This window comes from Dromiciops gliroides, chromosome 1, assembly GCF_019393635.1.
Source record: "Dromiciops gliroides isolate mDroGli1 chromosome 1, mDroGli1.pri, whole genome shotgun sequence".
Lineage (NCBI taxonomy): Eukaryota > Metazoa > Chordata > Mammalia > Microbiotheria > Microbiotheriidae > Dromiciops > Dromiciops gliroides.
Window position 1 is genome coordinate 32,742,769 of NC_057861.1, and position 120,749 is coordinate 32,863,517.

Here is a 120,749-nt window from a genome sequence, read left to right on the forward strand (position 1 = left end):
TGGGGTGACCCTGCTCTCTTCAGAGAGAGGAGGTACCAGAGCAGAATTATATTCATCTGCTCCTTTGCATATTGTTAGTCTAGGGAATGTGATCTTTCAGGTTCAAGCTAAACTTCTGTTCGCTAATCATTAACGAGGAGAGGAAGACCCAAAACTTTACATGCAAAGCTTGGCTTCCTTCCCACCAAATACCAGTTATACAACCATGGGAAGTAGCAAAGAAACAGGTTACACGTATGATTAAGTCTCCAAGGTGAAGGGAGGAGATGGGGAGGGAGAAGGTAGGAAGAGTCATAGATCACAGAATTTCAGAGTCGGAACCATTTCTGTCGGTGTCTCGTCTGATCTGGCACTAAACAATAGTCTCCTCTATTACAGGCGTGACTAGTGGCCATCCTGTCTCTTCTTGTTTTTCTTTTTTGGTTTGTTTGTTTTTGCTGGGCAATTGGGGTTAAGTGACTTGCCCAGGGTCACATAGCTAGTAAGTGTTAAGTGTCTGAGGTCAGATATGAACTCAGGTACTCCTGAATCCAGGGCCGGTGCTCTATCCACTGTGCCACTTAGCTGCCCCCATCCTGTCTCTTCTTGAAGAACTTCAGTGAGGGAGAAGGAGGCCCACCTCCTCCTGAGGCAGCCCAGGCCATGGGGGACAGCCTCTCTTACTGTGGGGAGGGCTAAATCTGCCTCTGTCTCAATTCTACCCAGTGCTCATGGCTCTGACCTAATGGGACCAAGTAGAACAAGACTAATCTTTTTCTCCAAAACCTTTGAGTTATCCAAATGTTTCAGTCTGTGACCCCATTGGGGGTTTTCTTGGCAGAGATACTGGAGTGGTTCATTTTACAGATGGGGAAACTGAGGCAAATGGGGTAAAGTGATGTGCCCAGGGTCACACAGCTAGTAAGTGTCTGAGGCTGGATTTGAACTTGGGTCTTCCTGACTCCAGGCCCTGGCACTCTATCTATCTTACGACCTAGCTGTCCTCCCTACATCTTCTCTTCTCCTGGCCAAAAATTCTTGGGTTTTCAGCATGGGTAGGAGGGCTTTTGCCATTCTGGTTGTTACCTGGACAGTATCCTTGCGGGGTAGAGGAACAGAAATGGGCATTTACATAGTGCATGTGTTAGGCACTGTACGGAGTGCTTTTTACAAACATCTCATTTTTTTTAATGTTCATCATCTTTATTTTCTTTTTTATTTATTCAAGGGACATATTTAAGAGTTGGGATGGGGGCGGCTAGGTGGCGCAGTGGATAAAGCACCAGCCCTAGATTCAGGAGTACCTGAGTTCAAATCTGGCCTCAGACACTTGGCACTTAACTAGCTGTGTGACCCTGGGCAAGTCACTTAACCCCCATTGCCCCGCAAAAAAAAAAAAAAAGAGTTGGGTTAATGCTTCTTCACCACCCACCACATATTATTAGATCCTGGAATTTCAGGGACCACTCCCTTACTCTTGTTTTTGTTGTTGTTTAGGCAGTTGGAGTTAAGTGACTTTCCCAGGGTCACACAGCTAGTTAAGTGTTAAGTGTCAGAGGCCAGATTGGAACTCCGGTTCTCCTGAATTCAGGGCAGGTGCATTATCCACTATGCCACCTAGCTGCCCCTATTCTTGGATTCTCTTAAAGAAGCCCAAGGCTGCATTAATTTTCTTAATCCCCATATGACCAAACTGTAGCTCACTAAAGTCTTTTTTAGCCTAGACTCAAGTTTCACCATGTCTTCCTCATATTGTCCTTGTGATTGTTTAATTCACATATAAGAACTCACGTGTACGTCTATTAATTTCTGTCTTATTAGATTTTTTTTGGTGAGGCGATTGGGGTTAAGTGACTTGCCCAGGGTCTCACAGCTAGTAAGTGTCAAGTGTCTGAGGCTGGATTTTAACTCCCACTGCACCACCTAGCTGCCCCTGTCTTAATCATTAGATTTGGCCCAAAGTTCTAGCTCACTTAGAGCATTTCAGATCCTGCCTCCATCACCCAATGTGTTAGCTAATCCAATCTAAATCCAATCAATGATTATTGATGCCAGGCACTGGGATAAGCACTATCCCTTTCCCACCAGTCTGGTGTATTCTGACAATTGGATAAGGATGCTGTCCATGCCTTTATTCAAGTTATACCTAAAAATGTGACACAAACAGCACAGGGCCAAGTATAGATCCTTTAGAGAATTCCACCCAAATGGCCACAGAACCATCTTTGGGTCAATTTTGTCAAAAGAGAAAATAAAATGAGTAAAAAAGTAACAGAATGGGGCAGCTAGGCGGTGCAGTGGATAGAGCACCGGCCCTGGAGTCAGGAGGACCTGAGTTCAAATCCGACCTCAGACACTTGACACTTACTAGCTGTGTGACCTTGGGCAAGTCACTTAAGCCCCATTGCCCTGCCCAAAAAAAAAAAAAAAAAAAGAAAGAAAGAAAATCATGGAAACACTTGCATGAAATAATGGAGTGAAATGAAGCAGAACCAAGAGAATGTTGTATACAGTAATGGCAACATTGTTTGAATAGCTGTGAATGACGAAGCTATTCTGAGTATTATAAATACAAATCAACTACAAAGGACCTGTGAAGGAAGATGCAATATGCCTCCAGAGAAAGAACTGATAAAATAAGTATGCAGAGCATGGCTCTGTGTGTGTGTGTGTGTGTGTGTGTGTGTGTGTGTGTGTGTGTGTGTGTGTGTGTGTGTGTGTGTGAGAGAGAGAGAGAGAGAAATGGTGGCCTTCTCTAGCGCACAGTGAGGAGGGAAGGAGGGAGGGAGACAGCTTGGAACTTAAAATGTAACCAAAAAATTAAATTTAAACAAATATATATGCACAAGGAACTCTTTGTATGTGTCAGATCCCATTACAGAAATGTTCTAGAATTCTTCCAGGAATTGAAGTCAAGCTCCTTCCTCTACAGTTTCCAGATTGTATTCTCTTCCTTCTTTTAAAAATCAAGTGATGGGGGTGGGGGCAGCTAGGTGGCACAGTGGATAAAGCACTGGCCATGGATTCAGGAGAACCTGAGTTCAAATTCAGCCTCAGACACTTCACACTAGCTGTGTGACCCTGGGCAAGTCACTTAACCCTCATTGCCCTACCAAAAAATTAAAAAAAAAAAAATCAAATTATCTGCCCTTCTGTCCAGTGATGATACCTTCTCAATAGTTCTCCTTTCAATTATCAAGGACAGTCACTCAACAATAATATCTCCCAGTTTTTTCAGTACCCACAGACTTAATCTGGACCCGGTTACTTGAACTCACTCTGTCTTTTCCAGTCTAGAGGAGCAATCTTCTGTTCTTAATTACCATTGTCCCAGTTACTATTAATATTGGTCCTATCCTATCCCTTACCTGAACTTCTTCTTTTCTTCCACATAGGGGACTCCTGCCCCTTTTTTTGACTTTTTTTTCCTCACTAGCTTTAGTTCATTAGGAGCTTAGCACTCCCAGCATTATCCTCATTAAACCAAGCAATGCTTTTGTTTCTTTCCATCCTGTTTGTTTGCTAACACCACCATCCGTGGGTGTATGTAAAATGTCCTTGTTCCCTGACCCCCTTAAACCAAGCAAGCAATACTGACATAGAATAAGCACTTAATACTTATTGAACATATGAGGCTACTTTATTTTAATTATTCTTTTATTTACTTTTTTTTTTGCGGGGCAATGGGGGTTAAGTGACTTGCCCAGGGTCACACAGCTAGTAAGTGTCAAGTGTCTGAGGCCGGATTTGAACTCAGGTACTCCTGAATCCAGGGCCGGTGCTTTACCACTGTGCCACCTAGCCGCCCCTTTTATTTACTTTTAAACACGTTTTATTGATGTTTTATTTTTATATCAGTCATTTCAATATATATATCCTTTCCCTTCCCTCAAAATAACTCCAACAAAAAGTAATTTGAACAAAACCAACAAACATAATGACCTTGTCTGATATGCAACATTGCACATGCTTAGTTTCCCACCTCTCTACCAATAAGGAAGGAGGGAAGTACTTCCTCATCTTTTTTTTTTAAAGGAGCATATATGGGGAAGGTCAACTGACCATCACAAATATTCAGTCTCCAGCTTCATTTTAATATCCTTTTCATTTGACTTACTGTAGCCATTGTAGTTTTCCTGATTCTGCTTGCTTCATTCTATCAGTTCACATAAGTCCTCCCAAATTTCTTAATTTTTCATGTCTTTTTCACATATTGGAATAATATTCCATTTATTCATATACTTCATATATACATATTCACCAATCACCAATCTGTGGGTACCCATTTTAGTCTCCATTTTTTTGCTATTCAAGAACTACTGCTATGAATAACTTGTTGAATGCGAATTCTATCTTTGACCTGATTGGGGTATACGCCCTGTAGAAGAATCATTGGCAAAGAGAATTTAATCCCTTTTCTCACATGATCTGAAATTATTTTCCAGAATTGGACTACTTCATACTACTTCACTACTTCTTCTATAAGTTTATGTGAGCCTAACTTTTCACAGTCCGGGTATTTCATGTTTTGTCATCTTTGCCAATTTGCTAAGTGACAGATGAAAGATTAATTTTAATTTAAAACTTTCTTATTAGTGATTTGGAGCAATTATCCAAGTGACTGCTCATAGTTTGTGATTCTTTTTTTTTTTTCCAGGGCAATGGGGGTTAAGTGACTTGCCCAGGGTCACACAGCTAGTAAGTGTCAAGTGTCTGAGGCCGGATTTGAACTCAGGTACTCCTGAATCCAGGGCCGGTGCTTTATCCACTGCGCCACCTAGCCGCCCCTGTTTGTGATTCTTTTAAGAACTGTTTTTTCTTTTTTGGAGGGGCAATGAGAGTTAAGTGACTTGCCCAGGGTCGCACAGCTAGTGTAAAGTATCTGAGGTGGGATTTGAACTCAGGTCTTCCTGAATCCAGGGCCGGTGCTTTATCCACTGTGCCACCTAGCTGCCTCCAATTCTTTAATTCCTTAAGGAACAATATAATATAATATTATGTTCTTAGGCCATGATTTGTTCAGCCATCCCCCAACTGTCTGAGGCATCACTTCAGGCTCCAGTACAGTTCTTTCCCCCCTTTTAATTCTTCTTCAGGGTCAAGTTTGTTTTGCTTGCCTCTATCCCTTCTCAGGCATCCTCCCTGCTCTTAACTACCCCCCCCACCATTAAGTTTGATGACCTCAACACCAAACACCCTCATTTGTTTGTTTCAGATAAGAACGAGGTTCATTTGATGCTCACTCCTCTGTTTGTATTCACTTTTCATGTACCCCAATTATAGGACATAGCAAGTTCCACTCCCTTCTTCTGCCTTTCTACACTCAAGTATTCTTTTTATTCTGAACAAGTATTAATTTCTTCTAGTTTGAGGGGGAGTCCATTTTTCAGGTAAAGTTTACCAATTTCTTTCCCAATCTATTTATTCTAATTCTTTCCTCCAAAGCTTTTCAAATATAATTTTTTTTACAGGGCAATGAAGGTTAAGTGACTTGCCCAGGGTCACACAGCTAGTGTGTCAAGTGTCTGAGGCTGGATTTGAACTCGGGTACTCTGAATCCAAGGCCAGTGCCTTATCCACTGCACCACCTAGATGCCCCCCAAAGCTTTTAGTTAACTTAATATCTAATTTCTTCTAGGTATTCACGTAGCCCCATTTCTCATATAAGCAAACTGAGGCTCAGAGAGACCTTCCCCATGGTTACATAGCTAGTGAATCCTGAAGTGAGGGGAAAGAGCTCTTTCCATACTGATGCTAAGCCCTGTCTTCCAAACATGCCTTCATTTTTACAATCCTCTGCACCAACCAGTGCCTGGCATATTCAGCACAATCAAAGCTTGTGGTCCTGGCTATACACCATTGTATATGATACATTCTTCACCCCCTGGCCTGAAACTTCCTCTGTCCTCTCTACTGGATCTTTTCCCATTCCTTTAAGGCCCAGATTAGCTTCTAAAAAGTCTCTACTGAACACCCCCACCCCGCTGTGGGGCAGTGGGTAGAGCACTAGCCCTGAAGTTGGGAGGACCTGAGTTCAAATCTCACCTCAGACATTTACTAGCTGTGTGACCCTGGGCAAGTCACTTAACCCTAACTGTCTCAAACATTTGGGGCCACCTCCAGTCATCCTGATAAATATCTTGCCACTGGACTCAGATGGCTCTGGATGAAAGAGTGAAGTTGGGGACTTTGTACAGTCCTCCCTCAAATCCAATTCACTGCAAGTCATGACATCACCTACCAATATCATGGTCCTCTTTGAGAATGAAGGACAAACAAACTTTATCTCCGTCAATGACCTCCTATCTCTGTGTCCCAAAGACTCAGCTTTTTTATCTCCCCATGAAAAGGTAACACATGGTGGCCTTAGATAGATCTGTTTAACCCAACTGGACTCAAAGCTCTTTGAGGGTACGGAGGCCAGAGACTGTCTTTAAGTTTCTTTTGACTTTGCTCGGTAGATGAACAAGTGTGGTTATCATGTTGGCACTTTCTGGTTCCTACTCTCCAGGGAAAGTAAGCTGTCTCAGGCCTGCCTCTTCTTACCATGTATGATACTGTCCTAAGTACAATTCAGCTGAACCAACAGGCCAAGTCATAACCTCTCACTTAAACCTCCGCAAAATGAGGCACATGTAAGTTGCCTTCCCACTCCAAGTCGACTTTGCCATCTATGATCATGGATTTTTTGTTTTTGGTGAGGCAATTGGGGTTAAGTGACTTGCCCAGGGTCACACAGCTTGCATCAAGTGTCTGAGGTCATATTTGAACTCAGGTCCTCCTGAATCCAGGGCCAGTACTTTATCCACTGCACCACCTAGCTGCCCCGATCATGTTTCTTTTAACTCCACAACTCTATGGATGGAGGTGGCAGTGTACTGGAATGGGAGTTACATTTCAAGTCAAAGGACCTCAGTACAAATGCTGGCTGCCTTTAGGGGAATCAGTGTCCTTTGTAAAATAAGGGAATTGGACAGATCTCTGAAGCCCATTCCACAATTATGTCTGTTTTAGCTCTATGCGGCTACAAAAGGTACCCAATGTGTTTCTGGTGTTTTAAAAATTACTTCCATTCTGTTTCTAGGTGGTACAGTGGATAGGATGCTAGACTTGGAGTCAAGAAGATAGGAGGAGTTTGAATGCCACTTCAGGCACTTACTAGCTGGGTGAGCCTGAGCAAATCACCAAAGCTACTCTTAGCCTCAGCTTCCCCATCTGCAAAATGGGAATGATAATAGCACCTACTTCCCACAGTTGCCCTGAGGATCAAAGGAGATCTTTGTAAAGCACTTTGCAAACCTAAAGTGCGGTATCATCGTCATGTGATCTTCTATCAACCTGGTGGGATAAACATCACAGGTATCATTCTCATTGGATGGAAGAGGGAAGTGACTTACCTGCTGTAACATAGAGCAAGGGTCGGAGGCTTGAATTCAGCACAGGTCCTTCTGGAATCCAAGATCTGCACTCTTTCCCCTGTATTACTCTACCCTCAACCAGGGGAGAGAAACCAAAATCAAAGTCTGAGACTGCCTTCCCTTCTGTGAGCAGGCACCTATGGGGGACTTTTTTTTTTTTTTGCAGGCAACGGGGGTTAAGTGACTTGCCCAGGGTCACACAGCTAGTAAGTGTCAAGTGTCTGAGGCCGGATTTGAACTCAGGTCCTCCTGAATCCAGGGCTGGTGCTTAACCACTGCGCCATCTAACTGCACCTATGGGGGACTTTCTAAGAGCACCAGGCCTCGTCACACAGGTTCATTTGGATCACAAGGCCCAGAAAACCAGCATTTTTTTTTCCCTTTACCAGAGTATAATAGGCTACCACATAGGAGATGTATGTTAGGGAAGGGTGTCTGGATTATGTGGCAAAGCCAGCAGACAGCCAGAGGGCAACCTAAATCTCATTGCAAATGCTCAAAGAAGCATTTACCAAGACATGGGCTTTGGAACAGAACTCACTCACTCAAAGTATTTGTGAATATCTGTTTTAGGAAAGTATCCAGAATGGTGTGTGCATTGTTAGGGAGCCAGAAGAGTGGGAGGGGAATAAATGGTCTTCCTGTGGTGAAGGTCCAGGACTTGGGGGCCTTGGGTTCGGATTACAGGTTTAGAGCTTGGGAGGGTTCTTTGATGCCCAGTTTATCCTTCTCTTCCAACCCCATAACCCCATCCTTTTGTGGAGGCAGTGGAAAGCACAACGGAAAAGAATATTGTCTTTTATGAAGAGGGCTTGGTTTGACTTCCAGCTGTTACACTTATTTCCTGTGACCGTGGGGAGGTCGTCTGACCCCTTGAACTCAGTTTCCTCCTCATCTGTAAAATGTGGTTGGATCAGACAGCCACGAATATCCTTTCCAGTTCCAAATTTGTGATCGTGGGAAACCCAGGGAGGACAAATGATCTGCCTCAAGTCACATAGTGGCAGAGCCAAGATTGGGACCCACTGCTTTGTTCTAGTACTGTGCAAGGCATAATCTCATTAGGCCTTCCTTCTGTATCTGCAAGATGAAAGGGTCCCTTTTAACGCGGATACCCTAAGAATCACAAATTCAAGAGAACTTTCATTTCCTTCAAGGTCTCTTTGTTCATGAGTGGCCCCGTTCTATTATGTAAGGTAGGCAGCTGGACCCACGGTGGGTTTCCATTAAATTCTGGACACTGCTAATGTCCTAAGTGATTTTCCTAAAGCACAGATCTGACCAACTCAAACTAATCAATCAACTACCTATTAACTCTATGATCAGATATAAATGCCTATTTGACCTTTACAGTTCTTCCCAACTGACCTTTCTCACACATCACTCCTAATGCTTCAACTCTACAGTCCGGCCATGCTGGCCCATTTGTTCCTCACATACAATTCTCCACCTCTCATCTCTTTGTATTGGCTATACCCTATGGGAATTCTCTCTAAAACTCCTACTCTTAGAATGAATACTTGGCTTCCTTTAAGACTGAGCTCAAACACCATATCCTCCCAGCTACCAGAGCCAACCTCTCTGAGAAGTCATTTCCATCTACTTAGTATGTTCTGGCATGTACCAACTGATGGACGATTGCTTTCCCCATTAGAGTCTAGTGAGGTCAACGAACATGGACCTGCTTTTGATTTTTGCCTTTATGCCCAGAACTTAGTACAATATCTGGCACATGCTAAGTAAGCTCTTAATAATGCTTGTTGCTGGGCAGCTAGGTGGCGCATTGGATAGAGCGCCGGCCCTGGATTCAGGAGTACCTGGGTTCGGATCTGGCCTCAGACACTTGACACTTACTAGCTGTGTGACCCTGGGCAAGTCACTTGACCCCCATTGCCCTGCCAAAAAAAAAAATAATAATGCTTGTTGCTTGTCTATCAGAAGACAAAAGCAATTCCCCTGATTCAAGTCCAGCCTCATTTGGAAAAATCTGGGATACATTTTAGTCAACTGAATCAATAGTGTGACACGGCCATCAAAACAAGGGTTAAACTAAACAGCAATAAGACTGTCACACCTAGAAGTAGGGAGAGAGGTGATATTCCCACCATACTCTATCCTGGTCAGACTCACTCTGGAGTATTCTGTCGAGTTGGGAGAACATTTGTAGGAATGCCTATTTTTATATATCAACAAGCCCTAAAATGGCCCCTGAAATAGATCAATATAGATATCGGTTCTGGTATTTGGTCCCTTAGTGAAGATATATTGAACTTCAGGCCATAGAAATAGCTTAATAATGGAGATGGAATTCTGTTCTTTTACCTAGGCTACACCATTAGTTAATCGCCATCTGTGGGTTTTCCTGTTCTAAGTTCACCTCTCAGGTTAGGTTTCCTGAATTTAAATAAAGCTCATTCTTGTCTGGAGCCAATCCTAGAATTCTCCAGGGTGACATCCGTGTAATCTTCTGTTCCAACTTTCCCAAATTTGAAACAGACTCTCGCCCTTACAAAGAACCCACAGAATGCCTTACATCTGTGTTTGACAATAATTTTTGATAATTTAAAAAAAAAAAAAAATCAAGTCATTTAATGCTCCCAAGTCCCAAGAATGCATGTGTCAAGAGTGGGCAGCTTTCAGCATGAGTTGTCACCGTCTTTGAGATTTGGAATAATTAGATCACCTCTATGATCTTTTCCAAAACCAAAGGACCCATGATTCCACGAAATCTCCTTACAATTCATCAAGCTTGGACAGGTACAAATTATAGCTGAGACAGCTGACACCACCCTAAGAAGTGCTACTGATGCTCTCATTTACCAGTTAAAAATAAAAAGGCAAATGTGGCAACCAAAAATCTAACAGGTGCTCCGGAAAGTATTATTCTCTCATAAAGGACACCAAAGACTCCAGAGTATTAGCCAGTTTAATTTAATAATTTTACAAAAAAACCCCCCAAAACAAAAAAGCCCCCAACAAAAAACTAAATACAGATTTCTGTAATGTCCCACTGTTGATCTTTTTCATGTTACAAGTATAAACTCTGCTAAATGCATCCAGTACATTTTTTTTATTGCATGAGATTCCAATTTTGTCAAGTTAAAAATCAAAATGGTACGAACAAGCAGATTCTGGACACTCAGAGAACTGCTTCACCATGAGAAAGTTGCATGGAGCAGTGCAGCATTACCAAGACAGTGAAAATTCTTTACATGACAGATCCTGAAAACAGATTAGAAATATAAAAAGGGTGATTAAAAAAAATAACAACAAACCACCAAATCAACAAGTCAGCAAAATTCACAATCTGCCTTGGTTGGAAAGTCATCTTTGGAATCCATCCCACCATCTCAAGATGCACCATTTTGGAATCATGAGGAGGCTCTGTGCCTTTGTAGAGAAGGATCCTTTGCTCAGAGGTAGAGCCATGGCAAGGCTTATTGCAGGGATATATGATGTACCTCTTTCCCACCTCTCGTAGCTGATGGTAGATACAAGTGGTCATTGAGAAGTTGCAGTGGTTTAGCAATTTCATTATAAACCAATAAGATGGATGTTTTTTCTCACAACAGTTAGACTCTGACGTACCTCATGAAAAGTTCTCTGCCTAGAAAAGCCAAGTTTGGAAAGATAAAATATTGATAGTTTAAGCTTCTTCTTCAGTGCCAGAATACTATCAAAAAAAAGTGCTGCCCCCTCCATTGCCCCCCAGGGTGCATTTGGCTAGAAAGGTTTCCCCGGGGGCAAGCAGGGGCCTCAGAGGCCTCAGGGCACTTCACATCTGCACCAGAAGTTTAGGAGTTAAGGGCTCCCTGGGCTGCAGGCTCTCCTGAATTTGGGCCCATCCGATAAATGTGAGGACCCCTGCCCTGCCCACTCTTCTCTATAACTCAAATGGTGATCTCTTTTCTCACTGTAAAAATCTCCTCTTTGTTTGATTCTGCAGTTAAGGTAGAGAGTGTGCCATAGGTGGTGGTGTCAGACAATGCCACCAATGTCATTTATGATGCTACAGATACAAGTTTTCAACTTTACTGTAGGTGGAAGAAAGAAAGACAGGGAGCAGGAAGATGTGTTTAAACAAGGTCAGGCACCAGAGGTATTTGTAAAATGATTTTATCAAATAAACAGAGTAGCCCAAACTTGTTAAAACAGGTAGCTTTCCTAAATATCACAAGAGACTTCCCGACTCTGACGGAATTTAGGAAAGCTACCTGTAACTCGATGCTGTACTTAAAATCCAGCCATGAACAAAAGCCTTCACTAGTTACACATGATCAAAGAACAGCTAAACTTATTTACTTTCCAGGAAAAGAGTTGTGTAGGTAACCAGGCTTGTTTTACTTCCAAGGTAGTGATTTTTTCCATCTCCTCCCAATTCCCCCAGTACAAGATCTAGGTTAGCAGTTACACTGAGGGGGTTTGCTACATCTCACATTGCCTGAACTCACCCTTGCTCAGTGGCAACCTTTGCTATGGAAGACCAAACAATGATACATTGCTTCTCTCTCAAGGATTCTAAAATGTCAAAAACCAAAGACCCAATTTTAGCTTTTTGGGGGTTGGTGATGCTGTCTCCATTTCTGCTCCCAATAGTTATAAATTTGTTCCTAGGTCCATTAGGTGAAATGCCTAACCCAGTCTCAAACGGCTTACTATTCTATTCTTCATTACACCAATCCCTGTAAGATCATGAATTTAAGGCTCCTCTCTGGTATGTATAGCACAAGAATATACTACATACAACAGGCCATGGGTCCTTGGCCTCTTAAAAACCCAAAACTTTACTGTCAGCTCAACTCTAAAAATGAACATATGTCTACATACACAAACAGACAAAAGGTGACCACAAATTTCTGCCTACTGCTCACAGGGTTTAAAGTGTTAACTGGAGGCTTCCTAAAGAAACAGAAGAGGATGGTAATGACAAAAGGACCACGCGTGGTTTGAAACTCAGCAACTTTTCTCTACAATTGCTGCACATGAGGGATGTATAAAAACGGAATCCAGGCTCTTAAGTGCAAGGGTTGGAGGAATAAGCCTAACTTGCAGTCTGAACACCCCAAAATGCACTGAAGATGGGAGGAGTTTAAATGAAGTCTTGTAAGAGTGAACCAAAGCTTATAATGGTGTCAAAAGATCAACATAAAGGAGCATAAATAGTCACACCATGACAGTATCAGAAATTGCACGAGTCCACCCCCCCCCAGCCCCCAATGCATTGCACAGTATAAATTTTGGAACAAAAATGCAAAACAGGCATGTTTAAAAATATTAAGACACAAAAACAGCTGAAGTTCTATAGTAAGGATGCAGAACAGAAACCAGAAAAGTAAACGGGGAAATTCGGCTAAGACTATCTCACATTTTTCTAGATTAAAAAAATTCCCATGCCCTGTAGTACAGTAAGTGAATAAATAGGACGAAGGGGGAAAGGAAAGAGGGAAATCAAAACCAGGAGGGGAAAATGTCTCCATTTACAAAACATATTTACATTCCTCAACTCAGTCACTTTCAACATGTCTATATACAGAGTTCTGTACACGTCTAGTAGAGGGTAGGATGGAAGGGTCAGTACTCAAGAAAGGCATCACTAACTTGAGCTGCATGTTTATAGATAAAAGTTTCCTTCATTTATGTGCCCGTAAAAAACACTGTATTCTGACCAGAGGTCTGGTAGCTTTTTCAAGTTTTAGCTGTTTGAGCAGTTGGCCTGCAGGGCTTCAGGTGACCAGAGGGTAGAGGAAGATCAAAGTCGATACTTGACACCCCGGTGGCATAACAATAATTGCTTTTCTAGTGTGAGAATCTACAATAACGTAATTCACAGAATCTCCAACTTACATCCATTTTTGCTCCTATTTTCTAGCCTCCATCTTTCTAGCAAGGAAGACAGAAGGAAAGCTTTATCTGGAAGGCCCTCAGGATTCTGGCCTCTCTCCCTGCCAAGCTTAACACCTCTGTACGGATGGGTTCTGTGCCTTACTAGGGTGGCAGCTCTCCAGCCTGCCTGCCAAAAGACCAAAGTAAGAATCAAGGATAGAGAAGACTTGTCCTTTCACTATCCTGAGCCTATCAATTGGAATCTTCTAACTCGGCCTGCCCTGATACATGTTCTTGATCTAAGAGGAGGATGGTTGGGCTGGGAAGCCTATTAGTCTCCTGGCAATTGCTTCCCATCATCACCACCTACTGTATAATTTAAAGGCAGGGGCCTTCTTTAGTCCCAAAGTTACTGGTCTTCAAACAGCGGTTGTGAAGTAATGTTGAGTCTAGAGAGCTTATCCCTGGAGCTGGATAAAGTTACTTGGAAAATTAAACAATCTACGATTGGCTAAAGTTGTAAAGGGGAAAACAAAGGAGTGTTTTTGTTAGAGGTACTTTGCTAATATCCTTATAAATATCAATCACTGGCTGACATATTTGGCTATTCTGACTACGAAATTACAGAGACCTCCCTGGCAATGAGGAAATTTAGGGAAAGACTCTAAAAATTATTTTTGCACAGGGCTATGGTCTGGAATTCCAAAACATGGAAGCAGTGACTCTTCAACACACCCTAAACCATAAATGCTTTTTAAAAACATGAACATTTCAAAGTTCAATATGCTGGTGAAAAGGCCAATCAGGTTAAAAATTAAGTCTAGTTTAAAAATGTGAGACTAAAACAAATGATCCTAGGCTAGGCTGCTTTGGCTAGGGCCTCAAACAGATTAACTTAAGGAGTTTGGAAATCAAATCTTAGCAAGGGGGCTTTTTAAACTCTAGGATCCTACCTCCCCACCTCTTGGAAGTTGATCTCCCTGAATAGGTTACCATCACAGTAGATTTTCTGTTTTGCACACTTCCACAATGAGAAGGGTTCAAATATGGAACCTCCAGCATCACTCACTAAGAAGTCAGGCCATCTTACACATACTACTCTGACATTTTCAGGGGACTATTTTGGTCATTTAAAATAGGTGTGTGCATATGTGTACACACACAAAGACACCATAAATACACATACACATACATGTATATGTTTATGTACATACACACGTCCCATTCTACAGAGAAATGAAAACACTGTCACAAATCACGTCCCTTTGCAGCAAGATTAACTACTCCAAGAGTAAACTGAAATACATCAACTATAGTGTTATTTACTGCATACTGAAAAACTCTTCTAGTGCTGCTTTAAGGAAAACGCGATCTACTTAAAAACCACCATCAAAAAGCAAGTAAGTCTGCAAATGTGGCCAGTAGCCAACCGAGGCCTATTCTCTCTCACAACCTCTTTCCATTGGAAAGACTTGTGTGATTTCAGAATCTATGTCCAATCACCCTGGGGCCCATCATATGTCCTGTACTCACACCCTATGGGGCCATCTTGTTCTCTGCTGTCTAATTTGAGGCACAGCAACAGGTCCTTGAGCTCCAAGAGATACATAAATGCAGAGACTCCTTCAACCAGAGAAATGAGCGAACAAGAGAGGACAGATTATTCTTCTTGATTTAATACCATTTAGGAGGCATGTTAAGGAAACTCAGATGAAAGGTCCAAGTAACCAAGTATGTGCTTAAAGAAAATACACCAGGCACCATAAGAGATGGCTGCACTCAGTTTCCACCAGGAAGCACTTAACTATTTATACTGAGACAGAAATTCTCCACTTCCTGGTCAATGCCTGAAGACTATAAAAGACACAATGTGGAAACTGACTCTGTTCAAGCACGGGTCAGTGCTACCATCTATCACCACGTTAAGGTGGGAAGAGCTTACTCACACTGGAACAGAAAGCTAAACAGAGTGCTGAGGCAACACACATTTCTGTAGGATGCCCAAAGTGAAAAAACTGATGCTAAAGGGGATGACTGCCTAAGCAAGAGTCCACTTCTTGTTAGTACAATAACTTTTATTTGACATCTACAAGATTTTGGTGTCTTGCAGCTTTCTGGACAGGTTTATACAATCTCAAAGTTTAATAGTGCAACCTGTGCAAGCAAAAAAAAAGAAAAAAAGAAAAAAAAGAAAAAAAAAGGAAAAAAAAGACAAACATTGTCCCTCACTTGTTATAAACATTTACTATTATAGGCAAAACAAAACTTACCCATATTATAGATAAGTGACTATTCACATTTGTACATTACCATTTTAAACAGCTCCAGATAAACTCTACAAATGTCTTACAACATATTAAACAGTATTCAAGTTACTGGGTAACAAAGAGTACATACAGCAGAAGCCTCAAGTGTTTTCCCCATTGTCTAGTTTACATCTCAAGTAAGGTTTCATCTTACAAGTGACAAATTAAATTACATTAATGAAGTAAAAAATAAGAGGATTGTTTTGCAAGATAGAGGTCAATTTGCACTTAGTTTCCATAACCATCTCCAATTAAGGAAAAAAATGCCATCTTGAGAAAAACAGGCTTTGAGCCGTTTTTTGCAGCACATTAGGAATATTATTAATACATTAAAATGAACTAATTTTTAATTTAAGAATTTTATCACAAAAAAAGGGCATACGTGTGGTGGACTTACTGCCTCAGAGAAGGAGGGGAGAAAAGCAACATTTGGGTAGAAACCCTATAAAGACGCACTGAGCATAGCTGTCCATAGTTGCCTCCCTCTCCACTCCCCAATTCTGGTGGGATCTTACTCATGGTTTACTTTCAAAGACATGCACTGTCAGAACAAAAACTGGGAAAGAACCCGAATGCATGATGTGCAACCATTTCTATTTCATGCTTGGTTCTAAACCTGTTTTTACATGTTGAAAAGAAAAATCAATATAGATTTTCTCTATTTATAGACTCAAAGACATGCATCCTGGGAGGTCTTGCCCAGCCACTGCATGGATGTCTTGCATAAACCCTGAGCGCTGAAGGACAAAATCAAGGTAAAGCCAGTTTGGGAAATTCCACACATTTTTGTACAAATTGTGGTCTTAGTTTAAGAAATAAAAACAAACAAAAAAAGCTCATGAATTAAAAAAAAAAGATACCCCTGCTTGCCCAAAGTCAAAGCAAATGGGAAGTTAAGTACTAGAGGAAAAGCCTACGTAGGGAAGGACATTTGCACCACCGTCAGCATCGCTGAGTCTCAGTTTGGCCATCTTTTCCAGGTACCTCCTCGTTCCCAAAATATTACCAGAGAGAGCGCAACTGAAAAAATTCTTTGGAATCTGTCCCTGATTTTTATGCAAATGATATGCTTGGATAGCTTTTCCAGAAACACCCATGTCAAAACCTGCAGTCTATCCTTTTACAAGTTGTTCAAATTGGTGATGCTCTGTGGGTGATGCTGCTGCCATATCTGCTTCTGCTGGACTGCGAGCTGCTGGGACTGGTCTGACGTTGACAGAAGATTTACAAGGGGAGAGACACAATTTGCAGGAATGATCAAACCTGTAATTAGAAATAAAGCAGAGGTTGGCTCTGAAAAATTCTTAGGATTTGTGCAGTCATGGAAAAGCCAAAGCCACACTTTGGAACCGAAACAAGTCTCAAAAGAAGAAAAAACCAATCTGGATTTCAATTTAAAGAAGCCTGTTGGTGGCGATGCTTTCCTCTTTCTTCAGCAAACAGCTTAAGAGAAAGACCTCTCCTCTCCAAGTCTGGGCAGGATAACAATTCAACAAGAGCTGAGAACAAACACTGACACAGGGTGGCACAGTCACCTTTCCAGGCCATGGCCTGGATTCTGGTCAGCACATTAAAGTGCATTTGACCAGCTAACTGCCCCCAAATGACAGTAACATCAGGGCAACAATGCAATCACTCTCTTCCTGCCTTGCTGAGAACCCACAATAACAGAAGCTCATTTCTATAGGGCTTTCAAGTTCAGGCCTCACCACCCGATGGGACAGATGCTGTCATCCTCATTTTATAGAGGAATAAGCCAAAGCCCAGAGAGGTCAGTTACTTGTCCAGGATCAGACAGCAAAGTGTGTGACATCTTCCCAAACTTCTACATTCAACCCTTTATCTTCTTTGTCACAATGCCTTTCACATGGGAACAATGTGTGGGAAACTAAAGGTGATTGTGTCTCTGTCCCCCTCTATTCCTATAGAGCGTTAAGGCTGCCTCAGGAAAATATGCTCCAAAGTCTTAGGGGAAGCAGGGTTGAGTGCTGTGGGGAAGGGCAGGGGGACTCCAACTCTCATGGAAGAGCGGTCTCTATCATACATTTGGCAAGAACAGCTGATGGTGCCAAATGGCAACTTTAGCTAGAAAAATAGTGATGCTAATAGCTAGCACTATATACAGCATCGAATGGTCTGCCAAATGTACTTTACATAGGTTATTTTATTTGATCACCTCAGCAACCCAGCCACTGTAGAGATGAGGGAAAAGAGATAAAGAGCAGATTAGTGACTTGCCCAGAGTCACACAGCCAGTAAACAAATGAGATCAGATTGGAATTCCGATTTCTGTGATGTCAAGTCCATTTTGAGGGCCTTTTTTTATGTGTCAGAGGTGAGAAATGAAAGGAGATCTTTCTGACTCAGAGGTAAATACTCTCTCCATTACCCTATTCTGCCTCTAGAGCAGCATACGCCTTATATTTTAAAACTAAAACAAAAGACAGAAAAAGTAACCTTACAGATTAGCAGTGACCAGTAAGCAATTAAATAAAACTTACCCACAATCCGCTGTCCATCTTCTGTTCGTAGCCGAACTATCTGCATCTTCACATTTGTGCCACTGACAGATGCTAGAACTCCCTCAACTTTTGTCCAAACACTCAATACTGAACCACATAAAACATAATAGGTGCGGCATCGAAGACCTATTTCACAAATTAATCCCAAGCTTGCCTTTTTGCAATTGCCTCTCCTGGGGGGAGGGGAGGAAAAAAGGAAGCAGATTAAGAGACAGAACTTTCTGATTCTTCAATGTCAAAGATGCATTCACAATCTCTACCTACCCCACACTCAGTTGGCTCCATTCTCCCTTCCTTATAACTTCACATGTATAACTTTATCTCAGGATCAGCACATCTTTTCCCCATTAATCTTTGTCATTTTAGGTTCTCTATGTGAACTTAGTAAATAACCACTACTTTGTCTTGGTTCCTTGAAAAGGGGCTGACAAATTTTTAGTTAACTATTTTAGTTATCTAGTCATTTTAATTTTACATTCGTTATTCCAAATGTTAACATTGCCACTTCCCAATTTCAACTACTACTATAATAAATAAGCCAATGATATTGGGAAGACTAAAACAGAAAGGTATAAGACAATTTCAAGTCTCCAGTGGAATATGAGGTATATTCTATCAAATTATCAAAGATGAAAAGTTATCTACTAGTGCAGAAACAAGTTTAGAATTCAGTGTTTATCTGGCAAAACACTAATAAGTCTTTAGACTTATTAGAGGATCATATCAAAATGCTAGGACTGAAAGATTAATAATGAATAATAAACTACTGGTCCAAAGGGTATTTTTCTTTTTTTTTTTTTGGTGAGGCAATGAGGAATTGTTAAGTGACTTGCCCAGGGTCACACAGCCAGTACGTGTCAACTGTCTGAGGTCAGATTTGAACTCAGGTCCTCCTGAATCCAGAGCCGGTGCTTTATCCACTGCACGACCTAGCTGCCCCCTCAAAAGGGTGTTCTTATAAAGTTCGAAACTAGTATTCCAAATATCAATTTAATGGGATATAGTAGAATAAAAGATTAGGCTTATTCAAAGACCAGAATCTAGCCCAGTGCGCAAGAGATTTGATAAAATTTCAGTTCCCTAAAGCAAATCAAACTACACATAGCATTCAGTTTATTCACAAAAGCAGAAGTTATAACCAGAAGGCCTATTTTTAGGTTAGCTTCTTTAAATATAAAATCTGGAGGATTTTCCTAACACTCAACATAGTACTATTTTTCCAAAGAAATGTGTTGCTCACTGCAAGTCAATGCTATCCATCTCCCCAATAATGAGTAGATAAAAAAATTAGGAATATTTTCTATTACCTTTTCACAAAATGGGTCACATTTCTATCAAGTGAGCAAGTTATTTAGGGCATACAAGATGCCTAGATAGAAAAGGGATATTAGAAACCACTGAATATTCATTTCAAATCATACATGGTAGCCTGGGAGAATTGTTCCTCACTGCCAACAGAAAATACAATTCATCTAGCAGAATGTAACTAAATGTAACAGTTTAGAATTATTCCTATTGCCATTCAATTTGCTTCGCCAAGCACTAAATACTAAAATCCAGTTCTGTGAGTATTGTATCTCAGAAGTTTTGGTTTAAAGCATAAAAGTGATCTAAACAAAAAGGAAATTTGGAAAATAGGATGATATATTAACTCTCCATGACCAGAATAAGCTGAAATTTGAGCAAAGGGTATAAAAATCTATGAGGAACACAGGTAATATGTAAACAGGAAAAAAGTAAAAGTCTTCCTTTCTAAAAATCAATATTTAGTAATACTTAAAAAAACAACAACAAATGCAGCCATGTTACTAAATCTTCATTATCCCGAAAATCATTCAAATGCTCACCAATATGCATGAGTACATGTATCTGCAGATGAATTATACTGATCTAGCCAGTGGGCCAGGGCATCATCTGAAGCTACCTGTAAAAATAAGGCAAAAGCCAAGTTATCAGATAATCGTAGTGGCAACACTCTATTTTCCATCAAAACAACTCAATCAACATCTTCTATGTGAAGCCTTTACTGATTCTCCCATGTATTAATCCTATTAGTACCTTCTCTCCCATCCAAAAAAGAACATTACTGGGGGGCTGTGTGTGTTTAAATATGCCCAATGTCTAGCCCAGTAATGAGGACAGAATAGATGCTTAATAAAGTTTACAGATTAACCACCATGTAACAGATGTGTGAATTAGTTTTCTGTTTTAGCCATATAAAGGGTTTTAGTAGATGCTGATAGCTAAATTAGTCGATGTTTCCAAAGTTTTATCAAAGATTCAGTTGTCAGTATTAGGAAGCAATGATGTTCTTTTCCAGAAACCTTTCCAAAGCATTCGAACTAGTAATTAGTGGAATTTCAACCCCACTGTAAAAACACAGGGTTAGGTCTGGTAGATACAATGTGCTGGCACCTCAGCATCCATCGAGGGGGAGAGGGAAGAATTGAGAAAGGAAGGAAAGAAGGGAGGGAGACGAAGGGAGGAAGGAAAGTTCTAACAGTAATCTGAATTTGTGGCCTGAAAATACTGAATGACCTTTGAAGTAAACTGCCTCACCTCAGTTTCCTCATCTGTAATAAAAGGTAGGACAAGAGGACCGCTGGGGTCCCTTTATAACTCTAAAACCTCCACCATCTTATGATAATTACCTTAGACATTTTTAATAAAATCAGAATTGCCATTTAAAAAATAAATTACATAGGAAATTCACAAAGTCTATAAACACACAGACACACATATAAGAAAAGTACCTTCTTATACTTCTTTTTCAAATCAGCCAAAGTCTCTAATTTAAGCTGCTTCCCGGTATTTGGTCTATAAACTAAGAAAAGCTTCTTTTTGGGGTTCACTTCTTTCACCAAGATGGCCGTTTTCTTATTATTTCTTATCTACAAAAAAGTTAAAAGATCTCATTGTAATAAAATATTGAAAGGAGATAACACAAGTACTTGCTCTCCTGTCATTGGTTCCTGAAGGTGACTTAAGTGTGTATAGCCAATTTTGGAGAGCCATTGTATGTAAAACGTCACTGATATAAAACACAGGCATCTACATATTAACTTGAAAAAATGCTACTTCTTCCTTTAGTTTCTTACACTGGAATCAACCTGAGATACCTGGAAGCCCCAACACCCTGATCAGAAAAGTTAGTCAAAGCCCAGCTGGTTTTTTATGCATTTGCCCTGGACCTCCTCGCTACTAAGAGGCAGTGTTTCATCTGCTTTTCTTTCTAGGACCAGGACTGTTACTGCAATTAATCTAGGACAGGAAGCATTTTGGTTTGCTTGTGTTCATGAACATTCCAGGCAACAAGAGCAGACTAGAGTTGCAAAATGTCTTCACGTTCTGGTCTCCATGAAGAGTCACTGGGGCATAATGCAACAATTATCTTCCCTGGTAATCTTTTTCCAAATAGTCACCAGGGGGCAGCTAGGTGGTGCAGTGGATAGAGCACCGGCCGTGCAGTCAGGAGGACCTGAGTTCAAATCCGGTCTCAGACACTTAACACTTACTAGCTATGTGACCCTGGGCAAGTCACTTAACCCCAATTGCCTCACAAAACAAACAAACAAAAAACCAAACCAAAACAAAAAAAACCCCAAAACCAAATAGTCACCATTAGTATAGCACTATGGGGTAACCCAATAGCCCATTCAATATTTCTTGAAGCTTCTGTACACAAAATAACTTCTTTCTTTGCTTCTTCTTTTTTTTTTTTTTGGTGGGGCAATGGGGGTTAAGTGACTTGCCCTGGGTCACACAGCTAGTAAGTGTCAAGTGTCTGAGGCCGGATTTGAACTCAGGTCCTCCTGAATCCACGGCCAGTGCTTATCCACTGCGCCACCTAGCCGCCCCTCTTTCTTGGCTTCTTCAAGGAGAACCTGGGAGTCACCTTCCATTTAACTACAACTTTCCTTATTCTTCTGATTTCACTCATATCAAGAATTACAAGGGAGCAGCTAGGTGGCACAGTGGATAGAGCACCAGCCCTGGAGCCAGGAGGACCTGAGTTCAAATCCGGCTTCAGACACTTGACACTTACTAGCTGTGTGACCCAGGGCAAGTCACTTAACCCCAATTGCCTCACCAAAAAAAAAAAAAAGAATCACAAGGTTAATATGATTTAGCTCCTCTGGCATCATATTCACGTGCTGGTCACTGGACAAAAGATCTTACATTACAGAATCAATGGCCAAATGAAATGTTGGCAGACTAAAAACTGACCATTCCCCTTTTCCTGCCACTGAGACTACAAAATAAGTGGGTACAGACTAAGGACCATTTCTTACATGTGTTTCATAGGTTGCCACAGCCCCCAAAGTTTCATCACCAGGTAGCCAGACTCCTGGCGACAAACCCATGACATCTAGCCTCAGTATGTTCAGACCTTGGCCTTCGAGCTAATGCCAGGGCCTCTGAGAACAGAATGATTTTATATATGTATATATATATATATATGTATATGTATATATATATATATATATAAAAACGTTTACACATAAATTAGTCTACTCTTTCCATGCTTGCTGAGAACCTAAGATTTTTGAAAGCAGGGACTGTTTTTGCCCTTTTTTGTATTTCAGGTGCTTGTCACTGACTAGATAAGAGTCATAGGCAAAATTAAAAGAAAGTATCAGCTTGATCCCTAGTTTTCATCATCATCATCATTCCCTAGTCTATAATTCTGGTTCTTTCCAGGAGCCATATGATACTTTCATCATCTTGTATCTAATGACCTGAGCCTACTTCTAATACCAGTGAATGTCACTGCAGAGGATACAGTTGGTTAGTATGCAATCATTTCTGGAAAGGGGAAGGGTTGGGGGAAGAGCAGGAAGAGGTCTCATGGTTTTGTCTCCCTGTACTTGCAATCGCCCAGCCAGTTAGAATAATGAGTTCCTTTCTTGATCTAGGGTCATCCTCCCACCCCAGTTTGAGAGAAGCAGCTCCAAACAATTAGCTCCCAGCCCTTTAGCTGCACCTTCATGACGCTTCAGCTTCTACAGAATAAGATCTTTTTGGTAAGTCACTTTGAAGATAAAGAGAAAACAGAGGCACCTACAAAATGATGGGCTCTTGCTTTCCATTTTAACATTTTGATTCTGGGCCTCAATGCTACCTGTGCCTCACCTGTCCTCTATGTCACAACCCTCCTCTCCCATTAATGAAACAAACATTCTAGAGGACTATTTGGGGAAGCCCGGGGCTGCCAAAATCTCTGGCTCCTCCGAGCAGAGCTTCTGACTTCCCAGACTTTGGGTCCTACCCCACCCCCATGCTCTTCTAGCTCCCTTTCATGTATTATCTCCCCAACAATTAGATTGTAAGCTCCTCCAGGGTAGACTCTAATATTTGTATCCCTATTACTCACTCAGCAAAGTGCCTGGTACATAGTCAAAGCTTAATAAATGTTTTGCCTTGCCAAAGAATGTTCACTAAAGAAAGGCAGTAAAAGGTTCATAAAAGTATCCTACAATGTGTTTTTTAAAGCATTAAAGAAACCAATAAAAACTATGCTGCTGGAAAAGAAATTGGTCCCGTCTCCAAGTTCACATTTATCAGAGGTTCCTACTTGCAACGATAAATAAAAGCCATCATCTGGTCCTGTTTGTTCGGCCCAAATCTTGGTTGCTTCTTCCCAAGACATTCCTCTCTCTACACTAATCTGTAAGAGAAACAAGGGTAAAAATTAATGAAAGAATTTCCACTGGGAAATGCCCAAATTTAAAATACATACAATCTTCAATAGGTATTCATCTAAGTATCATATTTGATATTAACACGAATGTATAGATTAAACTTACTGTGTATAGTTCAACGTGTCCTGAGGTTGAATATCCTGGGGTTAGAAATTTCTTAGCATCTGTTTTCCTCACCTTCTCATCTCCAGAACCAAGATCTTTAAAGAATGATAAAATTAATGTGAGAAAAAAAATTACTAATAAATGAATAGATTTAATTATTTGATTCTGAATTTACTACTTACCTAAAATACCCATATCGTATCTACCATTCTTTTTGGCATTTTGTATGACTGCATTAAGTGTGTCTGAAAAATACTGAAACAAGGCATTCTGCTGGTGGACCTCCATACCCAAAATACGATTTAGGAATTTTCCTATGTTATTGTAATCTGAAAAGGAAGTCACAATAAATCCCCAATTAATTTAAGTGATAAGGAACAAAAATATACATTTAATTATCACCCTTCAAGGATCACCTCAAGCTCCGATCCTTTCTCATATAGATTTCGACAAGCCTCATATTGATGTCAACAATCCTCTTCTAATAGGAGGCTGCCCTCATGTAAAGAACCACACAATTTTAACGTTAGCATTTTCCTTGCTACTCCTTCATATACATACACATACATGCATGCATGTGTGTATTGTCTTCTCATGTTCCATTATGTACTACCAACTGCTACAGATCCAGCTTTGTTCTAGGCCCCAGCAGATCCAAAGATAACAGATCCAAAGATAATGAATGCAATAATCCCTACTCACAAGAAAATTTACATTTTAGCTAGGGATATAAGGAATGCCCTTAAGAGTACAGAGAATTCAGAGAAAAGAGTTTGTTTTTAGATTCTCCCATGCGACTTGCCAAAAATGCACATTTTTCATTTCCAGAAACATTAACTTCAAATATTGAATTCTGTGGGGACCAATTTTTAATTGGGGAGTGTTAGCTAAGCAGCTCGCCGCAATATTGGGGCAAAGAAGGAGACCGGCAGCCTCCCTCAAAACTGAACAGGATTTATTTTAACAAGAATGAACTTAAAAAAACAAAACACAACAAAACACAAACAGGATCAGTAGGATCAAGGGAAAGGAAAAAAAAATGGGGAAAGGGAAATTATACAACCTGAAAAAAATACCACCAACCAGGAATCAGCTGAGAATACACAGCCCCGCTCCTGTTGCCTTCCAGCTTCCAGCTAGAATGGCGACTTCTCCCTGTTCCCCGAAACCCCACACAGCCCCCAACCAATTGTCTGGCCACTCTGACAGTCACATGACTGCCCTCACTAGGCTTCCAATCATAATTGTGCCAGGCCCGTGTAGGCGTCGGGTGGCGATGACATAAGGTGCCAGCGCCATGGCAATGGCTACAACCAGTGGGTGGAGCACCATTTCCTTTGCAGAGCCCCGGGCCAGTGCAGGCTGAGGCATAAAAACCTTAAATAACAATTAATTCTTTATAATTCTAATTTACGTATTACCCTACATAAAGGAAGTCAAGAGGAATACCTTTATCAAGAGTCAAAATTCCAGATCGGTCTTCCACATTTATAAGGCCCACACCAATTAATCCTTGTCGGACATCTACAAGAAAAAATATAAACATCTCTTGAGCTGCCTCTTTGATAGGCCTTTCCCTAAGCACAGCCATCCTATCTAACACACCTCTATAAATCCCAGAGCCTTGTAGTTTCTACCAGAAAAGGGAGCTTTGTTGTGTGTTTCAAGTTTCACACAAGAGACAAGGTGGTGGTGGTGGAAAGAGGGATGAGGGGTAGGGGGCTGGCTTAATACACCTTGATATTAGAGGCTAGATGCCTAATGGAATTGGAAACAAAGCAGAAGCCCACTAAACTGTGGTAGGAGAATGTTAATTACTGTGTTGTAAGAAATAATGAATACAGGGGCAGCTAGGTGGCACAGTGGATAGAGCACTGGCCCTGGATTCAGGAGAACCTGAGTTCAAATCCAGCCTCAGACACTTAACAATTACTAGCTGTGTGACCTTGGGTAAGTCACTTAACCCCAACTGCCTCACCAAAAAAAGAAAGAATACAGAGAAGCATGGAAAGGCCCATATGAAATGATACAGAGTAATGGAAATTCATGCAAAAAGTGAATATTGAAAAATTCTGCACATGTATTCACATCTTTTCAGGTTTGCTGATTTTTTTTTTAGGAGGTGGGGAGTCTTTTTTGTATTAAAAAATATTATTTGTTACATGAGAATAAGAGAAGCTCTATGGGGGGGGGGGATTAAAATTTTGATAATTAACCAGTCTTCACCAAAAAATGTATCTGAAGAAAGATGTACTTAGCAATTGTGTTTTAGTGAATTGTATTTTTTTTTTTTTGCAGGGCAATGAGGGTTAAGTGACTTGCCCAGGGTCACACGGCTAGTAAGTGTCAAGTGTCTGAGGCTGGCTTTGAACTCAGGTCCTCCTGAATCCAGGGCCAGTGCTTTATCCACTGTGCCACCTAGCTGCCCCCTTAGCAATTGTGTTTTAAACTTGTCATTGGCATTTTCCCAAAATGATCTTCTATTCTCCACGTCCTTATTTGGTCAAAGGTTCACACTTCTGAAGGTATAATCTGCTAGGTTTGAACTAAAATACTAAGATTCTTAATTAAGAAATATATCATCTGCTTCATGTTTGGCCTCCTTATACTTGGATTTTAATGCTGGTTCTCCAGCCTGGTATATACCCTAAGACTCAGAGTCTTTCCACTGGCTTCTTCATTTGGTAAAAAAAAAAAAAAGGGATAAGACTAGATCTGCATTTACCTTTGGGATTAATAACTGCCTTTTAGTTAAGGAGAAGCAGTCAAGTGGGTACCAAGAGATTAGGAAAATGGCTAAAAGAATGGCATAAAGTTAACCAATTACTTCACTTGAGTATCAGTGTTGTTTGTCCTTTGTTCTCAAAGAGGACCACGATATCAGGGTGATGTTATAACTTGCAGTGAATTGGATTTAAGTTGAGGGAGGGTTGTGCAAGGTCACCAACCTCACTCTCTCCTCCAGAGCCATCTGAGTCCAGTGGCAAGATATATCAGGATGACTGGAGATGGCTCTGGATGTTTAAGGCAATTGGGGCTAAGTGACTTGCCCAAGGTCACACAGCTAGTGTCTCTGGGGAGATCTGAACTCAGGTCCTCTTGATTTCAGGGCCACTGCTCTATCCACTGTACTACCTAGCTGTCCATAATAACTTCAGTAAGATATAAAATAACCTCTCCAAAATCTAAGTTTCTGTATGTTACTGATGAAAACTTAGCTGGAAGGTACAAAAATAAATCCCTTTCATAGTAACAAGAAAAAAATACAAAATATCTGAAACCTACCACAAAATATACAGGAATTATATTAATACGAGAATAAAACCAGCTTTACATAGAGGAAAAGATAATTGTTACTTGAGACTGGATAGTGCTAATTTTAAAAATAGTATCTAAATTAATTCATAAATTTAGTGAAAGTCAAACCAATATGCCAAAAAGTTATTTTACCAGACAAAATGCAAGAATCTCAAGGGAAATAAAATTAGAAAAAAAAAAGCAATTTTTATGACCCATGCCAAGGACAGTTCTTGACCAAATATAATGACTATAAAAGATCAAGTGTACAATTCTCATTACAGAAAATCAAAAGGTTTTTGTAGAAACAAAATCGTTTCAGGAAGAGTCCAAAAAGAACAGATTAACAGGGAAAAAATTTGTTTTAATTTATTGTTTTCATTTAAATAGCAGTTTTTAAATTTGGAGGCAATTAAGTGACTTGCCCAGGGTGACAAAGCTAGTAAGTATCTGAAGCCTGATTTGAACTAGTTTTCACTTTAAGGGAGGGTAATGATTTTTATTCAGGTATGGTTTGAACAAACAATATAGCATCAGAGAGCCTTCAAACCTGGAATTTCTGTGCTGGTACTTTTTTTTTTTGGGGGGGGGTGGTGGTGGTGAGGCAATTGGGGTTAAGTGACTTGCCCACGGTCACACAGCTAATAAGGGTCAAAGGTCTGAGGCTGGATTTGAACTCAGGTCCTCCTGAATCCAGGGTCAGTGCTCTATCCACTGCACCACTTAGCTGCCCCTTGTGCTGGTACTTTTTAAGGAAGCTTGCTTTATCTGAACTTGAATAAAGTTATATTTTTATAGCTATATTTTGCTATATATAAAATTCTACCTTTGAAGAATTCTCCTGGATAATCGGGAGGTGGTGATACCATCGGTGAATCTAGGTTCACAATGGATTTCATAACAATTTCCAAGGCATTTCTACCATACTGGGGGGAAGAGATAAAAAGGAAAAACCTGTTAGTATTAACATCCTGTATAAAGTCAGCATTTTGCTATCTGACATATTATTATTATTATAGTCTCAGACACAGCATGTATAACTGATTAGTTAACTTCCAAATGATTTTGAAAACATTGTTATTAGTTCTCAAAACACAAAAATCTTACCACTTATACTAGTTTAAATGTATATCAACATGTTCTCTTGGCATACTTATTTTAATAATTAAATAATCTTTTTACATTAAATTGGCTTCACTAATTTCTGTTAAGGAAACCTTTAGGGATTTTTTCCCCCATGACAATGCTATTTCAAATCAGGCACAAAAATAAGTACTGAGACTACAGGCAAAACATACCTTGTTATCAAAGTTGAACCTGCTCAAATCTCTAGATTCCGTTGCTCTGCGGTCACCATGTGTGAGCGCCCCCTACCAAAAACACACAATTTCAAAATCTAGCACAGTAGCTCCTTTTACTGGAAGAGAGCCATATAGAATCCACCATATTCTTTAAATTACACCAAAAAAAGAACTTACCAAACTCTCCAGTCTTTTAGCAACTATGGATGCAAATCTTTGCTCTCCAGCCAATTCAGAAATTAAAAATACATATTCTGGTGCAGTAACTTGGTTTGATCTATGAGTTCTTCCTGCATTAAAAAACAAAAAAGTAAATGATCTTGCTCATTAGTAAGAAGATTAGGTCTACTCTTAGTTTCTAGTGAAGTTGGTATTTAGTAAGAATGAATAAGCAAAAAGCCTAACCTAAAATCAACTTGTTTCTGACAAAATCATCACAGTGACTGGGGGGGGGGGGGTGCGTTTGGGGAGGTCAGAAGAACACCACTGTCATCAGGAACAAGCCATTTAAATAAATAAAATGCAGCCTCTAGTTGCATTCTTTTTTTCACTGGGAATCCTTAATGAGTTGAAGAAGTAGGATATGGTGTTAGCAATAAAATGGGAGATTGAGGATCCAAGTGAGGCTTTGGTCTACTGATTTATCAACCTATTAGGAAACCATAAACTAAAATATGGCTAAAATTTACATACTTTCAAAATTAAAGGCAACAATTGTGCAATTATTACCTTATAAATAATTATGCCACATGAAAGTAAAATGCAGTATAACTCACCAAACTGCTGAATTGCTCTATCAGCACTCCAAGGCAATTCCAAAGTCATATGTACTCTTCGCCTCTGATTTTTAGCTCGACGATCTGCTTGTAATGAAATACCTGAGCTGGCAGCTTCTGAGATAATGGCAATATTCTAGATCAAATAAATACAAAATATAAATGCTCTCTGCAAAAAAAGGACAGTAGCACTCTGAAAACCTAATGAGGAAATACCAAATTCAAAAATCACCAAAAGAATTTTGGCTGCACTTATGAAACTTTTACTTGAAATTATATTTAGCAACATACATAAGCCTCATGTTAGTTCAGATCCGACCTCAGACACTTAACACTTACTAGCTGTGTGACCCTAGGCAAGTCACTTAACCCTAATTGCCTCACCAAAAAAAAAAAATATATTAAAATAATTGATTACAGCCATATCTACTTTAAACTAGAAGTTAAAATGTTTAAAAAATAATAGCAAAGGGGTATTTTTTCCAATCCAGATTATGGAAGAATCAACAAATGCACTCCACCCCAAAAAGTCACCAAATTACTGTCATCTTTGTCCATATCATATTTGTTATATAAACTCCTCTAATTTGGTGTGAAAAAGAGGAATTCTGGTTTCATGTTTTCTTGTTAGCAACTATGTCTAAGAGTTACAGTGACAACCAATTGGAGAAATCATGAATTCTTAAAAAGTTGGTATGATTTAAGATCTCTTCAAGAAGAAAAGAGTAGTAGCCACCCAAATTTATAAGTTGGCCTTATCAGTCAGTTACAATACTATGAAAATATCTTCACAGCAAATGGCATTTGGGAATGATTACATAAGGAAATTGATAGAGTTTATGTGAGTTACTTAAGATCATGGAACTAGCGAGTATCTGAAGCAGGATTCAAACCCCCTTTTCTTGACTCCACATGGTCTCTAACAGCCAGTTAAATAAGATCTCTCACTTTAAGTGACAAAGGCAAACAGGGTTATGTAACCTGCTTTTTTGGTGGCTCAGGAGAAGTCAGTCCTGGTTTGGTTTACAAAGGAATTAACAGTTCTAATTTTTTATATAATATCCAATGAAAATATGCCAAAGGAAAAAAGAAAACATGCCAAAGTGCATAAAAAGCACTAAAAAATGATTTTAAGGAGTTACATGAAAAACGTTCCATTACTAAAGTATCTGAATATCTAACTACCAATGCTACTCAAGCCATATTTACAATGGTAAAATCTATCCAGTTAAAATTATGCTGAGATTTAAGTAGCATGTCTTGTGAGCAGCAAGTGCTTTAAAGGTTCCTTCAACTTGCCTTATTCCCATCCATGAACCTTTGCTTTTCTGTGATGTTTAGAATTTCCACAGGCACATCAGCTTCAGACCTCGACTCGTAAGATATGCTTCCATCATCGTTGCTCACTACTCTCCCCTTTCGGCCAGTCATCTGGAGAAGTATGAAGTGGTTCTTTTTCAATTGAGTCATCAGAGCATGTTGTAAAAGGTTCTTAATCATAAGGGACAATATTTTAAACTATCAACTTAGAGGGAGATCATGGGGTTTTTATTATATGACCAAGAGATGAAATGGAATTAGAGGTCACCCAGCTTGTTAAAAGAAAAAGGGGAGGTAGAAATCACCACTTGCCCAAAGTCACAGAGGAAGGATCCAAACCCACTTCACTCTAAACCCAGCGCTCTTCCTACTATTAAATCCCTACCAAAGGAATGACAACAATTTCCTAGATTTTAAAAGCAAAAATCACAACACAAAGAATGACAGAACCTCCATTTGAGAGTTGTTTAATTACCTCCGCCACATTCTCCGGGCCCCCCAGTTCATCAATAAGCTCATCCAGTGTATTAGGAGGAAGATCTTCAGCTAGTTTTTCCAATTTGTCCAACAAATCTTTCTTCATCTGCTGGGCTCTTTCAACAGCATCCTGACTTGTTACAAGGCTGTTGCTATTACTATTACTATTAGCTATATTAGAAAGTCAATAAACATCAGAATGAATCTTTTAAAAAAATTAGACTTAGAATACTATATAGACATTCTCTGTAGAGAAATCATACCTTGTGTATTATTAGGAGTAGTGACAAGAGATGTAGAAGAAAAACTTGGCCGTTTTGATCCCAGACCTGACGCTAATAAGGCACTTTGAATAGAATCTGGATCAATACTTTTTTTCTTTTTTTTCTCTTTGCTTTTCTTGTGGTCTTTTCTGATTAACCAAGGATCTGAATATAAGAGAAGAAATCAATTCAGCATTAATTGAAATTAAATTTGTCCCTGTTGCATGAGCAAATGGTTACTTACAACAGCCATAGGTAGAAGCTGTATTTAAAAAAAAACAACACTCCAGTCAAATGGTGCTCTAGGATCTACTTTTTTTATTCCTATTTTGTTACTGCCTTGCATCAAGGAAATTAAGATTTTTTTGGGGAAAAGTTCACACAACATGACTTTATTGGGTTAATGAGGGTTAAGTGACTTGCCCAGGGTCACACAGCTAGTGAGTGTCAAGTGTCTGAGGCCGAATTTGAACTCAGGTCATCCTGACTCCAGAGTCGATGCTCTCTCTATCCACTGCACCATCTAGCCGTCCCCCATGACAATATTTTTAAATGTATTAGGGATTTAAGAAAATGTAAACTTGCCATCTTCATCATCTTCACTAGATTCGTCCCGAAATGGATTAAAATCATCATCATCTCCAGAACTCATATTTTTCGAGCTCTCGTAATCAGTTTCCTCATTATCAGAGGCATCGGATTCACTTCCACTATCGTCAGAACTGCTCCCAGTAAGGCCACCAACTTTCCGGGCTTTTTTGGCCTCTCTGCTAATTTCTTCCCCTACATCGCATCATAAAACAAAATCAATTAGCACAAAATATTTAAATTCCCAAACACCAGATTCAGTATTTAATTCTAAAAAACTATTTCTAAAAATAATTTTTGTCCACAGCAAATAAAACTCTTCTCAGGTTTTCCCCCAATCAAATCAGAACACAATAACCCACACGTACTTATTAAATACCTAGAGTGTGAGCTTAGCTCTGTGTTGGAGATACAAAGACGGAAATGGAACTGCCTCTACCCTTACACAACTCCGAGGTGTTTGTATACAGAAATGGGATCTTGATCATTTGCCTTACTGAAGTATTATTTAAAGTAGCCTCTAATGTCAGCTACATTAAAATCTATGTGCCAACCAAACCATGTAGGTATATCCATGAAAGTATATGGAAATTTCTCTTTGAAAAATGAACTTAAGAGGACAAGCACTTTATTCTTACTCATCTTAAGGTAAAGAACAGAAAATTCTCAATAATAACCAATAAGTAATTTTGAGCAAGACTAAACAATATCATTATCCAACAAGCCAGACTAGTTTCAATGACAGCACCCTCTCATTTCTGAATTCCCACTAGCTTCTCTACCAAACAAGTTAGAAGGCAAGATTGGTCTTCTAGAATCCTTCGAAAATGTCCTGAACTGTCACCGGCAGGAGGGTGACACTGGTTCAGGTTTACTTTAGCCAAGTTTTAGAAAACCGTATTTAGTACATTATAAACAGAGGGTTAGGATTGACATCTGTGAAGAATGCTTTAGGAATATCTCCAATTTAAGGACTATCTGGTTCTAAAGTTTATTTATTACTTCCCAATGCCCAACCTCCTATAAGGATTAGGACACCACAAACCTACCTTTCCGCTTCTTTATTTTATTCTCTTTACAAGGACTATCTCTGGGTGAGCTGTTGTTACTCTGAGCAGTTAAATCAATTCCGAGCAAACTAAAGAGTTTTTTTCTGTCTGGAGCTGGAAAGTGTTTTTCAATGAGCGACTGTAATACCCCTCTGTTTAAGGAAAAGAAAAAATATAATAAAAAAACTGGCACCCTATTTAGTATATATAGCCTAATGAACTGTCACTTATCAAATAGGAAAGCACGTTTAGGATCTTCTTATAAATTAAACCAATTATTCTGATTCTCTATATTCAAATCATTTAAAGAAAGCTAAAGTGAAACATATGATAATCACTGAAAATCTGTAAAAATATACTAGGAGAGACCATTCTTTCCCCAAGTGATAATTCACACACTGATCAATGTTCTCCATTAATAGCACACTAGTTTTTTTGTTTGTTTGTGGGGCAATGAGGGTTAAGTGACTTGCCCATGGTCACACAGCTAGTGTCAAGTGTCTGAGGCCAGATTTGAACGCAGGTCCTCCTGAATTCAGGGCCAGTGCTTTATCTACTGCGCCACCTAGCTGCCCTGAACACTAGTTTTAATACGTAAAATCAGCCTCTCAAAAAAGTTCTTTTTATACTACTTATCCAAGGCAAGAGAGGCTATGTAGGGAAAACAGAAAAGACAATTCCATTAATTTTGCTACTTTAACTGCCACCAGAAGAAATGAGAGTTGTGCTCAGCATGTTTTTTTGTATTGATTTACAATGTTGAAAAAAACTACTCTCAAGAGAAACAACAAGCACAGACTCAGTGTTAATATAGCATTCCAGTGAAATGAAACAGCATTCAGATGGATATTTGCACATCACACTATGGCGCCTTGCAGGCTGTGCCTTAGACACTGCCCAATGAGACCAGGAGCACCTCTGTCCCTACAATCTCTCTTCATCCGTACAGACTCTAGTCAGTACGTAGACCACTTGCTTTTGCTAAGGATGGCTGTCCCAGCAGCTCCAGAATCATTAGCCTGTGAGACTGCTGATACACAAAATAATCTCAGGTTGCAGGAAAATGAAGCATCTGTTGAGAGTCTCATGGAATACAAGTCTTACACACTAGGTCACGAAATGACACAGTGAAGGATTTGAACATTAGTTTTCCAAAAAATGTTCAATTAGAGAAAACCACCTTAATTACTGAAAAATGACTACTTTTTAGAGTGAAGTGTACTAGTACAGAGAAAAAGTTCAAAAATAAAGACATTACTTGGCTGTTGACACAAAGTCATTTAATTCTCCTCCACCCTCTTCCAAGGCTTCTAAAGTTCGAGCTTCCCCTGTCGATTGCAGACCAATGACAACACACTGGAGAGGAGGAAACAGATTAAGTAAAAGATAAAAATGAAAAAGACTAAAAACAAAGTCGGAAATGTATGATTAAACTTTGAATATAAAGGCATGGTTTCTTATAAAAACTATTATACAATAACGAGAAACTTGCTTGTATTTTTTGTTTTTTAGTGAGGCAATTGGGGTTAAGTGACTTGCCCAGGGTCACACAGCTAGTGAGTGTTAAGTGTCTGAGGCCGTATTTGAACTCAGGTACTCCTGACTTCAGGGCCGGTGCTCTATCCACTGCACCATCTAGCTGCCCCTACTTGTTTGTATTTTAAAAGAAAATTCCCACAGCAAAAATGATCAAGCCCTAAAATATGAAAAATCTCAACACAAAAGAAAGACACCCAGAATTTTTTTTTTAAACTGATCCTTCAGACAATTTATTGATTGACACCCAGAATCTTAAGAAATGTAAGGTATCCTTCCAGTTTGGTCCTGCCCATTCATTTTATAGATGACAAAAAAGAAGCCTCACCACAAATTCTACTCTACAAATCAAGGTCCTTTAGTCAAAGTCTTTCAGTAACTTACTTTTCCATTCTTGATTTCTTCTCGAGCCAGCTGCACAACTCTCTTAACTTTGGATGCTATACACAGGTACTTGAAAAACCTCTGATGAGCAGACCAGAACTGGCCCCACATAGATTTCTTCATTCGTTGCTCTGCATCTATAAGATCAGCAGCTTGCTGAAATCTCTCTCTAGCATTTACCCACTAAATAAGAGGAAACATCAACAATTTACATGCTGCACAATTAAACAGAAATTGTTTTTCAAATAAAGATCCTTGAAGGTTTTCCAGGTTACATTTCAATGCATGACCAAAGACTCAAAGACAAAAGCAAGAGTCAATTTTTCCTACATGGTTTCGTTGTTTACACAGACTATTAAAGTATGTTTAATTTTGTATAACACTATATCAGATGTGTCTATTTTTAGCTGGGAAAAATACTCTAAACTCTGGATAATTATAAGGCTAAAGCATATGAATATGTTTTCAAAATGTTAACTAAGTAGAAACCTAAAAGCGTCTTATGTTTTTTAAAAAAGATTTTTTTAAAAAACAATTTTAATGATCACATGGGTGGACAAACTTTAACACTAAGCAATATGACTGAAACAGCAAACAATTTTTAAAAATACTAGGAAAAGCTAAGCTTACCAATTTTACTGCTTTATTATACATTCTAACATAGCTCTGAGAAAGGAGAACTTCTTCAATTTTGAAGGTCACACCAGTAAAACTCAACTGCCTGGCGATGTACATGCCTCTCAGCTTCATATCCATAGCAACTATTTCCATGGCACCAACACCTCTGAAAAACACCAATATAGAATAACTCAGTTAACATCATTAAAAGAGTAAAAACTCAATAGAAAATGTTTTTTTCTTTCTAAACGTGACAAACTGGAATCTCTATATTATTTACCTTCGTTCTACAGCTTGAATGAAATCACTGAATTCTCTAAATGGGGTTCCTTCCCCCCATATTCCAAGACGGTTCATGTAAGCCATGTTCCTTGGTTCAGAAGCACCTTTAAAAAGGAGAAAAAAAGAAATCCCCAACCCCAACCATTAGTGTGGGGGTGAGTGTGCTATAGGGAAGAAGAGAACAGGAAAACTGGTAGTAAATAAATGTCCCCATACCTGTGGCACTGGCATAAACCACTCTTGCTCGTGGCAGTTTGTTCTGTAGTTCTAGTACAGCTAAGCCTGTCTTGGTAGGCTTTGAAGAACCAACAGGACATAAGTTCTTAGCTTTGTGGCATTCATCAAATACTATCTATGAGGAATGAGTCAAGAAATTAACCTCATGAACATCAAGATCCCAAGGCCTTGGGGGAAAAAAGAGCTATACTTTGCAAACCTCTGAAGCCTCTACATTCTTGTCTAGGGAAGGAATACAAAGGTTGGGGAAGCACTTAATGGAAGGTTCCACTACTGCTACTTGCCTTGAGGAATGGTCAAGAGTGAGAGTAGGGGATGGATCTTGCAGATGTCTTGGAGCTATACCAATTAAGTGTTCAAAATCTCAATAGGTCTAGTAGTACGGGTTGAAAACCTCTGAAATACAGCTCAACAAAACCCATTTTACTTGGAGAATATATATGGGAATCAACTTAACTACTCTTCTTCACGTGATCAGGGTGCCCTAAAGACACTCATCTTCATATTTATAGAACGCACATTTTTATTTTCAGAGAACAATACACCATTCTTTCACTTCTACAACCAATGAAAACCCTCCTTACATTCACTATCATTTTACTTGGGAATACCATTTTAAGGTTTCTTCTTATATAACCCCTCCATTTAGCACCCCCTTTTCTCTTTTAAAAAAAATTTTTCTTAGTCCCTTTTCTTTTTTTTTTTTAGTGAGGCAATTGGGGTTAAGTGACTTGCCCAGGGTCACACAGCTAGTAAGTGTCAAGTGTCTGAGGCTGGATTTGAACTCAGGTACTCCTGACTCCAGGGCTGGCACTCTATCCACTGCACTACCTAGCTGCCCCATGTCCCCTCTTTTCTAACACATGTAAAGGATACCACTCCATCGAAGTCATCACTGCACCAATGCAGAAGCTGCTTTAATCTAGTTTTGTATTTACCACCGGATTGACTTTCACCAATGAGAGAAGAATAGGTAGCAAAAATAACGCCCTTTTTTACACTCCCATTATGTTTGGAAGAAATTTTTCCATATTTAAACTAGAAGAGAAATGACAATAATTATTCACAATTAGTTTTACAGATCAAAAAATACTTTTACATTCAGCATCTCACTGGATACTCATAGTAAATTCAGAGATAAAGGTAGCATAGATATTAAGCCCATTTAATACATCTTGTCTAAAAAAGTCATATAGAATGTAAGGGTAGAACTAGAATGAGGTCTTCTGACTTTCAGGCTAGGCCACGTTCCACTTTACCACATTCTGAACAAGCACTTCACTGCTTTGTCTAGGATTGTCTAGGATGATTTCATTTGACCTCTTTATAAGTTCTGCAGGGAATAAGAGATCAATCAGGAGAACTACAAATAGGCTTTTTCTTGTGGAGACAGGGCTGTCAGAATAAGGAGAAGCGCTCAGGTGCAAAGAGCACCCCTCACCTGACAGTTTTCATCTGCCACCTACTAACCGCAGCCCCAGCACAGACAAACTTTCAAGTACTTTTATCAGAGTAACTGTTACATTACAGGGCAACAAGAAGCTTTTGTGGCCAAGATGATTTGTTAGAAAGAATTCATAGTTACTTTGGGCAAATATGAAAATCCTTCTACTATATGCTAGTCACCACGAGATTAAATCGCTTAAGTAAAAGCTTCACATATGCCATATCATTCATACTGAAACTACACAGAACTTCTATCAAGGCACATCTGCTGAGCTTTGAGGAAAATCACATTTGACATTACTCAAGTACTCTAAAGTTTAATCTGCTTGAAATTTAAAATACCAAAATATTTCACAATAAATAAATGACAATTTGTCAATAACAACACAAATACATATAGCATGCATTTTAGTCTCCTCACACAAGCATACCTAAAGTTTTGCCTCAATCGTACATAGTAAAAAGTTTCCACACCTTGTTTAATGAATGAACCGAAATGTTTTTTGCTCCAATGTCCCTCAAATCTCTTTCAGCATCATATTTTAAATCATTTGATACGCTAAACCTGTCAAAAAGGGGGAGGAAAACATGAAGTTAAACAGAGATTACGTTGAGTGAAATACACCACACTGTCTTAGACACCCCAACTCAAACAAAGGCCACAGTCTAAACAATTCCTAATTACATATTTGGACGATCATTAAACTTACCATAATGCTCTTTTTCTACTCAACAGGTAATTCTCATAAATTATTCCAGCTATAGTTCTCCCTTTTCCTACACCTGCACCATCACCTATCAAGAATCCAGCTCGATCTCCATTAGGTAGAAATGTTTCATGTTGCTGAAAGAGAATAGCCATTTCATGAATCATTTCATTTAAAAAAATGATACAAAAGTGAATATATCTTAAGACAACATGAGATCCCCAAAGATAATTTTCCCCAAGGAAGCAGCAATTATTTTTAGTTCAAAAAAACATGTTTATATAAAGAGTCTTACAAAAATAAGACTTTATATAGTACTAGTACTACATCATACCTGGGCTGCATATGTGATAGCTTCAAGTTGTAATGCTGATAACCAACCATTATCAATGCTTTCTTCAGATATAGACGTTTTATACCAAACATCAGGGGGTGTGACACTGGATAAAGAGCTGGTTTCTACTACAGCATCAGGATGCCTGAGGCCAATTTTTACTAAGTTAAAAAAAAATAGTATTAGTAATTTAAAACATAACTGACCAATTCTATCAAAGGGCATTTCAGCTTGTTAGCTCAAATATCATAATTTATAAATGTTTGCTTTTTCTGCTACAAAATTACATTTAAATCTTAACCCCCCCCCAAGATAAATGCAAGAAAGGAAACTTGTTGAAAAAGGGAGATAAACTGGCAACAATCTGCTAAACTGCTACAATGACATCAGTCATGTCATAGAACAAGGACAAACAAGCTATTTTCCCTTTTTATGTTATAAACTAGCTTAAGAACAACTCTGGAAAATAAAGACCAGAATACTGTTTGGGGTACAGTGTTCCATTAGCCATATAACTGTCAGTTCCATGGCAAAACAAGACAATGTTATTATCCAAACCGTCTTAGCCTTAGTTTTTTTTGGTTTTTGTTTTTTTGTGAGGCAATTGGGGTTAAGTGACTTGCCCAAGGTCACACAGCTAGTAAGTGTTAAGTGTCTGGGGTCGAATTTGAACCCAGGTCCTCCTGACTCCAGGGCTGGTGCTCTATCCACTGAGCCACCTAGCTGCCCCCTTAGCCTTAGTTTTAAAAACCTAAGAGCCAAGCCTTAAAAACCACACTTATTTACACAATATACATATTTTCCATTTAAAACCTGACATAGTAAGTGTATCTGTATCTACATAGGAATGATCTAAGGATCCAGGCTTTAATCAATCTAGATCTAACTTTTACTGATGCAAACCAAAAAGCTTAAAAAACAATACCCCCCAACCCCAAAATATCAAGTGGCCAAATTGAAATCTGATTTAGTTGATCATCAATGGAAAATTCAAACTAATTCTAATTCATTTGACAAAAACCCCAATTCTATGGCAAATCAGTTAAGACATACATTTTATTGGCATGTACTCTGCATAGGTTTCTGCATGGCCCATTTCTTCTTCATCTTCCTCCTCTGGTTCTTCTTCATCTTTAACCACTGGTACTTTCTACAATATAAAATATGTTAATCAAAGAGTGGCTTTCATTTTCTGAACTGCCGATTATGGAGAATATAGGTTCTCATTCTTGGCAACATCAAGTCCCAACTGCACACCACCAGAAATTTTGCCAGCATGATGAAACCTTTCCCAAGTCCTGTGCATTCTCCTTCTCCTTGAAAATCTAATTCAAACTCCCAAATGTCATACTCCTTTACAGAATAGATTCCTTGCCAGATGATTCTAGATGTTCCTTACCTCCTCCTACCCCACCCTCCCCTTTATTCCTAGGAGTTAGAGGCAGAAGAGACCTTAGCAATCATCTAACCCATCAAGTCCAAGGTGTTAGGTGACCTGCCCAAAGATTTCTCCACAATACCCAGCTGCCTCTCATCTGCAATGGAGGGCTTTTGCCTGGGATGCACTCCTACATTCCATGTCTCTAGTACCAGAGCAGCCCCAGGGGTTGGCAAGGTAGGAAGGGCAACAGAAAGGCAGCAGGGCCAAGCCTGTTCTTCTTCCACTGCAACCAGTTCACAGGCAACTCCTTCCCTTCTACAGAAATTAATCCTACCAGATTTTCCCCTTGAAAGTTCCTCCTCATAAAACCATTGTTAAATGATATTATGCTTTAGACACATCTTTTTTTTTTTTTTTTTTAGTGAGGCAATTGGGGTTAAGTGTCTGAGGCCGGATTTGAACTCAGGTACTCCTGACTCCAGGGCCGGTGCTCTATCCACTGCGCCACCTAGCTAGCTGCCCCTGCTTTAGACACATCTTGATTTGAAATCGACAATAGGCTTTTTTCCTGGGATCCTAATCAGTACATATATCTGATTCTAAAGGAAACGGTTTTACAACCATCACTTTACAGTTTCAAATAGCTCCCCTTAAAAGATGGGATTGCTTTGGATTAAGTAAAGAAGGGCGGACAGGTGGCACAGTAAAGAGAATACTGGGCCTGGAGTCAGAAAGAACTAAGTTCAAATCCAATTTCAGACAACACTTTTTCAAGCTGTGTGATCCTGGGCAAGTCACTTAGCCTTGTCTCAGTTTCCTCATTTGCAAAATGAGCTAGAGAAAGAAATGGCATTCCAGTATCATGTCCCAAACGGAGTAACAAAGAGCGGGGCATAACTGAAATGATTCAACAAAACCAAAGAAGTCCTTCCAATTCTATCCTTTCCTAATGTTTCCTTCCATTTCATTGTCCAAACCCTAGTTCTGTTCATTTCACATTATGCCTACATCACTGCAATAGCCAAACCTCATCCCAACCTTTGTCTACTAGTCTTTTTCTCCTCCAATTCCTCATGCATAACACCAGTCTTATTTTACTAAAACATCCAGTGGGTTTTTTTGGTTTGTTTTGGGGAAGAGATGCTGTATCATAGTGTACAAAGTTTGGGCTTTAAGTCAGCAACATGTGGACAAGTCACTGCTCCTTTCAGGCCCTCTCAGAGGGCTTTTTTGTGACTAATAGTTACAGAAGTGCTGGTCTACAACAGAAAGAGATTCTTCTTGGGAGCAATGAAATCACAGGCCTGGTCAAAAACAGAAACTCCTATGCTGTTCTCTCGCTCAAAATATGCCCAAGGTTCTATCTCACAGCATCAAGCCCATGCTCCCCATCAGCCTGATAATCAAGCTATTGAAACAAACTTCTCACTTCCCTTTCTCACTATTTGTCTATTCTAGTGAACCTTACCTCCTCCCTCTATTCAATGCCTAAACACCTCAAAATAATTTCCTCTGTTTTTGAAGTTTGCTAGGAACAAATAATTATTCAATATACTTTCTTATCCCCAAGCAAATCTATCCAGAAAACTCACCATAGTGGGTGAAAAGCTTCTCATTTTGATGTCATTTATCCATATTCGTGCGACTTCTTTATTAGAAGCTTCTTTTTTGACTGTTCCATTGCTGACATCAGCTTAAAAAAAAGAAAAAAGCCACTGTAACAATTTTCAATTCTGGTGTCCTCCATGGTTTTGCTCAGAAGTTTACCCACCTCTACAAAGGCTTAAGATCTCATTACAGCCCAACACAATTATCTTTATTTCTTACAGAAATTACACCCTAGAATTTTAATACCATGACTTATTGGACCAAGGAACACTTTCCTGACAATTTTAGCCTCAAATAATCAACGTCTCACTAGGAAAATGTGGACACAAGAGTTTTTGAACGAAGGGAAAAAAACCCTACACAAAAACCTACACGTATGAAAAGGAGAGTTTTATTTTAAGACACCTAAGTGGTCGAATAGAAACCCACAAACCCAGTGTTATCACCAAAGTGGAATCATTCTTACCTGAGCTGATGGCACTTACTACCTTTGGAGGCAAAACAATTATTTCTGGAAGAAAAAAAATCAATTTGGGAACTTTTTTCTCCCTCCTCTCCTTTCCATAAGTAAGACTCAAACAACTCTGTGCCTGATGCTTAAGGATGCTCTTGTTGCCCTTTTACTCTACAGTAAGGATACCCTTACATAAATTGATGGAATGAAGAAATCACAATCATTAGCCTAAGTTGGCATGGCATCATGGATAGAGAGAGAGGTGGCCTTGAAGCCAGAAAGATCAGACTCCACAGCCACCCCCCCCCCCCCCGACCCTGAGCAAGTCATTCAACTTGGCCGTGTTCTACCTGAGTAGTATCAAACTCAAACTGAAATGGAGACAATTCAGAGTACAGAAAGATCCCTATGGGCTATATATTGACTTTGTTTTAAAATGTAATGTTATCTATGTTTTATTGCATTTTTATTTATTTTGTTAAATATTTTCCAATTCCATTTTAATGTGGTTTGAGTTAGTACTCCAGAGTGTTGCAGACACATCATATAGACTGTGGGCAGCATGTTAAGACACCTCTACAGTCCCCTAAAGTTCTCAGTTGCAGAGAAGGTGAACTTAATTGGTAAAGGTAGTTAAGTCAACCTACAAAAGGGGCTTTGGCACTCTGAAAGCACAATATAAATGCTAACAGTTGCTGTTATTCTTGTAACAAAGAAATCACAGGTCTAATTCCTATCACTAGGACAAATGACATGTTAAGTTAGAAGTAATGAAGATCAGGAGGAGTGATATTTTTCCCCATCTTCCACAATCCCCCATGGGAAAACCGGGGATGCCTGTGAGGCCAAACACCACCCAGCAACATATGAATGGGTAAGCTCAGAATATCAAGTCTCTAAGACACTGTTCATAGCGGTTCTTTCACCACCCCAGATCTTGAAAGCAGTAGACCCATAAAAGGACAGTGTTACTGTTTAGTCATTGTTCAGTTGTTTCTGACTCTTCATGATCCCATTTGGGGTTTTCTTGGCAGAGATACTGGAGTGGTTTGCCATTTCCTTCTCGGGTTCATTTGACAGATGAGGAAACAAGGCAAACAGGGAAGTGACTTGCCCAGAGTCACACAGCTAGTAAGATTCTGATGCTGGATTTGAACTCAGGAAGATTCATCTTCCTGACTTAAGACCAGGCATACTATCCACCAAACCACCTAGCTGCCCCACCAAAGGACAGAGAGAGAGAGAGAGAGAGAGAGAGAGAGAGAGAGAGAGAGAGAGAAGAAGGGAAATGCTTAAATATCCCAAAGTTACACAAATTAATGCTGCTTAGTTAGGGTGGTCGATAGGGGTGCTACTTAACATTCTAGTTATCTGCAAAGTGGGCAGAAAATGAAGGGATGCATTGTTTAGTTAGCTTTCATTTGGTGTTAGAATTTATATTGGTTCTACTGGAAAAGTTGGAGCTGGTAACAACTCCCTATTAAAAGGCTTACCTTCTTTATATCTAATCTGACGTCAAAGTACATTATTTACCGATTAATCTAAACCAATAATCATGGTGACATTCTACTCCTACTCTGGATTCTTATTGTGCTAAGCACCTTCTGTTGGGCAGTGGGAAATGGGTATACAAAACATGGTCTCCTGCCAAATAGGGGCTTGCTATTTTGAAGACAAGAAACAAATAGGAAATGGTTATAGCAAAACTACGATGCAGTTTCAAAAATGAGTCTTACACGATGTGATGGTAAATGTTAAAGTTGAGTTTAGAGCATCAAGAGACATCCATGAAGGTTGATACATTTATGGATGAAAATGATAACTAAACTATGTCCTGAAGAACAGGTAGAATTTAAACAGATGGAAAGGAGAGAAGGGTATAGCGCTTTCCTGTCAGAAAGAACACAGGCAGAAATAAAAATGGCCTGTTCAAAAGACAAATAGTGGGCAAAACAACCTGAATGAAACTGAGGATTTATGTCAGAAAATACTGACAGAAGCTAACACCTGAATCCTAGGTCAGCTACTTCCAACTTGAGTAACCTGGGACAAGTGCAAGAGATAGCCTGGAGCCTATTTGTGTAAAACGAGGCTGGACTACAAAGACTCTAAATTCTCTACGATCCCATGAACAAGCCTTGCTGAATGATGGACTATATAAGGAATTGAGTAAGTGGCGGAGTCAAACATAACACCAAAGTTTTGAGCCTAATTGACTGAATGGTGATATCTTAACAGAAAATAAGAAGTTGGAAGCTTTAATCTAGTTCTGTACATACAGACTCTGAGATGGTTTACATTAAAGTGGAGATGTCCTATCAGAACTGACAGCATTAGTAGCATAGAAACGAGAGCTTAAGCCATGAAATAGAAAAATAATTTCACTGAAAGAATATAGTGAGAAAAAAGAGGGGACAAGAAACGAATTTCAGAGGATGCCCAGTTAGAAGGCAAGAAGAGTCAGCAAAATTGCCACTCCTGTTTTTAATTTCTGATTTAGTGTTTTCCTACTTTTAGGCAAGATAGGAAGAGCTCCTAGGACATATGTGATTACACCACTTTCAATTTCCACCTGACATTCCTTTTCTAGTCTTATTCCATTCCAATAGCTTTCTAGGACCTTTTCTTACCAATCTCTTTTCTTCCAAAATTGCTTCACTGAACCTGGGGTTAGTGATTCTTAGTTTTCTACACTAGCATTCCAAAACCCAATGTTTTCAAATCTGTGCTCTCCTATTCTCATCATAGTCCAACAAGAAGCCTCTACTCTCATTTTAAAATGAAAAAAATCCACAGACACCTCCCTCCCCCATCAAAAATAGTTATAATCAATGTCTGATGTGGATAAACAAATGGGTTATACATATACCTGAGGAATCATTCCCCTGCCATGCTTCTTGGATCAGTCAGGCCCAAGACCTTATCTCCACGGAAGAGAAGTTTACTATATAATCAGTGGGAAGCACACCTAAAGACTGCCCAACTGGACTCAGCAGCCATTACAATAGCCCCCAATTAAGGGTTATAACTCTAAAAAAGCAAATGTCCCTTAAGCACAGAAGAAAAAGGTCCCCAAAAGCAGTGGTGAAGATGACAATTCTAATTACCAGCGCTCCCCCAAACAGTGTTAACAACCACTATGTTTGCACATTCTAAGGCAAACTCTTTGCCTATTCACTCCTCCCTTCCCCCCATGCCTTTACTGTGCCCTTCCCTGTTAAGCCATGCCTACCACTCCTTCAAGTGTCAACTAGATTACAAGTTCATTGAAGGAAGAAGTATACCTTTTATCTCAGTGACCTCAGCTCCCAAGTTACCTCAGAGTCTGACAATGCATTTATTTATTTTAATAGCAAATCAGTAATTTAATCCATTTCTCACCTCTTCCTATACTATCCCCCTGTCCCATAACCATCAGCACAAACAAAAGCACAAGCCTTTGAATGATTACCATAGCTATAGCTATCATTCCTTAAGCTTCTAATTCCTCTTTGTCAATATCATGAGTACTGTAAGTCATTTGAGAAATGTAATGAATAAATATTTCAAAGACAAAATAATAAAATAATTGAAAAAAGTGAAAAAAATAACAATTAGGTTGTTCTTTGTAAAAACAGAACTGACTGTCTGTCTTCTGGAGCTGCAGTCATGTTTTTGCTTTGATTGCTCTAGCTGCCTCAAATGACCCTTTCCCTCTTCTCATTCGCCCATGTTCCATGACCCCCACCCCAATGATAAGGAACAACTGTTTCATGACTGATGGCATCCAAATAGAGAATGGGTTGCTTTGGAAGATAACAAGTTCCTTGGCATGATAGGTCTTCAAGAAAAGGTGATAGCACTTTTTCTCAATGGATCAGATTTAAGCTTGAGCACAAAGTTGGAATAAATGATCTCATGGTCCCTTTACACCCAGGTTCTAGAAAATGCTATTTTCTTCATGAATAGCAACTACTTATACTGACATAGGAAATCATACTGGGTGGGTATTTCAAGTATTATTAAATTCCACTTGACAGATAGGGAAATGGAGGTCCAAAAAGGTCAAAGGAGTTGTTACAAAACTGGTTAAGTTGCAGAGCTGTTATTAGAACATGGTTTTCTTGACTCCAAATTAATGCTTTCCTTCCTGTCCCCATACAACTGTTCAAATTAAATGCTCCCCAATTTTCCCAGGCAATAGTAATCTCTCTCTCTCCTGTGAATGATACTTTGTTGTACCTTTCTTACAACATTTTCTTTCATATTTTACCTTTTGTCAGTTAAATGGATACTTCTCTCTCCATTAAAGAGTAAGCTCTATGAGAAGAGAAACCACGTTGTTGGGTTGTAGTGAGCCCAGAGCCTTACACCCAAGCAGGGGCTCAATAAAAGGTTGCTGAATGAATTTCCTGGTGATAAGTCAGGTATTTTAGATCAAAGCTTTAAATCTTTACATTACATATCCTGTATACAACATACCAATTCATGTAGATACTTTCCCCATGCCCAATTCTCTTAATATTTGACCATATTACTAAAAAAATTATATTCTTAATTTCTCTTTCTCCTGAAAACATCAAAAAGGTATTAGTGAATATGAGAAAACTTACTGGCTGCTGTTGCCACTGGTTGAGCAATGTTAGCAGGTGGCTTCAGTTTCATGAGTTCATTAAGACTATTATTTTTCAGCAGATCTTTCAGCTGGATCTGGTCCTTCGAAGGTGTGGTGGTCAAGGCATTACGGACTGCTGGTGCTGAAACCGAAGGCCGTGTATTTGTGCTAGTCTGGATAATTTTTGTTAAAGTTATGGTTTGTCTCGTAGTTGTTACGGGTGTGGTTTTTGTCATCACAATCGTGGTTCCCAAAGTTGGAAGCTGATTTATTTGATTCAGCACAAAAGTTGTAGTAGATGGTGGTTGTGGCTATGAAAAAACAATTATCAATGACAACATCAAGAACTGTAGAGAGCAGAACGTAGTTTAATATATCTCTAAGATAAATGTTATCATGAGATTTGAAATTCTACAGACTGTTTTAACTGCCAGGTCCCTGACAACATCTGGTTTGTTCTCCTTAATTTTTCTAGCCCATAATTTGCCTCATATATAAAGTAAATTGGGACTGGACAACTCCCTCCCCCTCTCCCCCAATCAGGGTCCTTAGTCCCTTAAAGCTCTAAAATTCTACTCCAACACCGAATTCACTTGTATATAGAACCACTTGGTGTGCAGAACCTGGGAAACTGGGGAAAAAACAACATACTACACATCCCAAGAATGTGAGTTAGTCTGGCAAATAAATGTATCTCATTAGCAATTAAATTCTTATTACATGAGTTTATTATGAAAGCACATGGTCATGGGATTTGGAGAAGAGAGGAAACAATGAGAAAGGGTTAAGATTTTACAACCCAACTAGCTCTCATGTTTAGTACGTTTCAGTGGGCACTTTCATACAAATAACGACAGCAACTACTTTTTCTCTATTTTCTCTACCAATTCTTTGTCATATCTCAATTACCATCTCTTTTACACCAAAATGCCAGGAAGGTTCCTGAATGATTTATCATGAAAAATGAAAATTCTGTATTTTCACTTATCAGAATATTCATAACTTTTACTGCCCCCACCCCCAACATATGCCTCTCACCTTTAACACATGCTCCAAGGGGTTTTAAGGTATCAGAGGAAGTTTAAAGAAAACTCAAGAGTCCTTCAAGTTTCAACAACATAGGTAGTTTCTGTTTGTGCATTGTCAATGCAGGCACTGCCCCCAAGAAATTAGATTTCTGAATGGAACCACAGATATAACATAGTGATAAGAATAGCCTTGGGGACCTCCCTGAGGTTTAGACAAAAGTTCTATTTCTGTGAGGGGACATGACACTTGAAAGATGAGAGGGAATCCAATCCAATTTAATTTACCACTGGGCCCCCATTCTTTCTGGAACCCTATACCCTCATACTACCATACACAATTCTAAATCATTCTTACCCTAACATTTAATAGTGCTGGAGTAGATACAGTCTCTGGTTCTTGCTTAACAGGAACTGTTGCCTCAGTGTCCAAGCCTAGTTCTAATGCACTAAATGGCACTGACTGGAGAGAGAGACAGAGAGAAGAGGAGAAAGTGTGTGTGCAGTAGACAAAAGATAGAGAAAGAATGAGTGCAAGACAGTTTTGGTATTTTTTGAGGTTGCTTATAATTTTCCAAGATGAAAATACCTTCTATTTAAACTGAAAACAACAGAGTCCTTCAAAATAAAGACATCACAAAAGAAATATAAATTCACTACCTTACAATAAAACCCTTTATTTCAATGCAGCTGGGGATCTCCAATGAGATCCTAGATTAGCATGTAAAACACAATGAACTAAAGGTACAAAATCTTTCCAACTAGCTGCTTTGAATATCAATATTGTAGTCTTGTTTTGCTTACAGAGAAGATGCACACATGAATCAAATCTAATTTCCTAAAAGAGAGTACATATAAAAGATGTTATAGGGATCAACTACCCACTAAGTGAGTATTATTAAAGTCTAAACAATTTCTCTTAAATATGTAGTACCATATATAGTAAAATAACAAATAGTAGGAGAGTTTTAGCAAGAATGACGACATGTAGATGTAAATTCATATGGAGCTTAAGACTTTGAAGTTCTAAATCTATGAATTCCTTCTACATGTAAATCTCCAAAACTAGGTCTTAAGTTAAGGAAGCATTAACAACAAAATACATGAGGTTTTGGAGAATTTTCTTACCTGAACAGGTGGAGTAGGCGTTGGAGCTGCAAGGCCTGGGTCTCCACTATCAATATCAAAAAGATCATTTGGACTAATTCCACTTTCACTCAAAGCAGCAAGCAACAAGTCTTGTCCTGGCTCCACCATCTTTAGAATAAAACATTGAAAACCATTAACATTCACATGTCACTTTGATGTTATACTTTACAGTTCTCTTGAGCATAAGATTTTTTCAAAGATGTATCTCTAGGGCAGCTAGTTGGTGCAGTGGATAAAGCACCAGCCCTGGATTCAGGAGGACCTGAGCTCAAATCTGGCTTCAGATGCTTGACACTAACTAGCTGTGTGACCCTGGGCAAGTCACTTAACCCTTATTGACCCCCCACACACACACCAAAAAAAAAAAAAAAGAAAGAAAGAAGTATCTCTACAGGAATCATCAAAGTTGATGACCTTTACAATGTACTACAGATTACTGCACATGCTAGGGAGACCAGTTTATGGTATTTGGTCAGATAAAGATGTCTGTGGGCCCAGGAAGGAGAAAGGACAAATATGTCTAGGGGTTCTCTATCAACCAACAGTGATAAAAGGGTCCCTAGAAAAACAAAACGACAAAAAACAAGCCACACAAAATTTGGGGGAGAGGATGAGAGAAACCAAGTGTTAGTTCTCAATAAGATTTGTGCAGTGGAGTGAGGTCCTATTAGAACTCAATATCTCCCCCCCCACCCCCACCCTTCTTTCTGCCTGCTCAGATCCACGAGTGGCCACTGGGCTCCTTGATCCATGTGCCCCACTGAGGGTGGATCCAGAAACACCTAGTCACACTGACATAGGTAATCATACTGAAATACAGTCAGGGAGAAAAATTAAACTTGATCTGCTCAGCCCCAGAGGGTAGAACCAGAAACAAGACAATGTGTGGAACAAATAGGTGGTGCAGTGGATAAAGCACTGGCCCTGGATTCAGGAGGACCTACCTGAGTTCAAATCTGACCTCAGACACTTGACCAGTACCAGCTGTGTGACCTTGGGCTAATCACTGCCCCACAAAAATTTAAAAAAGGGGAAAATTTCCCCAAAATGAGAGCTGTTTAAAAGTAGAATAGGGTTTCCTTTTCACTAAAGTTTATCAGGCCAACACTAGATGACGACCTTGTCAGTTACATCTATCAAACCAAACCAGCCTTCTTGCTATTCTTCATAAATGACACTGGATATCCCATCCCATCTTCTCTACCTTCATACAGGCTGTCCTCCATGCCTGTGATAGGTTGCAATTTATAATTCTGAAGTATGCAACTTAATGGCAGTAACAGGAAAATCATAAATGGCTTACTGTGTGTGGGCCAATGATTATGTAGTTTAATTTTAGGTTATGCAGTCATATTCCTTAGGACACAAAGAAAGATCAAGAGAGGTGGGAGCTGAAGCCATTAAAGAAGAGAGGTAAATGTAACGTGTACCTGGGTCTCAAAGGCTGAACCATGCACTGGCTACTAAAGAATGCACCTCTGAGAATCCTTGGACTCCTTTCAAAGTTTAATACAATCACCTAGAGGAGGCCTTTCCAGATTCAATCCAGCTGCTGCGGTCTTCCTTGCTTCCCCAATCTTATATTTATTTTACATAGAAATACATTGCCTCCCCAGATAGACTGTAAGCAAGGCCTGGTGCCCTTAGAGCCCAACACAGTGCCTGATAAAAATCTCCTAAGAAACCCTTGTCATGGCATGGAGGGGATTCTTGTTCAGATGCAGGTTGGCTGAATCAAGAATCTTAACCTGGTGCATAATGAACCAAGGTGACATGGATAGATTCTGCAGGTCCATGAACTTCAGTTGGAAGAAATCTACATCTTTCACTAAGTTAGCATTTCCTTCAATTCTAGGCTTTTAGCGTTTGGGAAAGCTTGCCTGTCCCTTCTTTAAAGCTTACCCAGGGAGATCTCCAACTGTGCAAGGAAGGTAGGAACAAGGACACCACAACTTTCTCCAAAACTTGCTTTTAAGATGTAACTAGCTAGGGGCAGCTAGATGGCGCAGTGGATAGAGCACCGGCCCTGGAGTCAGGAGTACCTGAGTTCAAATCCAGCCTCAGACACTTAAAACTTACTAGCTGTGTGACCCTGGGCAAGTCACTTAACCCCAATTGCCTCACTAAAAAAAAAAAAAAAACAAAAAAACAAATGTTGAAAACTATCTCTAAATGTAACTGGAAAATAATAAAATATTTATTAAAAAAAAAAAAAAAAGATGTAACTAGCCTACTTCTCCTTCCAGTCACAGGTTTCTTGGAAGTCATTGTTGCTAATAAGCTTCATCCTGTTTGTACCTTCTTTTCCACTACTTAATAATTACCTAAATTTAGAGGGGCAGTTAGGTGGCACAGGGGACAGAGTGCTAAGGCCTCGAGTCAGGAAGACTCATCTTCCCGAGTTCAAATTGGGCCTTGGTATATGACCCTGGGCAAGTCACTTAACCCTGTTTGCCTCAGTTTCTTCATCTGTGAAAATGTGATGGAGAAGGAAACCACTTCAGTATCTTTGGCAAAAAACAAACAAAAAAACCCCTAAATGGAGTCACAGACAACCGGAACAACAAAACCCAAATTTATCACTTAACTTTAACAATAACAACACAACCACAATTGTCTTGGAGACAATAATATTTAGATTTGTAGCCTATAGAGTGCGACCAGAAGAATACAGGTCTTAAAACCCCATTATCCCTTTTGTCTCTCAGATGTAAACTCATCAATCAAGGAAAAAGCCCTTTGCCTTGATCCTCTTTTAACCTTTGTAGACTTGTTTTCATCCCACAAAGCTATTTCATAGCAACATCTCTCTTCTCCTTGTCAATGTTCAAATGGAACACAAGCTTTGACTTAGGTCATCCTCACCTTGAATTTCTTCTTCATCCTCCACAAACCTATGCTCATTATTTAAGAAATGGTTTAATTTACCATTCCTCCAAGAAATATTTCTATGACTTAAACCTCTCCCACTGATTATTTTTCTGTTCTACATCCTCTTAATAATTTTGTTTCCAATTTATTAAGTTGTGAGTATGTCAAGTAGGTCAAAGGCTCATAACTTATCTAAAAGAACTTCATAAAGACTTAGTCCAGTCTTTCCATTTACATAAAAGGAAACAGTCCCAGAGAGGCTAAGTGATTTGCCCAAGGCTAGAGAGATGACAAGTCTTCTGAATCAAGTGCTCTTTCCACTACATCAGACACACAGCAAATATTGAGTGAAAGGAGATGGGAATGCATAGGGAGGCAGCTCGCTTTGTCCCCTGAATTTGTAGGCTGAGGAGCTGTGGCTCTGAATCTTGCTTTTGACACTACCTGTATGACCATGAGCTAGTCTCTTAAGCTTCAGTTTACTCATCTGTAAAACAGAAATGATGCCTAGAGTACTTACTTCAGAGGGTTGTTTTGGGAGGCTCAAATGAGAAATGGGTATAAAGCTAAATAGGCACTAAGCAGTATTTAGTAGTCTTTCTTATAAGAATGTTTTCTGTCTTAACCAGTTTGGTTTTTCCAACAAAAAAATGTTACCTATCTTTTTTTATCAGATCACATGTTGGTTACAGCTAGCTTGATGGAGGTGCTTTGTAAAATGTTCAAACCTGGGAAATAGTTCATTGTCAAAGTGAGGAAGGAGAGACAGGAGTGTTAATCTGACCAAGTGGAGGGTAGAACCATAGTCTCTGCATTCAACGAGAATTGTAATAGTTTCAAAGAACATTTCTCATACATCATTCTCTTGGTCCTGGGAAGAGCACACAAGTTGTCCATTTGTCTTTTCAGTTACAACAACATATTTTAATTCAAAGGCAGGATCTATGGTTTGAATCTACATGTTTTTATACGTTCAATTGGCACACAGCATCTTACAGTTCCACAAGCATGCAGAAATAATCTACAAAGTATCCATTTATAATTCCCTTTTTAGACAGAAGTGGCAGCTTTGTTGCCAAATACAGGTCGGGGATGGGGGTGGGGAGAAAAATATGAATAAAGAGTGGTCATTCCTTATCAGAAGTGTAGAGGACTGACAAGAAAAAGAGATTGGAGAAAGATGGGACTGGGTGGGGAATGCCAGTAGCTTGCTAAACTATTCACTCTGGAATAGTTGAGTAAATCTGCTTAAGAAGAACTCATGTCTTAAATTAAAATTGCCACGCAAAGATATTAACTGCTCCTATAGAACTGAGCTATGTGACAGGCACATTATGCGTGGCATAAAGAAATTTGTGTATATAATCCAAAGAAAGGAATAAATTTGTTTATGCTACACTGTACCTCACAGAGTCAGAGAACTGACACCAAAGAGATCATCTAGTTCAGAGGTTCTCATCCTTTTTTGTCATGAATCCGCCCCCCCCCCCCCTGTGAAACCTATGGATCTCCTCCTCAGAATGTTTGTTTTAAAATTCAAAATTGAGGGCAGCTAGGTGGAGCACTGGCCCTGGATTAAGGAGGACCTGAGTTCAAATCTGGCCTCAGACACTTAACACTTACTAGCTGTGTGACCCTGGGCAAGTCACTTAACCCCAATTGCCTCGCCCCCCCCCCCAAATCAAATAAAAAAAATCAAAATTGATGGTTTGAAGAATTTGTCCATGAGATGTTAGAAACCTTTTAGATGGTTTCAATGGAGTGATGAGAAAACACAGAACTGAAGGGAGTGAATGGTAAAGAAAACTGGCAACAGGAAGAGACCACCTACTTTGAACTGTTTAAAAAGTGAGAGAAAAACATGATGGTTGTTGTAAGGCACAGCAGGATCCACTCAAGTAAAAAGAAAATTTGATCACAATTGACAGATCCCCACATTCAAGTTTCCTGAAGAATTAAATCAGAGGTGGTTCAAAGAACTTGCCCAATACACAAACTACTTCATCAAGGCCAAGGACCCCAGGCATCACCAACCTACTCATTATGGCACTCCCATCCTCAAAACTCTCACCAACATTAACAGAAACACATTGATGGCATCATAGGTGGTTTTTATTAGGTATTAGAAATTAGAGCTTTGGCAGAAACAAAAGTACAGACATTTATTAATATCGTATGAAGGAGGCATGGATGGGGTTACAATGATCACTAGGAGTACCTACATAAATTAGATCCTAGATCTATCCGATTTAAATGAGCTCAAAAACTACAGATGGTTCTCAGACCCTACCCTACTCTCAGTCACTGAACTCACTCAGATCCTCAAATGTCAAGAAATATGTGAAACTTTTCATTATATAGAGAATTAAATCTAGGCATTTTTTAACGTCTAGAAACTTCTTTCACCTTTGCTTTCTACTTATGCTTTCTGTCCATACATTTGGTAATAAATAATCAAGGTGAAAAAAGAAATACAAACAACCTGTATACTCAGTATATAATACAAATTATATTAAGTGTATAATACAATGGTGAAGCAAGAACCCTCAAATGCAGTTCTTTGGTGGGAAGCTTCTAGTACCAAGTCATCAAATTAAATCCTTAACACTAAACTGATATAAATATACTCCTGCCTATTAAGAAACCATCTTAAAATCTATGGTCCAAAGGGGACCTTAAAGATACAACCCTAATATTTTAAAGGTGCAGTAAATTAGGTATTCCTAAGATGACATTAGTATTTAACAAAGCAACAAAATTTGTTTCTTATTTATTTGAAGGTCCAGTTTTTTGTTATTACTTCTTATTCTCTTACAAATAATTTTATCAGAATAAGATATAGTTAAGAGAAGGCTGGGGGAAAAATAGAGGCTAGCAGTCTGCAGTTCAAATACTAGCCATTCATTTCTCCCTACTTGTCCTTATGTGCAAAACAGAAACAATTTAGAATCTATTTCTTCCAAATTGCAAATAAATTTTTCCTAACAGAAGCCACACAACACATTATTCAACATATATAATATATATATGCTAAATAATGGCAAGTGGAAGAGAACTGTCACAGTGTGTATGCAAAGGGATGTGACTTCTTATATTTCATGATTTTGAGAGCTCTACAAAAAGGTTCAACTTTTAGTGTAACTCCAGACCCCAAAATCCAACCCCCGAAAAATTAAATTTTTTTAAACCACAAATATCTTTAGAACTATATAATCTTATTGTTGTTTGTCCTTCCTTCTCAAAGAGGACCCTGACATTGCGGTGATGTCATGACTTGCAGTGCACTGGATTGATTTAAGTGAGGGAGGGCTGTGCAATGTTACCTGCCTCACTCTCTCCTCCAGAGCCCTCTGGGTCTAGTGGAAAGATAAATGTCAGGCCCTGGATGTTTGAGTCAATTGGGGTTAAGTGACTTGCCCAAGATCACACAATAATTAAGTATCTGGGATCAGATTTAAACCCACATCCTCCCAACTTCAAGGCCACTGCTCTAGCCACTTCATTGCCTCACTGTTCCATATAGTCTTATACACAGCAAACCAATACAACATCATAAACTCAAGTTCTTTAAGGTCTTAACTACTGATATTCTTGAAAAACTTAAGTCTGCAAAGTTCACCAAAAAATGATTCCCAGAATAACAAGAATTTCAGAAGGTGATTTGTCTGAATTTCAAAAAATTTTGTTATTAAAAAACCAATGGGGGCAGCTAGGTGGCATGGTGGATAAAGCACTGGCCCTGGATTCAGGAGTACCTGAGTTCAAATGGGGTCTCAGACACTTGACACTAACTAGCTGTGTGACCCTGGGCAAGTCACTTAACCGTCAATGACCCGAAAAAAAATAAAAAAATAAATGAGTGTTGAATTCAAATTGCTTTGACTTGTTTGATTAACAGTATCTAATAGTTTTTTTTTTAAATAGTAATAGGGCATTACAATTTCTTTTTAATTAATTTGGGTTAAGTAATTATACTATAGAAAAATGTATTCACAGGTCCCTATTATTTTGCTACAAAATGTAGTATTTATAAATTCTGGGTCTCACTAAGGTTCAGAATAGAAATGGGCAAGGATATATATAAATGGGAAAGAGGCAAAATGATGGTAGTTTCCATAAAAGCAATAGGCCTTTTTGAGGACCATGTTTTTAGCTGTTTCTCACACATCGAGGAACCTGACAAAAAATAAAGCTCATTAGCAACCATTGTACACTAAAGCATTTGTTTTAATTTTTTAAACAACTCTTTTAAAGTATTTTTTTGGGGGCAGCTAGGTGGCACAGTAGATAAAGCACCAGCCATGGATTCAGGAAGACCTGAGTTCAAATCCAGCCTCAGACACTTGATACTTACTAGCCCTGTGACCCTGGGCAAGTCACTTAACCCTCATTGCCCTGCAAAAAAAAAAAAGAAAGAAAAGAAAAGAAAAGGTATTGCTTCATGCACCACAGATGTACCAAAACAGGTAATGTAATATGTATAAGTAGTCTTAATCTACAATCAAAATACCAATACCTGAGACATCACTAACAATTTTTCACAAGAAAAGTTTTTAAATAATCTGAGGATCATTGACCAATTGACAAATCCAACCAAATGACCAATTAATCACCAATTTTCAATTACGTGTGGTAATGGGGAACAATGATTCACTATCCACAATGAATATAACAACCTCACTCATTTTAGTACTGATTTCAATCCCTTCCCTATGAATATCTACAACCAAAGTGAGCAAGTAGAAAAAATTGAGCAATTCTTAGTTTTGCCTCTTTCTCCTATCTTTATTTCCTTCAGCAAAGATATCATAAAGCAGTAAAAGGAAGCTTTAAGAAAAAGACAAAAGTGAAAAAAGAAATAAGAACTTTGATGACCCAGCACCTGATAAAGAGTCCCTGAGTAATGAAGAGTTGAGTATACTCTCTATACCAAGTACTGAAACCTTTCAGTAGAAACCAACTAACAATGCTGCTCTAAAACAGTAGAAGTACTAAAAAGAAAAGAAACAATTAAGACCACCCTCTGAATGGAGGGTCTAGGTAGTAATCAGAAGTGAAAATGGAGAATCATCATTATATAAGGAGTGGAACAAGGTAATTCCTATTCTTATCAAATGAGAAAATATAGGTAGAATGCTTTGAAAACCTTTTAGAATTATATAAACACTAGCTATTGTTATCATCATCCATTAGCCAACACTGAAATGTGTCAAAAGAACAAGGTCCTGGTTCTCTTTGCAGTGACCCATCATATTCCTTTATATTTCCGGACAAGGCACAGTGCCTATTGTTGCAAGCTTATATAGTCTCTTATCTGTCTTGTGATGATTGAAAATGTCATGAGACCAAAAGTGAAGATTTTTAATCTTCTCCGTTCCATATTACTGATGAAATTTAATTTTGCAGCCTACAAATTGTAATGTGTACCACCTGCTGGTCACCCCAAATAAACTTTAATCTACATTCTATGCATTGTAGTAATTCATTTAATGTCTAATATGATTAATCAAATATGTTTCAATGAAAAGTATTTAGTTTTTCATTAATCATTAGGGTACAAGGAAAACTGATGCAGAAATCCTTAAATATGCAGGAATCTTAGCACTTAATCAAGCACCCAAGTGAAAACTCTTTTATAACCAGCAATACCATACACTTAAAAACTTTAAAAGAACAATCATGCTTTCTTATACCACATTGCTTTATAATTTTGCTCTTCAGATACAGAAAAATATATCAGCATGGTTAAAAACCTTATGAAGGGGGCAGCTAGGTGGCGTAGTGGATAGAGCACCGGCCCTGAAGTCAGGAGTACCTGAGTTCAAATCTGGCCTCAGACACTTAACACTTACTAGCTGTGTGACCCTCGGCAAGTCACTTAATCCCAATTGCCTCACCAAAAAAAAAAAAAAAAAAAAACCTTATGAAGGACTCATGGTAGTATATTAATTGACTAAATTATAAGCATATGAAACAATAAAGTTATTAGACACCTACTGTGTGCCAGGCAGCTCTTTAGAGGCACCTTTAGCAATTCTGTTAGTTTAATTACCTCAAAGGAGTAGTTCCCACACTTGAAATGTCTTCCTGGCAATATTTTTATGAAAAAGCGAATACATGTAAGTATATATACAGTTTTGAAATTTTAAGTATTATAATTACTAACAGAAAAAATTTATCAATAGCCCAAACAACAATTACTCTAAAAAATTATCAGGAATTAAAACACAACTTAAATATTGGGAATTCATGACATCTTTCTTTTTTGTTTTTTTTTTTTTTGGTGAGGCAATTGGGGTTAAGTGACTTGCCCAGGGTCACACAGCTAGTAAGTATTAAGCGTCTGAGGTCGGATTTGAACTCAGGTACTCCTGACTCCAGGGCCAGTGCTCTATCCACTGTGCCACCTAGCTGCCCCCTAACATATCTTTCTTGATATCAGAAATTCCTTGGGCTCAAGAACCAAGAAGTTATACTGATAAGTAATTGAAAATCTGACCAAAATACAAAATTTACAAGTATGCACATTCTTTCAATATTGTTACACCACACGCACCGTTTTTTTCTTTATGAAAACCCGTATTAAGAAAATAATGCACTCCTGGAACCAAATTAGGAGAGATGTTTAAAGAATTTTAATTGCACTAAACCAACATATAAACAAAGGTTTTAAGGGATCTAACTTAAGTTGCATATGTATGGTTATTACTTTTTAGGGTTTTTTTTTAAGTATAAGTAGTAGCAAAACAACTGCTCCTGAAAAACCTGTGTTCATTTAGGGGAAGCAAAACACCTTTCCCAAATATGTTCTTTCTTCACATAGAACTTAACTATGAAGTGAAGTAAAAATTTTGGTATTAATAAGAAAATAATAATGAAGGAACAAAGTGGTTAAAAGAAAAGGACTCCTCTAATTGCAGTTTACTTGCAAGGAATCATTTTAGGTTTGAACTCTTCTTTCAGCTTAAAAAAAATGTTATCAGCATCCAAGGCCTCTGTGTAAAACCCCCCTCATAACTTGGTCCCTTTTTCTACCTATTCATTCTTCTTACACCTGACAATCCAGTGACGCTGGCCTCCTTAATGTTCCCTTGCATGAAAAAAAACCCAAAACATTCTTCTTGACTCTAAGCATTTTCACTGATGGTCTTCCCAACTGGAACTCTCTCTAAAACTCATCTCCACTTCCTGGCTTCCTTCAAGTTCCAGATAAAATCCTATGTTCTTGAATGAGAACCCTTTCTCGACCCCCCTCTCCCCCTTTTAATTCTTGTGCTTTCCTTCTGTTGACGATCTCCAATTCATGCTGTGTGTATAGACATATATATCACATATATAGATATAGATATATGTCTACACACACACGCATACATATTTATACATTGTCTAACCTGTTAGATGGTGAGCTCCTTGAGATCAAAGACTTTTGTTGTTTTTGCCTATGTATCCCTGGGGTTTTACAGTTTCTGGTACACAGCAAGCTGTTAAAAATACTTGTTGACCAACAAGCACAGCTTCCAATTTAACCTCTCCTGATCGAATGAATAACTAAAATGGGGGGATTTTCTTTCCTCGTTTTTGTTCCATCAGGGTTGTGACAAAGTGTGGTACAAAGAAGACGTTTGTTTTCTCAAAGAATTATTAGGCAAAAACCAAAACAAAACTATGGCAATAAATTTCCCAATTTTGTATATTCTCCCAAAAGAAAGACAAACGATAAATTTCTCAATAAACTTCGAAGAGATATTTAGTGCCTGTACAACAATAATGAAGGTTTGATCTTTGAGAAATACAACTTAAACATTTCTGAAAACTAAAAAAAAGCAACCATCAGCCAGCCCCTTCTGCTCCGGTTCACAGCCAGAGTATTAGTAGGGTTACGTATACTAGACCTAGGCTGGTCTGTTATCAGTGGTAGACGCTGAGCTTTCTAAACCTTCTAGGCCCATTCTTCTGGGAACTCCGTCTTCAGTACTAAATCTCTTAGGGTCTCCGGCGTCTTTAAACACTTGGCCACAAAGAGAAGTTGCTAATAATCAACTTTTAAAGGTCAATGGGGCTAGTCTTTCTAACCTTCCCCCATCAACACGTGTTCAGCACAAACTTCCGGGTGCAGTTACAATTGGCTGCGGAATTCAACGGCCAAAAACCTTGCTTCCTTTTGACCCTGTTTTCTTTCCCTTTCATTTTACCGAGTTTTATTTTTTTTTAAACAAGTGCACCCCCAAATAAGAGGCTCCCACATTAGAAAAGGTTCCTCCCCTCCCAAGGAACTTCTCTATAAGAGAACCAAGTTAGGTGTCCGCCAACCTCTCCCCAAGAGAGGCACAAAGCAGATGCAAGGGGGAGGAGCTGCACGCCGGGGTCAGAAGAGAAACAATCACCAGGGTTTCCAGACACCCGAGTCCCGGGCCGTTTAGACGCACCCAGGGACACTCCCCCCACCCCACAGAAGCACCTCGATTTGGGGAAGTTTCAGCGCTAGTAGAGCCGACGCTCCGGGGCCAGCGCATCCCTGGCCGCACGCTGCCCGCGGCCCCAGCCGCTTAGGCTGGCGCAGCTGCTCCTCACACCTGGGCCCTCAGGATTGGGGGGGGGGGAAGAAGGGTTGCCCCCACCTAACAGCCCCTCCTGGAGGGAGCCCCCCACGTGCCGAGGCTCCCCCCTTCTGACAGTCACCGCCGAGAAACGGAAAGGAGGTACCGGCTGCGGGAGATTTGTACAAAACCCTCTTCCCGACTCCTCCCGGTCTTTCCCTGGGGGCGGAGGGGGGTGTCTCCGACGGCCCCCCCCACCCCCGCACGACCCTTCCCCCACGCCAGAGCAGCGAAAAAGAAACCGTAAAAGCCGGGGCTGAGGAGGTCAAGTCCGTACCCTTCCTGTCGGCGCAGTCCTGAGGGCACAGCGCAGGGGACGCGGGCCTGCGCTCCCCCGGCCGTGCCTCAGTTTCCTCTTCTGCACGGCCGCTCCCTCGAGCCGCAGGCGAAGCGCCTCGCGGCGTGGCCGGAAGGGGAACGGGGCCGGCGAAGGCCTAGGACGGAGATGGGGCAAGCGGCCGAAGTCGGGGCCGCGGCTCGCCGCTCCGGTCCCGGCGTCAGGCCCGGGGCTCCTCAGGAACCGCAGCCACCGTCGAGGGCTGGGGGAGGGGAACGTAGGGGAAGCTTCCTGGGGAGGGTCTGGAGCCCGGGGACACTCACCTTCTTTTCAGGGTCTGGCGAGCCGGCGGCGTCGCGGAGGCGGGGAGAGCTCGGGGGCGGCGAGGCTGCAGGAGCGGAGGCGGCGGCGTCGGCTGCTGCGTCCGGCTCTGCCTACCTCCCCGCCGCCATCTTGACGCCCCTCCTCCTCCTCCTCCCCCCTCCCCCCGGCACCACCGCCCCCCCTTCCCGTCCCGCCCGCCCCGCGAGGGGTGGGGAGGGGCAGGAAGGGGGCGCGCGCGCGCCGACGCCGCTCCACGTGACTTCCGACCGGGTCTCCGCCCACCCTCCTCGCCCCGCCTCCTGCCGCGGGGAAAGGGGAAGGTGCCCCCCCCCTCCAAGAATCCCCACCCCCAGTGCCCCAAACCCCAAACTCCACCGGCCTGGAACCACTGGCTGGATCCGAGCGAACTCCGGAGCCAGATGGGTCCATCTCTTCGGCCTAAAGATGGGCGAACGGTAAGGGGGGGGCCCCGTTTTCGAGAAGGGGGAGGGGGGGCAAGCGAAGGCCGCCTCGGATAGTCACGTGGCTACCGCTTCCGACGACGCAGCAGCAGATCTCGCGAGGATTCCCTACACCCTCCCCTTCCCAGTTTCACCACGCTCTTACCACCCACCGCCTCCCGAAAGTGTTGCCGGGAAGAAGGTCTCATACACCTTATGGTGCCATGAGAAGGTCTACTGGCGCGCAGGCGCACTCCGGCCTCAATGCTCCCAGATCAGCTGTTCCAGTTCTATTTCACTTAAAAAGCCTGAGGAGTGAGTTGTTCTTTTCCCACGCTTCCCGGGCCTACTGGCGGGAACTTGTGCCCTGCTGGGAACGCATCGGTGTGTGACCACCCTGGGCTGTGGTTGCAAACTATTTAGTTTAATTTGGGGGCCTCTGCTTTGGGGAGAGGGAGGAAGGAGAAGACACCTTCCCCCCACCTCTCCTAGGCAGAAGGGACTGGGGTAGGGGGTCTGATCCCACTAGGACCTGCCGGCTAGAATGAATGGAAGCTTTCCAATGGCTGTGACCGTGAAGCCCTGTGCTTAGCCAGTATGTCAAAAGTGGCAAGGGGCACACCAACCCAGGGCTGGTGTTGGAAGACCTCTATTTCAATCCTGGCTTTGCTACTTCTTACCTGTGGCAAATTCCCCCTTTCACAGTTTCAGTTTCCTTATTCCAAAAATGAAACCGGAAGGACTAGAATCTGAGTTGTTATGAGACCTAGTCCAACTAGTGCCTAAAGAAAAATTTCCCAATCAACATAGCCCATGGACTTTAAATACACACACACACACAGTATTTGATTTACAGTAATTCACTATAATTGATTTCATTGGTCATTCTTGTATTTTAAGCATTTAAAAATATTCTGAGAAAAGGTCCCTGGCTTCCCCTGCCATTCTAGCTCGCTATTAAATCAGGTATTACCTGGAAACAGATTGTGGCTTGGAATGACCAGTGGGTAAAACAGGGGCTCACCAGCCTATATAGTTGGGAACCTATTGAACAGCTATGACTGATAAGAGTCCCTTTATCCAGAGGTGACTATAAAGTTTTTGAACATCAGAGTGACAAAATTGGATTCCATAGGTAGACCATCCAGTTTGAATAACATGGGAGAGAGCAGAAGCTGAGAGGTGAAGGAAATGGGGACAGTTCTGTGCTGAGATGAAAATGGAAAGTTGTGCTGATTTAAGAAGGGAAAAGAAAAGAAAAGGATAGTCCTGCCTCAGTGGATAAAGCACTGGCCTTGGATTCAGGAGGACTGGAGTTCAAATCTGTCCTCAGACACTTGACACTTAATAGCTGGGCAAGTCACTTAACCCAAACACACACACACACACACACACACACACACACACACACACACACACACACACACACACACCACATGTGCTCGAAGGTAGGCTCCCAACTATATAGGCTGGTGAATGTATTTTTCCAATATTTGGAAAAATATTCTATACTATATCATCAAATGGATGCTTTATGATTATATAGAAAAAGAAACTTTGACCATTAAGGGCTAACATGATTTCACCAAGTCATTACAGACTAACTTTATTTCTTTTCTTTCTTTTTTTTTTGGTGAGGCAATTGGGGTTAAGTGATTTACCCAGGGTCACACAGCTAGTAAGTGTTAAGTGTCTGAAGCCAGATTTGAACTCATCCTCCTGAATCCAGGGCCGGTGCTCTATCCACTGTGCCACCTAGCTGCCCCACCTTATTTCTTTTCTTTCTTTTTTTTTTTGTGAGGCAATTGGGGTTAAGTGACTTGCCCAGGGTCACACAGCTAGTAAGTGTTAAGTGTCTGAGGCCAGATTTGCCAGGGCCAGTGCTTAATCCACTATACCACCTAGCTGCCCCACCTTATTTCTTTTTTGATGGAGTTAGTGATAGATCAGTGGAATGCTATCAGAATAATCAGCAGTATCAAATGTTTTCCTGAAATCCAAATATTATCTTTGACAATGAGATAGAGATCTATGAGTTATAGCAAATTTAGATGATTTCAGAGCTAATTTAACAATAGGCTCCCAAAAGCCATCATGAATGCAATGACATTAATGTGGAAGGCCTTTAGTTGAGTGCCCCAATGACCTGTTTATTTTGGGTCCTATGATGTGCATCTTAGATGAAAGCACAAGGAATATTTAGCCAATCTACAAAGGAAACACAGCTGATGGAGGTAACTAAGGAGGTAAAAGGCAGTAAAGATCCTAAGAGAGTTCAACATGGGGGAATATAAGGACCCAGTCTGGTAGGATGAACTATAATAGAAATAACCATAAGCTATTACATTTGAGTTTTAAGTAGAGCTAGAAAACAATTCATGGGAAAAAGAGGGGAAAAGATTGGGGGCGTGGGGTTAGTGTCCTGCAAGCTGAATGAGGCAATATTTTGGCATGCTAGTCAAAACCTAAACTAATTGTAAATCTTAGGCTGCATTAAGACAAATAGTTTACAGAACAAGGGAGTCAGTCACTAGTTTCATTACACTCTACCCTGGGTCAGCCATCTGGAGTATTGTGTATTCAGTTCTGGGTGCCCCATGTTGGGAAAGACATTGACAACACCGGGCATTCAGAAGGGAGAAGCCAGAAGGAGGAAGATGAGGATTGTGAGGGGGCTAGAGAGTGTTATGTATAGGGATTAGTTGAAGAACTGGGGATGTTCAGCCTGGGAAAGAAAAGCCTTGGGGGCAGGGGAGACGAATAGCTTCTAGTCTTGCAGGTTCATAAGCGTGGACATTCTCTTCTACTATTACAGAGGGACTTGGTGTCGCAGTGGAGAGGGCTGGGGCCTGGAGTCAGGAAGACCTGAGTTCGTATCTGGCCTTGGGACATTTACTAGCTGTGTGACTGACCTTGGGCAAGTCACTTCACCTCTGCCTCAGTTTCTTCATCTGGAAAATGGAGTTAATAATGGTATTTACCTCCCAGAATTGTGAAGATTGAGATATTTGTAAAGAGCTTAGCATATAATAGGTGCTATACAAAATGCATATTCCCTTCCCCACACCATATTTGTATATTGTCAAATCTTGGCATTTCTAGCCTGACAACATCTCTCCCATCCACAACCCTTTTGTCACTACTCATACAGCTCCCACCTTAGTGCAGGCTCTTCTCTTTTGCCAGGACCTTTGCGACGGCTTCCTGATCCAGTTCGACACCTCTCTCATATATTGTCCACATGGCTACCAGAGAGATCTTCCTTAAAGCACTGGTGGCTTCCCATTTCCCATACAGGAAGACTATAGAAACTCCTCTCTTTGGCATTTTAAGCGCTTCACAACCATCACCTCAGTCGACCTTGTATGCAGCTAGCTATTACATACAGCCCTACCCATGTCACACCTGATGTCTGGGCCAAACTGGCTTCTTCTCTTGTTCACCCTCCCGTGGAGGTGCCCTATTTCCTGTCCCTGTTCTTTTGTACACGTGTCCCCCTCTCTTCCTTCTACTCAGCTTAAGCACTGTCTTCCTTGTGAAGCCTTTCTGGATCCCCTCTACTGCTAGTGTCCTTCTTCCTTACCTGGTACTTATTTTGTATATGTGCTTGATGTACCTATTTTGAATTCTCTCTCTCTCTCACACTCACACACACACACACACACACACACACACGTCTTCTTGATGGAATGTAAGCTCCTTGAGGCAGAGACTTTTATTTTCAGCTTTTTATCTCTCAAACCTTGCATATAGAAGGCATTTAATAAATGCCTGCTGAAACTTTGAAAGACATAAGAACACCTGATCAACACAATGACCAACCCACAATTTCTGAAGACTCATGATGAAACATGCTACCCACCTCCTGATAAAGAGAGAGAAGATCGAGACTTTTTTTGGACATGGCCAAAGAGGCAATTTTTGTTTGCTTGACTGCACAAGTTTGAGATTTTTTTCCTTGCCTTTTTCTTTTCTTTCTTTTTTTTTTTTGTGAGGCATTTGGGGTTAAGTGACTTGCCCAGGGTCACACAGCTAGTAAGTGTTAAGTGTCTGAGGCCGGATTTGAACTCAAGAACTCCTGACTCCAGGGCCGGTGCTCTATACACTGCACCACCTAGCTGCCCTTTCCTTGCTTTCTAATGTAGGGTGGAGGGAGGAAGAAGGTTACCTTTTGGGAGAGAGAGCAGGTAGATCATCATGTAGATAAAATAAAAATTAATTTTAACAAATTCTCGTTTATCAATATCTGCGAGGGTCTCTTAAGACGTTCTGTGTGACATGAGGGAAACCTAGGAGCAGTAAGTTTACAAAGACAAAAAAAATATCCAGGGTTGATGTAAGGAAAAGACTTCCAATAGCTGAAGTCATTAGTAGCATTAGGGATACAACTAGGAAAAAAGAAAGATAGGTCTTGTCCTCAAAGAGCTTTGGGAGAAGATGCACACTAAAAAGCTGAAAAAGGAGGGGGAAGGAACACATTATGGAGAAGCTAAAGAAATCCAGAATTAGTGCAGCCAGGTAACTCTATCCTTTATCCCTACATGGAAGTTGAAAAATTCCACTCACCAGTTAGAGGGGAAGAGGGCACTGATGAGTTGTGAGTACCATGACTGAATGGATATTGCAAACTCAATGGCTTTCCCAATGATGGGTTTGCTGGGAGGCATGGCAGTGAAGTCAGTCAACCAAAATGGGTGGGAAAGATTTCCTGTTGTTAGATAAACTCATCTCTCCAGTTGACTTTTTTTTTTGGGGGGGGAAGGGGGAGGGGGACCATGAGGGTTAAGTGACTTGCCCAGGGTCACACAGCTAGTAAGTGTCAAGTATCTGAGACCAGATTTGAACTCAGGTCCTCCTGAAGCCAGGGTTAGTGCTTTATCCACTGTGCCACGTAGCTGCCTCTTCAGTTGACTTCTGACCAGGGCCCATGATCCTGGCCTATCTCTGCCTCCCTCCTACTGCCAGAGAAGCAGAAGGGGTGTCCATTCCCTCCTCCCCCACCTTCCCACACACACTACACCTAGATCTCTCAGACCCGGAGCCGGAGCCAGTGGTAAGGAGGAATTTGCATTTATATAGCCTCTGCAAAGACCTTTCCACACCTTCCTGGATCCGGGGCTCTTTGCTCCTGCTTCATTAATTGTATGTGTGGTCCATTTCTATAGCTAGGAGACTCCCCAAAGGTGCAGTCTTTGTCTTTGCTGCCTCTCCCCCCAGGTAAGACAGGGGTGAGTCTCACTCCCGGAGAAAGCTATGTTTCCAAAGTTAAGAATAAACCAATGGTACGTAATATAGTTGTGCATATATTTTGCCAGAATATTTGTTATTGGCATAAGCACTGATGGCTTGCATTGCGGGTCTTCAGTTAGGCTTCAGAGCAAGCCCAGCCGAATGTTCCGTTAGTCTAGACTTTCCACTGCTACCTTCTACTCAAGCTTCTCCCTTCATTGCCATTCTCTATTTCCCTGTAGCTTTCCACCATTTATTAGCTTCCACGGTTTATTCAGACCAATTTGAGCCCGGCTTGGTGGCCCTTCCACAGAAAGTCAGGACCATAAAGGATTCCGTGTCATATCAAGTCAAGCCTGCAGAGCTCCAAGGACATCTGCAGAACCAACAGCATCACACAATGATATAGCCAGAGGAATGAGCTTTAACTTAGCTTTTGGTAAGGCAGACTGAGAAACAAAGCCATAAATAATACAGAGAGGCCCACGGTGAGAAGAGGCAACAGCTAGCTAGTCATGGATCGAGAAGAAAGACTAAAGGATGGGCAGGGGAGAGTCTTGGAATGCCAAGAGATCTAGAGGAAGGCCCCTGGTACTTCGTTTGTCCCCAGCTGTTGTTTGGCTATTGTCTCCCCACCCTCCGTTAGAGTGGGAGCTCCTTTAGGGCAGAGAACATATTTTGGCTTTCCGTTGTATCCCCAGTGCAGAGTGCCTAGCACACAGCAGGCACTTACTTAATAAATGCTTGTTGACCCAATGAGGATGTCCCTCCTCCCATTAGCCCCCAAATTCTCTGGCAGGGTCATGGCTACAACAAGGAAAGAGCTGGATCAGGCAGGGTCTTAGTCCCATTTGTGTGCAGAGCTTACCATCAGGAATGAATGCCTTCAATGCTTATCAACCTGCAAAAGAATTTCTCCCCATGTTTGCTTAAATTTCATGTCTACCTTTGAGCAAATTGATTCAATTATGTTTCTAATTCTATGGAAGCTTTAAGGCACAGAATCTTTTTTTTTTTTTTTGTGAGGCAGTTGGGGTTAAGTGACTTGCCCAGGCTCACACAGCTAGTAAGTGTTAAATGTCTGAGGCCAGATTTGAACTCAGGTACTCCTGACTCCAGGGCTGGTGCTCTATCTACTGCGCCACCTAGCTGCCCCTGGCACAGAATCTTAAACTAGCCCATAGTGGTCTTTTACACAAGACTTATGAATAATGAATTCTTTTTCCTGAATGCTGATAGTTGTAATAAGAGGAATAGCTAACATTTGAAGTTAGCAGAGTGCTTTACATATATTATCTCATTTGGTCCTGATAACGACCAAGTGAAGTAGGTGCTATTATCATTACTAGTTTACAGATGAGTAAACTGAGGCTGTTAAATGACTTGCCCATACCTTTAGGAAGTCTACCTGAAGCCAGGCTCTCTGTGAGGGAGAAATAGAACAGTATGTGCTAGGCAGGACAAACCAACTCACCTTCCACCCTGGTGGACACAGGCCAGGACTCCGAGTCCTAGAGCCTTAGAATAGCAGTGAACCCAAACTCCTATTCCCTGCTTCCAGACCGGCACCAGAAGCCAGCTTCCAAGGAAACAACCCTTACGGAGATGTGACCTAGCAAGCCTGCTGAGAACCAGAAAAAGAAATTCTCCAAGTCCTTGGGACTGGCAAATGGTCCAACACCATCAGAAATGAAGATATTTTTATTAATGGAAATGAAAGTAAAGAAGATGCATTACCATCTGCTTTGCCATTGCCCCCTCAAGACTATGGGCCCTGGCCCATCCATGGAACTTATAGCTGGAACTGCCCATATATGCTGTCCTTCCCATTAGGATAGAGCTCCCTGAGGGCACAGGCTGCCTTAGCTTTTCTGTGTGTAGAGTAAAGTACTTCAAGTTCTTCCTTCCTTCCTTCCATCATCCTTTGTTCCTCCTTTCCTTTCATCCATCCATCCTTCCTTCCTTCCTTTCAAACCAGCACTCAATCCACAGGTCCAAGCTACCCCTCTAACTGTGCTCCCAGATCAGACATATAAAAGGATGAGTCACTTCTTCACAGTGCTGGCCATTCCTATCATTCACTCATTCCTCTAATGAATACTACGTGCCTGCTGTGTGCCAGGCACTGTGCTAAATGCCAGGGAAACAAAAAGAAGCAGAAGACAATCCCTGCCCTCAGGGAGGGCATGATCACTCTGATCACATTCAACGACTTTTCTTTTGGGCTTTAAGAGTACTTTAGGGGGCAGCTAGATGGCGCAGTGGTTAAAGTGCTGGCCCTGGATTCAGGAGTACCTGAGTTCAAATCCGGCCTCAGACACTTGACACGTACTAGCTGTGTGACCCTGGGCAAGTCACTTAACCCCCATTGCCCCGCAAAAAAACCCCAAAAACAAAAAAACAAAAGAAAACAACAACAAAGAGTATTTTAGTGATACTGACCAAGCCTTCCTCATGTCTCACAAAGCACGCTCAATGGTTTCATTTAAAAAAACAAAATCAAGCTGTTGCACTCAACATTCTCCATCAGACAACCTCTGCAAACAATGCTTAGTTTGAATTTTACTCAAATAACACTTCTACAATACTAAAATAAAATCATCACACAGGTATTTGTGGAGGAAATGCTGAACGATTGCAAAGGTAGCCAGTTTTCAACAATGGTCATGGACAGAAATAAAACTTGCATTCCCTGGAGAACTCTTCATTTACTTGTGCCCCAAACCCAAGGTTTCAAACACTTATTTCGATGCGCTGTCACTATACAAATCTATTAAGCTAATCTGGTTCTGATTCAGCAAGAACAAACGCATCATCTGTCTGAATCCATATCCATTCATATTTTAGAAGTAGCTGGGTCTTTAAAATAAAAAAATTGCTTCCTGTCACCTCGTCTCAAGTGCTTAATAACAAGCTCTTTACTTCTGTAAGGCAAATATCTTTTAAACTGGAAAATATCAAATCAAAGGTTTTGAATTATGAGCACTCAACTTTCCAAAATTACCCAATAAAAATGGAAGTTTCAGGAGGAAATTTATTAAAAATGAATTTGCTTCACCTTTATTATCAATGAAAGGTAACACAGAATTAGAGAGAGAGAGAGCTGATCTTCAAGCGAAAAAACCTGGGTCTGAGTCCCATCTCTGACACACTCTAGCTGAGTAATGACTGTTGAGTAAGTCTCTTTACTTCTCAGTGCTCTAGGCAATTCTAAGACTACATCACAGAGAACACGCAATTGCTAGAAGAAATTCCCCATGCTGCAGAAATCAGTCCCTAGTCCTTGTCATCGGTTCTCTTTTGGAGCCCAAACATCCTTCTGAAGTATTTTGGCATGAGAAGGCCGGCATCTTTCACCATAATATGGATGTGCTTTATTGTCATTCAATTGTTCAGTCTTATCTGACTCTTCATGGATCACAGTTGTCCAGTCTTATCTGACTCTTCATGGATCACAGCCCATGAGTGCTGTCCATGGGGTTTTCTTGGCAGTGATAACTGGAGGGGTCTGCCATTTCTTTCTCCCAGTGGATTAAGACTCGCCCAGAGGGGCAGCTAGGTGTTGCAGTGGATAGAGCACTGGCCTTGGATTCAGGAGGACCTGAGGTCAAATCCGACCTCAGACACTTGACACTTACTAGCTGTGTGACCCTGGGCAAGTCACTTAACCCCAATTGCCTCACAAAAAAAAAAAAGACTCACCCAGAGTCACACATCACTGACTGTCAGAGGCCATATTTGAACTTGAGTCTTCCTAACTTCCAGGCCCATCACTCGATCCATTGGGCCATCTAGCTGCCTCTTAGGATGTATTTTACGGTCAGCTCCTATAGCAAAACATTTTTGCAAAGAACCTTCCTTCTGATGGCCTGCTGTCACTAAGGCTGATGACTCTTGTAATGACTTGGGAACACTACAGCTCCTTATGGAGTGTTTGGTCTGTAAGAGGGGCCACCTTTTGAACTAGTGCTTGAGGACCAGTATTTCATTCTGAAGTCAGTTCATCACTGTCACTTCAAAGTGCAACATATTTCTCCCATGCTCTTACTTTTCGTTGATTTGTCAGTGATGTGACTGTACCTTTAACTTCCCCTGTGTCTGCATCTCCCTGTGATAAATACTCAGAACTTTTGGGGTTTTTCTAGATGATGTGGTTATTCCCAATAAATGAGATTTTAAAAATACCTCAATATTCTATAAAGTCACCTTATATAAGAATCAATCCTTTGGACATCAGAGACCTGGGATGTTTTGGGTTCTTTTTTTTTTCCTTTAAAGAAGTTTGTCTCTGCTTATTGAAATCATCTAATCTTCTCTAGAAATGTTCTGTCTTGCCAACATGCTCTACATGATTAATATTTTCAAGGTGTTTCCGGGTTACCCACTTCACATTCAGATGCACCAAGTAGTACTCTGGCCACCCACCTATGCCATGAGTCCAGGGATCACCCTAGACCAACACAGGTTGCTTCCAATTTGATCTTTCCCATGGACTGTGTTAAATCATCTCTGGACTGCATTTGCTGTCAAGTTGTATCAAACTGGCTTTGTGAGGCTCGTTTCTATTGACTTTGATTTGAACTGTTTTCATTTGAAAAGAATATACAACGCCTATATTTATACAGGAAATAGCCAATAACTTTGATCATTGCTTGGTGCTGTGTCCTCTTCTAATACCCATCTCCCTCACTTCCAATTGGGAAAGTCCCAGTTTGGAAAGCAATGAACAGTGAGTTTAGTTGTTGGTAGCTGTTCACAGTTAAAGCTACCAATGTTATCAACATTGAAGGGCAAGTAGAAAGCTACTGCTCCCCTAAACCCCAAGATAAGATCATCTACTCTTTACCTTTCTTGTGTCCTGGATCCCCTCCCAAGAATTATATCTTTAAATGCATAAAATAAAATACAAAGGATTACAAAGGAAACCAACTATACTGAAATACAGCTATCAAAAAGATTGCTTCTAAAAAAATTTATACAAGTTTCTCTGATAAAGGCCTTATTTCCTAAAGATACAGGGAACTGAGCCAAATTTCTAAAAACAAGAACCATTCCCCAATTTTTTTATTTTTTATTTTTATTTTTACGGGGCACTGAGGGTTAAGTGACTTGCCCAGGGTCAGACCACTAGTAAGTGTAAAGTGTCTGAAGTCAGATTTGAACTCAGGTCCTCCTGAATCCAGGGCCCGTGCTTTATCCACTCCACCACTTAGCTGCCCCCACAATTTCCCAATTGATAAATAGTCAGAGGAGATGAACAGGCAGTTTTCAGAAGAAGAAATCAAAGCTATCAATAGTCATATAAAAAAAATGTTCTAAGTCACTAATAATTAGAGAAATGCAAATTAAAACAACTCTGAAGTATCAGATTGGCTAAGGTGATAGAAAAGTCATTAAAAGTTTAAAAAATAATAACACTTTTTTAAAAGAACAGTCATAACGGAGAAATATGCTGAAGGGGATGGGGAAATATAGGCACGCTGAAGCACTGCTGGTGGAACTGTGAGCTGGTGCGACCATTCTGAAGAAAGTTGAAACGGTGCATACTCTGAAGCAGCAATACCGTGACTAGGTCTGTATCCCAATGAGCTCAGAGGGAAAAGGACCCACATGTACAGAAATACGTAAGCAGCTCCTTCTGGTGATAAAGAATTGGAAATCGAGGGGCTGCCCGTCCGTTGGGGAATGGCTGAACAAGTTGTGGCACGTGATGGTGATGGAATACTATTGCGCTATAAGAAATGACACAGGGGATAGTTTCAGAAGACTCTTGGGAAGACATCTATGAACTAATGCAAAGTGAAGTGAGCAGAACCCAGAGAACATACTGTACATAGTAATGGCATTATCATATGATGATCAACTGTGAGATTACTTTAATCGTTAGAATAATCCACAACAATTCCAAAGGACTGGTGATGAAAAATGTTGTCTACATCCAAAGAGAGAACTGGTGAACTGAGTACAGATTGAACTAGATTTTTTCCACTTTATTTTCGTCTTTTTGGGGGGGTTTGTTTTGCACCATAGCTAATAAAGAAACATGTTTTGCATGACTTCATTAAGTATAACAGATAACTGTGTTTCTTTGCCTTCCCTGGAAGGGAGGGAGGGACTTTGGAACTCAAAATAAAATTTTAAACTAAAAAACCAACAAAAACCCAACATATGCTGTGCTCAAACCAGTGCTTGATGAGTACAAGATTTTCATTGGGAGCATTTACTCCTCAGAGATCAGCAAACACTACACATTAAGGCCTGATATTATTATTGTTTGGAGAGTAATGGGAAAATGTTAATGCAGATTAAAAGTAGAGAAAAATATCTTTTCTAAAAAGTTCTAGATGTCAGGTTAAAGATCTCTGCTTATCCAACCTGGTTTTTACATAGTTTTGTATCTCTACAGACAAGAACAACTTGCCCAGGTGACAAAGGCAGCCCTTTGGCCAGACAAATGAACTTTTTCCTTCATTCTGTCCCCAGGGCTTCTCGCTTCCAGAGCTCAGCTTTTTGTCGGGTTTGTTTTCAGCCAAGGAAGAGACAATGTTAGCGATTGTTGGCTTCTGTTGCTTAGGTGATTAGCCTGATGGGGTAGGCTGACCCTCTCTGCATGGACCAGAGAATGACAGAAGCTGTTCTATTAGAAGAAAAGCAATGCCACAACATGATGGCATTGGATGAGCTGGACTGTGGGCAGTTTTATAGTTTGAACACATATCTTCTGAGGTTGACAAAGGGATTATTTTATTATTAGAGGTAGGAAATTAGACCCGGATTTGAAATCTCCCCTGGGTTCCAATCTAGCCTGATACTTATTGGCTGTGTGACCCTGGGCCAGTCACTTAACCTCTCTCAGGCTCAGGTTCCAAATCTTTAAAATGTGGATTGATTAATGAACTTCAACTACACACCAGATACCACACTAGACTCTGGGTCACAAAACAAACAAACAAAAAAATTAGTCTGTGCCCTTATATTCTTTTGAGTTTACGTCTTTTGGGAGGATGTGGTATGGGGAAGAGGGACATAAAACATAAATAACTAAGTCTTTGTAGACTACAAATAAACACAAGGTAATTTGGGGGATAATAATACCTGTAACACACTTCAATGGTAGTTGAAGTCAAATCCAAATGAGAAAATGTATACAAAGCACCTGTCAATTATAAGAATGGCGAATATTGTTATTACCATTATTATTCTGGTCTCCCAAAGCATTACAGACAAGAAGCATCAGGGGCCATTGTTTGAAAACTGATATTGGGAGCAACCAATTTAAAGCTAGTAATTTACTTAACCATTATCTGCCTCAGTTTTCTCAAGTTTAAATGAGGAATAATAACATTACCTACCTCCCAGGGTTGCTCTGCATGGGATCAAATGAGAGGATTTTGGGGGAAGTATTTATTTAACACACTGCCCAGCACACAGTAGGCATTTTATAAAGGCTTGTTCTCTTCCCTCCTTCCCCCTACAAGAAATGACCAGAGCATCCGAGCTCTAGAGGCAGAAGGAACCCCAATGGTCATCTAGTTCAAGATCATACAAGTAGTAAATGCCAGAGGTAGGATTTGAACTGCTTTTTTCTACTAGTGAGATGATGTAGTAAGGAAAACACTGGATGACCTGTAGTTACTGATGTCAAGTGAATCAAGGAGAACCAGATCATTTACCCACTGACCGCAGTAATGGAAAGAAAAACACCTCTGGCAAGACTTCCATGCTCTGGAATGCAGTGACCATTCAGGACTCCTGGAGACCCAGACTTCAGTCCCATACACACTTCCTATCTCTAGGCCAAGAAGGGATGATCTGCTGCTGCAAAATGAGACCAGTACTGTTAGACACAGCCAACTTGGGGAATTGTTTTGCTTGGCCAAACTTACTGGCTACGAAGGAGGGCGTACTGGTGGGTAATAGAAGTAATTCTAGGGACAGCTAGGTGGCGCAGTGGGTAGAGCACCGGCCCTGGAGTCAGGAGGACCTGAGTTCAAATCCGGCCTCAGACACTTAACACTTACTAGCTGTGTGACCCTGGGCAAGTCACTTAACCCCAATTGCCTCACCAAAAAAAAAAAAAAGAAGAAGTAATTCTAAAGGAAGAAACATTGATTCAACAGTAAAAAATTGGAAGAAAAATTCAGAAGAGGATACCTACTTTGCTAAACTTAGAATATAGGTTAAAAAAATACAATGTAATGACTTGACAGTCTCATGTGAGATCCTCTTTTCTGTTCTTATATGTATATTCAGAGTTATAGCTCTAAAGATAGACTAGAGGCCTCAGGGGAAACTGAGGCCCACAGATGTTAAGTGACTTGCCCAAGGTCACATAGCTAGTATAATAAGTGGCAGGACTGGGATTTGAACCTAGGTTCTTTGACTACAAATCTATCACACCATATTGAAATGTCGATGTCTTGCTGAGGGTTAAGTTCTGATAACAAAGAAAATTTTAAGTAATGATAATTTAGAACACAACAAGAACAAAGCACTATGGTCTACCCAGTCCTTTCCCAAAGGAGGCATTCTCTAAATACTTGAAGATGAGAAAGAAAAAAATTGAAAGCCCAGGTTAAGCCCAGTCATTTAGAAATGATGCAGGAAGCAGCTGGGTGGTACAGTAGATGAAAGCATCAACCCTGGATTCAGGAGGACCTGAGTTCAAATGTGACCTTATACACCTGACACTTACTAGCCGTGTGACTTTGGGCAAGTCACTTAACCCTCTCTGCCCCACCCCACCCCCAAAAAGAAAGAAAGAATAAAAGTGATGCAGACGCTGCTTTTCCCATGGTCTGTGTGCTCTAGGGAAGGAAGAGCAGCACACAGAGAGGACCTTCCCAAGGCTTCGAGCTGGAATACCAACAAAGCTGCTGGTTACTACCTTGACCTTGACCACTCACTCATCTTTTCAATGAGCCTCACATCGTCTGAAGCCTGCCATGCTAGGTACTGGGAATTCCAGGGGAAAATGTAACAGCCTCTCCCCTCAAGGAGGGGAAAAAAACAAGATGTGCCCATTTAATACAAGATATACAAAGTAAATACAAAACACAGGGGGAAAGGGGAGGCTGGGACTCATTTGGTCTTGAGCTGAGCTTTGAAGGAAGGGGTGGAGGCTAAGCAGGAGTCCATTCCAGGCCTGGGGGTCAGCCTATGCAAAGGCATGGGCATGAAAGATGGAATGGCATGTACAGGAAACCGGGACAAGGAGGCCCTGAGTGATTGGAAGCCAAGAGCGGTGAAATAAAGTAACGTGGAGAGGTAAGACTGAAGATGTGGATCCGAAAGTAGGGCGAGCCTTACACACCAGACAAAGGAGCTGGCGGGTCATCCCAGAGGAAAGAAATCTGAGGCTAGAGGAAGAGCTCCTTGGCAACCCTGGGGACAGGGGCTGACTTGTCCTTTTTTGTACCCCCAGAGTTTAGCACAGTGCCTGACACACAGCGGATGTGTAATAAATATTTATTAATGACACAATCATTTAGGGTTAGCTACACACAAACTGAAGGTATCTTCATTGAGGATATGAGCAGAAAACAAGCATTTTTTTCCAGGTGACCTTATCATTACCATTTCACAACTGCAGAAGTTCTCATTGTGTTAATTGTTTACTGATGCTCTTTTACAACCAGGTGTTTCCTATCCATCTAGCGAGTTCATTCAAGATTTTTTTAGAAGGTCTAAGAACTAAAAACAACTGTGTTCAATGACACTCTGATAACAGGTGAGGCATACAACGAGAAACGGATGGTCACCAAATGTTGGCCTCTGGGAAGGAGTCCAGGATGAGGAGAGCTCCCCTAAGGGAGAAGGGAGAGACAAGAGGATAAGAGAGAGCCAAACTAGGGTGGTGACTGGATGAATGGAAAGGGACAGATGCACAGGTTAGCATAGAAGTAGTTTTACCAGGACTTGGCAACTGCCTGGCTTAAGGTGAGGGAAAGGAGAAGCCAAAACTGGGTGATGAGAAAGATGGTGGCACCCTGGACAGAAATAGTGAAGTTCAGAAGCAGGGTGGGTTCAGCGAGCCAATCAATGACGACAATTCTGCTTTGAACACATTGAGTTTGAAATGTCTGTGAGGCACACAATTGAAAGTGACCAATAGGAACTGCAGGAGAAAAGACTAAATTTATAGATCAGGGAGTCATCTGGATAAAGACGATAGCCAAACCCGTGCAAGGTGATGAGGTTACCATGGGAATAGCAAGACAAGAGACGAGAGCCCTATAGAACCCAGCCTTCGAACCTGTCATTGGACCTCAAGGCCTTGGCTTCTTCACCTGGAAAATGAGAGGGCCCCCTGGTCCCTTCTGGCTCTAGAGTTAGGGTCTTAGACCCAAAACATATCAATGAAGTCATAGCTCCCTCAATTAGTAAGTCTCTGAGGGTTTTCTGTATGCCCAGGACCTTGCAAGGTCTGCAGGGGGGAATGAGAAAAACAAAAGGTATACAGAATATAACTCTGCTCACCAGAAGTTTACTTTTGTCAAACAATAAGCATTTATTAAGCTCCTGCAATGTGCAGTAAGTGCTGTGCTAAGTGTATTTGGGAAGATAAAAGTATCACAGTTGGAAGTATTAAGTAATAGACTGTAAGTAGAGTACCACACCACCACCACCACCACCACCACCACCACCACCACCACCATTACCACCACACTCCCTTTTCTAAGACAGAGCCATGGAGCATGACCAAAATTTGGAGAATCAGAGAGAAGGCTCATAGATTTGGAGCCAGAGAGAACTGTCAGGAGGTCACCAAGTCATTTTACAGATAAGGACGCTATGGTACAAAAAGAGTTAGGGTTTGCTCAGTCCCACAACTGGTGTCAGAGGTAAAATTCAATCAATTAACATTTACTAAGCACCTACTATGCACAAGCTCTACATACAAAAAGAGCTGCTCTGCCCTTAGGGAGCTTACATGCAAACTCTCTAAGTGGGAGACAAAATGCAAACAAATATATAGGAAGCAAGTTGCAGACCGGATAAATAGGAACATAGCAGAGGGAAGGCACTAGAATTAAGGGGATGGGGGGGCAGCTAGGTGGCACAGTGGATAAAGCACGGGTTCTGGAGTCAGGAGGAACCTGAGTTCAAATCCAGCCTCCAGACACTTACTAGCTATATGACCCTAGGCAAGTCACTTAATCCTCATTGCCCCACAAAAAAAAAAAGAAAAAGAAAAGAGGGGATGGGGAAGGCTTCCTGTGGAAGGGAGGTTTATATTTGGGATCTAAGGGAAGCCAGGGAGGTTAGGAGGTCAGTAGTCCAAGCAGAAGAGGGAGAGCATCCGGGCATGGTGGACACCCAGAGAGAATGCCTGCAGCTGAGAGATGGAACAGCCAGGAGGCTGGTGTCACTGGATCAGAGAGTATGCTATAAGAGGATTGGAAAGGTGGAAGGGGGTTAGGTTGTGAAGGGCTCTGAATGCCAAAGCATTTTGAATTGGCTCTTGGAGGCAATAGGGAGCCATTGGAATTTATTGAGTAGGGGGATAACATGATTAGACCTGTTGGTCATCTGGTGGTGTAGTACTAATGATAAGCACCATCAGAAAGACCATGAAAAAATCCTGGCTCACACATCAGCTTTGGTTGCCGAGGACAATGAAATTGTACGACAAACTTAGTAAGACTCTCCTCCACTCTTCACCCTCATTCTATATCCCAATAACTTAATGACTTCAAAGGTAGGACAAGCACTTATGGGAAGAAATATATGGGCCAGGAGGGTTTAGGAGAAAGAAATGAAGGAGCCCAAAGACTTACAGATTGTAGAAATGCCTCCTACCTCTGGATCATAAACACTTTCCTCAAAAGGAGACTTGGTAGGTACTAGATACAGCAAGCACCAAATCACAAAGACATAGGAAAAGATTTATGACAGATATAAGTAGTACACAGTCAGACTATCAACATGTCAGAACTAAGATTATAATTTATAAGGAACAAGAAAAAAGTAATGAGAAAAAGAGATGGCATGAATTGAAGAAGATTTATAAAAAATGGTCAATGGACACTGAAATGACATCTGTACCAACCATAATTATTTCATCCGAAAGTTAAACCAAAGCAGATTAACTTTTAAAAATTCTTTTATCTTTAATTTATGGAATAAAACAAGCAGAAGACCACTATTATAAAGCTGTTGACCTTAGGACCAACTCACTCCATGGGGACTCAGAAACTAGGCTATTCTGAAAAAAAATGCTCATTCTGAGCAGAGTTCTGGGTCTTTCTTCCCCTCTATACCCACAACTGGGAATATGCTCCAATGCACATTGTGATGTATAAAATCTAATGTGTGGTTGCCTTAAATTAGAAGCTCACAGCACCAGTCTTTGGGGCATTAAGCATTTCTTAAAGTATTTAGAAGTTAGCAAAAGAGAGAACACATGTGGTTCAGAAGGAAGCCTAGCTACCCTGGTGACTCTGCCGGGACCTCCAACTGAAAAGACAGATCCTCAGTCTCCTAGAGCAGAAGCTCCCTGTGGGAGCGGAAGAGGGGCAGTCCCCACACACAGCTCCAAACTAATTGTCTGGTAGTATTGACTGACATGACTTATAGGTGGTTCTATGAACAGATGTAACTTCCTGACACCAGGCAGCTTCCCGATGCTAGTCACATGCTTTCTCCTCAGGTTGGAGGAGCCCTGGTTCTCACAATGTCTTTCTCAGCAGTGGGGTGGCACCCAGATTCTTACACTCCCCCCTGTGCTTCATGAAGAAACATCATTTCCTTACATGAAGCAATAACATTACAGATACTTATGACTAACAAAGTAAAGGGAAAAGAGAGAAAAAGAAATTGAGGGACGCATTAACAAAGGCTAAAGGAGCAAACTCCCCTTTTAGCAGGTGGACATTACAAACAGAGAAAAACTAAAGGGGGCACTCCTCTTTAGTAAGTGGACATTATAAACAATGTATACAATGGGGAAAAGGAAAACAGGAAAATGTCCATTTAAGTCTTTGGAAGTCTGTTCTCAGGTGATTTTTGGGATATCCTCTGGGTGTAGTTGTGGAATGGAAGTCTTTCAGGTGTTTCAGATACTGGTAATCAGCTGGGAAATTTTCCTACAAAATTGAGCTTAACACAACTTTAAATAGCTTTGCCAATAACCAAATCAAACAATGAGAGTTCTCAAAAACATGTCTAAGGAAATTCAGAATCTTTTAGAGATTTTACAATTGTTGTCCAGTTGTTACACATGAAACATAATAAAAACAAAAGTTGAAACATTCTCTAAAACTTAATATTACTACAACATTAATTGCTACAATGAGACCAAAAAGGGCCAGAAGCACCTTAGTTGGTAACTATCTGACATAACTTGCAGAATGTATGCTAAATACTACATCACACAGTCCAGCAAATGAAAGTCACCTGACCTTAGGAGACTAAGAGAACCCTTACCACTGGAGTGGCTATGGGAAGAGCATCCCCCAACAGCCAGCTAGGCCCTCCTTTCTCCTAAGCCTACAGGTTGTTCAGCCAAATGCTAAAATGCCAAAGACAACACTGGGTTAAACTATAAACTACTCTGTAAAATCTTACAAAAAAGGATGATGGACAATTATGAGCAACACAGTCTCAAAACAGAGGAAAGAAATGGAACGTAAAAGCAGTCCAAAGGGAGCTTGGCAAGATACCTAACTAAGCAAAGTCATTGCAAGGTCATTCAAAGATGAAAACAGAAAAGGCACTGCAAGCAGAAGAAAAATGGAAAAGATCTGCAGAAACTATTATTTTCTCCATCAAGTATGGTGGAACCCCCACACTCGGACCCTAACATCACAATCTTTGGGCTGTTTCTAGATGAAGTAAAAATGGCACTAGAATGAATAAAGCTGAGAAAAGCAGCCAACTTGGATCAAAGGTATATAGAGGAGATGTGGGAGAAGAATATAACTGGGAAGGTGTGAAAAGAATAATTTACAAGGTGTCTGAAGAAAGGGAAGCTCCTAAAAGGCAGAAAACAGCTCAGGCCTTGATTAAAAAAGAAAAAAAAAGGCAACTAAGCAAACAGTGACAACCACCATTCCTTCACTTTCTTCTGGTCTGTTCCACAAACAAGCCTGTCTCCCAGCTCTGGGCATCCTCCATGCCTGGAATGCTCTCTCTCCTCTGCTTAGACTACTGACCCCTCTGGCTTCCTTTAAGTCCCAACTAACATCCCGACTTCTAGAGGAAGCCTTCCCCCCACCCCCTTTTAATTCTCTAAAGAACTAAAGATGAAGGTGCATGGTGGGTATAAAGGATGCTGTTAAAGACAGAAAAGGAAGATGGACTGGGTATGGGTCAAAAGCCAGGGTGCTCCCCAGGGATTCCCTGGGATGACCAAGAGTCACAAAGGATGGGCCGGCGCAGCTTGATGGCTTGATACCAGGGGTGGGGAATTCTGCCACCCCCGTTCTGGAGGCTTCGAGCAGTGCTGGGCAAAACCAACATGTGGGTGTGGTGGCCCGTCTCACCTCTGCTTGGAGCTCATTCCTAGCACTTGGCACGATGCCTTGGCACAAGAAAGTGCTGCTGTTCTATGGATACCAAACGAAGTCAAATGATCTGCTTTAGACCAGACGATGCCTTTTTGTTGTTGTTGTTGTTATCATAGCTGCCTATTAACAGAGAGCTTTAAAGTTTGCAAAGGACTTTCCATGTAGTCTCATTTGATCCTCAAGACAGCCCTAGGAAGTAGGTGCTATTATGATCCTCACTTTACAGATGAGAAAATTAAGGCAGCCAGAGGTGAAGTGACTTGCCCAGGGTCAAACAGCTAGGCCATATGGGAGGTGGATCTGAGCTCAGGGCCTCTGACTCCAGGCTCAGGGCTCTAGCCACTGTCACCTGACTGCCTCATATACCTTTTGGGTGGTCAAGTGTGTCCAGCCCCAGGCAACTTGGCTAGGGAAAGCTGACCCAGGAATCCTTTCCATCTCTTCCTTCCACTGCTCCTGGCACAGCCAGGCCTCCTCTCTGCCAGTCCTGCTGGGGCAGCAGGCTCCCCACCTGGTCTGCTTTTACAAAGGGATCCCTTACTAAGCACTCCATTGGCTATAGCTCTCGAAATGCCAGCTCAGACATAGAGAAAAAAGAAATGGAGGGAATGAGCAAGGGTAGAAAGGGAAGAAAGGATCACTTTCTGTAGATGTGATCATCTGCTTTGAGAACCCTAGAGAGTCAACTAAAATGAATTCAAACAATTGATAATTTCCAGAGTTACAGGATATAAAATAAATGTACCTATATCTTCAGCATTTCTGTGCATTACAGAGAGAGAGAAGAGAGAGGAGAGAGAGGAGGGGGAGAGGGAAAAGGTGAGGGGGAGAGAAGAAGAGGGAAAGGGAGAGAGGGTTAAAGAGGGAGAGGGAGAGAGAGAGAGAAGATGGTCCTTTACCTTAAAAGTTATCTGTGACACCAGACTAATCAAACAGGACTTGTCAGAAGGGGCAGAGAAATGGAGTAGTTTATTTGTAAACCACAAATAAAAAAAAAATGTTCTTTTTTTTGGCAGGGGTGGGGCTCTACCAGTGATTTCATGGGTTCAGAGAATTCCCAGAGAGGAAGCTCCCCAAGGCAAAGAAAATCTGCATCTTTTAATCTTAGCCCAAGGGAGGCATTGAAGGGCTGAGTCACTTTCCCATGGTCCCAGAGCCAAGCCAGGGCAGAGGCAGGTGGGGGAGTGGAGTCGGGGGAAGTGAGGAAAGAACTGGGACTGGAACCACTGGACAAATGACTGCCAATGCATAGTGCTGAACTTGTGGCTGTGCCTGGAGTCAGGGGAAGGGACAGGGATAAGCATTGATTAAGTTCCTGCTGTGTGCCAGGCACCACTAAGGGCATAATAAAAATGATCCCATTTGACGATGGCAGCAGAGTAGATGGAGCACAGGAGGACAGTGCGAATCCTGCCTTGGCTATTTACCAGCTGTGTAAATCTGCTTCTTCATCTGTCAAATGGGGATAGCAGCTACCACCTACTTGCCAGGATTACAGTGAAGCCTGAACAATCTAATTTATGGAAAGCACTTTGTAAACCTGAAAGCAGAGTAATAGGACAAGCTACTCTTAGTTGTTTGTTGGTTGTTCCGTGGGCGGCTACAGGAAGTGGAGGTGTGGTAGGCCATCAGGGCCTGGGGCCACATCAGGAGAGCCCTGAAGGTCCCAGAGCTGGCCTAGAGGCCTCCAATCCCCTGGGCCTCAGTCTGTCTTTCTAGGGCCTCCAGCCCTGTATGACTGGGCCTTTACACCTTCTTTCCCTTGAATTCCCTTTATGCACTCGGTGTTCTAGTCCAGCCACTCGATTCCTCCTCTCTGCACGTGCTGTCTCCCCATCATGTATCCAGGGCCTCCCTCTTCCCCTCACCCCAGAAGGACTCTTTTTAGAGTCCCAGCTTCTTTCCATGGCCTCCCCTCCTACTCAATCTTCCAAAGTCCTTCCTCCCTTCCTCCACAAATGTCTCTTTTCTCTCTCCCAAATTCTGCTTTTATTTGTGCATCATTCCATCTGCCCCAGGGGCAGGGAAGCTTCTCATTTTAGGGCCTGGTGTGTCACATGGCACACAGTAGGTGTGCAGGATCTTTTTCTAGCTCTTTAAAGTCAGGAAAGCATTTTTACACTGATCCTTTTTTGGTTACTTCAAAGTTAGGTTCAAACACCACTACCTATGGGAGGCCTTTCGGATTCCCCTCATGGGGCTGGTGCCTCTCCCTTCCCAGCTCTACCTAACAAGCCATGCTGCTTCTCCTAAGTGATTTCAAAAGCAGGATCCTTTTCAAGAACAATTTCCACAATCATCAACAGAGAGACTGATTTGTTCCCTGAAATGGTAAACAATGGCAGTCTTCTCAGAACTTGTCTATACTCTAGGATATGGAGGGATTGGGGAGGGGAGGGGGGGCAGGACACAACCCCAAACCTCTAGGTTTCAGTGTTTAGAAAAGGATGGAGGACTGTTTTTCAGCTCAACGCAAACCAGACCGAGCAAGTGAGCTCCCTAGCTGATGGGAGTTGGCATTGTATCATCTTTCATTCCTTATAAGAGCAGTCCAGTTTGCAATAGAAATTTTCTAACAAGTAACATTTTGGGGGGGTGGGGGGGAGCAGGGCAATGAGGGTTAAGTGACTTGCCCAGGGTCACACACAGCTAGTAAGTGTCAAGTGTCTAAGGCCAGATTTGAATTCAGATCCTCCTGAATCCAGGGCCAGTGCTTTATCCATGTGCCACCTAGCTGCCCCACAAGTAACATTTTTATGGACAGAATAGTCCTAAGCCATATTTCAGAAACCACTTCATAGGACTGAGAACCATCTTGGAGGAAAGTGAAGTTCTCCTTAAGAGTCTACTCAAAGTTCTTTTTGTTTTCACTTATTCATCTTCTCAGGTGGCTTATCTGGTCCCTCCCAAAGTCGTCAGACTATAAGGTGATTAACTGTCCTGGGCTTCCAGGGCCTGGGCATCAAGGTCCAAGATTCTGAACCACTCTTCATTCACTTTTCTTGTCACTGACATAAACTGATGGCTTCGACTCCAGAATACCAGAGAGATGTGTGGATCAAGCTTGCCTAAAAGACTTTTTTTTTTTTTTTTGGTGAGGCAATTGGGGTTAAGTGACTTGCCTAGGGTCACACAGCTAGTAAGTGTTAAGTGTCTGAGGCCGAATTTGAACTCAGGTCTTCCTGACTCCAGGGCTGGTGCTCCATCCACTGCGCCACTTAGCTGCCCCTTAAAAGACTATTTTAAAGAGAACTTACACAAGGCAGGCGCTCACATGGAGGTCAGAAGAAGCAACACAAAGGACACCCTGAAGGTCTCTCTTTAAGAACTTCGGAATTGAAAGCATGGCATGGGAGACATTGGCACAGGACCACCCAGCATGGTGTGCCCTCATCAGAGAAGGTGCTGTGCTCCTGGAGCAAAGCAGAATTGCAGCAGCTCAAAAGAAACCTGAGGGCAGCTAGGTGGTCCATGGATAAAGCACCAGCCCTGGATTCAGAAGGACCTGAGTTCAAATCCGGCCTCAGACACTTGACACTTACTAGCTGTGTGACCCTGGGCAAGTCACTTAACCCTCATTGCCCTGCAAAAAAAGAAAAAGAAAAAGAAACCCGAGATGCCCAAATTTAGAGAATCCAGCCCAGATGTTCACATGGAGTGTTTGGGCTAAATTTGTGGTAGAGCCTTCCAAGCTCATATTGGTCTAATTGGCCACAGGTAGACACACTGTAACTTGACTCTAACCTATCAATGTTATTTTGGTCCTCTCTGAGAATGAAAGACAACAACCAACCAACCAACCAACCAACCACCTGTGTGACCATGGGTAATTTTTTTTTTTTTTGGTGGGGCAATGGGGGTTAAGTGACTTGCCCAGGGTCACACAGCTACTAAGTGCCAAGTGTCTGAGGCCAGATTTGAACTCAGGTCCTTCTGAATCCAGGGCCAGTTCTTTGTCCACTGAGCCACCTAGCTGCCCCAACCATGGGTAAATTACCTCCCTGGCTGGGCCTTGGTTTCCTCACCTGTCAAATTCGGGCATTGGACTAGACCCTAGCTTCTTAAATTGTGGGTCTCAACCCGATATGGGGTCATGTAACTGAATGCAGGGGTCACAAAAAATTTGGCAACAGTCAAAGGTTATATCCACCTATTTTATATACCTACATACCCAGGGTTGAGTAAAGTTTTCTCTGCTGAAAAGGGGTTGCAAGCTGAAAAAGTTTCAGAAGCCCTAGACCTCCAAGGCCCTTCCAGCCCTAGAGCTAACATCATGATACAAGAGGCCTTTCTAGACTTCATCTAGCTGTTTGTGTTACTTACACACACACACACACACACACAGAGGTGTGATCCAACACTCATTTTACAGATGAGAAGAGTAAGGCCCATAGAAGTGACTTGCCCAGGGTCACACAGCTGTTAATCATCCGAGGTGGATGGGCACCTACTTCTGCTCCATTCACTTTGCCAAACTCTAGTGGTTATTTGCTTATGTATCTCTTGAGTCCGACACAAAGTAAGCCAAGAACTCTGGTTGGTTTCAATCACCTTCCTACCCTGAGGGCTGATGATCACTGCCAGCATCTACTCACAAAGTGTAACTGGATGAGATAAGCCAAGATCACAAGTGCTGGTGGCCTCTTGGTATGGACAGTGTCTTCCCCCAGGGACTGCCAACCCAGATATCTGTCGTGCCGTATCTTAGATCTTCTCTTCTGTGCTTCCCCCCTCTGAGGGCACCAAAGAGAAAAAGGGAAAGGAATAAGATTCTCCATTCCAGCCATAAGTCAGGAAGTAGCTTTGAGAACTGGGATATGTTCTGTTCCTGTTAAGACTGACATTTCCCTCCCATGGAGAACTTAGCGGTGAGTGTCAAAAGAGGCAATGCACTTGTTAGGACACTCCATACAGAGTGTACTTCCTGTTCTGCCCAAGATGCCGGACCGAATTGGGGACCAAGTACCTGAAGTGATCCCATTCAGGAGACCTCTGAGTCAGGCACTACTGTGTACCAGGCACTTTGCTAAGCACTAGAGATATAAAGAATGATATAAATAAAGCCAGGAGCTCACTGTCTAAGAGGAGAAATCAGAAATAATGAATAGCGAGGGACATCGAGGGGGCCTGCTTTGTTTCCTCACAGCTCTTCCCCAACCCCCCAGAGTAGGGGTAAAATTTTTTCCATGGTATTTCTGAGTTGAGATCACCACTGCCCTGAGGAGCAGACACCCCCCTCCTCTAGCACAGAGACTTGGTTGTGTGGCCCTCCAGCCCTGTCTGGTATTTCGAGGGTAGGACAGATCTGCCTTTCCATTCCTCACAGATCCTCACAGGTCATAGCCCCCTGTTTGGAAACCAAGAATACAGGTAACGAGAGGTTAGCTGTACCAATTAACCAAGACAATGAATAAGTGCCTTCTGTGAGCAGATACCAACTAGAACAAGAGGAGAGATAGTCACTGCCCTGGGGAACAGAGAGCTTAGGAAGAGATGATGGGCTCATAGGTAAATAGTGTGACATCAGGGTGTGGAATGACTTGGGAGGGATTTAGTGGGGGGAAAAAAAAATCTGGACTTATCCAGAGGGTTACGTGATTAAGAACAAGCCATTTCGCTTCCCAGAGTCTCGTTTTTCTATCTGTAAAATGGGCACCATAATGCCAAGAGAAGCTAACTCACAAGGTTGTCATATCAGCATCAAATATGAGAGGGGACGGACTGGAACGTAATATGTGTGAGAACTCTGCCAGGGAATTCTCTGTCATTATTAGAGTGGGAAAGAAACTCAAGACAAGGAGACAACTTTGGCAACTGTTGCAACAGTCCACGGGAGAGTATATGAAAGCCTGAACTATAAATGGGTATGGTGCCCCCAAACCTCAAGAGAAGTCATCGAATCCAAGCCTCTCATTTTACAGAGGAGGAAACAGACTCACCTCACCCCCACCAACCCCCCCAAGCTGTGGAAAGTGAACAGAGTCCACGGCCACATGGTAATACCTCCTGGCTCTTTAGGAACTACCAAGTTTGGTCTGAAAACACCATCCCAACGAAGACAACCCCAGGATAGGGGTACTTCTGGGACTCCCAGGCAACAGGGTGGCTACTTATTCCATAGCAGCAATGGGCACCACAGCACACCAGGCCTGCAGTCAGGAAGGCCCAGAGTTCAAATCCAGCCATCTGCCTTAGTTTCCTCAATTGTAAAATAGGGGTCCTAATAGCACCTAATATGAGGATCACATGAGATAACATTTATAAAGCACTTAGTTCGTGGCATACAGAAGGTGTTTAATAAATGTCTGTTCTTTTCGTTCTTCTTGTAGATCCCAAATTTACACTGGGCTGGAGACACATGAGGACCTTACTTTCTAAGAGGAAACACTCTAACACTACAGACCGGCACTGGCAGGGGCCAGAGATAGGCTTAAAGAGTTGTCTAGAGCAGAGAGAGGGTAAAGGATTTAAGGACTGGCTCAAAATGCCAGTATGCATCAGAGGCTACCACACCTATATAGATAGGTGTCCCAAAAGTCTGGGTGCAGTTACTGCACCCAGACTTTTGGGACACCTTGTACATACCAAATAAAGACAGTTTGGGGAGCTGGTAGTATGAGAGGTGGCAGAGCATCAAGAAAGGTCAAGAGAAAGCAGGGATTGTTGAGCTGAGTGTTGAAGGAAACTAGGGGACTTCAAGGAGAGGTGAGAAAGGAGAGCATTATGGGGCATGGGGGGCAGCCACGGGAACCTTCCTCGGAGCCTGGGAAGACTGGGTGGAGGAGACTAATGGATCCTATCAGAGAGTCAGGAAGGGTCATAAAGGGATTTAAATGCCTGAGGAGTTTGTAATTTTACTCTGGAGTTAATAAGGAGCCTTTTGGAGTTTCTGGAAGGAACCTAATGGGTGTCAGAAACCAAAGCACAGGAATCCTCTCTGCAACATACGAGGAAAAATGGTTTTAGAGTCGGAAGACGTGGGTTCGGATCCCCAGTTGGCATTATCTGTAACCTTGGGCAAGTCACATGACCGTGCTGTGCCTCAGTTTCAACATCTGTAAAACGGCTTCGGAAGCCTCTTCCAACTCTAAATCTAAGACCCCCTTCCCTTAGTGATGAGAAGCAGCCCAGAAGCAAGCCCAACTCCACTTTGGGGGCAAGCGTTAATGCTCAGTAACTTTTTCTCCTTACACGGACCCCCAGATGCAACTTCTACGCTTAGCTCCGGGTCCTTCCCTCAAGAGCATTGGGTGCAGTTTTCAAATGAAGTGTCCAGTGAGAGGGGGTCGGGTGATGGAGGAGGAACAGGGGGAGAGGAACTGCCCCAAACACTGCCCACAACCGGCGCTCAAGAATTGCTAATGAATGCGTGCTTACCTTGCACTCGATCCTGGAGGAACAACAAAAAACCGAGCCAAGCTTCGGGTCGAGAAGATAGACAGATAGAGGGTCACGGGGTCAAAGAGCAGCCTTCGGCCAGAAGTGCAAAGACCCGCAAGTACTCTTACGCTCATTCGCTCGCCTCGCGAAGGCGGAGGCGGAGACGGAGACGGAGACGGAGACGACCCGGCGCTCACGAGCTCCCAGCCGCACTCTCTCCAGCGGCGTCTGGATCTACTGCTTCTGCTGCAGCAGAGCTTCTATAAACATCCCCACTGCGAGCGACTTGTCACGGGGGTAGGCGGAGACTAAGTTCTTCCAATCGCAGCTCGCGCTTCCCTCCTCCCCGGCCAATCAGCGCGCGGAGAAGGTAAATTTAAACCCCCCCCTCCCCCCCTTCAACTGGGATACGGAGCGGGGAAGCGTTTGTAAGAAAGTGCAGTCCCCCAGGGAGGTAGGGGCGGGATTTTCCTCCGGCTGCAGCCTATCAGAGTGCGGCATCTCTGGAGAGACAGCTCCAGGCTCCAATTGGGAGCAGCTTATGTATCGCTTTCGGGGGGCAGTTGGCTGCGGTGTTGCTGCAAACTTTTTTTTTTTTTTCCGAAAGCTTCGGTTTCCCGGGAGATCCCAGGCGGTGCCGTCGAGTCTCGGGGCCATGGCCAGAGGTAGCTTCCCAGGTGTCCGGCCGGCTGGCCCGGCGGCTGGGCGTCGGAATCGGGGGCTTGGGGGTGGGGAGGAGGGGGAGGCTTCGCGTGGTCGTTCTTGCAGAACAAAGTTCCCTCACCCCACCTCACCCCGTCCCTTCCCCACGCCTGAAGCTTTGTGGAGGGAGGGCTGGGCTTCTGGAGGCCCCCTCTTAAAAGTTTCTTTCCTATTACTGTATCCTCGGGGTCTGGGAAGACAGCTGTGTCCCCTTCCCTCAGCTGGGGGGATGGGTTTTGGGAGGGGAGCATTTGGTGGGATTCACGCTTTTGGAATGCTTTTCTGACAATTAGCCTTAGAGCTAAGGGTGAGGAACGTTTGTTATTTCCATTGGACAAGTGAGGAAACTGAGACTAGAAGAGAGCTCATGGCCTTAGCTTCAGAGGCAGGGAAGGACCTGAGAGAGTTCTTTAGTTCCAGCCGTCCCTCCTTTGACCGAGGAAACTGACCCTGAAAGAGACGAAAGTGACTTCTTTGATCCAGATCACCAGGCAGTCAGGCCAAGGAGGGAGTCCCCAGGCTCCCCATTTCAAAGGCAGATGCTGTTTCTGCCACAAAACTGAGAGATCCCCTCCTTACCCCCTTCCACTTTTCTCCCGTGAAAACACCCCGGTCAGTGGAGCAGTTCTGAGTTGGATGGAGGAGTTGGGGATATTTTATATACATACATATTTATCTATGTATGTGTGTACATATGTATGTATGTGCGTGTGTTTGTGTGTATAAGGTCTTGGTGTAGCAAAACTAGCTGATCTGAGATCTTGTCTTCTTTCTTCCTATTTACTGGGGAATGGTTGTAAGTAAATTCCTTTTTATTAGAGAAACTGTAGGATCTCCAGTCTTTTGTGAGGTGTTTTCATAAATGTTTTTGAGCTGAAAGGGATCTTAAGGGATCATCTATACCAGATCACTCATTTTAAAGAAAGGTAAACTGAGATAAACATGGACAGCTGGTAGGGCTAAATAGAATGCCAGGCCTAAAGTCAGGAAGACTGACTTTCCTGAGTTCAAATCCCACCTCACCCTGTTTGCCTGTTTCCTCATCTATCAAATGAGCTGGAGAAGGAAATAGCAAACTACTTTGCCAAGAAAATCCCAAATATCACAAATAATCAGACTTGACTGAAACTAACGAACAACAACAAAAAACACCCCACAAACTGAGGTCCAGGGAAGTCCAATTCAGTCAGTCCTACATACCCTACCTCTGTGGTCTATTCCCTACTCATAAACTTGTTAAAAGAATAAATGAATGAATGGTATGAGCTGTCCAAGGTCATTCAGCTAGTAACCAGGTCAAGACAAGAATGGGAATGAAGGGGGCAGCTAGGTGGTGCAGTGGATAAAGTGCTGGCCTTGGATTCAGGAGGACCGGAGTTCAAATGTGGCCTCAAAACACTTGACACTTACTAGCTGTGTGACCCTGGGCAAGTCACTTAACCCTCATTGCCCTGCAAAAAAAAAAAAGAAGAAGAAGAAAGAAAAAAGAATGGGAGTGGGATTCACTCCAACTCCAAGAGTGTTTCCCACTTAGGATGTGCAGAGCAACCTGAGGATTGTTAAGTAGTCATGGCAGCTTGTCACAGCCATGCTGGAGTCCTCAAGAATGACTTTGTTAGCACTGTTTGTGTTGTTATGGCAGTGAAACTCCCATCAGGAAGCAAAGTCCAGCTGAAGGCCCACGTAGGGCATCCCAGACAGTTGGGAGTGGATGGACAACTTCTCAACGAGTTCAGTTGTGGCATTCTTCTAAACATTCCAGAGCACCATGTTACTGTTAGTTTAATAATTTATAGTCCGGGGGGCAGATAGGTGGTGAAGTGGATAAAGCACTGGCCTTGGATTCAGGAGGACCTGAGTTCAAATCTGGCATCAGACACTTGACATTTACTAGCTGTGTGACCCAGGGCAAGTCACTTAACCCTCATTGCCCTAAAAAAAAAAAAAATTATTGTCCTGTGGTGCTCATCATGGTACAGTGGCAAAAGCTGGATTTAACTCCAAGGACCTCAGTTTGAATCTGGGCTCTATTGCTTACTACTACCTGTGTCACCTTGGCAAAGCAGTGTAATCACCCGGTGCCTCAGTTTCCCCATCTGTACAATAATCCAACTGGACCAGATGACCTCTAAGGTTCTTTCAAGCTCTAAATCTGTGATTCCTCCTGAAGTAAGTGTTCAAGAGCAAGTCATCCCTATTCTGCTCCCAAGGAGCTTGATGTCCAGTCACATCACAGCATTTAACTGTGGCGTCTGAGAGTACACAAGTCATGTAACTGCTAGGAAGCTCAGTTTTCTTTCTTGTGAAATGGGAACAATAATATTTGATTCATCTGCTACATAGAAATAGCGTGAGCAGGGTGCATTGTAAATGTTAAGGAACAAGGTAGACATCCAAGTTTTTATTGAAATAACACTAGGCTTTGTTATTCTCCCAGATTTCTCTTTGAAGGATATGTTCAAGTGAGACATGCCCACTTTGCAGATGAAAAAAATGAGGCATAAAATATTTGAAATTAAACAACTTAATGACAAAATGTTCAGAAAATTGTAGTTAAAATATCCTCCCAGATTCAGTATTTTAAAGTGTATTTGCCAGTTAGGTTTAGTCTGCTGAGACCGTTTTTTTTTGTAACACTACCCCTTTTTATTGGGGGGGGGGAGCAAATGAATAATTGAAACCAATTTAATTACACAGAAAAGTCACCTTGCCATTTACAAATAAATGTCTATAAGTAGTCAAAGAGATGCTAGATGTATGCTCCCACTTTTAACTTGTACATGTATAATACTGTGCTGACTTCTCACTCTTAATTCATTTCCATACCAAGATGTATCTGAGGTGTAGTGTGGTGAAGTAGACAGCACTGGACCAAGTAGAAGGGAGACTGTCTTCTTTTCTGGCTGTGACACTCTGTGTGAACACAGGCTTGTCACTATACCTCAAGTGGTTCCCAGCGTTGAGGCCTGGGCCAGGACTCAGGAAGACCTGAATTTCTATCTGGCCTCAGACTTAGTAATTTACTTATCAGCTGTGGCAAGTCATTGAAGCCATCTGCCTCAGTTTCCTCATCTGTAAAATGGGAATAAATAATAGTCCGCCCTCCCAGGATTTTTTTTTTTTTGAGGAACAAAGGCGATATTTGTAAAGGGCTCTGCACAGTGTTTGGTACATAGTAAGTGCTTAATAAATGTTTGTCTCGGGGCAGCTAGATGGTGCAATGGATAGAACACTGGCCCTGGAGTCAGGAGTACCTGAGTTCAAATCCGGTCTCAGATACTTGACACTTACTAGCTGTGTGACCCTGGGCAAGTCACTTAACCCCAATTGCCTCACTAAAAACAAAACAAAACAAACAAATAAATGTTTGTCTCCTTCCTCCTTAAAGCCCTGTTTCCTCTTCTGTAAATAGGAATCATTTTAGGACTACTGACTTCACAAGGTTATTTTGAGGAAAGTGCTCTGTAAATGTGGGCTGTAAATGAAAAACAATGGAAGTCACCTAACTTCATTCTTTCTACCTAGGAGAATCTTATGCAAATGTACCAGACTTGAGCTGGAATTACAATAGGAATTATTATTACTAATCATTATTACCAATCATTGATATTTCTGAGGTCCCTTGTAGGACCTATGATCTCATGAATCTTTCTAATGTTACTAAAATTGATTTCTGCTTCTTAGAGTGAAGTCATTGTGTGGGGTTTTTTAAAATAGATTTGATTGATATCTTTTTTTTTTAACACCTGGAATTCCCTTTGTATCCCTCCTGCTTCCTCTCCCAGAGAGCCGGGACCCTTCTAACAAAGAATTTTTTTAAAAATTCCCATAGACTTCTCACTTCTGCAAAGGGGAAGATTTCTTCTCTATATCCCTTTTTTCAGACCAAGCTTTTTCTTTTTCTTTTTCTTTTTTTAGTGAGGCAGTTGGGGTTAAGTGGCTTGCCCAGGGTCACACAGATAGTAAGGGTTAAGTGTCTGAGGTCGGATTTGAATTCAGATACTCCTGAGTCCAGGGCCAATGCTCTATCACTGCGCCACCTAGCTGCCCCATCAAGCTTTTTCTTTATAATCGCACCTGAGTAAAGATCCCAGCAAAGGCTCCAAGCCCCACCTCCATTGTTTACATTTGTACCTGCCCAGTTAGTCCCCTGTGGCCAGCTTCAGAATAGAATTCCTATATGTTAATTTCACAAACATTTATTACAGTAAGTGCCTTCCCTTTGCACTCTGTTGTGCTAGGGTGGTGGGAGGAGGAGATGCATGTGAAAAAGTCCCTTGGCCTCTTATAGTCCAGTGTGGGAAAGGACAGTGGTAGGGGATGCATGAAACGAGCCCAGCTGGTGGCTTGCACCAACCTGTGATTGCATCAGGGTAGGGAACCCCTCTACCAACGCAGATCCACACCTGCTCTAACAGTTTTAGTCCTAGAGAGTTGCCTAGAAACTGACAGTTAAAGGGACCTGCCCAGAGTCACACTGCGGCTGTGTCCGAGTCTTCTGATTGAAATGGGATGCGTGCCCGCTCTCTCTCTCTCTCTCTCTCTCTCTCTCTCTCTCTCTCTCTCTCTCTCTCTCTCTCTCTCTCTCTCTCTCCCTCCCTCCCTCTCTCTCTCTCTCTCCCTCTCTCTCTCTCTCTCTCTCTCTCTCTCTCTCTCTCTCTCTCTCTCTCTCTTTCCACTAGCCACCTACTGTGATACTTAGTTGGTAAATTGCACACACTGTGCTGAATACAAAGTGGCAAAAGATGCTGGGAGGGGAAGAGACTGTGTGCCCAGCATCATATACGTGTTTGTGGCTCCTTGGCCCTATGCCATTGACCCCCTGTCACTGAGGCACAACATGTGGCTCCCTTGCTAGACAGCTAACATGTAACCAAAAGAATACTTGAATCTTTCTACTGTAGCTATCAAAAAAAAAATCATGCTACATTGCCTGAGGCCTTCCTTTGTGACCTTGGGCCAGACCTTTGACCCTCTAGTGCCTCAGTTCCCTAATTGAAAACATGGAAGCTAATGACAGCCTAAGGCCACTAAATGGTGCAGTGCATAGAACCCTGAGCTTGGAATCGGGAAGACTTATCCTCATGATCTCAAATGCGGCCACACACTTCCTAGCTGTGTGACCCTGGGCAAGTCGTTTCACCCTGTTTGCCTCAGTTTCCTCATCTGTCAATGAACTGGAGAGGGAAATGGCAAACCGCTCCAGTATCTACCAAGAAAACCCCAAACAGGTCTGGAACCGTTGGGTCACAATAAGGACAGCCACCCCCTGGAGAGGTGGGTCTCCTTCAGCCGGTGAGTCAGTAAAAGTTAGGAAGGCAGGGCTGCTAGGGAAAGCTCCCCAGAGATGAAAAATCTCCCTCAGTTGCTCTCGTTTGTTGCCCTTCCCCTCATGGCCCTTCTCTTGTCCCTCCCCATGGGTGCTAGGATGCTAGGCTGAGAAAAGCTGCCTAGCTGTAGTCTGGTCTTTTCATCGGCGGTACCTGCCTTGCAATTTATCCTGGATTTGACATTTGTACTGTCCACAAATGCTTCTCTCTTTCCCTCTCTCCTTCACTAGTTTCATTTCTCCTTTGGAAAGGTTAGTTTAAGGCTGATCCAAAGGTATCTAACTGCCGCTGCCCGCCTTTTCCCTCCCCCCCCCACTTTCATGGGGCTAGATTGGGAGGAGCTGGTGCTGCTTTTCCCTGCCCTAATAGCACAGGCTAGAGCCAGGCTTGGGGTCTGGGTCCCCGATTCTCCGCTCTGCCCCAGGCGACGAAAGAATACCCTGGAATGTCAGAGCTGGAAGGATCCAGCCAGGATCGGCTAGTTCTACCTCTTCATTTCGGAGATGATGAAACTGAGGCCCCGGGAGTGTTAACGACTTACCCAGGGTCACGCATAGCTGGATCTAGAACCCCGGTTAGTTTCGGCAGCGCTCTTTCTAAAGCCCCCCTCCCCCCTTCCTTCTCCCCACCCCCTAGGGTGGGATGGGTGTGGAGGGGGATAGGGAGGGGGAAGGATGGGGTGAAAGGTTTCCTCCCGGATGCCCGCCCAAGGGCCCAGCTTTGCGGGGAGGAGGTGGGCGGCCCAGGCGGGCTTGGGGAGGGGACTGGGATGGGGGGGCGGGGTGCCGGGGGTCGGCGCGTGCCGGGGGCCCGGCCCGACGGGCTGGGGCGCTGCGCCGCAGCGGACGCGCGCGGGGCCGCGGGGGTGCAGCGCGGCATGCCCAGGGGGCGGGCTCGCTGTGCGCCCGGGCGCACGGCTCCGCGCCCGCCCTCGTCCGCGGCGGCCGGCCCGCTTCAGTGGCTCCGTCTCGGCCGCTCGCTTACTCGCTCGCTCGCTCGCTCGCTGGCGGGGCCGGCGCCCGGGCCCTTTAAACATGGCTGCGGTGGGAGGCGCCGCGCCGGGCCCGCTTGGCCCCGCAGCCCGCCCCGCCTCGCCCTGAGCCCGAGCCGTCCCTCTCCCCAGGCAAGAAGATGTCCAAGACGCGCGCGGAGGAGGCGGCGGCGGCGACCCCGGCCGGAGGAGCCGCGGCCCCTGCCCCGGGCCCGGAGACCGTGGACAGAAGGGCCCCGGCGCGGCCCAGGACGAACGGGGTAAGCCGAGCCGCGGGGCTGCGGCCAAGAAAAGGTTAATGGGGCTCCCCCGCGCCGGAGGGGGTCCGCCGGGGGCGGTGGGACGGTGGGCTGCGAGGGGTTAATGGGGACGGTCTGCAGGCACGAAGGGGTTAACGGAGGGCAGCCGCCCAGACCCGGGGGAACTCGGCCCGTCTCCGTACGCCTGCGCAGGATGGCACCCCCACCCCCACCCCCTAGAAAGTCCACTCGGAACAACGCCCCGCTGCCCCAGGCCGGGGGAGCCGGCGCCCCCGGCTCCCAGCTGGGCCCGCGGTGACCACGTGGGCGCCCCCGCCCCTGCTCCCCGCCCTCCGCTAGGACGTGCCGAGCCGGCTACCCTATCCCGGGCTGACCTTTCATCCCCTGCTCCCCGCACCCCCTCCGGGAAGCCTCCGGCCGCTCCGGGAGTTTCTCGTGGGGTCTGTGGTTGCTGTTTATTGGCCGGCCGAAGGGGCTGCCTAGTTCTTTCTGAACAAACCCACTCTGTGCTGGTAAGCCCACGGCAGCACCCAGAAAGACCAACTCCGGATCTCCCGTGCTCGATGGCCCTGGGTGGGGGGTGGGGGAGCCGAGCGCTGGCTCCGAGGTCCGCGCACCCGGGAACCTGTTTTACGGTCAAACTTGTTCCTTCTCTTCCTCCCGGAAGAGCTGACTAAGCTGGTGACTCCCAACCCTCGGTCACTTGCCTTTAGCGTTTCCAAGGTAAAAGTTAAGGACGGTCTTTGTGTCACTCTCCCCTGCCCCCATACTCTCTCTCTTCCTACTTCTCTCCCCTCCCCCCCAAGAGAAAAAGCTGCTTCGAAGAGGCAGAAGTAGAAAATGTCCCTTTTTAAAAGGCCCAGATTGACTTCCTGCCTGGCAATCATTGCCCTATTATCATCCATATAAATTCCTGCTATTGTTCATGGCCTAGAAAAGTGTTCTTATCTTTCATCGTGCCGACTTAACTCCTTACACACTGAACATTTCTGCACACTGGAATCTTTTGCTTTGCCTTTGGTATTCGGGGCAGCTTCCGCTAGCCCTCCAGCCTCACCCCACCCCTTTTTTCCCCAAGTGGCAGAGAATGGGATGCCCCTGTTTTACAAGTTCTCAAATCTTCCTTCCAAGGTTGACTTAAAGAAATCTTCCCCACAGTGGTCAGCTTTGCCCTTTCTGTGTAAAGAATTGTTAGTTGGTCAGAGCTGCTTAATTCAGAGTTAATTGTGGGCAATGCTTAGCACAGACTAGGGACCCTCAGTAAATATTGACTCCCCAGTTGGACCAGATCAGATGGCCTTCTTCACCAAGGTCTTTCCCAGTCCCGTGTGGAAGTCCAGTTCCCAGGTAAACAGCCCGAGATGGTTCTCCAGTCTTTGAGCTTCATCTTTATTTCTGGCATATGTATGATGTGTGGTGACCCCCCAAGTGTTCGGTCCAGGTACTGTGCTTGGCAGCCTGTTCTTTTTAGAACCATTTATAAAGATCTTCCTTCACTTCAGTCCTCCTCCAGTGTTTCAAGACTTGGGAAGTGACTGATTTCAGGTCCCCAGACCCCAAAGCTGGTCCCTGTAGAAGGCAGGCCCTGTCAGGTCTTGGCTAAACTGGAATAAACAGGTCTTTAATAAGGCCTATCAACTGTGGAGCAGACTGGATAATAGGGGAGAAAGTTCACCACCAGAAGGCTAGCCCCTAAGTAATGAATTTTTTCAATCACAGCAACTGTGGGAAAACATCATTAAGGATCTGGGAAGAAGTCGTTATCTGTGTGAGTGGAGGGAATTCCCCCACCACTTAAAGCATGAGTCTTTTGAAGTCCATACAGACCTTGTTATTCAGTTGTTCAGAAATACCTTAATCCATCACATCCAGTCCAGTTACTTCAAGGAGTGTGTATGATCTAACACTGGGTGATTCTGAGCAGCTAAGAATGGAAAGAGTTGAGGCTTTTCTGACTTGGGGATGCTCTGTAACATGCCATGCTCCTCCTCCCCCAAACCCCTGGAGAGGTATGTTGGCTTTTTGGAAGTATCCCAGATGTTGCTGACTTTGATCCCTGGGGTTTACTTTTTGACAATGCGTTTGTGTCTTTTAGGAGAATGTATTTATGGGCCAGTCAAAGATCTATTCCTACATGAGCCCCCACAGATCCTCTGGAATTCGACCTCCACTCCAGGAGGAAAACTCTGTTGCACATCATGACGTCAAATGCCAGGGGAAAGCCTTAACCGAATTGCACAAGAAAGGAGAGGGTAAGACTCTGAAGGCATTCCTGGTCTGGTGCCCAGCTGGACATCACACCACCTGTACTTACGAGAAAGCTCTTTTTGGCCCCCAGCTTCCCCAGTCCTGAGGCTGGTCTGTCTGCCACCCTGCATTGGATCATGAGCCATCTGTTTTTTAATGGCCTTCGCAACGAGCCATTCTGTTTTGGTTTTGTTTTCATTTTTTTGCGGGGCAATGGGGGTTAAGTGACTTGCCCAGAGTCACACAGCTAGTAAGTGTCAAGTGTCTGAGGCCGAATTTGAACTCAGGTACTCCTGAATCCAGGGCTGGTGCTTTATCCACTGCGCCACCCAGCTGGCGCCGCCGCCCCCCCCCCCCCAGCCATTCTGTTTTGATAAACTTCAGCTGGCTGATTTGGGGAGCATAGGTAGTATTAATGGAGACCTAGTGTCCAGAACAAGGTATGTGATGATCAGGCCCAGCCAAAGTATGGGTTCAAGCCTGAGTTCTGTGTGTGTTAGGAGAGACATTGACAGTTGTCTTCTGGACTGTGTCTAGGAGAAATAAACAAGGATAATGAGAAGATTCAAAACAAGGCCACCTGAGAATTAGAGCTAATTGTAGTTTTTAAGTAGTTGAAGAGCTGTTTTGTAGAAAGGATCGGGCTTATTGACCCTAGAGAACCAGACCAATACCGGTAGGTAGACTTGGGCTTCAGCATGAGAAGAACTTCCTAAGAATCAGAACAAGTGAGAACTAGAACGGTCCACCTCAAAATGAGGTGATCTCCCCATCACGGGAAGTCTTCAGAGGGAGGCTAGAGGAGGATTAGCATCCACCCTTTGGGCAATGGGAAGATTAAATTGCCACCAAGGTTCTGTGATTTTCTGTGGCCTCCCTTTTCATTCTTGTAATTGTGCCAAACTATGACACTAGCAGCTCCGAGTTAGAGAAATCTGTGTCCAGTAGTGCTGAGGTCTAAGCGTGAGTCACTTTAAATATTATCAAAGCCCTGAATGCAAGGTACAGTCCTCCAGAGATTTTAGGCCAATATAAAGACTCCTCACTTTTGTATGTATATATGTCTAGACAGATGAAAATCAGGCCTAGGCCACAGACAGAGACCTTGTTCCCTTCTTTCTGTGAGATGCCCAGCCACCGTCTTTGTAAATGGAGTAGGGGATTTGGAGTTCTAAGGTCTTGGAGATCTAATTCAAACCCCTTATTTTACAAAGGAGGAGACTGAGGACTCCAGAGATGGTATGCAAATAGCAGAGGCAAGATTTAAACCGACTCCAAACCCTGTGGCTTCTTGGAGTCTGCAGGATTAACAAACGTCACCATTTTAGGTCACCCTGAACATAATAATCACATTATCAAAAGGGAAGACACACTCCAAGTTGGGTTACCTGAGACTTAAGAACCCAGAAGTCTTCTTCCTTCGAAGTTTTAAGGGTTCCTCAACAAGAGTATTGATAATGGGTTTGATAATCCAGGCGTTCCCATTTATTGCTTCTCCTTTAACATTCAAACAAGTTCCATAGCAGCAAATTGCCTTCTAGGGGGAGTGCTATTAGGTTTTGAAGACAGCTGCAAGCCAGCATCATCCAGAACTAACAAGTCTTTGGTTTGGAAGCAGAACTGTCAATTCAGCATCATAGAAGGAAACAGCCACATGAGAAAGTAGATACTAGGACAAAGTTTGTTAATCAGTTTCACAGACTCTCAGAGATGGGAGGGGCCCAGAGAACCCAGGATGGCAGAGCTGGGTAAGGTCCTTGAGACTTTTTAGGGCATCTAGGAGGTCAGAGCTATTTTCATGATACTACTAAGGTGTTTTAATTTTGATACTGGTAAATATTGAGAGATATGATCCATATAAACAAATGCTCTTTGAGGTTGGGGTCTCATTTGTTAAGAGAGTAAAGGGGTAGGAGCAGCTAGGTGATGCAGTGGGTAAAGCACCTGCCCTGGATTTAGGAGGACCTGAGTTCAAATCCGGCCTCAGACACTTGATACTTACTAGCTGTGTGACCTTGGGCAAGTCACTTAACCCTCAGTGCCCTGGGTGGGAGGAGGAAAAAAAAGAGTAGAGGGGTGCTGAGTCCCATTGGTCTAGTCTACAGGATTCATTTTGCTGATGAGGAAACTGGGAGGGGGGGGCTCCCTCATGACGGGGGAAAGTAACTTGCCTATGTTCTCAGAGAATATTAAAGGGGCTATCCTGCCACATTGCTTTCTCTTTTCCCCATAGAAACAATGTTACGGGTGATGGTGGGTGATGGTCAGGTTCACAGACCTATTCACAAAAGCCTGGTCGACTCATAATGGAGCAGGAACAATAATGTTAATATTATGGGATGATGGTGGTACTGGGGGAGAGGCTGTTATGGGTGGCATTTAGGCCTCCAAATGACCATTTAGATATTACTTTTATAGGAAAAACAAGTTTAACCTTCCAAATGAACTGACTTGTAAGTGAGCTTTTGAAGCATAGCTTGCTTATAAATTGGAGGTATCCTGTTGTCTGTAGTTAAACGTGCCCTTCAGCTGTGGTGAGGAAGCCTCTGCCAGGTCAGCAAAGGGCAGGGGGCAGTTCCCGTTGTTCCCGTGCCGGTGTCCTGTCCCTATCTTCCCCACTTTCCACCCCCTGAGGCCCTGAGCTTTATTCTCACAGCCACAGTCCATGAATCAACAACTATTAGGCAGCTATGGGATAGATAGAGGAGAGAGGTACAGTCCTGGCTTGGTGATTGTTGAACTGTGTGACCCTGGGCAAGAAACTTGGTTTACCTGCACTTCTGTTTCCTCATCTGTAAGATGGAGGTAACAGCTCTGGCCCAGGTATGCCCTGGGTGCCTTGGAGGGACAAATGCCAGCTCTAGAGGTCAGAGACTTGTAATTTTGAGCCTGATCTGTGCCCTGACCGGTACAGTCACTCCATCTGCATTGGTGTAGGCCCCGTGGCATCTTTGTGGCTGCCACGGAGGGCAGGTGACCTTCTTCCCTTGAGCTCTTTCCAAAGTCAGTCTGAAGCAGAGGGCTGAGGTGAAAGGCGCTCTGAGGGGACTGAGTCCATATCTTTGTCCACCCTTTGTCTACAGAGAAAAGAATTGGTGGCAACGCACTGGCGAGCACTATGAAAGCAGAGGAGCAGAAAGGCAAAGAACTTCGGAAGGATTCTCTGGAGCCCCTTCCAAACCATAAATCCACAGCTGCAGGAAACCCCAAAGCCATGGCGCTGCCCGCCAACGCTGCTGATGCCGCCGGCGCAAAGCAAGCCCCGAAGAAACCCCCCAAAACCAAGCAGGCCTCGAGGAGAAAGTAAGTGGTGCCTCACCCTGCCTTGGGAAATAAGCCTCCGGGGGCTCTGAGCTAACTGCTCTGCCAGAGGATCGCTGGCTAGAGATGTGACTCCTCGGGGTGCAGACTTGAGGGCAGCCCGTGGGCCGGAGGGATCTCCTGCTCTGCCTGCTCTCAGCCTTTCCCAGGACAGCCACCCTGTTTGAGTAGCTGACAGTTGTACTGAGCAGTGTCTGGCTAGGAAACCTGCAATGACAGTTCTTGTGCAGATGGAGTCACAAGCCCTTGCAATAATTTGGCAGCCTCCCTTTCCTCTGCCCTGACCGTCCACAACTCAGGCTGGGAACTCTTGCTCTAGGCCACCTTGCTCATTCTGTGGGGAAAGAAAGGGGGGGGGCCCAGAAGGTCGAGAGGCCTTGGTTGAGGTCACACAGGAAGTCACAGAGCAGACAGGATTTGGAATCCAGGCCCTTGGACTCCAGCCCCAGTGCTCTCTTGACCACGTGCCTTTGTTGCCCCAATTGGTGCCTCTGCCTGGCGCTCTTCCATTTCTTTCCTGTTGGAGGGAGGTGCCAGGACATTCACTGAAAGCCGGGGGGCCAGGGGAATGAGGAGTCAGGACCCTGGGATGTAGGTCACTTGGCCCATTTCCCAGGTGAGGAACCTGAGGGTTCAGAAATTGTTTCTTAATTGTCCTTTGCGTGCGAAACACGATCCTGAAATCTCCAGACACAGGCAAATTCATCCTTTGCCTCCCAGGAGTCCAAGACCACAACTTCGTTAGGGGGTGAGATACACGTATAGGTGACTGTACTGTGAGAGCATGGTGAGGCGCAGGGAGGGACAAAATAGCAGTCTGGGACACGTGAGCAGGGAAGGAGTAGTGTAGGTGGGGAATCAGGGAGGACTTCCTGCAGGAATGCCCATAAAGACAAGAACCCCTGAGCCCTACCTCCAACACTTACTACCTGGGAGACCCTGGGCAAGTCACTTACCATCTCTGGACCTCAGTCTCCTTATCAGATGGCCCCTGCCTCATAGGGTTGTGAGATGAGTGAGTCATCAAGCATTGATTAAGCACCTACTGTATAGCAGGCACTGCGCTAAGTGCTGGGGGGTACAAAGAAAGACAAAAACCAGTCTCTGCTGTCAAGGAGCTTACAGGAGGCTGGGGGGGGGGGCAGTATGCAAATGACTACATACAAACAAGATACAGTGGGAGCTGATCCACAGAGAGAAGGCACAAGGGTCTGGGGTGCCTGAGAGGGGGCTCAGAAAGACTTCTGGGAGAAGGCAAGATTTCAGCTGAGATTTGAAGGAAGCCAGAATGTGAAGATGAGGAGGGAGAGTATTCCATGTGTGGGGGACAGCCAGTGCAAGTATATGGAATCTGGAGATGAAGCATCTTGTTTAAGAACCACCAAGGAAGCTACTGTCACTAAAAGGGAGATAAGTGTCAAAAGACTGGGCTGGTGGGATAACCTGGGTGCAGGCCTAATGATCCGCACAAATGTGAGCTAGGGCTGTTATTAGAAGGCATGCAAGTGCAGAGGGCACATGGGACAGGATCTTGCTCAGCAGCCAGAGATGTAGGGGCACATCATTCCACACATGGGGTGGGGGTGGGGGTGGGGGAATGGCGAGTGCAATTGATCAGCAAGCATTCAAAAGGCACCAGTAGAGTAGGTCAGGTGATGTACCTACTGTGTGCCAGGTGCCTCAGGACTAGGGATATGGGTACAAAAGTAAGATATTTCCTGCATTCAAGGAACTGTTCAAAGAGGAAGCAACTGGTACATCTCTAGGATTGTGGAAGATCCATATAAAGCAAACTGGAGGGAACTTTAGAAGAGGGGGGGCGCCTGGGAAAGGCCTCTCATGGCTGATGGCTTTGGAGCCGAAGCTTGAAGGGAGCAGGGGATTCCAAAAGCAGCATCAGCAGGCAGCAGGACATGCAGAAAGCCACAAGGGGGCCAGGGTGGCGGGGCCAACCAGGGAAGGGAGGAACATGGCTCGAAAGCAGAATGGCAAGAAGTGGCCCTGGTCACATGGGAGAAAGGAAGAAGCTAGATTTGGGGAGGGAAGAGGAGTCCCGTGTGGTTGAAGTATAGGGCCCTTGAATGAATTCAGTGAATGCAAAGACATTTATTTAACCCCTACTGCATGCCAAGCATCGGGAATGTGCATAGCTAAAACAAGACAGTCCCTTTTGAGCAGCAGCAGAAATACACATATTTGTTACAAGAAATGGTCTTTTTTTTTTTGCCCCCAGTAGGTTGGGAACTGGAAGGGAGAGAAAAGGAATTTCTCTTTTTTTTTAAATTGAGAGGTGAGAGGGGGCAACTAGGTGGCGCAGTAGATAGAGCATCGGCCCTGGATTCAGGAGTACCTGAGTTCAAATCCAACTTCAGACCCTTGATACTTACTAGCTGTGTGATCCTGGGCAAGTCACTTAACCCCAATTGCCTCACCAAAAAAAAAAATGGAGAGGTGAGAGGATGCTGCAGGGTAAATGTTGCTACATTTTCAGATGAAGTCACTAAATGATTGGTTTTACTTTACTTTCATCTTGTTCTGTGAATCTTTCAGTAAGTGTAGAAATAAGCCATAAATAATTTCAATGCCAAAAGAAAACACATCAGTAAAACTTCTTTAAACAGAAGGGTGCTAGTAGCCAGGTGGGGTGGCCCCCACCTGGAATTCCCACTGGTTGGCAGCCTCAGGGACTCTGAGCTGGCATGGGGCTAATGCCAGTGGGCTGTCTGCCCTAAGGCTGAATTGATGAGCCCCCTGAGGGTAGGAGGCCATCAGGCTACCTGAGGAGGGATAAGCCAGCCCACTTCAAAACCTCTGTGCAACTCAGTCATGAGATTGGGTCTGGGTGTGCCCTTCCAGCCTGGGCAAGATTTCAGTCTCAAAAAAAAAAAAAAAAAGATCTAGTTTAAAATCTGTGAAGCTCTTCTAACATCTCACAACTCTGTGAGGTGGGCACTGTAAGTAATCAGGTAGGCACTGTAAGTAATCTACCCATTTTACAGATAAGGAAACTGAGGCTCAACAAGGTTAACTTAGCTACAGGTATCGGAATGTCAAGGTGGGATTTGAACCTGTCTCCCTGACTCACAAGTCCAGGACTGAGTGTGAGCTACACTGCCCTGCCACTCTGATGAGGGGCTTGCTGCTTTGTGCCCTCATTTTCAAAAGACATCTGCATCTGGGGCGGCTAGGTGGCACAGTGGATAAGCACCGGCCCTGGATTCAGGAGTACCTGAGTTCAAATCCGGCCTCAGACACTTGACAATTACTAGCTGTGTGACCCTGGGCAAGTTACTTAACCCCAATTGCCTCACAAAAAAACAAACAAACAAACAAACAAAAAAGACATCTGCATCTGCTTTGTATGAGCAAAATGACTTTTGCCGGCTTGTAGCTTGTGTATTGACCCCAACATCTTCTTCCTCCCCACAGAGCTCAGGGAAAAACTCAACAGAATCGCAAAGTCACTGACTATTATCCCGTGAGACGGAGCTCCCGCAAAAGCAAAGCTGAACTACAGGTAGGCCAGGGAGTACAGACATGGGGCTTCCTTCTGGGGCTGCAGTGGCGGTGGTTGCTGTAGGCCGGCCTGGTCTGGGCATGCAAAGCCAGCTTAGCTCAGAGCCCCAAGGCAAACCTGCCTCCCTGCCAACTTCCATGACTGATTTTTGATAGAGAAGTTTTCTTAATAGCACCAGATATCACCAGGTCTCAGGGATAAAAGGCACCTCAATAGTCAGCTTATTCCACCAGTATCTGGCCAAAAATGTCCTCTGCCACATCCCTAAGGCACAAGAATCCAGCCTCTGCTTGAAGCTCCCAGTAGGAGGAAGGAGTCCTTGTGGCCCACAGGCTGTGTCTCTAAAATGGGAACAGGCATTTTATGTGTGTACGTGCGTTTCTGTGATGTCCTTGATCTGCCTGCAACAACCAGCCTTTGTAGCATTCTCTCACTAGCATGTGCTGGTCTAAGCAGTGGGACCCATACAACAGACTTTAGAGCCCACTTAGAGAAGGGTGCAGGTTGGTCGAGTTCCCTGATGACTGAGACTGGGCGTCCTGCCTAGTAAGGTGAGGATGCTCAAAGCCAGGCGGCTCAAAGGCCCAAGAGTACACATCTGGCATTCCAGCTTCAGAGTCCTAACCTGCTAGAGGGGGCCTTGGAAGGCTTCCTGGAAAAGGCAACATTTAAACTGTACATCAAAGGATGCATAGGAATTCAGCCAGCAAAGAAAGGGAGGGAGGGCACTCTAGGCGAAGGGCCCTGAGCAATGGAAAGCACGGAGGTGGGAAAGCAGAGAATAATCCAGTTTGGCCAGGACTGGGGTTTTAACTTGGAGTCTTTTCACATTTCGATAATGCAATTTCAGTATAATTGGTTGCTGTTATGATGCTATATATTTTGTTGTATGCATTTGAAAGCACCCCGAGGAGGGAAATAGTTATGATGATTGACTGTAATAAGGGCAAAATGTATGGTACCTATTCTGCTGGGCTATTGTGAAGAAAATTCTTTGTCAAGTTTAAGGTACTATGTAAAAGTTATAGGATGCCATCAGAAAAACCTGGAAAGATCCACATGAACTGAAGCAGAGAGAAATGTACTGTATACAAAATAACAGCATTAGTGTAAATTGATCTTCTGGGAAGCACATGGTTATTTTCAGCTAGGCAGTGATCCAATATAACTCTGAAGGACTTATGAAAATTGCAGTCCATCTACAGAGAAAGAACTGATGGTATCTGAAAACAGACTGAAACACATTTTTTTTTTTGGACAATTCCTTAATCTGAAGTTTAGTTTTTATCTGTTTTCTCTCACAACCTAGCTAATGTGGAGATGTTTTCCATGACTACTCATGTATAACTTATATTGAATTGCTTGAGTTCTTGGGGGTAGGGGCTGGGAAGGGAGGGAGGAAAAGAAGTTGGAACACAAAGCTTTAAAAAATTGATGTCAAATTTTGTTTTTACATGTAATTTGGAAAATAAATTCTAAACAGAAAACACCCTGAGAAGGGAGACTGAGGCCTAAGGATCCCAAACAAAAGAAAGGCAATGAGCCCCTGAGCTAGAATGTAGAGCTCAGGGTGGGAGCCAGCTTTCAATGCCAGACAAAGAAACTTGGGCTGTATTTATGAAGTAGTAGGAAACCCCTGAAGATGCCCTGCTCGAAGCAAACCAGACTCTCCTGTTCCCAGCACCCAACCTGTGCTTCTCACTGCTCCTCCTTCCCTGGAAGGACCTTTTCCCCATATCCAGAGTGCTCCAGGCTGGCAGGCAGGCAGGCCTTTCTCTGTAGGGTAACGGGTGAAAGTGTTCTCCTGCCTTGAAGAAAGAGACTTTAAAGCTGAAGGACCTATACAGAAAGGACAGCTAGCTGGGGAACAGCCTGGACAGGGTGGGGGCCTTTGGCCCTAGAGAAGAAGGCTGAACCCTTGTAAATGATGGAGGGAATGAGAGGAGGACGCAAGGGCTGCCCCATATCATATGTCTGGGAGCATACCCCTGCACTTAGGGCTTCAGAAGAGGAGGAAGCCAGAGGCCAGATGTGTCCAGGGGCACAGAGCTTGAAGGCATCAGAAGCAGAATTGAAAGCCCATTGGTTTCTTCTGAAGGATGGTTCTACAGAATGGGATTGGGTGGAGGGGCACACACAGTGCCCAACCCATAGGAAGTGCTGGGTAAACACTTGCTGTGGGCTGACAGGTCTTTAATGTGTCACCCAGAAAGGAACTCTGTCTAAAAACGTCAGTAAACCCTCTGCAGAGGGCTCTGACAGACTCACAGGAGAAGGCATTGAAAGACGGCAGCATGTCTAGGGTCATCCCCCAAACCATCCTTGAAGTCCCAGTCAGAAGCACCACGGGAGGACCCATGTGGTCCAGGAGGTGCTTAGAGCTAGGGCTGACTTGGACTGGGATCAGATCCCTGCTCCTTCACTGCCCTGGGGACCTGAATACTTCACCCCTGAGCTTTCTTCTCTGAAGAGGGGTGAGGGGCAGATCAAGCGGTACCTGTGGGCCTTTCTAGATTATATTTATATTGTGCTTGGCCTGGTGTTTGGCACACAGATGGCACTAAATAAGTGCTTGTTCCCTTTCCCCTTCCCCTTCCAGGAAGAATCCTCTCTAGCAAGACTTCTGAAATGCTTTCCACTTGCCACCCCTTTTTACCCAAGCCATTTTTATGCGACCCTAGGTATACAGGTATATAAAATAGGTATACGTAACCTTTTGCTGTTGCCAAATATTTTGCAGCCCCCACATTCAGTTACACAAATCCCTACAGGGTCCCAAGTTTGAGAAGCTTTGCTTTATACCACGAAATGTTGACTTCCTTTCACCCCGTACCAGTGGCCAGAGAGCACTCATGTCATTTTCCTTCTGTCTCTGTCTAGTCAGAAGAAAAGAGGAAACTAGACGAATTAATTGAAAGTGGGAAGGAAGAAGGCATGAAGGTAAGGCAGATGCTAACCACTGGCACCCAGCACATGCCCAGCGTGGGCAGCAGGGCCCCCCTGCCACCACGTTATCTGGGCACCTTTCCTGTTGCCCCTGCCAATCATGGACCATCAAATCTCAGACTGATTTTTTTCTGGGTACCGCCTGCCAAAGGTTTTTCCTAAAGAAGACTCATAGCCTGGGAAGTAGTAACGGGATCTAAGTGGATCCTGTAGGGGAACATTGGGGGGGGAGGGGGGGAGTCTGCAGCCTCTCATGGAGGCCCCAGCCCCAGAATTCTCTAATTATTGCTTAGGGTGTCAGCCCAATAGGTGCTCAACAAAGAGGCCAGAATGAATTCTGCTATCTTGGCCAAGGCGTAACCTCCAGCACCTCCCCATTCCTGGCAGTGTCCCATAGAAAGTCTCCCCTTCGTGCCCTCCCCCCATCCCCAGCTGCCTTTTCTAACACCCAGTGACACGGTCTTTTTCGCTGTTACACACAGCATCCAGTGTTCTCCCTCCCCTCCTGAGCCTTCTGCCAGGCCTGGGCTGTTCTCCTTTACTCCCTCCTCTCTGGGCTTCCTTTAAGACTCAGTTCAGATCCCCTCCCTTTGCCGGGTGTTCTTCTGCATCCACCCCCATCCCACCTTCCTGCCCTCCCTCTGAGATTCCTTCTGATTCCACAGAATGCTGGGTATGTTTGTCTGTGTACATGGGTGCTGGCAGATGTCTCCCCTGTTAGACTGTGAGCTCCTTGGGAGCAGGAAGCATTGGGGGGGGTGCTTCTTTCTAGGCATCCCAAACACTGAGTACAGTGCCTGGCATAGAAAAAGCACTTAAGAAGTGCTTGTTGGGGGCAGCTAGGTGGCGCAGTGGATAAAGCACTGGCCCTGGATTCAGGAGGACCTGAGTTCAAATCCAGCCTCAGACACTTGACGCTTACTGGCTGTGTGACCCTGGGCAAGTCACTTAACCCCCATTGCCCTGTCCCCCCGCCCCCAAAAAAATTTTTTTTAAAAGAGAAAGAAAAGATAAAATACTATGGGCAGCTAGGTGGTGCAGTGGATAAAGCACCAGCCCTAGATTCAGAAGGACCTGAGTTCAAATCCAGCCTCAGACACTTGACACTTACTAGCTGTGTAACCTTGGGCAAGTCACTTAACCCTCATTTCCCTGCCCAAAGGAAAAAAAGTTTTAGGACAGCTAGGTGGCACAGTGGATAAAGCACTGGCCCTAGATTCAGGAGGACCCAAGTTCAAATCCAGCCTCAGATACTTGACACTTCCTAGCTGTGTGACCCTGGGCAAGTCACTTAACCCTCATTGCCCCACCAAAAAAAAAAAACCCTAAAAAACTAAAAATAAAGCAGGGGGTGGGGGGGGGGGTGGAAGAAATGCTTGTCAACTGAATAACCAGCTAGGGAGGGGATGGCACCATGGCCTATGTTAGAACCTTCAGGGTTGCAACCCAGCTCTTGGGCCAGGTCCCAGGTCAACTTAAAGCTGCCTGTCAACAGGTTGCTCAGGAAATGCAGAGGAACCTATCTCAGGACCAAAGTGAGGAAAGTGAATGAGGGCTACTCCATTCCTCAAGCTTCCCTGGGTGGAGAAGCTCCCATAGGCCCGTACCCACTGTGGCAGAAGCACAGAATGGTAAAGGACCTCAAAGACCACTGGGTGCAGCCTAGGCCTGGAAGTTATCCTGACCACGATAGTTATTCTTCTTCTACTTGGAGACATCCTTGGGGGGGGGGGGGACAGGACTAGGCCTAGAGTCTAAAAGACCCAGGTGCAAATCCTGCCCCAGACACTTAGTAACTGCATCGCCTTGGACAAATCACTTAATCTTTCCTGGCCCCACTTTCTTTCTCTATAGAAATCATCATAGTGCCTTCCTCCACAGTTTGCGAGACCCCCATAAGAGAGCGGATGCAAAGCACTTTGCAAAGCATCGTAGACATATGAGCTGTTTTTCCCTCTTGGGTGACTGTGGACAAGCCATGCCCCCTCTGTCCCCCACGTACCTTTCTCAGATGCTGGAGTTGCAGATTAGGTCAGAGTGTTGTGAGTAGAAGGAATTTTATCCTGAGAGTTCCCCCACATCAATGAAATGATCAGCATTGAGGTTTTTCACCTGCTCCCACCCCCAAAGACAATCTTGACAGGGGAGGCCTTGCTGGGGCTCTACTTTCCTTTCTTCATTAAGCACTTCCTAAGCTCTCCTGATAGGAAGGAAGGGGCCTGTCTTGGTGGATGAAGAGCCAGCCTCCCCGGCAGGAATGGCAGCTCCTTGGGGCACAGGCTGTTTTTGCCTTTCTCATCTCCTCAGACAGCCCAGTGCCAGGCACAGCATGAGCGCCTCATTGATGCTTGCTGATTGACCCTAGCACACACTGACCTTGGGCAAGTAACTTGACTTTCTAGGGCAGGAAGTGACTCCGCAAGACTGCTGGTTGCCGAACAGGTGCTGGTCGGCATCAGGAGAGGGAGCTTCCTCGTCCACTAATGGAGTTAGTGCCTGTATGTCAGTACTAGGTCCAAATGGTTGCTAGTCTGTTGGGGAAATACACCATGTGCGTGGATAATTAAGGGAAGGCTATAGACAGACACAGTTTGTTTTGGAGGAGGGGAGGCACCAATAACTGGGCAGGGGGATGGTGGGGTGAGGAGAGGCCTCAGGCAGGATGTGGCTCTTGAGCTAGGCAATAAAGGAAGCCAGGGCTTCTGTTGAACAAGGTAAGAAGGGCCTTAATTGCAGGCATCAAGAACAGACTGTACAGAGTGGGGAAGGGGAGATAGAGTCATCCATCGGCAGGTCATTGGCAAGGGAGCCAGCTTGGCTGATGTCCAGAGTGCACGAAGGCAAGAGATGTGCCCTGGGCCTGGCGATGCCTAGAGCTGGCCAGTGGAGGGCTTTGAAGGGAAGAGGGAGTCATGAGCTTTTCGAGTAGGAGAAGGAAGAACGTGGTCCAGCCCGTGCTTCAGGGATTTCAGCAATGGCACTGGAGGCATTCAGGAGATCATTACGCTAGGCCGGCCGGAGGCCTGAGTGGAGAGGAGAGACAGGTGTGAGGACAAGCCACCCAGACTTGGCAGCTCTTTAGATCAGAGAGTGTGAGGGTGAGACAAAGGTCAGGAATGGTTCCCTAGGCAGAAATAGAGAGGCCAAGAAAGAGGAGAGTTTGGTGGGAAGCAGATGCCTTTGGAGGAGGCTGTCAGTGATACCGGGGCTATGTGTGCATAGATATGGGAATTGTTGGCAGACTTCCGTCCTTTGTGCCTCAATTTCACCACATTAAAGTTTACCAAATACTTTCCATCCAGCATTTCTGTCTCTGGAGCACAGGGGGACAAGCTTAATCTTTTTTTTTTTTGGCGAGGCAATTGGGGTTAAGTGACTTGGCCCAGGATCACACAGCTAGTAAGTGTTAAGTGTCTGAGACCGGATTTGAACTCAGGCCCTCCTGACTCCAGGGCTGGTGCTCTATCCACTGCACCACCTAGCTGCCCCCAAGCTCAATCTTTTTATGTGGCAGCCCCTCAAGTACTTGAATACAAGCTTGCCTGTTCCATCTCTTTTCCTGGGTAAATGAGCTAGTCTGAGGACAGCATGATTTCAAGGCCTTTCCCCAGGTGCTCTCCAGCTTAATGTTCCCAGCATGTTCTTTCTAAAACTGAATGCAGTATTCTAGATGTGGCCTGAGGACCTAGGATCACCATCTCCCTAGCCCTGGACGCTCTGACTCCCTTGATGGTATTAGCTGTTGAGCCCCCGGTCTTTTCAGAGTAAGGACTTTGGTCACATATGACCCCCACCTCCCATCTCAGGACTTATCTTTCATCAGATTAACACACAGAATGATGATGCATGTGAGCCCAGAGGAGAATGTTGTTAGCCCCTTTGCTTAGGAGAGTGGTCATCCTCATCCCCTTAACACCAGCCCTGTGGCAGGACTCCCAGCAACACCCAGCCTTGTCTACAGATGGAGCACACGTCCAAACGCCAGCTATTGTCTCGTGTCCTTGGGGGTTCTGTTTTTCCCCCTGGGGAAGGATAGGCCCTTTAACTCACCTTGACAACATCCCCTTTTTCTCATCCCTTCCCACCAGATCGATATCATTGATGGCAAAGGCAGAGGAGTGATCGCCACCAAACAGTTTACAAGAGGGGAGTTTGTAGTAGAGTATCACGGGGACCTCATTGAGATCACTGACGCCAAGAAGCGAGAGGCTCTCTATGCTCAGGACCCTTCAACAGGCTGCTACATGTACTATTTTCAGTACCTGAGCAAAACCTACTGGTAAGTCAGCCCTTGGAGCGCCTCAGGTCATTTCCTAGTAGGCCCAGGACGGGGCAGATCAAGGCACCTGACAGCCGCCGGCAGCATCCTCAGCCCAGGTGAAGAATTCTCCTCGTGGCGTGACGAGGTAGCTGTGCCCTTTCTCTTTTCTTTAGGATGCACACTGGTCCAGACAGATCTCATCGTCTCACCTGTGGAATGACAGGCTTTGGATCAGACGAATAGACACAGCTTAGCCAATTGACCTTGCCTTCCAACAGGGTCACCTGAAGGAGGAACTCCGATGGACCTACCCGGGCAATTTTTTTTTTTTTTGGTTGTTTCTAAAACAAATCCCACAGTTGTTTTCCAAGTCTCTGTTAAGATTGAGGAAGATTCTTACTTGGCTGGGAAAAAAAAACACCAACCCCTCTCCCTTTTAAAAAATCATTTGAATTTAATCCTCTATTCTTTCCTCTTTCCCCTCGCCCTCACTGCCACGCCAGTGTGGATGCCACTCGAGAAACAGATCGTCTCGGGAGACTGATCAATCACAGCAAGTGCGGTAACTGCCAAACCAAACTCCACGACATTGACGGCGTGCCTCACCTCATCCTCATCGCCTCGAGGGACATCAAAGCTGGCGAGGAGCTGCTCTATGACTATGGCGACCGTAGCAAAGCGTCCCTGGAAGCCCATCCGTGGCTCAAACACTGATCCGTGCTTCACTGGACACAGTCCCCTTGAAGGGAATTCGCTTTTTTGGGGGGGTTTTTTACACCTAATCTTAGTGGATTACTTCTGATGTTTTTAAATCTATTAAAATGCCTTTTCACTGTAGTATTTAAAAAAAAAAAATCTGCTGCAGGTTCCCTCCCCGGCAGGCTTGCGCAGATGGCCTTAGGTTACCAAAACCTTTTCTATTTCTAGTTATTTTGTACGTTTTTGCAAACAGACAAATCTGGGCTTCCCATGCATGCAGGTTTTATAGGGAGATGAAAATCCAAATTGTGGACTTGAGCAGTCCCACTGCCTCCAGCTACTTAGCAACGACTTTCCACATCCCACTTTAGGGAGCAGGTCAGGGTGGAACATGCCTAACTTCTTTCCTGTTCTCCAACTTCTTGTCCTAATAATGACTTGACAGGTGTACATATATATATATATATATATATATAATATATATTTTTAATGTTTCATAACAGGCCAGTCCCTTCCCCTTCCCAGCCTTTTGCTTTCAAAAGCTTCCTGTCCCCACATCACCACTGACACTCATCACCCTCATCACTGCTCTTCTCTCAGGCTGCCCCATTTGGGGTACCAATACCCCTCCATCCCCAACCCCATCTGCCAGCTGCTCCCCCATCCAGATATGGGCAGGAAGAAGTCTCTGAATTTCATCCTCACTTCCCTTCCCAAAGCAGGGCTTCCTATACCGGGGCTTAATTCTCTCTAGAAATGTGAACACTGAATTTATTCAACAATAACTACTTAGATGTATATAAGTTATGAAGTGAGTCAAGTTGCTGAGTTCTTATAGAAGAAATTCGAGATGGTACTTTATTCTGTTTGGAAACAGAATTCTCTAGTGGGACCAGAAATCTTCCCATTTTTCTCTTCTCCATCACCCCTACATACCTGGTTTTTTGTTTGTTGGGTTTTTGGTTTGTTTGTTTTGTTTTAGTTTTTGGTTTGGTTTGTTTGTTTGTTTTTTTAATTTGCTGCATAGAATCAGCAAGATTTGCTTCCACATTATATCAGGCAACCTGGTGGTTTTCCTGAATATACAGCTATGAATTGAAACAGGAGTCTCTTTGATAAGAGAAAAGTAGGAGCCCAGCCTCTGATGGTCACAGGTGTCCTAGGCACTTGAGCAAGGGGGCAAGGGCTTCAGGCTCAGGGCTGAAAGAGGAGATGGGATTTTTGGCTTCAGTTAAGATTGGGGGAAGTAGCTTATCCCTCTCACAGAACGGAGCTGATTAATCATTTCAGTCAACAGCCAGGGGACTGGAGTGAGCAAGTAATGACCTTGGCAATATGCCCTCCTGGCTGCAGGGAAACCTGAAACGGGGAGGGTGCATACAGGGCTCTTCCCTCCTCCTTTCTGTTCCTCTGGGGTCTGTCATGGTGCTACCTAAGAAAGTCTTCCCCTCACCTTCCCTGGTCGTCAGGGAGTTGGAGAATCAATCAGATGGGCGTGTGTCAATGTGAGCTTATATGTCTTGGTTGTACCTGTTTGTGGTTTAGCCTTGAATTTTAAAAGCAGACTTGAAGAGTATTTGTCTCTGTAAAAAACAAAACAAAAAAAGGATAAAAAAATTAAAATATTTATTGCCAACTGCCTCCTATATTTTGTTTTGTTTTTCCAACTCTTATAAGACCATGGATAGGAATGACTCAAACTACAAAATCTGATTCTTTTTTTCCCCTCTAGTTTTCATAGAAACTTGAGGCGGGGAAGGTTATCTGTTGAAAATGAGTTGACTGGGTGTTCAGAAAGTTTTCTTACACATGCTGGTTCTTGAATCAAACCTAGCAAATTTTAGGATTCACAAAGCCCTAGAATGTCAGAGCTAGCAGGGTGGAGAATGCTGTAGTCAGTGGCTTACGCCTTTAAGCTCATAGATTTAGAGCAGGAAGAGATGTGGTTTGTTATTTCAGCCATCCTACCACCTCCCCATTTTCAGGTGGGGAAAGTGAGACTGAAGGTCATGTGTCCCAGGTGAGGAGCCACGGTAGTTCTCAAACCTGGGTTGAGATTCAAAATCTATGATGCCTTTGGCTTTATATGAGTTATTTGTGGCTATATCATACTCCCCTCTCTTGTACTTCTCCCAGTACTAAGTTCTTACATAAAAGCAATCTGTAGAACCCAGTGAACTAGCACTCCATTTGGAGTCATGAGGACTTAGATTTAAATCAGGGCTCTTAATGACACCTGTCCTCAAATCACCTTCCAGCTAGGATCCTATGAAAATGGACTCTACCCAGTGCCCTACCCCCTTGTGTCCTCTTCCCTTTCTTGAGAAGAGCTGGATTTGTTCTGTTATTCAGCAGGAATAATAGTGGTTTGAGGGGTTGGTTTAGGTGGTGGTGTTTTTTCTTCACAACCCAGAATTTAACTGCCTTTTAGTTTTCTTTTTATTAACATTATTGTTGATGTTTATATTTTCGTGGTTCTGCTTTTGTTTTCACTCTGCTGTTTTATAGATGTTTTCCCACGTTTGTCTCATTTTTTTATATTTTTGGTGAAGGGGAAGAGGGTCTGGACTTGCAATAGACTGCAGCCAATACATGAGTACAGTACAAACTCCCGGGGAACAGGGATTGTCTTGCTTTATTTGTTACCCCAGTACCATTCTTGGCACATAGTAGGCACTTTAAAAATGCACTTTTTAGGGGGGAGGTCATTCTTTATTTCCAGATGAGGCTCCCCTTTGGAGGAGATGCCACAGTCTCCCCATTTCTGGTCCCACTTGTAACCCACAGGACCTGTAGCCCTAGTGTGGAGCCTGCATCAGGGCCCCTGACCTGTGACAGGCCCCACAGCTGCTGCTTTCATAAGGGCTTAACCTCTTGAGAAGGCTGAGCCATTTCTACTTTCTCAATATGAGAAAAATCACAGTCCTTCCCTAATGAAACAGAAACATTTTTGTGCCTTCAGAAGACCACAGGTGGCTCTGAAAACCTTTGCCTGGGGTTGCGGAGCTATGAGCTAGTCTTTTTATTCTATGCCATTTTCCTCAAGTCTCCAGCTCCTGGTGAGGACGGATGATACAGTTGTGTAGGCTCCATAGCATAGTGGATAGAGAGTTGGCCTTGGATCCATGAAGATTTAAGTTTGAGTCTGGCCTCTGGGTGACCTGGCTAACTTCCTAATTCTTCAGGCACCTTTCTAGGACCATAAGGTACAGGAAAGGTGCCAACCTGCATTGGTAGAGGGCTATCCTTACCCAGTAGTTTTCTTTGCCAGTAAAATCACAGGTCCCAACCTTATCCCTATTCCTACCCCTAATAATAACTCCTTTTAAGGAGTTGCACCACTATTGGGCACAGAACCCCCAGGACATCAGTGACAAGACAAGGGCCTCACGTGTTTGAAAATTATGCATAACAAGGGCACTCTGTAGTAGCCAAGAACCAGAAGCAACAAGGGCACTCCTCTATTGGAAATGACCCAACAAGTTGTGGTAGCCAAATGTAATCAAATGTTGTTGCACTATTAGGAATGGCAAACATGAACTCAGAAACTTGGGAAATTTGGGGTGACTGTAGAAGGAAGAAAATTGAAGCAAGAGCCATATGCCAAATGACTGCAATGAAATGGATGAAAAAATGTAAATGCTACAAAACTTAGAATAATTGCAGTGATCAATCTTGTTCCAGACAAAAGAGGAATTTACTCACTTAGCAGGAAAAGGCCCCAGGGCAGGACTTCCAAAAATCCATTCAGATATTCCAAGTACCATGATGGGACTGGCCCAAATGATCTCTTTTTCTAGGTATTTATCAGGGATTTGTTGTTAATAATTGTCCTAATTTACCTAGTCATTATGCACAATTTTTTTTAAGTAAGCATTTCTCCCTTTCATTGATACCTCCTCCAACTCCCAATGGACAATTTTTAAAAGTCTCTTCTTAGAGTGACTGAAGGTAGAATGTTGCATATACTACAAGTTATTGTTGCTGTTGACTGGGTTTTGTTCAATTTTTTTTTTCTTTGTTACCAAGGAGGATTCAGTGTGGGGCAGGATATATTGGGAAATGATTCTGATGGGGTTTTTTTTAAGCATAAATAAAAGTCTGTGATTGTTAATGTTATATTACCGTGCTATGATGTAAAATGAGGAGTATGAAGAGTTCAGAGAACCATTGGAAGACATATATAAATTGATACTGAGTGAAGGAAGGAGAACCAGGGAGACTGTGCACAACAGTGCAAACCGAAAGAACAAAAAATAAATAAAAGCTGAATGCTGTGATATTTTAATGACCAAATAGCTCCAGAGGAGAGTGAGAAAAAGTACCTCCTTCTTGCAAAGGAGTGGGGCGGAGACTCTCAATGTGAGACTGCATATATCATACAACATCAGACTTGGTTGATATGTTTCTTCAGTTTTGTCAAACTGCTTTTCCCCCTTTATTTCAAGACATCTGGATATATTTGGAAATGAAAATGATGGCAAAACATAAGATCATTGAATTTTAAAAGATCAAATAAAAACGATTGGAAAAAAAAAAAAGAATTCTGGTAAGGCAGATGCGACGGAAGCTAGATTGTTAGAAGGTTAATGTCCAGCCTAAGATGTTTGTATTTTATCTTAGAGATAACAGGAAAGTATTGAAGTTTTTTAAAGTAGGGGAATGACATTCTCAATAACTGTGTGATGATTGAGCAGATTACGGTATCTGAATGCTATAGGAAATGAAAAAAAAGAAATATGAGAAGACTTTAATAAATGTGCTGATGGGAACGACTTTGCAAGACATTAGAACTTTGATTAGTACAAATAGTGCCACCAGAGGACTGTACATTAGTCATACCACTCACCTGCCATGATGAACCCAAAATGTAGAATGAGTTGTGTATTTGGGGCTATGGCCAAGGTGGGGATTTGTTTTGATGAACTATGGATATTTGTTATAAAATGTTTTTAAATTGTTCATTTACGAATGTACATAATGACTTTGTAAATTAGAAGCCATTAGGAGCCAAGCCATTTGCACGTCCCTTTCAGCCATCTGGGTTTGACATCTTGCCACCTGCACATGGTACCTTCCCCTTCCCCAACCCTCACACCTCACCATTTTCTATTCCTTGCTTTGAGAATACCTTCTGTTGATGAACCTGTTTACAGATAAAATTTTTCTACTAAAGACTGCTTTGCATCCCAAGAGTTTTCATATGTTGTATCATAATTGTCATTTTCTTTGATTAAATTATTGTTGATCTAACTTGTTCTTTGACCTACACATTTTTTTAAAGATTCTAATATTTAGTCTCTATTTGGGGCTGAATCCTTTCTTCAAATTGCTCTTATTGATTATAATTTTTAATTGCATTGTGTTCAGTAAAGAATATGTTTAATATTTATGCTTTTCTGAATTTTTATGAATTCTTTCTGCTCTAGCCCACGGTCAGTTTTTTCTTTTTAAAGATACAATGCAAGACTAAGAACTATGTATTCTCCTGTTGATTCCCATTCCCTAATGACCAGAGGTCTATCTAATTTTTTTAAAACTCTATTCAGATCCTTAACTTCATTCTTAGGCTTTTATTGGATTTGTCCACGTCTGCTATTGTTTCTGTAAAGGATCTGTCAAGCAATTGCTTTATAGATCCATTTGTCATGCTTCCTAAACCAAAACAGGCTTTGTTGTTCATTTAGATATGTTGTCTCCTATTATTAGAATGTATTGTTAGAATATTATTAGAATTTAAATTCCTTGAGGGTAGGGACTTGACTGTGTATTTGTATCCTCAGTACTTAGCATAGTGCTTAGTACTTAATAAGTACTTAATAAATGCTTTTTTATTCATTCATTCATTCAAGTCACTGGTGTGGGTACAGCTTCTAAGGACTCAGAATGCAGTTCGTCCTCACCTTCTTATCCTGTGTTATTCTTGTACCTGTCCAACTCTTGTACATGTCTTCCCATAAATCTTCACTGGGATCTACCTGACATGCTTGGGGCTTTTCTCATGCTCCCTGAATGTTGCACATATATCAGTGGAAAATGTGTGCTGTCATCCCTAAGGTGAGGGATATGGAGGAAGATGAGGGGTGAGGAGGAAGAGTACTGCATTCAATCAATCAATCAATCATTCCTAATTAAATAATTAACAAAATGCTCTAAGATCATCGTTGTAGGGTGAGATCATCTCTATTGAATTAATTACCTTGAGGGTAATTTGAACTAAATGGGAACAATCAAGTTGGGAAAGAGTTAGAATGCTGAATGAGATTCTCACAAACATGAAGGAACTGGGTAAAAATTATGGGAACTTGTGGGGAAATGACCCCATGCACAATAGAAAAAAGGAAAGCTCAGAATAGTTTGACACACAGTCTAAATTTGGGGAGAGCAGATTTCAGAGGATTCAGAGAAAACATAGATAGGACTAAAATGGGGAAGTCAGCCCTGGCAGAAGTATGCAAGAATTAAATTCTGAAGACACAAAAAGAAAAAAAAAATCTGATAAAAAGAAATGGGTGGGGGGGGACACAGCTAGGTGGCACAGCGGATAAAGCACCCACCCTGGATTCAGGAGGATCTGAGTTCAAATCCTGCCTCAGAAACTTGACACTAGCTATGTGACCCTGGGCAAGTCACTTAACCCTCATTGCCCCGAAAAAACAAAAACAAAACAAAAAGAAATTCGGGGAGTTTATCTAAAGAGATTGAGGTGGATTCAAAGGGAATTTACCAAACAAATTAGATTTTTTAAAAAGAAGATAATAAATAATTGATTTTTTTAAAAGATAGAAGGAAGCAAGGGCAGATAGCACAGGAAGGCCATCTAAGAATAGTGTCAGGAGGTCCAAAGTTGGGAGTATACTACAGCCAGCTCATTAAAGCTCATTATTCAATTTTCAGTGTTAGCTTTGACTCCTCAGGAATCAGCAAAGGCTACAAATCAAGGCTTGATTTATTGTTATGTTGGTTGTCCAGACTTAAGAAAGTGACAGGAGAAAATGCTAATAATAATGCAGATCAAATTTACAAAGTATGCCTTGCATACATTCCCCCCCCCCAGAGAGCTGGGTTTTAAACATTTCCCAGCACACCCCTGGCTAAGGCTCTGAATGGTGTGAGGCTGGTAAGGGAACAAGACCAAAAAGAGTTTTAAGAGGGGGGCGGGGGAGGGGGGGGCAGGGCAGCTAGGTGGTGAAGTGGATAGAGCACCGGCCCTGGATTCAGGAGGACCTGAGTTCAAATCCAGCCTCAGACACTTAACTCTGGGCAAGTCACTTAACCCCAATTGCCTCACCAAAAAAAGAGAGAGAGGGAGGAGGAGGAGGAGGAGGGAGGGAGGGGGATTATTAAAGGTACAATGGAAGCAAAAGGGGCAGATGCTCTAAACCTGGTAAATGAGACACTGATCATGTTCAGCAGGAAGAAAGCAGAGCTTCCCACTTCCCAGCCTTGCTTTCTTTTTCTCTGCCAAGAAGAATGAGCTTTGGACCAGAAGGAACAAGAATGGCTCGTGGGCGATGGATATCCAAAGCTAAGGACTCTTACTATTGCAAGACAGCACCAATCTGATCGCCACGATGAGTTCATGTCAGCAGGCCCAGATGACGGGTTTTGGCTACCTGTCATGGGGAGTGAGGGATGGGAAAAGAGGCTGGCCAATAAGAGGCCAGGCCTCATGAGCATGCAGAGCATGTGCAGGAATTGTCTCAGGATTGCTTACCATGTGAAGAAGAGCCCTTTGTTGGAGAAGGCTCTACCCAGATAATTTGGTCCCTCTTTTTCCTCCCTGGCTGTAACAAAGGGAAGATATGCCAGGAGCCTCTGGGTAGGGAGAGACACCTTGGGCTTTCATCTTTCCCACTGGGTCAGTCTGCGGCCTCTGAATGCAGGCCTCTGTTTCTGGCTTCTTTGCCAAGAGTATCCCCGTACAAGCAGCAACCTTGTGAGCTTTGAAATGTCGGGAGATCAAGCCCCCAGTGGGACTCCAGGAGCTCAGGTTTATGACAGATTTTGTGGACAGCTGAGCCCAGGGAGGATCAAAATTCTGAGTGACCTACTTGATCCAGCAGTCTTGTACAAGAGGAAGCCAAGGGGGCTAAGCCGCATTCACAAATGGAGCTGGTAGGGCAGATGCTTTCCACCAGTCCCTTGAGGTTATACTTGCTCTCT

The 120,749-nt window shown here is 42.9% G+C and overlaps 2 protein-coding genes across 8 annotated transcripts; one reads left to right on the plus strand and one right to left on the minus strand.

The window, feature by feature from the left end:
• Positions 1–10,312: 10,312 nt before the first annotated feature.
• SBNO1 (strawberry notch homolog 1) lies at positions 10,313–88,429 on the minus strand. Of its 4 annotated transcripts, none has more exons than XM_043969284.1 (32): positions 88,307–88,429; positions 48,661–48,789; positions 47,891–47,995; positions 46,506–46,818; positions 41,444–41,544; positions 39,524–39,620; positions 38,471–38,631; positions 38,140–38,273; positions 37,904–37,994; positions 36,860–37,021; positions 35,963–36,098; positions 35,745–35,850; positions 35,477–35,630; positions 34,847–35,029; positions 34,185–34,282; positions 32,927–33,078; positions 31,875–32,072; positions 31,290–31,454; positions 31,025–31,197; positions 30,529–30,660; positions 29,230–29,365; positions 28,631–28,743; positions 28,451–28,522; positions 27,979–28,078; positions 25,305–25,379; positions 24,038–24,184; positions 23,856–23,950; positions 23,624–23,716; positions 20,802–20,939; positions 19,896–19,972; positions 18,028–18,221; positions 10,313–16,789 (listed from the first exon to the last, which is right to left on the minus strand). In XM_043969284.1, exons 2-32 carry the CDS (start codon positions 48,787–48,789, stop codon positions 16,647–16,649), a joined length of 4,173 nt encoding a protein of 1,390 aa, XP_043825219.1. In that variant the 5' UTR covers positions 88,307–88,429; the 3' UTR covers positions 10,313–16,646. The 4 variants fall into 4 exon arrangements, with proteins under 4 accessions (XP_043825219.1, XP_043825211.1, XP_043825226.1 ...); XM_043969276.1 differs by lacking the exon at positions 88,307–88,429 and adding an exon at positions 60,750–60,885; XM_043969291.1 differs by lacking the exons at positions 47,891–47,995; positions 88,307–88,429 and adding an exon at positions 60,750–60,885.
• A 412-nt stretch (positions 88,430–88,841) lies between these two features.
• On the plus strand, positions 88,842–114,219 carry KMT5A (lysine methyltransferase 5A). 4 transcript variants are annotated; one of them, XM_043969309.1, is made up of 8 exons: positions 88,842–88,974; positions 95,465–95,592; positions 97,688–97,844; positions 100,923–101,142; positions 104,590–104,677; positions 107,558–107,617; positions 111,712–111,902; positions 112,388–114,219. In XM_043969309.1, exons 1-8 carry the CDS (start codon positions 88,851–88,853, stop codon positions 112,596–112,598), a joined length of 1,179 nt encoding a protein of 392 aa, XP_043825244.1. In that variant the 5' UTR covers positions 88,842–88,850; the 3' UTR covers positions 112,599–114,219. The 4 variants fall into 4 exon arrangements, with proteins under 4 accessions (XP_043825244.1, XP_043825252.1, XP_043825266.1 ...); XM_043969317.1 differs by lacking the exon at positions 88,842–88,974 and adding an exon at positions 94,717–94,915; XM_043969331.1 differs by lacking the exons at positions 88,842–88,974; positions 95,465–95,592 and adding an exon at positions 95,951–96,104.
• Positions 114,220–120,749: the final 6,530 nt, after the last annotated feature.

Excerpts from the sequence above, each read along its gene's own strand:
- KMT5A (XM_043969309.1), top strand. The coding sequence starts at position 88,851 with ATGTATCGCTTTCGGGGGGCAGTTGGCTGCGGTGTTGCTGCAAACTTT. Across the intron at positions 97,845-100,922 it reads ATTGCACAAGAAAGGAGAGG|AGAAAAGAATTGGTGGCAAC; the intron begins GTAAGACTCTGA and ends CTTTGTCTACAG. Across the intron at positions 111,903-112,387 it reads TACCTGAGCAAAACCTACTG|TGTGGATGCCACTCGAGAAA; the intron begins GTAAGTCAGCCC and ends CTGCCACGCCAG.
- SBNO1 (XM_043969284.1), bottom strand. The coding sequence starts at position 48,789 with ATGGTGGAGCCAGGACAAGACTTGTTGCTTGCTGCTTTGAGTGAAAGT. Across the intron at positions 33,079-34,184 it reads GACTTTGTGTCAACAGCCAA|AGGGGTATTACAGTCGCTCA; the intron begins GTAATGTCTTTA and ends TTCCTTAAACAG. Across the intron at positions 24,185-25,304 it reads AATTTTGACTCTTGATAAAG|ATTACAATAACATAGGAAAA; the intron begins GTATTCCTCTTG and ends CTTCCTTTTCAG.